The 113,613-nt window shown below is 38.6% G+C and overlaps 6 protein-coding genes and 1 non-coding gene across 7 annotated transcripts; 3 read left to right on the forward strand and 4 right to left on the reverse strand.

Annotated features, from left to right (window-relative positions):
* Positions 1-12,851: 12,851 nt before the first annotated feature.
* LOC111319280 (polycystin-1-like protein 2) lies at positions 12,852-28,691 on the forward strand. Its single transcript, XM_088762583.1, has 18 exons — positions 12,852-13,020; positions 13,135-13,463; positions 14,654-14,795; positions 15,556-15,671; positions 16,012-16,070; positions 16,250-16,383; positions 16,893-17,562; positions 18,176-18,800; positions 19,440-19,592; positions 20,284-20,325; positions 20,428-20,553; positions 20,814-21,011; positions 21,292-21,580; positions 22,105-22,835; positions 23,044-23,277; positions 23,737-25,005; positions 25,689-25,863; positions 26,375-28,691. The coding sequence occupies exons 1-18, from the start codon at positions 12,852-12,854 to the stop codon at positions 27,991-27,993; spliced, it is 7,080 nt and encodes a 2,359-aa protein (XP_088618709.1). The 3' UTR covers positions 27,994-28,691.
* Positions 28,260-47,459, reverse strand: LOC111319277 (polycystin-1-like protein 1). Its single transcript, XM_088762585.1, has 16 exons — positions 46,948-47,459; positions 45,609-45,919; positions 41,897-42,038; positions 41,491-41,600; positions 41,254-41,312; positions 40,917-41,086; positions 38,679-39,334; positions 38,264-38,410; positions 37,488-37,613; positions 37,158-37,322; positions 36,409-36,615; positions 34,582-35,325; positions 34,042-34,275; positions 32,286-33,599; positions 31,744-31,906; positions 28,260-31,295 (listed from the first exon to the last, which is right to left on the reverse strand). Exons 1-16 carry the CDS (start codon positions 47,021-47,023, stop codon positions 29,332-29,334), a joined length of 6,588 nt encoding a protein of 2,195 aa, XP_088618711.1. The 5' UTR covers positions 47,024-47,459; the 3' UTR covers positions 28,260-29,331.
* On the reverse strand, positions 36,758-36,831 carry Trnas-aga (transfer RNA serine (anticodon AGA)). Its single transcript has one exon. It is a non-coding gene; the product is annotated as a tRNA-Ser (tRNA).
* Positions 47,460-57,485: 10,026 nt separating the features above from the next.
* LOC148728231 (polycystin-2-like protein 2) lies at positions 57,486-60,843 on the forward strand. Its single transcript, XM_088724934.1, has 3 exons — positions 57,486-58,097; positions 58,487-58,658; positions 59,186-60,843. The coding sequence occupies exons 1-3, from the start codon at positions 57,702-57,704 to the stop codon at positions 60,841-60,843; spliced, it is 2,226 nt and encodes a 741-aa protein (XP_088581060.1). The 5' UTR covers positions 57,486-57,701.
* A 477-nt stretch (positions 60,844-61,320) lies between these two features.
* On the reverse strand, positions 61,321-64,109 carry LOC148728232 (E3 SUMO-protein ligase ZBED1-like). The gene is made up of 3 exons (XM_088762586.1): positions 62,448-64,109; positions 62,110-62,272; positions 61,321-61,999 (listed from the first exon to the last, which is right to left on the reverse strand). The coding sequence occupies exons 1-3, from the start codon at positions 63,806-63,808 to the stop codon at positions 61,511-61,513; spliced, it is 2,013 nt and encodes a 670-aa protein (XP_088618712.1). The 5' UTR covers positions 63,809-64,109; the 3' UTR covers positions 61,321-61,510.
* A 4,787-nt stretch (positions 64,110-68,896) lies between these two features.
* Positions 68,897-85,180, forward strand: LOC111319279 (polycystin-1-like protein 2). The gene is made up of 18 exons (XM_088762582.1): positions 68,897-69,048; positions 69,163-69,491; positions 71,160-71,301; positions 72,054-72,169; positions 72,510-72,568; positions 72,747-72,880; positions 73,383-74,052; positions 74,666-75,290; positions 75,928-76,080; positions 76,771-76,812; positions 76,915-77,040; positions 77,301-77,498; positions 77,779-78,067; positions 78,592-79,322; positions 79,531-79,764; positions 80,171-81,439; positions 82,124-82,298; positions 82,810-85,180. Exons 1-18 carry the CDS (start codon positions 68,961-68,963, stop codon positions 84,426-84,428), a joined length of 6,999 nt encoding a protein of 2,332 aa, XP_088618708.1. The 5' UTR covers positions 68,897-68,960; the 3' UTR covers positions 84,429-85,180.
* A 154-nt stretch (positions 85,181-85,334) lies between these two features.
* On the reverse strand, positions 85,335-103,478 carry LOC148728233 (polycystin-1-like protein 1). The gene is made up of 16 exons (XM_088762584.1): positions 103,335-103,478; positions 101,995-102,305; positions 98,550-98,691; positions 98,144-98,253; positions 97,907-97,965; positions 97,569-97,738; positions 95,167-95,822; positions 94,752-94,898; positions 93,979-94,104; positions 93,649-93,813; positions 92,900-93,106; positions 91,073-91,816; positions 90,532-90,765; positions 88,776-90,089; positions 88,234-88,396; positions 85,335-87,785 (listed from the first exon to the last, which is right to left on the reverse strand). The coding sequence occupies exons 1-16, from the start codon at positions 103,408-103,410 to the stop codon at positions 85,822-85,824; spliced, it is 6,588 nt and encodes a 2,195-aa protein (XP_088618710.1). The 5' UTR covers positions 103,411-103,478; the 3' UTR covers positions 85,335-85,821.
* Between the last annotated feature and the right edge of the window lie 10,135 nt (positions 103,479-113,613).

Consider the following 113,613-nt stretch of genomic DNA (forward strand, 5'->3'; position numbering starts at 1 on the left):
CGGGAAAAGGTGAAAATGACGAGGGAAAAACTTTACTTTGTAGTACGAAAATACACAAAATGGAAAGCCATGATATTATAGTTCAATATTTCGGTGGTACATTGTTAACTTTTTATACAGAGAGTCGGCAAGATGATATAACATCCAAAAATCGCACTCGATTTGAGTGGGCCGATGAAGTGGGCGTGGTCACGAAATTCAGTAAGAGACTATTTGTACCCCGTGAGTTTGATACGCTACGACTAAAATAAACAAAAAAAAACTGAAAATGTGGAGCTGCATCTATTATTTTAATGGAAAAATAAGACTTTTTGAATGGTAAACATCCGAATACTATTTAGGTTTTTCTTGAGAGAGATTGCATTTTCCTTAATATGAATTTCTATTTTAGTATTTGATAAGATATTCGTATTTTCTTTTCTATTGAGAGAACCACATATTTGAATATTTGGGTGACGTACTCATATTTTTCATATTGGAAGACGACAGGTTATGTCACTTTCCTTTGAGGTATTACTTAACACTGCGTTAAGAAAATAACAACGACAACAACGAGCTAACTTGCCTCTTCAGTTTTCCCGTCTCTTAAACTTTGCAACGTTATCCTATATGTCCATGATGTCGGTTCTCAAGTGAGGGAGCAAAATGAAAAATTACATTAGATAGTAACTAAAAGACTGATAAATAAGGCTGTAAGTTAGATAACTCATTGGGTTAATTACGTCACCTTCGTTAAATATAGAATATTGTTTTGTATTGTATTGTAATGCTTGAAAAGTTCAAGGTCAGCAACAGAATCCCCAGAGAATATATAATCCTTTTCTTCAAGTTATAAACGAGTTTCTGATATATCACTTTCCGACAAACCATGGAATGAAAAAATATCTTGAAAATTGAATGTCGAAGAAGCAGATGACGGATATCCAATTTCCTCAAGAAAACTGTCGGAATCACTTTCAAAGTCAAATTAATCCTCAGGAGAGTTTCTGCCTACATTGGTAGTTTGGAATGCATTGAGACTTTCTTCGAGGAGTGTTTGTTCAGATAATCGTTTCAAACGTTTTTGTACTTTGGATAACAAGTCATCCACAAGCGAGATCCTCGACGAGTCTATTTCGATTTCACATAAGCTTTCCATAGACGCTAGCCTTGGAACCAAATGGTTTATTTTAGAGAAAGGTGCTGGATGATATCCATTGACAGGCTTTTGAGAAGTGAATCTTCGTCTGCAGCTCACACTTTGTTTTAAGAACTCGTAGAAACTGCGGCAAAAGTCAATCCACGATTTTACGCAGGACATCAAGCATTGAGCCAATTCAATGGAATCAATGTCATTTACATCTTTTGCTTTCTCTGTTCTCGACTTTGTATACGACTCGTTCAGTATTGCCACAAACGTATTGAGCACTATAGCTATTGAAGTCATCAGATAAAGGAAGAGAAAAAGAGGGCCCAGAAATCCGTCGGCCGCGAACTTAAGCTGATAATATGAAAACCTGCCCCCAATGGGCATCTGAAGCAATGATCCAACTGCTAAGGGTAGGGAAGAGTAGCTATCCATCGAAGATCCGAAAGACAGCAAACCAAATGAGGCAAATGATACAACAACGACAAGAAATATTGCCATGAAAGACCAAAGTGGTGTCAATGAACTTCTAAGAGTCAATCTCATTTGATAAATGTGACGATTAAAACGAATAAGTCGCAGAGATTTAATTGTAGCTAAAAACATAATTATAGCAAGAAGATAGTCTTCCATTTCCGACCATAGTACAATGTGATCTGTGCTCCAGTTGTCAAACGGATTTGCGCAAATGTTATTCACGTAATCCCGCATAAACTTCTCTTTGTAAAACATTATTCCTATTCCAGAGGCTGAGACAAATAATAGTAACATATCAGCCCAGCTCCAAAATTGCTTGAAATACGATTGACCCCCGCGAAATGCTTTTACCATTTCCATAATTGTGAAACCGAGGATGATCAGGATAAGGAGTGCTTGAGGGAGAAGATAAAACAACCTGAAACTGTTGGAACCATGAGGTAGATATACAGTCATCGCTTTAACTTTGCTGCTTGTAATTACACCTCCTGTCAGTAATCTTTCGTACACGTATTTCGCAACCCCAAATAAGGACGTTGAAGGATCAAACAACGTGAATTCAATTAGAACAGCTGCTGTCTTGTCATCGATCCACCTGTTCTCTTCCAGGCTATTAATCGTAGCAAGAGCCGATTCAGAGTTGTAACCTAGATTAGCTACATACCCTCCACCTCCGTACATAGCCATTTTACCTTGAAATGGTGCATTACCTAATAAATCCGCAGTTCTATATTGCCACGGCTTTGGACACAAGAGCTCTATTTCATCGGTGCTGCTTGCAAACCCAGATATGTTGCTAACTGGTATCCACCCAGGTTTGTAATAAGGTGTGGTATCTTCTTTATGACTGTTATACAAGGGCAAGCATCGTGGAAAAACAAGTCCTTTCACTCGGCTGTTTAGGTCACAGTCCACTTCTGTGAGTGCAAAAAATAAGAGCTGTATTTTGCTGGTAAAACTATAGTCTTAATAATCTCCTTTGCATAACAAAACTGCATTAATAAATTGCTTTCAACCATCAACCGAACGGAAACCTTGTGCTTAAAATCAGTCATACATGTCAGCTTATTTTATACTCCTCGGATAGTTTTAAGAGGAAAAAGAAGGTTATAATGCACCTCGATGAAGTGGCCAGGCGCCAGTTTTTATCGAAATAGTATACGTGTGGTGCCCATCTTGTCGACTGGGAAGCTCAAACTCCACAATCACCTTTGGTGGATAAAAGAAAAGTTATTTGAAAAAAGATGTGGTATGAATGGTCTTTGCTAAATTTATAGATGTAGTATAAGCACATCTATGGCTGAATCTTTAGGCAAGAAATGCTTCCTTTTGGGAAAATCTTCTTTCGCGCGGCTTAAGTAATTCCGTAATATAATATTAGAAGTTCTTAAAAGTTACTTACTCACGAACACATGTATTCCATAACTAATAATGACAACTTCAACGTTGCCATGACTTTTTTTCATAATTAAAGACAATCTACAGCAAACTCTCCTTACCTTTGGAACACTACCTTTTAATACTGAATGAAGTAATTTGTATGTACAGATATTTTCAATATACCTTCAGCTCATCTCTTTTGTCAGCTCTTCGTGCAAATACTAAACCCACGAAATAAAACCATAACATGCTGCAGACTGTCGCCAAAACAGTATGATTTCCTGTCTCTCCTAATCTGCCAAACTCTTCCCAAACTTTATCAAAGTCAATAGGATTTGGGGCCACAAAGAAAGCTCCGCCAAATGACGTCAGATGGTTGCAGAGACAGTGGACTTTTCCTGGCCTTGATCCACGGCCAACCTAAAATCAAGAGCTAAATGAACAAGGTGACCAAAGCCATATTGTGCCGGCATTAGTGATGTGCATTTTCAGGGATATAAAAAAAAAAGAGAAGAGTCTAGCGAGGAATACTGCCCTAAACATATATGCAGAAAGAAAAGAAATTTTGATATTTATACCGCTATATTTTGCTTCAGAGAATTTTCTTTTAAGAATTATCACAGAGAACGAGATACATTTGTTCGGAGTGCCTAAAATATTACTTAGTTGAGTTGTGGGGTATGCATAGATCCTTACTGCTCGAAACTTTCCTTCTCTAAAAGTATTCAATTTTCATAAAAAAACTAAGTACCTGACACCCTTTACTCGACCATCTCTCTTCTTGTTCCGACCAAAACAAGCCTGCCCCTATCTTCACGGAGAAAGTGTAAATAACGTCTGTTGTCGCATTATATCGCATTGTAATAATTCTAGGAGTTGGAGGTGGTGTGGTGGGTGGATCCTTAACTTGAACACAGAATCTCTTTGTACGCCTTCCATTTGTACTGCATGATCTCCGGAATCTAACAGCAGGAGGAACCAATATGATGCCAACATAGTAAAGTCCGGGAGCATAACCATTAAGTTTAAGAGCGTGAATATCATCGCTGCAGTTCGGTAACCTGTGACTGTTATTGCCGTAACAGGAGGATACATCTGGTAAATTAATGACGAAAGTATAGTTGCTGACGGTAGGTTTAAAGTCTCTTCCGAAGTAAACAGCCAGCTGGCGATCTCCGACGGTGGCGATCCTCAAAGACACAAAGTGATTTTCTGTAGGGATAACAAAAGTGTGGTATCGTAATTTTCCTGGTTGTAAGAACAATGGTTGTTTCTTGGCTCTCAAGTCTCTGTCTGTTTCGCTATAAGGTATGTGCAGTTCGAACGGCTTGCTGAGATTGTCCATTTGTACTTTACGCCTTTACTGCCTTTTAGAGTGACATCAATAACAGATGATTTGACACTCGATGCAGTCATATCCCACGTGTAAGGATTTTCTTTAAACGCCATCATCTGAAATGAAAATAGGCAGAAGAAAATAAATAAGTGGATCGAAGGAGATAAATTTCGGTATTTTTAATGATAAATTTACTTTCCCTAAGAGATGTTAGGAAGATAATGTGAATAGAAGGAGCCCATCCATTTTCATTCAAATTATGCTAGAAGTTAAAAGGTTGCTAACGATTCAAATTTTTCAAAAGCAATCACTGTGATGGATATCCTGTTGCCTCTGTGAAAGAGTATTTTTTCAAGGTTAATGCAAATAATGGTAAAAAAGAGTCAACATACCTGTATTGTGACACTCTCGTTTGCATTAGGAAATATATCCTTCGAGTCAGGAATGGCAACACTAGCTCCTCCCTCGCTGATACTCTTCCCACTGAGATCTTTTGGTTTTTCTTCGTAGATTATTATGTCGACAAAGTTAGATTTCACCACCGTTTTATTCTGGCGGTTACTACCTGTAGAATAAAGGACTTCGCCAACTTTTCTGACTAAATCCAGTGTCTTCATGGTTGTTTCTCTTCCCTACGGCACAAGCGAAGAACTCTAATTTCTTTAGAAGAACTAATCATTTTCCGACTGATGTAAGATTAGATTAACGCATTTTTAAGGTTTCCATGTCAGCTGCACAGTTTTTCATGAAATTCTGTGGGGAATATTGTCGTATATATTTTACAATAGCTAATTTCTAAAAATGCGTTAAGGGATCGTTAGCGGTCAAGTTTTCAACAGATGACATTTCTGTTATCCGTGTAATTCATCAAATAGCATTATAAAACAATTTCCCCTGTTAAAATTACGAAACCAATACACTAAATTAAATTTAAAAGCTGGTGAAACACGATTTCATCTACCTTTTCTTTTATAAAATTGTCCTTTGTTTCTACTTTGGCGTCCCTTGAAGAAATCTGTAGAACACTTCCAATGCTATTGAGAAGACCAGAGCTAACATTCTTGGCAAGCTTGGTATCGTGGGTACTGTTTGAAGTGAACTGTATCGCCATGAAATCTGTGGCTTCGGTCAGGAGGGTCAACGCATCAGTCTTGTAAAACAAAAGTGACAAGTATATCTCAGTAGTGAAAACACATATAGTGACTCGATGCATTTTATGACTGGTATGGCATGCATGTTTAGCCCCAGCAGGAGCAAGTGATATCCATACGTTCAGAAAAAAATATCCCCTGCATTGGCCACCAACAAGATTTTCAGCCTATATTGTGTATTCAAACGTAGTGTAAACCTACCTGCAAAGACATAGGAACAGTTCTCCTATTCTCTGTTGCCCAAGCAACTACAGCCGCGACTTTTGTAACATGAACCACGCTATTGACTTTTATGCCTTTCATATCTTGTAAAATGGCGCCCTGTTAAAAAAAAGAAAGAAAAAAAAACAGAAAAAGAGAAATTCCTAAGAAATAGAGAAGTACGAACGTTTTTTTTTCCTCATCATCCTTACCTTAACTCCAAGCTGCAGGAGACACTTTTTCGTGATAAGATTATTTTTCGCGTTTACCAGTCTAAACTCAAAGAAGGTGAACAAGGTTAAAAAAAGTTCGAGACAATCATTCAAATCCTTGACCGCTACTGAGCATTCTTCAAAACTTCCGAGAGTTTATTAGAGGATAGAAAAGTCCTCCATTGTTTCCTTAAATAGTTCTAGAAAATGAGCACGACTCGTAAGCAACACAGCTACGTTTTGATACTCTCGTCAATACTCAACTAACAAACTGTCACAAAATCCTATGCACCATCATAAACATTTCAAATGCTGTTTTCTAGCATTACTTCGTATCGGTTTTTTCCCAAATGATTCATCACTAAAGTCCTTCACAGTTGACATCAACCTATGTGCTATCATAAATATCTTAAATGCTGCTTACTAGCATTACTCAGTACCGATTTTTCCTCAAATCATCCATCACTAAAGTCCTTCACAGTTGACATCAGCATAAAAGCAAGCTCAGTTGCTCGGTTAGCATCGCCAGCCTGCACAAAGTCCCGGATGACGCTAAGCTGCTTTTCCACAAGTCCATCGTTTAATTCAGACTGCTTGGGTGGACTTACTTACATTTTAAAACAGTAGCAATGTAAACTGCAATTATTTCGAATTCACCTTTTGAGAACGGACCTTTGCAGTCATGCATATATCGCCCAGACAAAGGTTTCGGTGAAATGAGCAACACTTATAGGATTTTTGCTTCCTGTTTGAGACCACCCTTCTCTTAAAGTCCCAAATTTAGGAAAATCAACTTCGGGTGATTTTTTCAAGAAATTCCTCAGCCATGTTGCAAAAAAAGCCGGGTCCGAATAGGTCAATGCAAATTAAAGCAGTCTGATCTTTTGGAGAAAACTGGCTATTCACGGGAAGTAAAATAAAGAGTATTTATGAATACCTTAACTAATAGACGAGTTTAAACGAAGTCTTTAAATGAGTCTCCTACTTGAGCCTCAAGAACTAGCGAATAATCTTCCGTCGCTTTTCCCACCGGAAGTTTTGTAATGACTCTGTTCAGAGGTCCAGTTTGAATTAGGACCATGCCGTGTTTATCTTGATATCTGAACTCGTAAACAAGTGGTCTATCTTCGTTATTCCAGCCCGAACACGTGATCAGAAAATCTGTTGAAATTGCTTCACCTTCCATTGGTGTGACGTGACAGCTGGTACTTGAAGTTCTGTTAGGGGGTGAGTTAACTAAGAAGGGAGACCTTCCTTCAAACTTTGTTTTCTTGTCCAGTTGAACAATGGCTTTAACGACGTAGATGATTTGTTTATTTGAGTCGTCTAGCAATTTGGAAATGTCTTTCATCAAAAAACGTTGGCTGTTCATTTGAGAATAATTTCGTAGATGATGAACTTCTTGAACAGAGAGGTGCTCCTGGTTAACTAAATGAAAACTCCACTTGTATCTTGAGACTTTCCCCCCTTATTGATATTTGGGATTTTTTTGCCGTTTTCGTTTGATTCTGAGAAAGTTTGTCATAATTTCAGCAAGCGTCTGTGTATGTTCAGACAAAACACCGCAACTTGGAGAGTCCTTCCCAAGATGCATTCCTTCGTATTCGCCCCGAAGAGAGTACAGGACGACATATAATTTGCCTGAGTGGATCCCAGTGAGAAACTTGAGTGATAATCAATCGGTGTTTGAACTAGAAAGACTGTGCCCTAAACCTTGGAGATATAGAACTTCCTGGGATTTAAAAACACTTTCGTATGAAGGATTTTACAAAACATATGATGGAGGAGGATATGTGGCAGACTTGGGCTACAATATGAAGTCCGCTTTAGGAGTCGTTAAGGAGTTACAGACCAAAAATTGGATGGATGAGTTTTCCACAGCTGTTTTCGAAGAATTTACTATTTTCAATCCGTCTAGCTCACTCTTCAGTGTAGCGAAATGCCTGTATGAGCGATTACCAACAGGAGAAATAGTGTTTTCCAAAAGCGTAAGAACCCTCACGTTATTCGCGGCATCCAATAACAACTACCAAAGTTTCCACGAAGTCTTTCAACTCCTCTTCATGGTTCTCATTTTATTTTTCATCATTAATGAGATGGCCAAGATCTATAGGAAAAGGAAAAAGTATTTTACCAAATTTTGGGAGTGGGTGGAATTTTTACAAATATTAATCGCAATTTTCTCTGTTGTCATGTACTTCTTGAAAGCTAAATACACCCGTTGGTTCTTAAGGAAAGTCAGGAGCAATCCCTTCGAAACTTCAATTGCGGATTACATTTTTCTATGGTCAGCGGTGGAAATTTGTGTACTGTCCTTTCTCATATTTATCATTACCATAAAGTTCCTTAGAGTCATTCGTTTTAATCGCCATGTGTGCCGGATGTTGGGAACTCTCGCACGGGCCATGAGCCCGCTTGTTTCTTATTCCGTTGTGTTCTTTGCAACATTACTGGCGTATGCTCAGTTCGGGTATTTATTGTTTGGTTCTACACTACCTCCATATTCTTGGTTTTTTAATTCTCTTCGCGCCGTTTTACAAATACTTCTCGGAGGAAGGATTTACTTCTATGAGATAAAGTCAGTAAATGGCTTTCTGGTGCCGGTTTTCATATTACTTTACATGCTAACAATGATCTTCATACTCTTAAATATGTTTCTAGCCGTTTTAAACGAATCCTACTTCCAAGTGGTTGAAATGCCGCAGAAGGAATTCGCCAATGCCGATCTGGAGGAGTTTATGATTGCTTACCTGATTAGAAACATTAAGCTGATGGGACGACGATTGGTTCCCTCAGTAAGAGAGACCCGCAAAAGTCTTGCGTCAGGGTGTCAATCGAAAAAGAAGAGATATACGAGTAACGATGGACACTCGTTGGAAGTCCAGAGATTGTTCACGGCTCAAGTCCAAACAGAAATAAGCGTAACATGTCCAATAGCGTCAACGGAGTCTTTCGCAGAGGATGTAGATGATACAGATACTTACAAATCCATGTACAAAATGGTATAAGGGCAGTTATAGATTCTGGTAACATAAGCCTGTCTAGTCTTCTATCCATAGATGGGGCATTTGAGTCAGATGAGGATGATTATCTTGAAGAGGTGCTACTAAATGTTAAGAGCGCATCATACTCTTCCGAATTTGTTTTACGTTTGTTTCCATTACGTCCAATAATAGAGACTAATGTGTGAAGACTTCCCGACGCCTGACATTCGCGATGTGAAGCCCAGCGGAGTAAAGTTACGTTTTAAAAAAAAAAATTCTATTTAAAAAGTGGTGCAATTTTTTAAAAGTATTCAGTGTACCTAACGGACTAAGAGCTGTACATACTTGAACATGTGAGTCACGAGCAGCCAATTGCTCCGGTCCAACTTTGAATCAAGAAACAAGGGGAGGCATTTTTTCCTAAAGACACTTTTAACACCCACAGGACAGACAAGGTATTTTGATGCGACCGGCTTCTCATTGCTTGGGCAAACCAAAGGGATAAATCGCTCAGTTATTGGGTGTAACAGCATAAGCGTCCTCGACAATCAACGATTATAGATACACAAATATGGCAATTGTGAATCCATGTGCTTTCCTGTTATCTTATCTTATCTTAAGTGAGTCGCGTAAGTGAAAACAAATCATATAGCAAAATTGATTTTTCTCTAAACGTGTTTTCTACTCAGAAATTGAAGTCACGGAAATCAACCTTCATTACATTAAGCTTTAATAATATATTTGGAAGTAGAGGTAAGATATTCTAGTTGAATACAATAAAGAAATGTTGTGGAAGGATAATCCAGAACATTTGTTTTTCCTTTCATTGACTGTTTTTCGTTATGGTATAAACGTTTTTGTCGAGTGTGTTCTTTTAGACTTAGGGCTCTAAAGAATAAAGCGTCGGATAAATTTCCATGCAATACCATTAAATATGATTAAAAATATTGATTTGATTAGATCTGTATGAAACAGGAAATCTAAATTAAAAGTTACCAGGAGCCAATGACGTAGACAGATTTCGATTCGCGCTAAAGTTGTAGGTAGGGGGTTTATTTGGGAAAAAAGCTTTGGTCTGAGTTTCTGGTTTCATTTCAAAGGACTGACTACAAGTGTAGCGATAAAGTTGTTGGACACGCCGGTTCGATCTCCAGGCGCTAGTTGCGTAGGTAACAATTCATTTTCGACCTTTTATCCCCTTTGTGGAAGGACTGAGCGTTAAGTCTAGTGATAAGCATTCCAACAAGGAGACGTTTGATGAGCTGACTCAAATGTTCATTGCTCCCTGGATTCGGTAATGCATTGACTCTGACGTAATAGGCTACTGCATGCCAAATGCTTTTTCCGGTTAGCTATTTGTATAACGTCAAAATGCCTACTTAAAAGATATACTCTTGATCTGGTTTATTAAAATTGACTAGAAAGGCCTTTGATCTTGCAGTGAATAATAAATCTATCCTCCATCATTCGACTGCTTACTAGGGGCATAAAATTGTGTGGAAAATTAAGTTTTTGTTGCCGTTTGTTTTTCAATGTTTCAGTTAATTATAATGTGTGATTTATATCTGAATAACAAAATGACTTGAGGTTTCGTTCTTTTCTTTTTTCCTTGTTCACCTAGTCCCTAGATGATGGGATCCTTAGGAGTCTCACTTTTTATTCTTGTAGTCCTCTCTGGAGTACAAGGTCAAGATGTAACTGGTGGGTTACTTTTATTTACCTTCACTAATATTCATTTGTTGCCTGTAAAACACTATCAATCAAAATGCTAATTGCACTGCAAGAAATTTCAGGCTATTAAATTTCTAGATTGTCTGCCTTGCGTCATCATATACTAGGCCAAATTTTTTAGTCCAATTATATTAGAATCTTATGTCCAAATCACTTCAGGTGGTGTTTAACATAAAGGAAGACTCCAGAAACTTTAGTTTGCAGTTTCAATTTTTAAGTACTATGAAAAGAAAATTTATCAAGAGAAACGTTTGGGAGAGTAGCGTTGTGTGAAAGTGTGGCAAAATCATTTCATGCTCTGGTGGCTCAATAGAACTGAATTGTGCGACGTTAGGCTTTTAAGGACAGATCATCATGCCTGCGATCATTTGGTTGCAAGGATAACCTGACCATATTCCATCAGGTTTTGGACATTTTGAAAAATTTGGCTCTTCCACGGTGGAGCTCAAATTAAACCTTTCAGCATCACTAGGGTTTAATTACGGGATATCACTGAGGAACTTTGATATTTAATCGAATAAGCGAGGACGGTGCGAATTTAGAAATTGAATGCAACAAAGAAGTTTCTTGTTTAAATTTCACGGAAATTTTTTTTTTTTTCATTTTAACGAAAGTTTTAGAATGGGGTCTTTTGGTTGTCGTCATTTGTCATTCCCTGCTCTTTTCAAATGTATTTCCAGTGGTCGTCTGAGTCTGTACATTCAAAAAGAGTTGCATTTAGTTCTCTAAGGATTTATTAACTGCGAAAGTAACATTAACAGGTAAAAACGATCGATATAATATCACGACGTTTCGGCGACTTCATGACCCCATTATTTGAAACAGCTAAGAACAAGTTCTCAAGAAGTACTCGAACAAATTCGATTGTCTTGTCAACGAGATACTTTACATCAAACAATTAACACCGAGTTTGAACGTGCAAACGGATACTATCCGTGCTAAAGTTTTTGTGTAGCTACCTCCCCTATGTAAATTAGTTGTAACTCTTGAACTCGCATTTGTTAATCAGTACTATTTTCATTTGTACCCTTGATAATGGCGTCATGAAGTCGCCGAAACGTCGGGATATTATATCGTTCGTTTTTACCTGTTTATGTATTACTAAATCTTTGCTAATAAGTAACATTAAACCCAGTAAAAGAATTCTTCGAATATGCGCCGCATCAAGATGGCAGCGCTTATTGACTTTTCTTTAACAAATGCATCCCTTATTCGAGGGAGATATTTATTCAAGGGTGGATATTAGTCGAGTAGATACTGCATGTTACTTCCGCAATTATTTGTACGACTTCGACCTTGGCTGTATTACTTTGATAGGACTAGTTGACTAACCGTCCAGCGATGGTAGACAACAGCTCTTTATCAATCCCACTGTTCTCAGAGTGAGATTAAACAAACTTCGTCTGTCCCTCGGGGATTATGTTTTGTATTGAATTTATCCCAAAAATTTTCAGAAACATCCCATTGAATTATTTTTTATACAGCCTCTTTATCAGTGAGTGAAAATTTGTTTAGCTGCAACCACGATATTTTTTTAATAAAAGCTGAGAAATAGTGAATAAAAATAGACAATTACAATTTTATTCCAATTAAATATCGTTGCAACACGTTTATTGTTCGCAGTTGTTGTGACACGTCATCAGCAAGACGCCACATGTTCAACCTCAACCAGTTTGGAATTTGTGCAGAGCCCTAACTTTGACATAAAAACCTCAAGTTTAAAGACAGGATCTCGTTTCGGCTTATCGGTTAAACATACTCAGACAATAGTATCAACGAATGTTGTGTCTGTGTTTTCATTTTGTCGCCATGTTGCTGAGTTTAAGACTCGTGCAGCTTTTTGATGACAAACTGTCGGCCATCACGAGTGAAAGACAATAACACCATGCTTGAGCACCGTAGATGTAAAAGGAGGTTGAATGTTGAAATTGAACGTATCAAAAATAAAGAATAACAGGGGCTCCGGCTGGCAAACAAATTAAGTTTCAGCGAATGCAAGAATGAGTCTTCGGCGTACGGTTTGGCCCGGCAGGTGCTGTGAACTTCTGTAACAAAACAACAATTTGTAATGGTCTATGGGATATTTTAATATTTGTTTTTTTTCTTTGTTTCGTGACTAGAAGAAAGAGCGTTTTTTTTTCTTGACAATAAATAAGGAAGACTGTTCCTTCTATGTCTTCTTATTGACAACCGTCAGGGAATTTCCACCAATTGAATATCATTGAAGATAATAGAGTTTTGTCTTATGGAAATATGAAAGCATCTCAACAGGTTTTTTCAGATGTTTTTTGGATTTGGTCGGATTTACGGCCTAAGGATCCAACGTTTTTACAGATGGAATCAATTTTGTTTTTCAACGTCTTTGCTTCCATCATACTTGGAAAAGCCTTTAGCGAGCCACTCGGGATTAAAAAATTGACCGGTAGGTTGTGATTTAAAATGCCAGGATTTGAGAGTAGCACTGGAAAATATTATGTAATTTTTGATAAGGGAAGTCATTTTAAGACTCTTCTAACGTGTATCTTTCTTTAACAAGCCAACTGTAGATCTCCATTGGAAATTGAAAAAGTCTCCATGCTTTTCGACCATGAGTTTGCCGTCCATTCGGCTTCAGGCATCACAGTAGCCATTCGAAGACCGCTTCAGAAAATTAATCAGAGAAAACGAGGATTACAAAATGGCGCTAACTTTGTGAGAAATGAGACATGGATCATAGCCAAATTACGAAACGAGAGTATAGTTACAGGTATTTCCACGCTTGGATACAATGACTCCAATAAGGAAGAATGGATCACAGATTATATGCTGATGTATTCTACTGCAAAAGAGTATTTGAGCTTCAAAGAAACAAGTGGAGAATTGAAGGTAAGACGTGTGGTTATTTCAGTATGTTGTAATTATTCAAAGTTGATTTGGTGTTGTATCTGTATTTAACAAGGACTACTCGGTTGATTTTTTCAGCGCGAGTATTAATAACTGCGTTTTAATTAAAAACCCTCAGGCAGAGTTGTCTTTCGTCTCTTCGATGAATAGTTCATAAATTGTGTTTAATTAGAGTCTTTAGATGTGGGAAATGAAAACGAATTTAATGAATGTATTATACAAACATACAATATGCAGTATACAAACATATTTTTACAGAATCGGTGATGTATTCGATACTTCTTTCCTAAGCTTATTTCTTTGATCTGGGCCGACAGCATTGATTTGAAATATTTGGATTTCATTTTTGTATTGTAAAGTGAGCAGGAGTTGCGATACGTTATGAAATCTTTCAAGAATTGAAACTTACTGATCCGCGAAATGAAGGCAGCAATAATCCATTTGACAACAAGGATTTTTGTGGATTGAAAAGATAAAAATATAATTTTGGAAGAGAGACGTCAAATTTTTAAGGTTGTTCTTTTAAGTACATAACGTGGTGAAGTTCCTTCACAAGAGAGCATTTTTAAGCACGGCAGGTGGTATTATCCCCCAACTTCGGGAAAAGTGGCTTTCAAACAACTGTCACACGAGTTCTTTGTACCAACCATTAAGGGAAACAGTATGTGCTTGAGTCGTTTGTCCTTCAGTCACTGAAAATATTTTGAGCGAGTTGGAATCAAGCCCCATTAATAGCGAAAAGTTAGAAACACAGGCTATTTATGTCGATATATCCATTCCAAGCTACGAACATAAAAATCATAATGCCGTGCTAGAGGCAACATAGACAACAGCTTTTTCGCAGCCACGTTTCCAAGGGGGAAGAATATAAAATGATACCGGCCACTAAACGTCACCCGATCCTTATCTTATGAAATATTTACATTCATTTTGTCAAAATTAATTGGAATTAAAATGCGATGATCCAAGATAAAGCTCTAAACAAGTTGAAGAAATTGCACCTGCTTTTCTTTATCACTATCCACTGCAACAGGAAGTTTCCATTTGTCTTAGCAGTGGCAACGGACACGCAACATATATTCCATACACGACAAACGCCTAGAGCCTCAAAAATCAAATTGTTCCTTGGAAGTACTTTAACTCATTAATGCGTGGAATTTCTATGCTTCCAGAACTTCACCGGAAACTACAACATTTTTACACAACAATACAACTACGTCCCACTTCCGGTTATTACGAACCAGGTAATAGTAATACCGCTCAGATGGAACAATAACATTGGCATGCGAATGCGACTTTATGGTTGTGCTCTCGGTAAGTCTGGTTACATTTTACTCTTTTGCGCCAATTCTTTAAGAGGTCTTGGCAAAACTGCTCTCCGAAGTTGTTAGTTTTTTTTTTTTTATAAAAAAAGTTGAAATGGTAAATTGGCCTTCGTTAAGATTATAAAAGCCCCGACGAAGGGCTAACGCTCGAAACGTCAGCTTGTATAATCTTAACGGTGGCCAATTAACCATTTCAACTTTGTTTATATATTGAAATTATTTCGTTACCCCCACCGACGCAGCCCCAAACAGTTTCTTTAGAAACTATCAGCCCTTATTCAGTTTTTTTTTTTTATAGTTACTTAACTTATCATGGTATTTGACATAAACTTTTAAGGACATTTTGAAAGAAATTTGCTTGAAACGCCAGTCAATCTTCAAAACATTTGCTTGTACTGGCACTCTGAAGAGATGAGTAGGCGGGAAGTGAAGGAAATCCCCGCTGGTACACCTTTGAATTCTACTGGAAACGTTGGTGTATTTTGCGGCAAAGGAGTCCATCATTTCTCTTAGCATGACTGTTTCTAGCGGAAACGTTATCCTAAAGGCTGCCAAATTTTCCCTAATGAAGCACTTAGACTTAGTGGTGTGGAAAGGAAGCAAAACAAAAACTTGAAAATAAGCTCTTTCATCATTATGTTTAGCTATTGTTCATATGATTATGCTGTGAGTGAAAACTGATTAAGCGGTGAGTGAAAACACTTAACAGTTCGAGTTATTTACTAAACACAAGTCTGGTTCATCCATAGGTTACTACTTTTTGGCGAGGCTAACAATATCGAATTCTACTGCATTTAATGATCTTAAATGTTCAGATAACCCAAGAGAACTGTATTCACACTGGTCAGCTACATCTAAAGACAAGGTACATTCGAACAATCTTACAATAAATGACGTACGCTGGTTTGGTCTGCAGTAAAAGCTCTATTACTGAGGTGTTACCCTCTGTCTAAGAGTCACTGGTCTATCGCAGATGCTTTCTGTTTCAAGGGAAGGAGTATTCAAATTTTGGAGCTGAGCCCTCGAGGGATGCTACGCTTTAAACATTTTATGCCTTACACACCCAGTAAAGATGTGGATGTATCGAACACCATTTCATTTGCACATTCTATATTGAATATGCCACTCTGTGCAACTTTTAACTTCTTATGTAATAGTGTCTCCTATATTCGCTCATTTATCGAGTGCGCTCATTTTTCTTGCAGATAAAACGTCTTTTAGAAAACACCCAAGGGTTCCTGGGTGTGACGTTTCGACGCTTTCGGTGAGTGTGCTAATTGTTTTGGTCATTCTTTACTCTTGGGTTGAGATGAGCTTTAAAACCTTTCTTATTCGATAAAGAGACGTTCGATTTTTAATGGAAAGAGACACTGTCTAACTTGGTAACGAAGCAGATATGAGGAACAAAGATCAAAATTACATTCTTTTTTTTTTTCCATACAGATTAATTACAAAGTCCCACGAGCCATTGGTTTCCGCTGAGTTGGAGATACATTGCATCAAGGAAGCTTTCTCCCTCGTGTCTAGTACCTTGGAAAAGAATTTCACCTCAGGAGAGATTGAAATCTTTTCTCCTGGTTGGTAAAATAGTAAATTTTCGCTGTCAAGTAGTTATTTTAGAAAATCCATAAATATCACAGAAAGTTGCAACATATCACTTACCGTGCCACTCAGCTTGAGTTAAGAATTATTACGTAAACTGATTTCAACTCTTCGGCTCTTAATCACCGAATATTGCCCTTGTTTATTCAGCATAAACCTACTTTAAGTATTGTTTCCCTTCCTAAAGAAAAGAAAAGGATGCTATTCCAAGGCAAATATCCTTCGAGAAATTCTTAAGATTTCCTAACAGTTTAGGTGGTAACGACTGTTACTCCTGTATAGAAAATGGAACTGCAAGATTAAGGTCTTCACCAGGAAGATAACTCAATGGCTTCTTGTCAGGGCTCAGACTTGGATCTCCCGAATCTTGTTCAGATCGTAGGTGAAGCTGTCTTGAAGGACCTTAAGGAAACTATAACCTTTTACAAGTGTGAATTTTCATTTTCTCTGTAATATAACAAGTTTATATTTGATTTAATTTCAGCAAAGTCCAGTTGCTACTCCCCTGATGTTGATATACACATCGTCAATAATAAATCTTTAACCATGGAAGTTTTAACAACTTCGCGCCCGGAACTGTTTCCCGTCATATCTCGCTGTGAAACCCGCTGCAGATTAAGTTCCTCCTTATGGAAAATGTCATTAATTTGTGGCGAAAGTAGAATATCTACACCGATTAGCATGAGGACGAATCTCACATTTAACCCTCGCCGGATTTGTGGATATTGCAATACTCCTTATTCAATATTCATCAGTTACACTGCACTTCTCAATGGAAAGAAGATAGAGGCTTTTAGCATCCTAAAGGTGGTACTACCAGAACTTTCAGCAGTGATAAAAGGCAGGCAGGAGACTAGTAAAGGAGAGTTAGGTGAAGTAGTCTTAGATGCTTCGCAGTCACATGATCCGGATGGCCTGGCCCATGGAGTGCTTCATTTTAATTGGTTTTGTGGCCAGAAGAAAGACGATATGTCTCTGAAGGAGGGCTGCAGTTACGGAAAGATGACCCAAAACGGAACAATTTTGGTCGTTAATGTTGCTGGACTAAAGTCAAAGCAGAGCTATTATTTCAGAGTTCTAATTTCAAAGGGAAACAGGAGAAAAATAGCAACTCACGTACTTAAGGTGAATCCAGCTGTTAACTTCACTTTCAGGTAAATATAGAAATGTCTTTTGACACTCTTTCTATTAATTAGACCGTCATATTTTTCTTAGTTTCGAAATGAGATTGGATGGCATACGAACAAAGTCAGGGAAGAAAAGATCCACCATGTGATCCAATGCTGGCGTTAACGAGCACGAGGATATTGCAGAGTATACATTGTAATATCGATCTGTCTGAGATATCTGCGCATTTTCACTACTGGAAATTTTTAGGAACTAAAGTCAACTTAGAAATTCGATGTAACTTACAAACTGATTCAAATCCTAAATTTGGAAGCATTTTTAGCATTTTTTATTGTTTTCAACTTTAGTTGCAATCAATATATTGCACAAAATGTCTTAAACTTGTGTGATACTATGGACTACAACCTTTCCTGAGGCTATTAGAAGTAATTGGATCTTACCGAAATGAGATTTCATTTACAAATGTAAACAAAGGGTGAATGAGGAGATGTTGCTGTTTAGTACTAAACGTGAACTTATTATTGGGAGAAATAAGTTCGTTTCTGCTGCTGAGCCTGTCGTACAACTATTAATAATAATGATAATAATAATAATAGTAATAATTATAATAATATCAGTGACGATACTCTTTTATTATAGATGTATAGCCAATTGCGGTGATAAGGTCGTTCAATCCAAACCGTTGAAGCTCAACCCTAAATGTGAGGGCAAACTATGCAATTTGATCAGGAATATAACATGGTTTGTCTACATTCTTCACACCACAAACCATAGCCGTAGATGGAAAAATATACTAGCATTTACTCGTTCAACTCCAAGAGAATTGAGAATGTTTTCCTTGAAGGCATTTCACTTATGGAATAGTTCTGATGAAACCAGAGAACCTCGGATAAAGATCAATGCTACGATTGAAATTCAAGTTAAACATGATTTGATCCTCGAAGGCCACGAAAAAGAGTTTATTATGAATTCCTTGCCCATGAGAAATGAAGTTGGCTGTACTGTCACGCCTAATGACGGTTTCGCAGTGGAAACGTTATTCAATATAACTTGCGTTGGATGGCGTGACGAGGATCAACCCCTAAGGTATGAGTATCGTTACAACACAAGGGCTGGCATAGTGATCAATTACCCAAAGGCAATAAATAACACGCTGACTACACTTCTTCCCGTGGGGGATAGAGCAAAGGACTTTGAGTTACTGGTGGACGTTCGTGTTACGGATAAACTTGGAGATATGACAACTAGCCAAATTAAAGTCAAGGTAAGACAATGATTATCATTATTATTTTTAATCAAGTAAGCTTCATTCGACCTCAGGATAAAAGTCAAGCAAAGAAATGAGCTAGGATACTACACGTTGGGAGGGAGTAAATTTTAGAGCGTTCCGTTTTTTTGAAAAGGAATCTGATTACAATTTGATTAGTTATTTGCTTGACATGGCTTTGTTTGATGTTGTAATGACATCATCACGGCTTATCTGCTATAGTCTCTAGGGAATGCTAATACGTGATTCACGCTGACCTCTCCGAAATTGATGGCTACGAAATGAATCTTTATCGAGCAAAGGCACGGCTAACCAGGAGTAATTATCATTGCAAACTTTGAGAAACTGGAAAAAAAATCCAGGAGATTTATCTTTTTATCTTTTTCCGACGAAAATAGGAAGATGTCTTATTGTAATCGTAGGTAATTGAAAATCCTGTCATCGCAATTAGCATAGGGAAGGTTGACTACTTCAGGATTTCTATTCTTTTTTACTTTAACTGGTATTTCAAAACCACCTTTTTATGCTTGATTGTGCTTTTTCGATTTACGATTGCATCACTGCTTGTTTCGGGTGTACACTTTCAAGATGTGTTTTTTTCCGGTAGTCTCAGCAGTTTTATTTCATTCTGAGTAGGTGAGATACCAGGAATCAGTGATCGAAACTTTGAATAAGATTGCAAATGGAACGAAGAACAAATTCAACGACTTGGCAAACTCGAGTGAGTTTAGCAAGGCAAGTGAAGTGGCGATCTCGGTGCTGTCAGTTGTGGAACAGAGAAGGCGATCAGTAAGTTACCTTGTATTTATCCTTGAAAGCAACAGAATTTTCATCTTCAGGGACGGTCAGAAGAAATGGCAACATTGCAATGGAAAAGAGAAAGGCGAGAGGAGATATTTGCAATCAAAAACAATGGTGGAAGGACACAGATAACCAATTTGGTTTTAATTTTGCATCAGATTGGTTATGGAAGTGGCCCGGGTTTTCTGAACTAGTGTGTAAAAACCAAAGCCATTTCAACCGATACTCAGCAGAAAATGATTATTTCTCTAGCTTGCTATGCCTCCCGGTTAGCTCAATGGATAGAGCGCTGGACTGTTGCGCGGGAGATCGAGGGTTCCAGCCCCGGCCGGACCAACACTCAGGGTCTCAAAATAATGGAGAAGAATTTGCTACCTTTCTATAACACCAAGAAATGGTTAGATATTCTAGTCTTCTCGGATAGGGACGAATAAATAGAGGTCCCGTCTCCTGCAGGGTTGGGGTAGGAGACGTTAATTTCCCACACACGAGATTACTGTGTGATGGATGTCCTCTCCCGGGATGGAATGGGTGGGAGGGTGGACTACCACGAATGGTTCCTATGTTCCTTTCTAGTCCTTCCCCACTGCAAAACTTAATGCAGTGAAAATGGACTAAATTAACTAAATTAAACTAAATTAAATTAAATTCTAACTTTTCTTTTCTCTTTATTTAATAGCAAGATGATAGCGATGCAATACCAGAGAAAACAGCTCGGAAGGTAACAATATCTATATTATAAGCCACATAAAAGGCCTCGATTTACTCGTGGATGCCTTTTGAGGAAAATTATCTAATATCCCCTTTTATTACTTATGCCTAGCTGAAAGATAACATCATTTACACACTGAAAGGAATAAGAATCGACGATATGGAGATTTTCTCAAAAGTTACTACGCAGGTAGCCATGGCAACCAAAGAAAGAGACGAAATTTCTCAAGCTGCACAGGTAAAGTGGGATACCTATTTTATCCCTTAGCACGGTTGTGAATTTCCTCGTTTACAGTTTTCCAGATAGCTATCAAGTTAAGATATGAAGCTAGCCCTGTTTAAAAGGGAAAGAATATCGTAAGACGGTCTTTAGGCTTTAAATGGATAAATAAACAATCTCTAGATGAACTGACAACAAAAATTAAATGCATAAATAAATAAGTAAACAAATGAAATGAGTACATTCAGCATTCTGACACGAGTTTCTTCCGTACTTAGGGAGTGGCTTTGGAACTTCTAGAGGATACAACTAATTTCCTAGCTAACAAAAGCGAAGATGCGTATGAGGTGGCAAAAATCAGTTCGAACGTATTACTTGGGCTGGGAAATATTTTGAGAATATCTTCTGAAGATGCCAGAAACTATGGACTAAGCTCTTCAATCGGAAAACAGTGGTACGAAGTAAACAAGACTAAGGTATTATAGAATACTCGATAATGACAATTTAATTACGAAATGTTTCTACTCCACAAACTTACAGTCTTCACTGGGATAACTATTCACTCTGGGTTGGCTGTTATTAAACCATGGCATCTTACGTTAAAATTAGCAGAACACCAAAAAGCATAGCGAGCTGGTTTAACTAAGCCAAATACTGTGTGGCATCATGCTCAGTACTTTACCTCACTTAGGCTTGGTCAAGGGCCAACTACTCTATAGTTTAAAACTCCCGATTTAATTTATTCTTCATTTACAGGGAAGAGAAATTGCCCTGAAAGCTCTTAAAATTGTATGGAAACTTCGAAGATTCCTCATGGTTAGCGAATTCGCTGCTGAACCTGTAGTTGTTGACACTCGCTCTCTGTCCATGGTTCTCTTCGCGCGGGATAAGTTAAACGCAACAGTCAAAATCGACGAGACGAGGTTTAAACTACCGATATACAAAGAAACACATAATGCGGAAGGAGTTAACAGGACTGATCTCACTTGCAAGGTGGTGTTATTCAAGATAAATCCTTACACTTGGCACATTAGTGCAGCAAGAGGTGAGTTGTTGATTTATTTATCGTTGAAAGTACTCACAAGGTGGGTTTCAACACAGTTCTCTTAGCGAGAACCATATAAATGACAAGTATGAAAAGGTCTCTGTGAAAAGCCACATCTTGTAATTTGCGTCTTTCCTTACGATCATTCGATCGATCTTAAAACTGCGTATGCTTGAATGTGTGCGACTGTAAAATTGTTTTGGGGAACAAAATTCTGCGGTGAGGACCAAGATTTGCAGATTTCCATTCTCCATAATATTTGAAATGAATTATTGCAGTGACCTGTCCATGAAGCCCGTTACGTCATATTCTTGAGGTTTAAACGGTGTTTCTGTGAAACCACACGCGTGACCATAAAAGTCAAATACTAAGACCGGAGTCGTACTCGTGAGCTTGAAGAAGAAAAGCTAACGTAAAACTTGTAAAGGCAAACATATCAGCGAATCAACGAAAAAAGAACCTTATAGCAATGTCAAAGTAAGATGACATTTTGAATAGATGGTACGCCTTATTTTGTCTTTCAGTAAAATCATGGGTTATTGACGTTGTACTTCAACCTGAGAAAGGGAATAGTTCGTATTTACCAAACTTGAAGAAGCCAGTGCAGCTGTACATACCGCAGAATTCCAACAATGGATCTAACAGTGATATACTAAACAAGACAGTGCACTACTTTGTCAAACCAAGCTATGAAATGAACGACTCTAAGCTTATACAGTACCATGAAATCAACATTCCTCACGAAAAGAATGTAGTTTTTATAAACCTGAAACCAGTGACATCATCTCCTGTCTCTCTGCGTGTTTATGTGAGCTTTTATGATTATCCCACGCCAGGGATGCACACCTTTTCAGTTGCAATACCATGCAAGTTTGGGGAACCGAAATGTGGCAACGATAACTACACCTTTTCTTTCAATGCTTCTGATACTGGCCACACAGGAATCCACTACATCGGGATACATTATTACGTGAACAGTACCTATGGAGACATGCCTTTTCACAAAAGAGCACGAAAAAGTGTTGATCACTCCGCTAAGACTGGGCCCCGGAGCTATTGCAAAGATGGAGGAAGACGGAAGAAACGATCTTGTGTTGGTTCGAAAGATCCGCCTCCAATCCCTACACCTAAACCCGTCATTTTGCTGCCAGATTTCAATGCTTCTACTGATTTAAATTACACATTGGTGGTGTCCATTGGAAGTTGCTTTTATTGGTCAGAAGAAAAGGAGTATTGGACCGAAGAGGGCTGTAAGGTAAGGGTTGCTGCTAGCATTAGTAAATGATGATTAAAAAACAAAAAAAAAATAATTCTGCAATTATCCTTTCTTGTCTTGTGTCTGCCGGGGGTTGAGTGATGATGGGGTCGCAAACGAGCCCACCACACCCCTATGGGCAAGAAATTTGTTAACGGTGATATTTTATCGTTTTAAAAATTGATTATGTCTGGTTTTACTTCTTTAGATTGAGCCAGAAGTTGTTTCGGGAAATATTTACTGCCAATGTAACCACCTATCCTCTTTTGGCGGAGAGTTCTTTGTGGAACCAAATAGAATTGAATTTCACAAAGTGTTTGCTGAGTTTACGAAAGATCTTAGAGAGAACTTTGTTGTCCTAGCAACGGTAAGCAGCATGCTCTTGATCTATCTTATTGGCCTCGTCTTCACCCGTCGAGCGGACAGACAAGATAAACAAAAGGTCAGTAAAAAAAACGGTTGCCTTAATCTTTTTATTCAGAAGGGGTAAAGAAGTCAGACATGCGAATAAATTTAACTTTAAAAAAATCTCCAGTTTCGCATGAATTTATGCTTACGGCTTGTATTTTGCCACATTATGATATTTTCGATGCTAATTTTTGAAGAAACATTGAGAAACAGTAACTATTATGTGAAAAAGGAATTAAACAACAACATTTAGAACGATTACAATTATTTAGAACGTGTCCGTGAGATTTGTCAAATGATGAAGGAATTCCCTTTCTCACTTTGGGTGCCAAACTAGATTAGTCAAATGCTGAATTTTTCTTCTCTTTTCTGTGGGAGAGACCTCATTGATATCTCAATAATCGCTCGTCTTTACATTTTCAGTTACACAGATAAGTAGAGGTTGCTATTATGCCAGATAGAGATTGATTGTTTAAGTTGTTTTTACCACTAGATAATACCAAACGTTTATCTTCCGGCCGGCGATGAGGAGGGACAACATCTCTATCACATATCAATTCAGACAGGAATGTGGATAGGCAATGGAACCACAGCCAGCGTTGGAATGATACTTTACGGCGAGGACTCGTGCAGTGATATGATCGTCCTTAACGACCCAACTTTCCAGAAATCGTTTTTCTCTCGCGGAAGTATTAACACATTTACAATATCTTTGCCAAGAAGACTGGGACCACTTTACAAAGTAAAAGTGTGGCACGACAATAGCGGCGAGAGTCCTGGATGGTTCTTACAAGATCTCGTTATAACGGAAGTGGAGTCGCAGGAAAAATGGTATATCCTCGCAAAAAGATGGCTGGCAGTCGAAAGAGGTGAGGGAGAGGTCGAAGTCGAGCTCAAGAGTTCAAACAAGAAAGACGTTTCTTCGTTTAAAAACCTTTTCTACTTCCGAGCTTCAAAGCAACTAACTGATGAACACTTATGGATTTCTGTATTCGCCAAACCACCTCAAAGCCCCTTTACGCGGACGCAGCGTTTCTCATGTTGCATGTCTGTGTTTTTCTCGGCCATGATTACAAATGCTATTTTCTATGACTTTGGGCAGAAGCCTCACGATACCTTTCAAATTGGCCCGTTGACCATGAGTTGGACACAGGTGAAAACTGGAATACAAAGTGGGCTAATTGCGCTGCCATTAAATGTTTTCATTGTAACTGTTTTTCGAAACGTTAGACCCAAGACAAAACAAAAGGATCACGTGGAGGAAAACTCGCCAGAACGACTACCAAACGTTTTTGTATACATAGCGTGGGTATTTTGCAGCCTTGCGATTCTGTCTTCAGCTTTCTTCACCGTGTTATACAGCCAGCAATGGGGAGCGAAGATCTCAAATGAATGGCTCACATCACTGCTCATTTCTTTTTTACAAGAAGTGTTTATCTTGCAGCCTGTTCAAATTGCAATTATTTCTTCGCTGCTATCGATCATAATCAGAAAACCCCTGAAACATGATCCGGTGCGTGGCTTGCCGCATCGAAAAAATCCGTGCGAGGAAGACATCATGGTTCTACCGCCAAACGAGGACTTGCTACAGACATCTCGAAGGTTCTGGATAAAACTTCGAAAGATGTTTCGATCTGTTCAGGAAATCAGCTTCTTTCTGTTTTTTGTCCTATTACTATTTGTGGTATGCTATGGAAATAGAGAAGTTTCAAGATTTCACCTGACAAAGTCGATAGGGGATATACTCAATAAATCTGACGAGGTTAGTTTTCTTCATCGGTGGGAAACTCGGTGACCCAATGGTTAGTGGGCTGGACTCCTGACCGAGAAGTCCGTCCAGACTTGTCCCGGTTTTTTTTTTGTGTTCTTGGACAAGACATAATGCCTCTCACAGCGTGCCACATTACGGCACTCCATCGGGGAGTACTAATGAGTACCGACGAATCATTAGGGAAGCCTTATGAAATACAGGGGGTTACCTTGCGATCGAGTAGCATCCCATTCTGTTGAGAGTAGAAACAGTCTTGGTCGCTTCATGCTATGGAAAGTGGGATGAGCTTCACCTGGATGGGCCACTTTACTTTTACTACCTATCACAATACAGAACAAAATGACCAACCTAACTCGTTGAGTATCAATATACTATTATGAATCTCTATCCATCAACTTTGGCAAGAATACTGTTCAGGGTAACGCCCTTTCCCGTGGTGCATCTTTTCTCGTGGGGATTTTCTTAAGCTTCACATTTGGACGATGACAGGTGTATTTGGATTGGTTTCATAAAAAAAAAACCATGTAGTTGTTCATCAAGTCAGTAATTCAAAGTATATTACAGCTCCTCCTCGCTTTTCGTAGTTATCACGATTTACCATCAAAGTTCGGACAACTTAACTTTAGTTTTTATTTTAAAACTAATTGTATCTTCTCCTCATTCTGGATCCACAGGGAATGAAAAACACCACGGCATTTTGGAAATGGACTCGAGAAAAACTTCTGCCAGGCCTCTTCTTATCAGAGTGGTATAATGGAAAGCAGGTTAATTTAAATGAAGGTTTCATTAGCAGTGGGTATCCTTTCCTCGTTGGTATGCCCAGGCTCCGGCAGATTAGAGTGAAAGCGGGTACGTGTAAGAATTCAAGACTTTGTAGGGTATGCGGTTCTAGGAAAGGACTTGTTAGGAGTCTAAGGCAGCACTTAGCGTGGTTGAGAGGGTATGGTTCTTATGTCTGAGAGCTGGCTTGTGAAACCTCAAAGCTGTCTATGGCAGTTTAGGGCGCCAATCACTGATAAGTTATTGAGCTTGAATTTAGCATGAATAGGTGCTAGTCTTGGAACATGCTTTGCTCTCTTTCCACCTCAAGGCAAGCCAGCTCATGATTAAAGTATTTTTAGATACAAATCAGAGACAGTGCTAAGTAATCGTTGGCGTCTTGAAAAAGAAACCGATCTTCAATAATCGATCCAAAAACTCTAACGGATGGGCAATGTATTTTCATCTCGACCAAAGGATTTTCTGTCATATACAGATGTTTAGGCATGAAGGTTGATTGTGTAAAAGTTGGTCAAACTAGAGGATAAGCGAGCTTTCAGGAAGGTTACATGAGGGTTTTTTTATTCTTTATTCCTTGCAGAATCATGTTTGACGGATGATTACATTAAGACGGAGCGATGCTTGTCATATTATAGCTCTCATTCAGAAGACAAGACGACGTACAATCTCCGTGACTGGACACCAATATATAACATCAGCGAATTTGAGGCTTCATTTGATGACGTATGCCCTAAACCCTGGCGATACAGGACAGCACATGCCTTGGAAGCACTCCCCTTTAACGGGTTCTACGCCACTTACGATGGTGGAGGCTATGTCGCTGATCTTGGCTATAATGCTGAATCAGCTTTAGGGGTAATCGATGACCTAGAAAACAACGATTGGATTGATTTTAGAACATTTGCATTATTTGTTGAGTTCACCGTTTATGAGCCCTCAAGTACACTTTTCAGCCCAGCCAAGTACTTGTTTGAGAGGTATCCAACAGGAGGCTCCAAGATGAGCACCAGAATTGACACCCTAATGATTTTTTACCCCACAGACCCTGGTTTTCGGTCGTTTTATTTGGCTTGTTACTTTCTACTAATTTTTTTCCTTCTTGGATTACTTTTAATGGAGATTTGTAAACTTTTTAATCAAGGATGGAGGTACGTAACACATTTCTGGAACTTGATCGATGTTTTTCAAGTTATCGGTGCTGTAGCTGCATTGGTCTCCTTTTTCTTTAAGGCTAAATATACTAGTAATTTTGTAAAGCGTGTTAGGGAGAATCCGTTCGCCACATCAAGCTCGGACTACATTGTCCTGTGGTGTGCTGTAGAGACGTGGCTGCTGTCTCTAGTCGTCTTCGTTGTTACCGTGAAATTTTTGAGGTTGCTAAAATTCAATGATCATATCTGTCACTTCGCGTACACTGTGAAATCAGCATTTAAGCATCTATTTTCGTACTCAATGGTGTTCGCAGCTGCAATCCTCGCATACACACAGCTCGGTACTCTTCTCTTCGGAAGCAATGTGTCAGCCTACTCAAATCTGACGAAATCCCTCATCATGCTCTTAGAAAGGCTCCTGGGTAATAACATGTACACAAATGAGCTTAAAGCGGCCAACCAGGTAATGGCTCAATTATTTACCTTTGGGTATTCGTTATCTATTGCAATGATATTACTGAACATGTTTTTTAGTATTCTTCACAGTTCGTACTGCCAGATAAGGCTTCTTAAACAAGGGCGTTTTCCTGACGTTGAATTATCTCGGTTTGCTTGGCAATATTTCATGGAAAAAGCTAGGATTTTTTGGTATAACACTAAACGCTCAATAAAAGAAAATAAGCTCAGAAGACTGCGATTTAATAAGAGGCAAGCAGAAGTCGTCGGCTTTTTGGATAAGGACTCCGAATTTGACGACGAAGCAGCTGAAGAGTACATCTGCTTGCCATCCGAAGACGTAAGATTCGAAGAGGTGGTTTTAGAGAAAATAGAAGATATTGATTTGGTGGATGAGTACAACTCGCTAAAAGAGGTGAGAAAAACTCTGCTTCAAATAGGAGCAAATTTCTTTCTTACACAAAATGAGTGGAGTTCTGGTAGCATAAATGAGGAGGGCGACGACAGAGAAGATGCAAGCTCATCAAAAAGCGACTGGAGTGAAGGAATGGGAAGCAGTTTTTCGTTCACGTCGAACATAGACCTTTTTTAATACCTAGAACATTTTCTCAATAGAACGTAGAATATAATCAGGAGTTGTAGCGCTTCTTCCTTAACCAATCAGATACAAGTCTGAGAATAGTTTTGACTTTGATGCTTTCACTTTCCCGTACTTGAGACTAATATATATTTACTAAGAGTTCTCATTGAGATTTGCTTTCCTTGTTATAACGTGCTTTAATTAGCATGGGGTTCTTGTTCTACTCACAGGTTAAGAAAAACAGTGTAAAAGCTGGGACAATCTAAAACGAAAAAGGGTTCTATTTGATATTTTAACTTTATTGTCGGTGCTATTTTAAATTAACGTCTACTAAGGAGTAATATAATATCATGCGATCAATTTTCTATTTACAATATATTACTGAGAACAAACTTCGACGATTAATCTCAAAATAGGTGTCCTATTACAAACAACAGAGGAGGATATTTCACGTAACAGTTTCATAATGATACAGATATGCAAGATAAAAAAATAATAATAAATAAATAAATTCTAGTTTTTGAAAAGAATTTTCTATACATATCCATAGCGAGCTGTGAATCACTATCGGATATCCTTTTCTAAACGAAGTAGACAATAAATAGTACATGCAGTTTACGGTTTTTCATATTTAAATCAGAACTTCATTCAACCGATGATAACACATTATACTTGTGAAATAGCCGCGATTAAAATTTGACCCGGTGCAACCCTTTGTATGTCGTTATGCAATATTCTCTCTCCGTGATCTAATATTAAAAACTATGTACATAGAGCAGCAAAGATCCTGTGTTGACGTCATTTCCACGCCTAATTTCGTTAGTTCTCAACTCACGACCAGTGGATGGTTTGTCAGCCGATCGATAGCCTTCAAAACTAGAGAACGTCCTCTAAGGGCATATATTTTCATAGCAACAAAGATAAAAGATAAATCCAGGGTATTAGAAAATTTGGCAACGCGGAAATAAATACACCTTAAGGGTTTTCTCTTTTCGTTTGAGTTACGAGCGGAAGGACCAAGATGATTGTTAACCCTTTTATCCCCAGAAGTGATTAACATGTAACTTCTCCCTATAATATCCATATATCATCAAGCAAACAAGTACTGAGAATACCTAGAGTTATCAGGTGGAAGTTGTTATCTTAATTTAACACCGAATTCTCATAGCTAAATTTCAAGGAAATATGTAGCAGCTGGTGGGGATAATTTTTTTTCCATCGGTCAGTTTCGTTTTCTGTCTTCATGGTTGGTTTTTGTTCTGTATATTTACACTTTCCGTTCATCGGTATCACGCATTTACCCCACGTTTTGATCAAACTCCGAGCAGCCTTTCAGTTTTCGAGTGCTACTCATATGTAGCTTTCTCTCAATTCCTCACTGTGAGTCCTGGACTGGTGCCTAAGGTTGCGGTGGAGACGTCTACCCTGACTCCTGAGCATGCCGCGGACATAACTCCAAGCATTTCTGTTCGAGGGGTCCTTACAGGCTTGAATCAAAGACAGCATAGATGCTGACTCATTCAGTTCCTCAAAGCTACCGTCATATGATAGAGAAGTAGAAGACACCGAATAGCAATCTTCATCTTTCCAGAGTGCTGCCAAGAAATCGGATCGTACGGTTTTCATGATTCTTGTGATATCAGACAGCAGCAGTTCCTCTTCGGTTGATAGATTTTCGAGATAAATGTCTCCAATTGCGTCAATTATATGCGTATATTCACCATCATCAGTAAGATCTTTCACCTTAGTTGTGTAGTTTTCTTTTTTAAATTTAGTTGAACCCGATTGAGAAAGGATCAGATGGCTTGCTAAGTTGTCAGTGTCTTCGTCAAGACTTTCGTAACTCAAAAGACTTTCACTTTCGGCGAGCTTGGCTCTACTCTTGTGATGATTGTCTCCTTTGTCATCCAGGCGTTTAAATCCTGTAAGCTGCACTGAAGATTCCTTTGGAAGCTTTCGTTCAGAGCCCAAAAGTCTGTCAGTTTCTGCAGGACTTTCCTTCCGCAGGAAATGTTTATGAGACCCCCTCCGGATTGTCTTTCGAAACGGAGATTCTCTGTATACTCCTCTGACAGAATCGACATTTCTATTTTTCTTGAACCAGTCTTTTACGCATTCCTTCATAAACACAATCACTCCTTCCCCTGGGTACTGTCTGTCATTGGCTTGATGAAACGCATCATCCAATATTGCAATAAAGGTGTTAACGAAAACGATTGTCAAACTTAACATACAAGCAAACAGGTAAATGGGGGCAAACCATTCGCTTGAATCACCTTTCATCTTATTAACTTGTATTTTTCCAATCCCGATGGCCATTTGGAGTACTGTACGCAGCGCAAAATATAGTGTCGCGTATTCTTCATCACTCGCTCCAAACAGAAGTGATCCGAACTGTGCGAAGGCGAGAGAAAGCATTAAGATAATGATGCTGAAAGACAAGAGGTACCGGCAGGCGCTTTGAAGGGTCCATTTCATGACATGGACATGACGATTGAGTTGTATGAGTTTGAGGGACTTGATGGTTGTTGTCACAACAGCAATAGACAAAATAATTTCCTCAAAACTCGACCATATGATCAGCTCGAAAGGGCTCCAATCGCCATAGGGATTTCTGCGTATTTGTTGAAGAAAAGCTTTTAAGTTGTTCTCTTTTAGAAAAACGGTCAAACCCGCGCAACAAGATGAAAGAATCTGCAAGATGGAAATCCAGTTAAAAAAGCTTCTCAAGTATGCTCGACCTTGCTTTATCGCCTTGATGATTTCAAGGATAAATAAAACTAGTATTAAAATAAGCCACAGAAGAATGCTCACGCGATAGAATGAGCGTAGAGAGGAACCAGTGGACGGGAAGATGTATTGGTGAATTACGTCAATTCTTGTATTTCTTCTACTGTTTGCGAACTTCTCGAAGAGAAGCATGACCTCGGTGAGTAAAAGATTTGCAGGTTCAAATACTATGAACTCAACAATAACCGCAGCTGACTTGTTATCTATCCAATTATTCTCTTTCATGCTCTTTTTGACCATTAATGCTGTAGTTGCATCGTACCCAAGCTTTGCTATGTAACCTCCGCCACCATACGGAAGGAAAGCGTCTCCTAGTCCCATGGGTTCTTTATATCTCCACGGTTCTGGGCAAATTTTGTTAAGTTTCTGTGAATTTGTAGAAATGTTGGAAGTTGGCCATGGCTTCCACCCGGGTTTATAATACGGCGTGGTATCTTTGTTTGAATTGGAAAAATCAGAGGTGCAGGGCTGCCTGAAGTACGTTCGTAAAACTGGTCGAACTTTAAATACTCTGCATGTGGGTTCTATGGATGATGAAAGATAAAATTGCAGGTGATGAAAAGATAATGTTCATCGCGTAAGTTAAGTATCTGAGAGGTTTACCGCAAAAAAATGTCTCATCCAATTATTATTTACTACACGATGAATAACATTAAAGAATTTTTTTGCTGAAAAGACTTATCGTTGTCTGATAAAACACCCGTTTAGAAATGCTATCAAATGAAAAAATAAACAAAACAAAACAAAGGAGAAAAAAGGCTACAGCAGCGAAATACACAACGAGAGGGAAAATACAGAGACAGCGAGGCCGGTCTTAGGCCTCCTTTTTCTGTTCTTTGACTTAGGTTTGATAATTTCAGTAAACTTCTTTGAAACTGACGCCTTTGGCTCTAATTATAATGTTAGGAAATTCCCACTCTCCTGACGTTTCACTTAAGATGCAAACCCGAGTGGCTAAGAAAATTGCCTGACCTGACTTAATGCGTATCTGTCGTATCTTTGGGAGGCCCACAATAAAACCAATCTTGCCACTTATCATTCCGGTCCCATTACCACTGAGGGACTTTTCACTGTCATAAAGGCCTGGAACTAGTTCTTCTTCAAACCAGGTCCAAAAAGATCTTGCATCCTTTACCTAAACAAGGTGAGACGATTGGCTTTTATTGTGGAAAATTTATTTGATCTTCCAAGGATATTCGATAGCTTCTTCACAAAGCAAAAGAAAATGAGATTAAGAACTAGATGTGCCTTTTTGGATTCAATGGGTGAAGTCTATATCTTAGTAGGGAGCTTGCTGTCACATACTAACAGAGCTTTTAGCATGCAGTGACGCGGTCTGGTAGTCTTAACATCTCTTTTGTACAGTCCCGGATCGAAACTAATTTTGATCGTTTTGTGAAAGACGAGTGGTGAATAACGCTTTGGGCATGTTTCCCGGTATAAAACAGAAGCAACAATAATAGCATCATCAACGATAACAATAATAATACAGGCTAGTCCAGCAGTGATATTACCTGGTAGAATGAACTAAAGGTGTCCTTTAGCGTCTTTGTCTGTAAGTAACTTGAAGGCTTACGGTCTGCATAGCATACAATCACAAGCAGGACGACATAGACAACGTAGATTACCAAATCTTTAAAGAATCGCCGCAGCTTTTTCACTTGAAGTTTCAAGTTTCGTGCTTTCAGAAGTTCTTCGTCGGGTGGCTTGTGGCTAGCCGCAAGTTCATCTTCTTGAACAACGTGCACTAAGTTTGCTTTTTGGGTCTTCTTTTCGATTTCGTCTTCCTCAGTTGGTTTCCTTTTTATTAAAGACATGATAGATGTGTTGACTATGATGATAATTGGTCCAGTCAGCAATATATCCTGGAGTATTGACACTCCGACGGAAAGTAGCCAGCGATTGGATTTTTCCGCTCCCCATTGTACGCTGTAGAGTATTGCAAAGGTTCCTGACGTAACTGAAGTTGTCAAGCAAATCACCCAGCCAACAAAAATGAAGTACGGTGGAAAAAAACCTGGCGTTTGTGTGGAAGTGCCCTCGTCTTTAGATTCGTCGGGGGAATCTGACGTCACATTCCTCCTTGTGTTTCTGAATATCATCACTGTGAGAATGTTAACTGGCAAAGCAATGAGACCGCTCTGTACACCGATAATGACTTGCCTTAAGCTCAGCTCAAGTGGACCAAGTTGAAAGGAATTTAGATCTTTTTCGTCTTTATCATCCCTGTAGAACATTGCAGTGGTTACTAGTGACACTAGAATGATTGACAGCATACACGTCAGCCGCTGGCAACGTGTGAAGGGGTTCTGCGGTGGCCTGACAAAGAGGGAAAGAAACAAATGCCTGTCTGCAAGGCTTGTTATAGCCCGCCATTGAAACAACCTTTTAAATTTCGTTAGTTCTTTTTGCGAGGCGGCTGAGACCTCAACGTCTATTGCACCGTCAGGACTCTCCACAGCAAGCCACCTATTTGCAACGAAATGCCACGTCTCCTCGGTGGAAAGGTCTTTAACACCGACTTGATACAAAAACCACGAAGGACTTTTGCCAGCATTATTGTGCCAAATGTTTATCTTGTACACTTGTCCTAGATGACATGGAAGGTCAAAGGTAAACGTATTTACGCTACCACGTGTGAACAGTTTGCTTTCTCTCCAAGGATCCATAAAGTATATTATATCACTGTTTCCGTCCTCACCGAAAAGTATCATACCGACGCGTGCGGTGGTGCCATTGTCGTACCACATTCCAGTCTGGATGAAGACCTGGTAACTGTAAGTACAGGAGTCTTCTAGGCTTTGCGACCTCGCCTCAGTGTTTACAACCTGAGAGGGAAATAGTCGCTTATGAAATTCACTGGCGTTTCCCGCACAGGAAAACACCGAAATTATGAATTTAAGCGTTTCTTCTAAGTCTTATGTCGACAAATGTAGGAAAAATGTTTGATTTCGAAGCTAAATCTAATAACGTGAATTACAATTATAATGTTTACGACTCGTTGATCATAAAATCCCTGTCGGTCTGAATGACTTAATGGACTATTATAGTGCTGTTTAGACTCGTATTAAATCTTTAAATCTGTATTCCATCAAATCTCTGTTCTCAGAGTGCAGGAGAAATCATTTAAAGGTTCTCACAACTGAGACATCAAACTTTTCTAGGCCAATTTGGAAGTTTTTTTGGTGAACAAGCTTAACAGCACTGATCCGTCAAGACAATGATTCAAGTGAGAGAGTTATACACCTCGATATTTGGTAAAGAACTTACCTTTCTTTTGTCTCTATTGTCAGCCTTTCTGGCAAACATCAGCCCAACAGCGTAGCACACAAAGATGAGACAAACTGTGGATAATACGACCGCGTTTTCTGGTGGCAGATGCTCAAAGCCCACATTGATCTTGAAAAAATCAATTTTGTTTGGAACTACATACAGATAGCCAGCGAACGTTGTTAGATGATTGCTGAGGCATTCCACTCTAGATTCGTTGCTTTCAGGAGCGATCTAAAAATTTAAAACTGAGATGAATTGATAATTGCCAGCTTTTTCCTGTTTGGTGCTTGTTTGCTTCCGGTAATTTGGGAGAGTTATCGATTACTTTGCTCGATGATAAATACCCAAACAGAATGCAAACCGGCACCTCAAGTTCTTTCGTCAAGCGCAATTGGCTACAGTCTGAAAAAAAACCTTACGCGTCTAGGCTTTTCGCTGGCTTTATTTTAATACATATACGTTATTGACCAAGCTTGAGGCCAGAACGACTGAATATTGGCCGAGTTCTTTTTCTTGTACTATTCTTGCATTACCTACCTTTACTCCATAGACAGACCAATGTTTCATCACTTCATCCCAGAAGACGCAGCTTGCCACCCTAACAGTTAGGTTGTATCTGAAATCCTTTACAGGGTCGAATTGTCGAGGTACCCTGCTTTTCACTGTTGAAGGAGTTGTCGGTGCTGGCCTAACCTCTACACAAGACATCTGATCCATTGGCTCTCCATCTTTATCACGATCCCCTTTTGCTCTCTGTGATTTATTTAAAGCATCCGGGGATTGTTCTAGGATCTCAATGCCGATGAAATGAGATCCATTTTGTCCTGTGACGTTTGGTAAAATATCAAATTCGTAAGGGTCGCGAGGGGTGCAGTTACGTTTCTCCTCACTGCTTAAATTCAAACAAGCAACGTTAGCCCTCGGCAAGGTGACATTAAAGTCATGATGTTGAGGTGTTGGCCGTGTGCCGTGCCTGACATAAATACTCAATGTAATGTTCTTTTCCGGTCGAATGCTCACAATCACTGAGGCTTCATGAGAAGGTATATCAAACTCGTGGTAACGCATTGCCTTCTTTGTAAGAAATAGATTCTCGGCTGATTCACTCATTTCCACCGAAGTGACTGACTCTCTGGGAAATACAATCTTAATTGGATGGCTAAGATTGTAAATCCTCTTCACGGTCTCATTTTTATACCAAAACGTGACATCAATGTATGATACGTTTCCTGGAATGACTTCTGGATACCCCTTATAAGGGTTCTTATCAAACCTGATGATCTAAATGGAGGACACGAATGAGTAATGGTTGTACTTAAAACAGGCGCTCGTCCCTCCAGGCCTCTTGCTTTTATTCTCCTAGAATGTCAATACATCTACAATAATAGAGTCATAAACAATGATTGGATGGGGTTTTTGTGATATCCGGAATAATCAAGGTCGAGGTAAGTGTTATAAGCCGAAGCCGAAGGCTAAGGCTTATAACACTTACACACTTATCACAAAGACCGAACTCAATAATTGTTTTATTATACATTGTTTTAAAGAAAATTACGTCAAACGCATTATCGCAGCGAACACACTTTATTTTCGAACGCTTAAAAATCTACAATTGTGTGGTAAACAAATTTTCACTTGGGCTAATTCCTTTTTGTCGTGTGGTTCCTTGATATTTTTCTCTTTAAGGTATTCGCAGAACAGTTCCTTCGCCACTTTTGTCGATCTTTTAGTATTTTCCGAATCTTTATCTTCCAGTAATTTCTAAATTTCTCGCTGGGTCCATGAAGCGAATCGAGAAGCCATTCTCACTTCGCTGTCCGTGAACTTGACATTGCTCCACTGGAAATCGTGCATCGCGCGCGCAACCTACAGATTAGTCACTAATCTGTAGGTACAGATTAGTGAATAATCTGTAGGTTGCGCTGCTTCCCAGAATTAACTGTGTGCGTTTAGCCAATGAGAAGACAGATGGTGACTGCAATGTATAATAATAGCATATATCCTCCCCCCATCTTTTCCTCTACAAAAACAAATGACCGTAATCCTTCGGATGGATTTAGTTTCATACCACTACCTGATGATTCGTTATCAAGCTTTAAATTTCTTGAATAACACTGTCGTTGGGAAAGAGTTCAAAGAAAGCGATCAAGGAAAGCGATTATTCATTTAACAGAGCTCAAGCGAAAACTCTTCTATTTTATTTCGTTGTTACTTTGAATCGACGGCTGTCGGCTTTTCCTGATAAGTACAATTTAAACAGATACGCATTACGTCTTCCTTTTAAATTTCCATGGGAACGGATTGTAAATAAGGTAGAGTGGCCCTCTTCCAATCTAGTACTTGGTAAAATAAGAAATTTCTAACCTGTACTGTACCATTTTGTAGTAGCATTTCCGCTGGCAAGTGAACTTCATTTCTTTCTAGGTAAAAGACTCTTTTGTTGCTCTTCAGTTTTGCTCGTAAGATGGAAATGCCCTTGGAATGAAGTTTGACTTGGTCTGTGCCAGTTGCAGAATTGCCTCTTATGACTGTTATTTTATGTAAAAGCGTTATCCCCTTTCTGATTATCTCCTTTGACAACGAAGGCAAGTACAGAAAGTAAGTTACTTGTTTTACTAAGACTAACAGTGTGGTTATTATTAGCCAGGTTTAAGTTGGTGTTTACATTGTCAACGTAAAAATAAACAATTCTTAGTGTAATAGAAAAAATCCGAGCCCCAGATGGGACTTGAACCCACGACCCTCCGAGATCTAGTCGGATGCTCTAACCACTGAGCTACTGGAGACGTAAAAATAAGGAAAGAAAATCAATTAAGATACATATTTCTTCAGGAGTTCAAAGAAATACATTGAACAATATTTCCTTATTTACTATCATTGCTCTATTTTCCTCGAATGGTTTAACAGCGCTCACTTCAAGTTGACCGTTTATCTCTCAACACCTGCATTTATTATTGAGGCAAGTTAGCATATTTTTGGAAAATTGCGTCTGAATAATGTCAGAAGGAAGAGGGTATCTTAGGGGCTGAGCTCTACCTCAGTTAACTGGTTACATAGCCGGTTAATCATTCACGTAACTATCAACGTCCGGGAATCGAAAGAAGTGAAATTACCGTTCCTGATTCTTCAGTTTTGTTTTCAAGCACTGGTTTTTCTGTAGCTGCAGTAAGAATGAATGTAACTCCCCCCAGAAGCAGATCTGTAATATGGGTCAAGTTTTTGTCCAAATGGCTCTCCAAGAAGTGTACAGCCATAGTAAGAAGTTGGAGAGAATTGTTCTGAAAAAGGAGAAGAATAGGGAATAAATGTATCAGTGATATTCAAATTACTGCGCATTGTGTTTCTCTTGAAACAACGTGTAGAAACTACTGTCACAAAGCCTGTAAAACAGGCATTATGAGGGTAGACATGTATGTCCATAGTGATGTATTCTAACGAGGTACCTGAATCTGCGGTGTAGTTTCTTCTTTGATTTCGTTGGAAAAAGCTACAAAAGCTGCCACTTGGTTGAGTTGCCGAAGAGTTTGGATCCTCATGTCGATTATGCTTTGAATAAGCTCTTTTTTAACCTTTGAAAGAATAACCACGACAAGCTATGCTTTAAAACTGTTAGTTTAAACGTATATAGAGCAGACAAACCTCAAGTACTATAATTCAGCTAAATCTCGGAGAGCCTCGAGTTGTTACATTTTATAATCTTAGAAAATTTACAGCATTGCTTTCCTTTGCTAAGTCCTACATATAGTTGTGACATGTGGCCGGTGACTTTTTAACGTTCTTATGCAGTAAAAGACGAAATCTCGAGAACTTCGGTACTACTTATTCTCCTGTCTTCTCGCAGTTTTTTTTTTTTTTTTTTAGGAAAACCATAAATTAAAGGTGTATTGTTTGTAGAAAAACCAATGAGAAGACCTTCTGGCTAAAGGAACCTGAACTCAGGAATTCCTCCGGGCCTAGTTTTTCGAAGACCGATTAGCGCCAACCCAAGGTTAAGGCGTCTTTGTTCCTTTGTTCGAAAGCCTTTTTGGAATAATTTCTTCAATATTGAATAGTAGAAAAAGATAGTATTTTTAAGCTTTCAGATCTGAAATCAGATTTCATTGGGTTCCTTTGACCTAGCTTTGAACAACCCGGCCGAAGGTTGTATATTGTTATTTTTATGTTTTTATTGAAATGATAATGTTTGTTTGCATTGGGTGAGCATATCAAAGTGAAGTACCTTTCCTCTCACACCGACACTTGTGTTCCTTAATAATGGTTGAAGGATCCATATCTTGTAAGCAGCTTCTTCGTATTTCCCGGCTGAGATGAAATCTTTAATCTTTCTGACAGCTTGAAGAATTTCATGACGTTCAAGTTTGGTTACCTGTTTGATGTTGAAAATGTTGATTTGCATTTTAAAATAAGTTACCAATTAAAGGTAAAGTCATTTAAGTAGCGAAATGAGGAGATAAAAGTATTTCGAGTGTAAAAGTTATTACAAGGAGAATCTAGCCGCATGTCTGTAGCATGAAGTGACAATTACTATATTTTGCTGTTGCGAATCATTCTCATCCAAGGGATTTCAGTGCTTTAATCAATATGTTCAACTTATTTCATTTTGTACATAGCTATATTAGTCAGTTTTAAGTTACCTTAACTTGAACTCTTCCAAGGAGTGAAGGCAATGAAGGAAACTTAGCTTCCACTCTTAATTGAACAAAATTTTCCTCTGGATTTCCAGCAGGTAGAGTCATGGACCCCCTGGGTGTTCTCCAGATGGCTAGAATGAATTCCTTGTTCCCTGTCTGTAGCTTGACAGTGTAGTTACTGGCTCTTGTCCGCTCATATGAACCACTACAGATTATTTCAAACTCATCCAAAGCGGCCTTTCCTTGGTTCGGTTTAACACCACATTTTAATGGAGTCATCTTTACAAGTTTAACGAAACCAAAATCGTTTTTTAGACGATATACACCTCTATTATTATTATTCCTAACGATGCATCGAATAAAATGTATCCATTCACCCTCCAACTGGACGAATTTAGTCTTTATATCTATCTTATTTATTCCACATTGGGGTCCTCCCCAAGGGTAAATCATACTAAACAGTCCTGTATTCACGTCAACTGCTGCAATCTCCCAAGTATACCTGATCCTCTGGGTAGAGGGGCATACCGGGTTTAGATTTGCTGTCACAGTGAACACATCGGACCTGGGTTTTGTAGTGTCGACCGGTATTCGCTGCGGGTCACTTGGGTCTTTTCCTATGGAGATGTTGAAGCTCGGCGGATGGCACTTGTCAGCATCTAGTTCAGAAGTGAAAGAGAGACTGCACTTACGAATTCCGGCATAATTTAATGGATAATTACTGAGGCATATGGCATTATGAGAAATAATGCAGCCAGCTGAAGCCGTTGGCCGAAGCTGGCTGCTATATTTTTCATAATGCCATGTGCTGAAGTAATTAGCTATTATAATTATTGATCCCCATGATATCCTATTGTTCTGTGTCTATGTTGGATCTTCGGTTTTAGTCGCATCCATGTGTGATAATTGTGATGCTCATTGCTATTGTTCTTTCTTATGATGAATATATCTTAGATTTTAATTGTACCGAGGGTTGTTATTGTAGCTCGTTGTTAGAGTTGTTCAAAACAGTTCTAATGATGGAATTAATTAGTGCAAGGAGTGTAACACTGCTAATTTGCATACTTTATAAGCCAGAGAATTCAGTCATTTTACTCAGTACGAACCTGGATTTAGAAAGAGGATGGATTCGTCGGAAGACGAAGGATTATTTATTACACAAAGCTCTACGAAGGCAGATATTTCAGCAGAAATCGAAGATAATGTAGTGTAACGTTTGGACATTTCTGTCAGTGCTTTAATTCTTTATCGACTTCGAAAGGCGGCGTTTCCATTTTCTTTTTTTAAATAGAGCAAAGATTTAGAACGCTAATTACAGCTTCAGAATGCGAGAAATTTGACAAAAGTTGGGTTTCAGACGCCAGCCGCCGGAAATGGGCGTGGGTTTTGAAAGTCTTTGAGGAGTGGAAGAGTGTGCATGTTGCAATATTAAAAATATTGCAGCATGCACACTGCAATATTTTTTATATCGCAGCATGCTTATTTAGCGCGTTTAATTATAATACCCCTGATAATTTCCCTGCTAACAAAAAGGACCGCCTCCATTTTCCTCATACAGTTGTTTTGTCATCTTAAAGACTATAATCGTTGATTTAATGCAGAGAGAGAACAATAGAATTTCATGGGGATCAGTAATTATAAACTTTATCTTATCATGGTGACGTGTTACTTCTATACTCGAAATGTGTTAATGAAATGTTTTTCTCATGGAAGATGATAATGACAGCAATAATGATAATAAGAATGATAATAATTATAATAATAACAATAATAATAAGAAGAAGAAATTTACTAACCTAAAAAAAACAATTAAATTAATTCCACCAACAATTACACGCAACTAAGCTAAATCTATGTACAATTAAAAGAAACTACTTTCCCTAAGATTTCAAAACAAGAGATAATATTCATATGCAATTGATGAAGGAAACGGATATCCCTAAGAGTCATCCACTCGGCAGTGGCACTTTTGATCTAAAAATTCATCCAAATGCATGCTCCAGTTTAGAACACGTGTGCTGTACTTCGCTGCTTGAACGGTCTAAAACTCTGGCATAACGTGCTCAACAAAAACAATGAAGGATGAAATCAACTTTGAATTAACACAAGTGTTTATACTGAGATCTCATTTGCTTCTGCCGTTATTTTTCTTCGCTTTGGTTGGCTGTCGCCTACATGTATTGCCATCGGACTGTCTTGCTACATTTGTTGAGATCTTTTGAACCAAGGACTGATACTTACCTGGATATAGCAGGATGCTTGGGCCAAAAACAGGGTCAACGCTCTGGTTGGCTAAAGCCGCCTTTAGTTTGTTTTTAATCACCGTAGTGGCTGATTCTATGCAGTAGATTACGATCTCAGCGATGATGCTTTCTTGTTTAATTTGTAAGTCGTAAATGTAGATCGGTGGACTACAAAGAAGCAAAACGCATGCATTTAAAGAGATAACAAAAAGACAACAACAAACACACACAAAAGAAAAAGCAAACATATTAAAACATAAAGAGCAGAAAAACAATAAAAAAAAAGCAAACGAAGTTAAAGCACAATAATTAATTGCGCAGTACGTATGTCTAACCTGAACTTGTGAAGTTTTGTTTCAAAGTAACCTGGTATATTTTGAAGGTAACTTTTAATCTTTGAAGGAAATTAGAAATACAAAATAAGAATACATAAACAGGAGAGATTTATGAGTCGTACACCCATCCATGTCTCTTGCATGGTAAATTTCTCAATCTAAATAGCTGAATTGCAAAGTTACTAAAAAAAACAAACCGAAAACAAATAGAGAATGTATAACTAATCTTCTCCTTACCGCAGATAGCACACGTTCTTCTTTGTCTAGAGTTTCCTGATTGGCCCGATCCATAAAGGAAAGTTTAAAGGTTGTGTCGAGCACGTCAAGCCAGACTTTAAAGTGATACCCTTTTAAAATGCAAAACGAGTTCAGTGACTTCATCTTGAAATAACACCGGAAGCATTCAAAACGTCAATAACAAGGTGCCCCTTGAAGACATTTAATCTGCTGATGTAAGTATAGTAGTAGGTTGCCACCTTGTGGAAACTAGTTTCAGGAAAATGCGTCCAATTTTTTAGCTAATATTATTTTCTCACGACATATTTTTCTTGATGAAGTCCAGGACTAGCATTTGAAACTTATTCTTGTTAATTCATACTTATAGAAACACGAAAATGGCTTATGTACAGGTTCTCGTTCTCACCTGGCTCGCATCCATAGAGCTCAACTCGTAGAGCAATATTCTTATGCCAATCCAACGGGTCGATATAAACTTGTGACGTCTTTACTGGGGGACTAACCACATTAAACTTGACAGTGTCGCCGTCCACATTGCCTTGAAAAATCTAAAAAGAAATGTTTTAAAATATTAAAAAAAGTGCTGCCAGTCTCAGCGATTCAAAAGCGATCATGGAATCAGGGTAGATAACAGAATTATAAATTGATCCTCATCTGTGGAGGCGATCTAACATCTTTAGGAGAAGAAGCTTAAGGGACAAAAGAGTGGTAATGGAGCTCATAACTTGAAACTATTACCACGACGTGGAAATAGATCAAAACAAATAAATCTCACTCGATAGTTGAGGTCACACTACGCACTTTTGCCAGAGGGAAAAATTTATTTACCTAGGGAAAATTTAGCTGAGTTAAGCCGAGGTAAATTAATCTCGGGTTTCATTTCCCCAAGTGAAAAGGTCACACTCAAGAAAATCACATTACGGTTTTTACATGGGATTAACGGGATTGAAGTTCATGCCGCGTAAACATATTTTTTGGCGCGCAAATCGAAAACATGTTCGAAAATGACGCAGATCAAAGAGAAATGGTTCTTCTCTTTTCATTACTTTTTTTAACGTTGTGCAACGAGCAAAGCGATCACGAGTGATTTTTCTTAGAGACTGATTGCTCGACGGTCCCAAGGAAGACGAAAAGCTGCGTTACTCCATGTATTTACTTCTTTTGCTTGGCAGGAACGTCGGCCTAGGCGTATCGCCTGGGTTCTTCCAAAGCCTCAGTACTGGTTCGAAAACTTGCTTAATTCAAATGCTTTGAACATGTGGTGGAAAGAAAACTTCCGGGCTACAAGGGAAACATTCCATTTCATTTGCACGGCTGTTGCTCGTGTTATCCAGCAACAAGATACTATACTTCGCGCAGCCATACTGGTCGAAACTAGTACAACGATAGGCTTGTAGAGGTCAGCTAACGGGGACAGTTATCGTTCTCGTTTGGAATTGCCGAGTCTGCAGCTATTGGAGTATGCATGGACTTTATTCAAGCACTCTGTCAGCCTAAAGACCAATTCATTATAGTTCCAACCTCTCCCACTCAAGTGAGGGAAAAAATACAAGGTCTCAGAGAAAAGTAAACTTTTCCAAATGTTGTTGGCGCGATCGATGGAGCACATGTACCGATAAGAGCTCCTAAGGAATTTTATGAAGGTTACTCTCATGATCGTAAACACTATTACAGTTTCATCGTTCAAGGGATTGTTGATGCCTCCGGTGCCTATTTGTCTGTATCGACAGGCTTTCCTGGTAGCATGCATGACGCGCGTGTATTACGACTAAACAATTTTTACTCACTAGCAGAGAAGAGAAGAGAATCTTAAGCATGCCCTGCATGGATATAAATGGAACACGGACTCGACCCCTCATTTTAGCTACTCTGCTTACCCACTCAAGTCATGGCTGATGCGTCCCTTTCAAGGAAACAGAGCTTTAACAGCCGCTCGTAGAAATTTTAACAAGGATGTAAGCAAAGTGCGTATTGTGGTTGAACATGGATTTGGCCAAACCAAAGCGGGGTGGAGATGTTTGGACAAAAGAATTGACGACGAAAAGATGAAGATTCCTTAGAGCGTAACTGCGTGTTCTGTCTTGCAAAACAGTTGAAAATTAATGAACGATGATTTTGACGGATATGTTTTAAATAACCATCTTATGCAGTACGTTGGAGATGATGAATTAGAAGCCAACGACATAAGACAAGTAATTGTTGATTATTTATATTAGTTTCTTCATTTAAATGTAAATGGACAGCTATCTGGTAGAGAAATAACTCACCAGAAGAACTATGAGCCCTAAAAATGTTTCAGTTCAGTAAATAACAACAAAACAACAACAGCTTTAAAATAGGTTGTGTTCATTCGATTGTTGAAAATATTTCTGAGTTCCTTTCAGCAGCCAACGTGAAATCCTGGTGCCGCTTTTCGGCCTTCATTTCAAATTTTATCAGTTCCTGCATTGCCAAGAGATCTCGTTCTTCTGCTTTTGTCATCATTTCTTGTTGACCCTGCAGCAATTCAATCAGACTTTCTCGCTCGTAAGTTTCCTTCCGCTTTTCTATTCTTCTTCGATTTGCACCGGCTTCTTGTGGTTTTTTTTATCTGCTGTGCGCTTTTCTCCTTTTATCGGCGGACATTCTGGGGTTTTCGGTTGCGTGGCTTTGTCATCGTCCGCTTCTTCGCAATCTTCTCCATCAGAATTGGAACTTCTGGCACTTTCTGATGGTGAGGTTGCCTCTCCTGCTTATGAAGCCTTGTCCGGATTATCGGTGCAAATATCGGTTTCGCACTTGTATCTCGGGCTAATCTTGTCTCCGCACCCTGAAAAAGGAGTAAAGTTCTTCGAAGAATTCGAGACTCATGTCCTCTTCCGGTGGCTTTGTCATCTGTGATCTTCTTGTACTTTTTGAAAAGGTTCTTCCACTTCTCCTTTCGCTGCGTCAACGTTTTCTCGCTTTCAATTGCATTATTCTGACGGCTCTCTCTGAATGCTTGTAAGATAGTTTGCAACATCGCCTTTCTTCTCTGGGGACTTTAGCCTTGAGAGAGCGCCTCGGTATGCTCCTGTTAAGACAAAATTAATATTCTTGTTTCGATTGAAGACCAACGATTGCGGCCTTGAGCAGCGTGGCTTGGTTGTGAAGTGGAAAGGATTTCGCTTGATAGTGATTGAACTCCGCTCGACGTTGAAGGAATTTCGCAAACTGGTGGGACGGCGTTTTGTCGAGTTAAATGAAGTGAAGTTTGTGGGATGAATTGATTTTGTAGAAACACTCTAATTGGTCCTGGATTCTGTAAATGTAGCCAATTGAAAAGAAAGCCGTTATGGATCGGGTCCTGTACATCTCCATAAGCATACTGGCTTCTGAAACGAAATACAGAAGTCGATTATTAAAAGCTATAGCAAACAAGGTAACTAAATGTATATGAGAACGATCCTTCGCAGTAAAGCACTATTTGAGCAATAGTGAAAATCAGACCTGAAAAAAATTTCAGGCCTGTACGGGATTCGAACCACTGACCTCTGCGATACTAGTGCAGCGCTCTACCAATTGAGCTAACAAGCCAACTGGGAGCAGGCCATCAAATTAATTCGATATAAACCCGTAGATGATAAATCAAACAACAGTATGTGAACCGCAGTTCACACATATGTTTCATATGTTTGTTGAAGGTAACTAAATCTTGAGAAAATTCAGTCGAATGAAGAGTGTACTGATTGCAAATGATTTATACTTACGCGTTCGATCAAAACCACGTCATCTTCTTCCCTAGACACACGCACAAGCACGCGGCAAAAGCGACAAAAGACTCGCACTTTGATGTTTTTCAAGTAAAAAGTGACGTGATAAAATCAAATCTGTCATCAGCGCATTTGCCGACGACCATCTATTGCCTAACTACCTTTGGATTTCAGTTTACCCCTTCAATACAAGTAGGGTTAATGTTAAGGGAAATTATATCGTTCTCTTGACATATTCAAGCTCCGATGGATAAAATTTCCCTAGGTAATTAACCTAGGGAAAAATCGGTCACACTTCTAAATTTAAGTTTCCCCAGGTAAAACTGTCAACAAGTCAGGTTTACCTAGGGCAAAGTGCGTAGTATGGCCACAGCTTATACCTCTCACCTCTGATGAAACTAAAGGATCCCCATTTCCAGGAGAAAATATCATTCGATATTTTGTCACCCACTCTCCGCCAAAGCCTCGAGTTGCAACTCCAGTTACGATCTTCTCCTTTGGAAGTTCAATTATAAAGGCGCCGGAGAACCGAGTATCCTTATTAATTGATTGTGGATCAGCGCGATAGGCGGACGACAAATTAAGTCTACCACGCTGGGGTCCAAACTGTTCAAAATTTTTTTTGAAAGTGCTCATTGCCATTAATTCTTGGTCTGTGATGTCGCCACTTTGAAGTCCAAGAGGACTACTACAGTCATCTGCGTAGAACGACAACATACGGTGCAAAACATTTGTAGTGTCATCTTCGCCTGTCAAGTCGCTATGTTTTATATTAGGGGAGCCATCTCATAAAATCAACTCTCTTCGTTTCCATCAAATAGCAGAAGGACGGAAGAGAGATAGAAACAAATATAACTTATTTGTGAGATGCTACGCGAGGTGCTACATTTTCGTGAACGTCCGAGATGGATCAATTATCGCCATCATTAGAATTTTAATACTTATCCCCATTATCATTATTGTTATAATTGAACAGCGATATGAACTTTAAAACACTGAATCGTAGGCCAATTTCTTCTAGACCAATGTCCAAAGAAAGGAAGATTACCTTCATGGTCACACTCATTCACAAGCGTAAAACATTTTGAATATGTCACCATTGTAAATTGTGTCTACCTTACGTTTATCATATTCGTTTCTAAGCAGAGACTTGTTTTGGAATCATATTTGTCTCTGCGTTGGGCTTACATTAATAATTTAAAAGTGGCCGTCAAAAAAAGCCATCGTAGATCTCTTTATTGAGGCTGCGCCAATTGACGTGCACTTTCTAGGGACATTTGAACTACAGCAACTTCTATCGAACTAGAGTGATTCAACTTTCCATGAAAATATCTATCCATATCAAACTGGAATAGCAACAAAGATTCCTTTCAGTTAGGGGAAGTTATGAGCAACTGAGGCATTCCTTTGGATCATTTCGAAAGTCTGCTATGAAAAAACGGTCCTAGTTTCTCGTTTCATTTTTTCTTTGCCTTTACACCACGTTCATATAATGGATTTTTCTGTATTATTCCACTCAGAACTAATTCCACAAATCGCTTTGAAATAATTATTTAGAGATTTATTTTACCCCTTATGCATGGATGAAACAGATCTTATATGTAATTCTTATATTTCATCTTCATTACGGTGTTCGAAGTCATTCATGGTATGGGTATCAATGATTCTCGAACTCGTGACAAAAAATTCTGCCGCTAAGCAGAAAGATAAAACAAATTAAACTTACCAAAGACCCCTTCGGTCTGTCGGAAAGCGGCAAGTACGGCAAAGAGAAAATGGATGATCCGAGCTCTTCCTTCCATTCTTACATGCTAAGCTAAAACTCACCGCGGTCACGATTAAAATAGTAAAAGTCCATTGTTAATCATTTATAATAAACACGATTTTAACATAGATTTGATAGAACAGGTGAAAAGGAAGTCCTTTTAAAATATGTTTCCTAATTATTTTAAATACCTTTTTCCATTTGTGCTGCCAAAAACCTTTTTCATTCGTCACAATATCACTGGTAGTCATCAAAAAATAGTTTTAGTTAATTCATCATAATAAGTTTTCGATTGTCTTTGCCATTGTTCTTTTTACGAAGCTTTTACTCAATTGAGCCTGGGTCTCATTTCAATTAATGGAGGGACAAATGAATCGGTGAAAATTTATCCTTTTAAAAGAAATGATATCGCAGTTAATTAACAATACGCAAATATCGCCAAGAGTAACAGTGACCAGTTCTAATGTTTATAATACGAATTAGTTTTCGTGTGGTGTGCAGAAAATGCTTCCGTCAGGGGTTTACCAGTTTACTGAACACTAAGGAAATGTCTACCTTCAAACAGCCACTTTTATTCTTTATATTTTATAGAAGTGTCTGGTTCTGAGGAGAGTTTGTTAACTAGTTAAAGAACCCACACACTTCTCGCAAAGAGTAGGAAAGAGGCGCATCTGATAAAAAAAACATTTTCTTCAAAAAATTGTCAAATGCTTCTTGCAGTCTAGCGAAGGTTCTTCGCAAAATGATGTAAAGCTTTGTGAGACGATGGATATGGTACTATGGAAGTCCTTCCTTATTGTTATCATGATTATTATTTTTACTATCACTATCATAATAATAATAATGATTATTATTATTTGATTATTATGTCTTGTTTAACTTAATAGTAATTTTATTGTATTTAATTTGTATGACATCTGTACGTATCTTTAGCTTATAGTGTAGTAAACAAATGCATAGCTTATAACTGCAATAATATTGTAGTAGTAATGAAATCTCTTTAGCTTACAATGTGTAGTATTTACTTATTTATTATTTATTACTAATACCCGCCAAGATTAGCTAATGCTATATACGGGTTGTGTGAATTGGCTTTTAATGTTCCATGAAATAATAATAATAAAACAGCAGCAAACAGCATCAAACTACCATTATCATCTCGGCAGATTATGCTTGAAATGACCAGTTGGAGACGCCTTCATGGCTCTGCAAAAAACATCAAACACAGTTAATGGCGAAAAGTAATGATAAACCCAGAATACCTACAATATTAAGCAACGAGGCTAAATAGGAAAATGTTAAAAGCTGGAGCCACCAGATCGATTAATTAAATACATAGTGCGGTAGTTAATTGACAATTTTTATTTAACAAATCCTCTGTGTTGATCTTAATATTGGGGTGTCTTTCATGAATTTCAATGCGTTTAGAAATGACACCATCAAAATTTCATTTAGGTGTGGTTACGGAAGATAAATTGACGCACTTCTTTGATCCCTTTGCCATCGAGGCATGTTTCAAGTTATCGACTATGATATCTCATTGTATTTGCTACTAGAATATATTTCTTGTCACGTTTCCAGTATTAATAACTTTCGACAAGAAACGTCCTCAATCATAGCTGCTTCTAAACGGTAACTTTCATGCTGGTATTAAATATTCCATGTATTTGTTCTTTAGTCTTCCTTAAATTAAAGGCATGAATTAGCAAAATATGTGGGCTTTGTCGCGGCGCTGTTCAAAGTCCCTAAATCCGATAAAAAAAAATTCACACGAGTAGCTTCAAACTAAAACGGTTATTAGTATACATGCAGGTTATCAAACTTCTTGTAAATAATCAATAAAAATTCCATGGAATATTCTTAAAAATTCGTAAACTTACATGTGTTTGTTCTTTATAAGTTGGCTTCTGAATAAGCAAGAGAGATATTGGACTGTAAATAATTAAATAACCTTTCTTCCATGAAGTATTACGAACATCATCTTGCCGTATAAGTAATGTCCAAGAGAAAAAAATGTCCACAATTTTGGATATGTTGATGAACATAAACCTGGACATCCAATAAGGACCTAATGGAAAAAAGCCGCTCTCGTAATCTGTATATTTTATTTGTTGAATAAATAATTTTGAAGACTTCAGTGTTTACCAGGAGTGTTTTCTGTCATAATTTAATGTAATGTGATAGCAATTTGGACTTTGAAGTTTTCACAGAAATTTTCATTTCTTTTTAAACATTCATGTCATTAAAAATCTTTCTCAATATACATAGATGCCTAGAAATGACAGCCTGCGTCACAGACAGTCTAAAACGCCGGTTTAGAAGGTCTGCGCAACGGCTCCCAAAAGCTTGTTCCGATATATCCCGCTGTTTGTGTATCCATTTTTGATTGGCTAGTTTCTTACGCGCTATCTGATGGGATAACTCTTGCGAAAGTGACCACGCAACTATCACGTAATGCCAAAAATAAATTTGTGTAGGTTTCCCAACTACTTTATAACAGTTGTACATTACATTAAACGTCAAATTTACTTCGAGCTGGAAATAAGATGTCTGCAACTACAGAAGAACGTTGGCAAAAAGCGTTCAAAGCTGTGAGAGAGCAGTTTGAAATCGATAATCTCCTACCTGAACAGGAAAATATAATGCACTTCGCGAATTTCTTGGAGGTCGAAATATTTTTGTAAATTTGCCGACGGGCCACAGTAAATCTTTGATTTTCCAGTGCCTTCCGATCGCTGCGGATGCTCTATTCGAAAAGCCTCGTGGTTCCAGTGTTCTCGTTGTAATATCGCCGTTGCGATCGCTAATGAAAAACCAGATTCGACATCTAAACAACATGGGAGTGCCAGCGATCGCCATTACTGAGGATGAGGATGTCGAAATAGTCCAGCAGGTTATGAACGGCATTTATGTGTTCTTTTTTATGGCTCTGCAGAGTCCTTTGTCTCTCGGAGATGTTCTTTGCAGAGGTCGAACAGGGAATGAAGTAATGATACGGGCAAAACCCCCATCAGATCCATCGCAGACTTTTTTCGATGTTGAAGCATCGTGGTCGTCACTTAGCAGTTCCCCAGATCGTTTGACTTTAAGCGAGTATTCCCTTGTAATAAGGCTTTTGAGATCTGCTTCCAATTTTTCTGTTTGCTCGATAAGTGACCGATGTTTTTTCAGTTTCGCAACACAGTTTCGGTAGACGTACTTGTTTTCGATCGATCGCAAAGATATTTCCAAACTTTCAATCTTGGTGAGTACGTCGAATTGTTTCCATCCCTTTGAAAGTAACACTCTTTCGTTTCCCTTTTCGATGACGCGACAGCATAAATTACAATAATCGGACGAATCAGACATAACCTTTTCAACCTTTTGAAACGCAAAGCAAAGCTTTGTACAAAAGTACTTCCAATATACAATTCACACGCGACGATATTTATTTTTAACATTGCGTGATAAATTTCGCAAGAATATTACCAATCATAAGGCGCATAAGAAAATAAACAATCAGAAATGAATACACAGATCCGTGGATCCCTGCGGGATATCAGGACAAGCTTTTGGGAGCCGTTTCGCAGAAGGACTATACCAGGAACGGACTATACCGGCTGCAACGCAGGCTAAGAAATGAGAATTTCTACTTTGGCTATATTGCAATTGTTATCAAACAGGCTTGCTCCATGTTACATTTAAGAACGAATGTTGCCAACGGTCAAGCATTTGGTGGCAACAGCCAAAAAATCGATTCGGCTCATATTCTCTCAAGTCAGGCCAGGCCTTCTGGTGAAACAAAGCACTGCATACTTCGTTTGGCTCAATACCGATTTATTTTCGAGAAAATCGATATTAACTGAGTTTCGACCAAATGCCGCTTTTGAAGCTCAAAATTTCAGACAAATCTAGGAGCGTCACGCCACGAATTGAAAACACTTGAACCGATAAACTCTACCAAGTCTTGAAAACAGGCGGTGTGCGCACTCCGATTGCAAAGCATTGTGGTAGCGTTATTTACAATATGGCAGTAAAAGTGGTAGAAATGGGTAGAGTTTGACTGAATATTCCGTAAAAGTTAGGTCGTTTCTTTTTCCTTTCACTATAGGTAAATATAATTTGATATATTCTGGACGTGTAGAAGTATTTTTCGTGCGTATTTGTCACGTATTAAATCGTGCTCAAGGACAAACGCAAGCACTGATTTTTAGCATGTAATTTGAGACCGGTTTTCGAGCAGGTCAAACTCGTTGTACGTAGTAGTTTGAAGCCTTTCAAAGAACTGTATGACCACCTTGATCCTTCTTCAACAGCTCTGACCAAACGCGCTCAAACGCGCCCCAACGATACAAATGTTTTAAGCACTTTTGGTGACAGTGTTTGAGACCCTTTTGTGGAGCGACAAGGCCCATTGTTTTGTTTAGTGCTTTGCGTTACAAAGCGTTACTACTGCAAGGGCATTTATCAATCGCGTTGTAAATCTACTTTCCTAAGTGAAGGAAAATTAAATAATTGCGAGTGTTGTGTGGTAAATCTTCTATCTTGATCATTGAATGAAGGACAGTTTAATTAGAGCAATGAAAAGAATCACTTGATCCATAAAAACCTCCATCTTGCGTGAGGCGACACGCCAGAAAGCCGGAAACCAAAAGGTAGTCGACCGTTGAAAGGTGTTGATAGGCCTGTGCGTCTCCCACCATTCGCTGGCGCTTTTAAATCTTCTACCCTAAAAGTTTAGATATTAATAAGGGTCAGTTTTGAAGGGTTATAATTCTTCCTCAGTAGGTTCTTGAGGTTTGGCAAAGCCGGATGAGATTGTGTTACAAAAGGCAACATTTTCTTCAGTGCGCGCGCTATTTTCTTTGTTTCAGAGTATACTTCTCTCCTGAAGTAATAACTCCAGAGGTACGTTTCTCAAAATAGGTTTCCTCTATTCTCGAAGGCTATTTTGAAACTCTGTACGTTTTTGCTAAACGTGGAGCGCGACAAATTGGTCCTTAGGAGGCGTGGGGCTTCTCCTTTTATAAATCCCGTATTTACGCTCGGTGGAAAAAGTTTCCTTATTCACCGGGAACTTGCAAGCTTGACATGACTACCAGTACAACAGCCGAGAAAATTTAATGTGGTTATCGGAGTGAATGACATCAAATCATCTTCGAAGTACGGCAATTTTAATCTCAAATCCACCTGTATTTCTGCGTTTTCTCCAGGACGTCAAACTAAGTGATCCTGCGTTGTCGACGTGACCTTTCATCAGGGACGGACGGTGTATCCATAGCAACGACTAACGACAGCTGAAAAATCACTTCCGGCGAACGTCCGTGACACCTAAAGTCATCGATGCTTAATGTCCCTAATAAGAAGAATAAGCATCACCATGATCGTTATTAACAATGCTTCAACGGGACGCATTTTTTTAACGTTTGTTTTCCTTTTTCAGTTCACTGCTCTCTCCCCATAACACGTCGATAAACGTGTGTCTGGTTTATCAAAGTGTCATCACAGATATTTTTTTCACCTAGTGCGACCCTGGTAGTTGAAACCAAAAGTTTGCTTTCCGGTTGCGGTTTCAAATTTTTTGTGGTTTTTTTACCGGCAAAGTTGAAAACTTTGCCCTAGTGCGACCCATACCTAACTGACGTAACTAATTGACGTAATCGTCAAATACAAGGGCAAGCATCGTGGAAAAACAAGTCCTTTCACTCGGCTGTTTAGGTCACAGTCCACTTCTGTGAGTGCAAAAAATAAGAGCTGTATTTTGCTGGTAAAACTATAGTCTTCATAATCTCCTTTGCATAACAAAATTGCATTAATAAAATTGCTTTCAACCATCAACAGAACGGAAACCTTGTGCTTAAAATCAGTCATATATGTCAGCTTATTTTATACTCCTCGGATAGTTTTAAGAGGAGTAAGAAGGCTAATAATCAAAGACAATCTACGGCAAACTCTCCTTGCCTTCGGAACACTACCTTTTAAATACTGAATGAAGTAATTTGTATGTACAGATATTTTCAAGATACCTTCAACTCATCTCTTTTGTCAGCTCTTCGTGCAAATACTAAACCCACGAAATAAAACCATAACATGTTGCAGACTGTCGCCAAAACAGTATAATTTCCTGTCACTCCAAATCTGCCAAACTCTTCCCAAACTTTGTCAAGGTCAATAGCATTTGGGGCCACAAAGAAAGCTCCGCCAAATGACGTCAGATGGTTGTAGAGACAGTGGACTTTTCCAGGCCTTGGTCCACGGCCAACCTAAAATCAAGAGCTAAATGAACAAGGTGACCAAAGCCATATTGTGCCGACATTAGTGATGTGCATTTTCAGGGATATCAAAAAAAGAGAAGAGTCTAGCAAGGAATACTGCCCTAAACATACATGCAAAAAGAAAAGAAATTTTGATATTTATACCGCTATATTTTGCATCAGAGAAATTTTGTTTTAAGGATCATCATAGAGAACGAGATACATTTGTTCGGAGTGCCTAAAATATTACTTAGTTGAGTTGTGGGGTATGCATAGATCCTTACTTCTCGAAACGTTCCTTCTCTAAAAGTATTCAATTTTCATATAAAAGCTAAGTACCTGACACCCTTTACTCGACCATCTCTCTTCTTGTTCCGACCAAAACAAGCATGCCCCTATCTTCACGGAGAAAGTGTAAATAACGTCTGTTGTCGCATTATACCGCATTGTAATAATTCTAGGAATTGGAGGTGGTGTGGTGGGTGGATCCATAACCTGAACACAGAATCTCTTTGTACGCCTTCCATTTCTACTGCATGATCTCCGGAATCTAGCAGCAGGAGGAGCCAATATGATGCCAACATAGTAAAGTCCGGGAGCATAACCATTAAGTTTAAGAGCGTGAATATCATCGCTGCAGTTCGATAACCTGTGACTGTTATTGCCGTAACAGGAGGATACATCTGGTAAATTAATGACAAAAGTATAGTTGCTGACGGTAGGTTTAAAGTCTCTTCCGATGTAAACAGCCAGCTGGCGATCTCCGACGGTGGCGATCCTCAACGACACAAAGTGATTTTCTGTAGGGATAACAAAAGTGTGGTATCGTAATTTTCCTGGTTGTAAGAACAATGGTTGTTTCTTGGCTCTCAAGCCTCTGTTTGCTTCGCTATAAGGTATGTGCAGTTCGAATGGCTTGCTGAGATTGTCCGTTTGTACTTCTACGCCTATACTGCCTCCCGGTTAGCTCAATGGATAGAGCGCTGGACTGTTGTGCGGGAGGTCGAGGGTTCGAGCCCCGGCCGGACCAACACTCAAGGTCTTAAAATGATTGAGAAGAATATGCTTCCTTTCTATAACATCAAGAAATGGTTAGATATTCTAGTCTTCTCGGATAGGGACGAGTAAATGGAGGTCCCGTCTCCTACAGGGTTAGGGGTAGGAGACGTTAATTTCCCGCGCACGAGATTACTGTGTGATGGATGTCCTCCCCTAGGGTGGGATGGGCGGGTTAGGATTGATTGTAAAGCGCTGTTGATCTGTCATTGTAAATAGCGCTCTATAAGTGATAAATTGTAATTGTAATTGTACTGCCTTTTAGAGTGATATCAATAACAGATGATTTGACACTCGATGCAGTCATATCCCACGTGTAAGAATTTTCTTTAAACGCCCTCATCTGAAATGAAAATAGGCAGAAGAAATTAAATAAGTGGATCGAAGGAGATAAGTTTCGGTATTTTTAATGATAAATTTACGTTCCCTAAGAGCTGTTAGGAAGATAATGTGAATAGGAGCCTATCCATTTTCATTCAAATTATGCTAGAAGTTAAAGATCGTTAACGATCCAAATTTTTCAAAAGCAATCACTGTGATGGATATCCCGTTGCCTCTGTGAAAGAGTATTTTTTCAAGGTTAATGCAAATAATGGTAAAAAAGAGTCAACATACCTGTATTGTGACACTCTCGTTTGCATTAGGAAATATATCCTTCGAGTCAGGAATGGCAACACTAGCTCCTCCCTCGCTGATACTCTTCCCACTGAGATCTGTTGGTTTTTCTTCGTAGATTATTATGTCGACAAAGTTAGATTTCACCACCGTTTTATTCTGGCGGTTACTACCTGTAGAATAAAGGACTTCGCCAACTTTTCTGACTAAATCCAGTGTCTTCATGGTTGTTTCTCTTCCCTACGGCACAAGCGAAGAACTCTAATTTCTTTAGAAGACCTAATCATTTTTCGACTGATGTAAGATCAGATTAACGCATTTTTAAGGTTTCCATGTCAGCTGCACAGTTTTTCATGAAATTCTGTGGGGAATATTGTCGTATATATTTTACAACAACTAATTTCTAAAAATGCGTTAAGGGATAGTTAGCGGTCAAGTTTTGAACAGATGACATTTCTGTTATCCGTGTAATTCATCAAATAGCATTATAAAACAATTTCCCCTGTTAAAATTACGAAACCAGTACACTAAATTAAATTTAAAAGCTGGTGAAACACGATTTCATCTACCTTTTCTTTTATAAAATTGTCCTTTGTTTCTACTTTGGCGTCCCTTGAAGAAATCTGTAGAACACTTCCAATGCTATTGAGAAGACCAGAGCTAACATTCTTGGCAAGCTTGGTATCGTGGGTACTGTTCGAAGTGAACTGTATCGCCATGAAATCTGTGGCTTCGGTCAGGAGGGTCAACGCATCAGTCTTGTAAAACAAAAAGTGACAAGTATATCTCAGTAGTGAAAACACATATAGTGACTCGATGCATTTTATGACTGGTATGGCATGCATGTTTAGCCCCAGCAGGAACAAGTGATATCCATACGTTCAGAAAAAAATATCCCCTGCATTGGCCACCAACAAGATTTTAAGCCCATATTGTGTATTCAAACGTAATGTAAACCTACCTGCAAAGACATAGGAACAGTTCTCCTATTCTCTGTTGCTCAAGCAACTACAGCCGCGACTTTTGTAACATGAACCACGCTATTGACTTTGATGCCTTTCATATCTTGTAAAATGGTGCCCTGTTAAAAAAAAGAAAGAAAAAAAAAAAACAGAAAAAGAGAAATTCCTAAGAAATAGAGAAGTACGAGCGTTTTTTTTTTGCCTCATCATCCTTACCTTAACTCCAAGCTGCAGGAGACACTTTTTCGTGATAAGATTATTTTTCGCGTTTACCAGTCTAAACCCAAAGAAGGTGAACACGGTTAAAAAAAATTCGAGTCAGTCAACCAAATCCTTGACCGCTACTGAGCATTCTTCAAAACCTCCGAGAGTTTATTAGAGGATAGAAAAGTCCTCCATTGTTTTCTTAAATAGTTCTAGAAAATGAGCACGACTCGTAAGCAACACAGCTACGTTTCGATACTCTCGTCAATACTCAACTAACAAACTGTCACAAAATCCTATGCACCATCATAAACATTTCAAATGCTGTTTTCTAGCATTACTTCGTATCGGTTTTTTCTCAAATGATTCGTCACTAAAGTCCTTCACAGTTGACATCAACCTATGTGCTATCATAAATATCTTAAATGCTGTTTACTAGCATTACTCAGTACCGATTTTTCCTCAAATGATCCATCACTAAAGTCCTTCACAGTTGACATCAGCATAAAAGCAAGCTCAGTTGCTCGGTTAGCATCGCCAGCCTGCACAAAGTCCCGGATGACGCTAAGCTGCTTTTCCACAAGTCCATCGTTTAATTCAGACTGCTTGGGTGGACTTACTTACATTTTAAAACAGCAGCAACTATTTCGAATTCACCTTTTGAGAACGGGCCTTTGCAGTCATGCATATATCGACCATACAAAGGTTTCGGTGAGATGAGGAACACTTATAGGATTTTTGCTTCCTGTTTGAGACCACCCTTCTCTTAAAGTCCCAAATTTAGGAAAATCAACTTCGGATGATTTTTTCAAGAAATTTCTCAGCCATGTTGCAAAAAAAGCCAGGTCCGAATAGGTCAATGCAAATTAAAGCAGTCTGATCTTTTGGAGAAAACTGGCTATTCACGGGAAGTAAAATAAAGAGTATTTATGAATACCTTAACTAATAGACGAGTTTCAACGAAGTCTTTAAATGAGTCTCCTACTTGAGCCTCAAGAACTAGCGAATAATCTTCCGTCGCTTTTCCCACCGGAAGTTTTGTAATGACTCTGTCCAGAGGTCCAGTTTGAATCAGGACCATGCCGTGTTTATCTTGATATCTGAACTTTTAAACAAGTGGATTATCTTCGTCATTTCAGCCCGAACACGTGATCAGAAAATCTGTTGAAATTGCTTCACCTTCCATTGGTGTGACATGACAGCTGGTATTTGAAGTTCTGTTAGGGGGTGAGTTAACTAAGAAGGGAGACCTTCCTTCAAACTTTGTTTTCTTGTCCAGTTGAACAAAGGCTTTAACGACGTAGATGATTTGTTTATTTGAGTCGTCTAGCAATTTGGAAATGTCTTCCATCAAAAAACGTTGGCTGTTCATTTGAGAATAATTTCGTAGACGATGAACTTCTCGAACAGAGAGGTGCTCCTGGTTAACTAAATGAAAACTCCACTTGTATCTTGAGACTTTGTCACACAAATCGCCCGCGCTGTGAGCCTCTAGTAGTAGATCATCTTGCGGGGTGACCTTTTCACCACAATTTGACAAGCATCTGATGAAATGCAAGAAACAAAATATCATTTGAACTTTGCTGTATCTAGAGTTTGATCTTTTGCTCATCTCAAAGGAAAATAAAAAGCCAGTTGAAATTTAATGATGTGGGGCAAGGAAACTTCAAATCAGTGGCTAACTTTAGTTAGTGTGTCGGTCATTCAAGACGTGTTTGTGTCTCAGCCAATTAAAGTAATTCTTTTGCCTTCCTTGCTGTCTCTTATAATCAGAAAGCCGCCTAATCATGATAAGGTTCATGGAGTGACGTATGAGAAAGGTTATCTTAGCCATAAAATAGTTGCTAAGCCACCACAAGGGGTTGAATTGGAGAAAGCTAGAGACTTCCATGTTAAGGTTAGGGGAATGCATAAAGTTCTTACCGAAATAACCCTTTTCTTAACTTTCGTCCTGCTTTTACTCACTGTATGTTATGGAAATCGAAGTCCTTCACGTTATGTGTTGACGACATCTATGGAAGACGCGTTTCGTAATTTCAAGGTACGCATTATATCTCGCTACAGGCTTTTTTTTTAACCTATGTTTATCAGGCATGAAAAGTATTACTGTTCGAAAGCCTAGTCATGCCAGCATACTGAATGTAATTTTCACCTTTCGTTTATTGATCTTAAACGATCCAACACATTGCAACTCTTATCTTAAAACGAGAGGAAAAGCTGGTAACTTGCGACTTGACTCTCATTTAACAAGGAGAACTAAATGCGATGGACCCTTGTCGATAGCAACTTTGAAAACGACTCCCTCTAAGCCAGTATGTTTTCATATAACCTATTTTTCGAAAACAGAATTATGCAAAATATTAACTTCATTAATCACACAAGAACGCCAATTGACAACGAAATTGTAACGTTTCCCTTCGTCTTTTCAAGGGCAGAAATATTTCGTCATTTTGGACTTGGATCCGAAGTAGACTCTTGCCAGCGCTTTACGACACCAAGTGGTACAACGGGCGGATCTTTGATTACGATGAAGGTTTCTTACGTAACAGAGAGCTTTTCATGATCGGGATGCTGCGTTTAAGGCAAATCAGAATAAAACCTGGTAGTTTTCTGAAAGATTAAAAATTACTTGAGTTAGCTGATTAGTCATTGAGATACAGGATGTTTTTCACTCCAGTAACCACAGGACATTTCTCTATGAGTTGCTGTCCCAATTTGGCTGGTTACATATAGAGAAGAAAGAATATAACTTCCCACTCTAGATTGCAGTGAAACCTCTTTTTAAATGCATGCATTTCTTCCGTTGTCTTTTTTTGAGCCACAGTGTGCAATGTCCATCGAGTTGGCAGGGCCAGTTGAGAGATACTCAATGAGGGAAAGAATTGTGGGAAATAATTTTGTTCTCCAGAAGCCAATCTAATCGATGAGACATTTCGTTCTATTGCACTGAACGCCTTTCACTGGCAATAGACATTTTAAGAAATTCTAGATCTGTATCTAGCCACTGCTCAACATTCTTGAAAATAGTGAGCTTGATAGCAATATGTTTTCTTAATTTCCCCTCCTATTGATATTTGGGATTTTTTTGCCGTTTTCGTTTGATTCTGAGAAAGTTTGTCATAATTTCAGCAAGCGTCTGTGTATGTTCAGAAAAAACACCGCAACTTGGAGAGTCCTTCCCAAGATGCATTCCTTCGTATTCGCCCCAAAGAGAGTACGGGACGACATATAATTTGCCTGAGTGGATCCCAGTGAGAAACTTGAGTGATAATCAATCGGTGTTTGAACTAGAAAGACTGTGCCCTAAACCTTGGAGATATAGAACTTCCTGGGATTTAAAAACACTTTCGTATGAAGGATTTTACAAAACATATGATGGAGGAGGATATGTGGCAGACTTGGGCTACAATATGAGGTCCGCTTTAGGAGTCGTTAAGGAGTTACAGACCAACAATTGGATGGATGAGTTTTCCAGAGCTGTTTTCGTAGAATTTATTATTTTCAGTCCGTCTAGCTCACTCTTCAGTGTAGCGAAATGCCGGTATGAGCGATTCCCAACAGGAGAAATAGTGTTTTCCGAAAGCGTAAGAACCCTCACGTTATTCGCGGCATCCAATAACAACTACCAAAGTTTCCACGAAGTCTTTCAACTCCTCTTCATGGTTCTCATTTTATTTTTCATCATTAATGAGATGGCCAAGATCTATAGGAAAAGGAAAAAGTATTTTACCAAATTTTGGGACTGGGTGGAATTTTTACAAATATTAATCGCGATTTTCTCTGTTGTCATGTACTTCTTGAAAGCTAAATACACCAGTTGGTTCTTAAGGAAAGTCAGGAGCAATCCCTTCGAAACTTCAAGTGCGGATTACATTGTTCTATGGTCAGCGGTGGAAATTTGTGTACTGTCATTTCTCATATTCATCATTACCATAAAGTTCCTTAGAATCATTCGTTTTAATCGCCATGTGTGCCAGATGTTGGGAACTCTCGCACGGGCCATGAGCCCGCTTGTTTCTTATTCCGTTGTGTTCTTTGCAACATTACTGGCGTATACTCAGTTCGGCTATTTATTGTTTGGTTCTACACTACCTCCATATTCTTGGTTTTTTAATTCCTTTCGCGCCGTTTTACAAATACTTCTCGGAGGAAGGATATACTTCTATGAGATAAAGTCAGTAAACGGCTTTCTGGTGCCGGTGTTCATATTACTTTACATGCTAACAATGGTCTTCATACTCTTAAATATGTTTCTAGCCGTTTTAAACGAGTCCTACTTCCAAGTGGTTGAAATGGCGCAGAAGGAATTCGCCAATGCCGATCTGGGGGAGTTTATGATTGCTTACCTGATTAGAAACATTAAGCTGATGGGACGACGATTGGTTCCCTCAGTAAGAGAGACCCGCAAAAGTCTTGCGTCAGGGTGTCAATCGAAAAAGAAGAGATATACGAGGAACGATGGACACTCGTTGGAAGTCCAGAGATTGTTCACGGCTGAAGTCCAAACAGAAATAAGCGTAACATGTCCAATAGCGTCAACGGAGTCTTTCGCAGAAGATATAGATAATCCAGATACTTGCAAAATCCATGAACAAAATGGTATAAGGGCAGTTATAGATTCTGGTAACATAAGCCTGTATAGTCTTCTATCCATAGATGGGGCATTTGAGTCAGATGAGGATGATTATCTTGAAGAGGTGCTACTAAATGTTAAGAGCGCATCATACTCTTCTGAATTTGTTTTACGTTTGTTCCCATTACGTCCAATAATAGAGACTAATGTGTGAAGACTTCCCGACGCCTGACATTCGCGATGTGAAGCCCAGCGGAGTAAAGTTACGTTTTAAGGAAAAAAAAATTCTATTTAAAAAGTGGTGCAATTTTTTAAAAGTATTCAGTGTACCTAACGGAGTAAGAGCTGTACATACTTGAACATGTGAGTCACGAGCAGCCAATTGCTCCGGTCCAACTTTGAATTAAGAAACAAAGGGAGGCATTTTTTCCTAAAGACACTTTTAACACCCGCAGGACAGACAAGGTATTTTGATGCGACCGGCTTCTCATTGCTTGGGCAAACCAAAGGGATAAATCGCTCAGTTATAAGGTGTAACAGCATAAGCGTCCTCGACAATCAGCGATTATAGATACACAAATATGGCAATTGTGACTCCATGTGCTTTCCTGTAGGGGTGTAACGATTCATGTTTCTTTCGATTCGATTCGATTTCGATTATTGCCTTTCGGTTTCGATTATTTCGATTCGATTATGCAAAATATTAATGATTTTTAATTCTTGCAAGATGATACACAATGTAACAACATACAACCCTAAACTCTCAATGTGAGGATACAATAGTAACAGGAACATTATTAATCTATTTCAAGGATGCAATAACAAATAAAAAACATGCAATTTGTCAGTGTTCTTTTTTGAGTTCTTTCTAGAATCTAGATCTAGTGCACTCTCATATTTTTCTGTAAAAAAAGTAACTTGTCTACATGATCACTATGCAAACATGACCTCTGAGCAGACACAATGTCCCCTGCAGAAGAGAAAACCCTCTCACTGGCCACTGATGTGGCAGGGACACATAGATATTTTTTGGCCAACTTTGACAAAATGGGATATTTCAGCTCATTTGCTTCCCACCACAACAATGGATTAGAGTTCAAAGGCATGGTTTCTTCAACTTTGTAATTAGCCAACTCTGACTCAACTAACTGAAACACTGACTTCCCAGGATGAACTTTAGTTATAAAAACATCTCCAAAAAGATCATGCAAGGCAAATTTCCTTTTCTTTTCTGGTGGGGGATCACTTGTGAGGACAACAGTTGTGTCTCCACTGGAATTTGAATGTTCACCCTCCAGAGTTGGTAGACTTGGCAAATTGGGCAGCTGTGGCTGTCCCTGCGCACTAGGCTGGTCTGCTTCAGTCTTCACCTATGAACAGAAAAACACTCTATTATCATTTAATATGTTTGTAACTCAACTCAGTACCGTCAGTACAAGCAGTAAATGTTGGCTGTTAAAAATTTCCAATTTTTACGAACCTGAACTGAATTTTGTTGTTGCTCATTCAGTGAGACTGCTTTCAAGGTAAGTGCAGTGTAGACATCTAGTTTCTCGGTTTCATCAAGATATGGCATGGATCTAAACCTTGGATCTAAACAGGAACTCTCCTTCAGAAACTGCAATGTGTCAAGGTCTGTATATCTAGAATATGAGAACAATTTGTAAACAACATTTTTCAACTCAAATAGCACTGCAGCATGTTTATTTGCGACAGAAAGCTCTAACAAAAACCTTTATTGGGAAGACTCTTTATAATTTGGATATAATAATTATTATTTAATCTGTAGACATACTAGACAAACAGTTGTTTCCAAACCTAGCATCCAAATCCTTTGCTATAGCTGTTTTTACTTCTTTAACAAGCATAATGTCATCATCTGAAACTTTCAACTGCTGAATCAGCATCTCCTTTAGAGGGTGAATCATGGATACTGTAGGCGTCTTCTCATCACAAAGGATAGTAGTAATGGTCTTGATTGGTCCCAGTACATTGATGACACTCTCTGCTGCAGAGATATCATTTTCTGACAGGAAATGAACATCTTTGGCATTTTTCTTGACATCCTTTGTCAAGAGGACAGCTTCAATTGCTGCCTGTTGCTCTAAAAACCGCTGCACCATGTCATATGAGGAGTTCCACCTAGTTGGTACATCATTTATCAACTTGTGTTGTGGCAATTCCAATAAAGCTTGTTTTGATTTCAAAACTGCCATAGCTGTTGTGCTCCTATGGAAAAAGCTTGCTATGCGCCTTATCCTTCCAAGAAGCCTGTCCATTTGAGATACCTTAAGTCCTTTTTGGGTTGCCAGATTGATTGTATGGGCCACACATCCAACATGTGGTGAAAGTTCAGCTTGCTTTGCAGCATTCACTATATTGCTGGCATTGTCAGATGTCAGAGATGGATTCTGTTCATATCTTTGTAAATTCCACTCAGATATAGCTGAAGTCAGTATATTTGATAAGTTTTCCGATGTATGTGACACATCCATTCTTCTTGTTTGCAAAACATAGTTTTTAATGTTCCATTCTTGGATGAAATGTGCGGTAACTGTTATGTAGCTTTCGGTTGATCTAGATGTCCATCCATCACTTGTTAAAGCCACGAACTCGGCACTTTTAAGGTCTGATTCGACTTCTGCTTTGACTTCTTCGTAAAGTTTAGGTATCACCTTCTCAGAAAAATGAACTCTGCTTGGTAAGTCATACCTTGGCTCCAGAACGTTGATCATGTGTTGAAACCCTTTATTTTCCACAACTGAATAGGGCCTCATGTCCTTTGCAATGAAAACTCCAATAGACTTCGTTATTGCCGTTGCTCTGTTGCCCGACCGCGGCAACTTATTCTTCATAACATCCTGAATTTTTGACTGTCCTGTTCCAGTACTGTTTTTGGTACCCGGTGAAGTTTTTGCCGTCTTTGACTGCAACACTTCTGACTTTTCATCAATACTGTGTTGACTTTTTAAGTGAGCGCTCATGCTTGAAGTCGAACCGGCACAATACTTGAAAGTTGCGAAGCAAATTTTGCAGATAGTTTTAGACTTGTCTGTTGTTCCGTCTTTAGTCGGAAAACCATAATATTTCCACACTGCGGATCGAAAAGAAGCAGGCGGATTCACAATCGCTTGGCCATTCGTCGCCGTGTTGTCCGCCATGTTTGTGAGCACGCACATGGTTTGCCTTATTTGGAAATTCTCAGGGGGTGGTAGAGGGGCAACATTTTTACCCCGGGATTTTTACCAAGCAACATGGCGCAAGAACTGCAAATTAGCGTCTTTGATCGATTGTCAATGAAAAACGAACATCTTATTGAGATCTGGATTCTAAGTTTACAATATAATGACTCACTGAGGGCACTTTTGGAAAGGTATGCAAAAAATCGAACCAAAATCGAAACGTGGAATCAAATAATCGTGAATCGAACCGAACGGTCATAATCGCGATTAATCGAGAATTCGATTAATCGTTACACCCCTACTTTCCTGTTATCTTAACATAATGTGACAGAATTTCTGTCGTGTTTACGATCTTATACACTTGTGTATGCACTGACCCTGGCACTCTTATTCAGTTCCACGCGAACTTTTATTACGCACAGTAAGCGATATATAGCAATTTACAAGAAGGTGAAAGCAAATATGTTATAATGCATTTATTTTTCAGTCTCTCTCTGCGTGAGTTGCCACAAAAGACATTTTCCATAAGAAGAAAAACTTTTAAATCAGAAATGTCGGTTCTTTTTGGGCAAACCCGCGCTTGTATCTTGATTATACTTGTAACCTCGTTATGTTATGTTATGTATTTTTAATTCTTTCAAATCAGCGCCTTGGGCTGTTTACCCCATTTGGATTTATAAATGCAACGACTTTATGTTATCTTTATATGATCCAGCACGACAAACTAATTTCTTCAAGCTAAAGATGCTTTAGGATGCAAGTCCCCGAGCCCCATAATATTCTTTTCATTTATTCTTATTTTTTCTCGCAATGTACTTTAATGCATTCGTCTTTTCTGTTTTTCCAAGTATTATCCCACCTATACAATCATTCTTAAATATACTTTTCTTCATTTTTACTGTTAGTAACTGGCTTTTGGGAAACACATGAATATTCCGTCATTACCCTCCAGCCAAAGAAGACTTGTAATTGTATTTATACCATCTCACAACTGGATGCCAATTCTGTTTCTCGGTTATTTAGAATTGTTTTCTTATTTTAAGTAAATCCCAATTTTGTTCATGAATGTTGACCATAATTTATGTTATAATGTCAGATATACAGAAATCCTTTGAATCTGCTTCTTTCAGTTCATATAATAATTCTATTCTAGAGAAAAAGATGATCCCTACCCAAGAAGTGAGTGATGTAAATCAAGATCTTTTAAAGTAAAAACACAAAGAAAAAGAAAACATTTATCTCATTTCCTCTTTACCTTCTTCAAAGGTGTTTTCCATTTATTATTTGTATTGCCCTCTGGCGACGTTTGAGAAAAAAGAAAATATAAATATTTAAGAGATCTCACTCCTTTAATATAAATGAATCGCGTAAATGAAAACAAATCGTATAGCAAAATTGATTTTTCTCTAAACGTGTTTTCTACTCAGAAATTGAAGTCACGGAAATCAACCTTCATTACATTAAGCTTTAATAATATATTTGGAAGTAGAGGTAAGATATTCTAGTTGAATACAATAAAGGAATGCTGTGGAAGGATAATCCAGAACATTTGTTTTTCCTTTCATTGACTGTTTTTCGTTACGGTATAAACGTTTTTGTCGAGTGTGTCCTTTTAGACTTAGGGCTCTAAAGAATAACGCGTCTGATAAATTTCCATGCAATACCATTAAACATGATTAAAAATATTGATTTGATAAGATCTGTATGAAACAGGAAATTTAAATTAAAAGTTACCAGGAGCCAATAACGTAGACAGATCTCGATTCGCGCTAAAGTTGTAGGTAGGGGGTTTATTTGGGAAAAAAAAGCTTTGGTTTGAGTTTCTGGTTTCATTTCGAAGGACTGACTACAAGTGTAGCGATAAAGTTGTTGGACACGCCGGTTCGATCTCCAGGCGCTAGTTGTGTAGGTAACAATTCATTTTCGACCTTTTATCCCCTTTGTGGAAGGACTGAGCGTTAAGCCTAGTGGTAAGCATTCCAACAAGGAGACATAGGCTATTGCATGCCAAATGCTTTTTACGGTTAGCTATTTGTATAACGTCAAAATGCCTACTTAAAAGATATACTCCTGATCTGTTTTATTAAAATTGACTAGAAAGGCCTTTGATCTTGCAGTGAATAATAAATCTATCCTCCATCATTCGACTTCTTACTAGGGGCATAAAATTGTGTGGAAAATTAAGCTTTTGCTGCCTTTTTTTTTTCAATGTTTCAGTTAATTATAATGCGTGATTTATATCTGAATAACAAAATGACTTGAGGTTTCGTTCTTTTTTTTTTTCCTTGTTCACCTAGTCCCTAGATGATGGGATCCTTAGGAGTCTCACTTTTTATTCTTGTAGTCCTTTCTGGAGTACAAGGTCAAGATGTAACTGGTGGGTTACTTTCATTTACCTTCACTAATATTCATTTGTTGCCTGTAAAACACTATCAATCAAAATGCTAATTGCACTGCAAGAAATTTCAATTTTAATTTTCTAGATTGTCTGCCCTGCGTCATCATATAGTAGGCCAAATTTTAGTCCAATTATATTAGAATCTTATTTCCAAATCACTTCAGGTGGTGCTTAACATGAAGGAAGACTCCAGAAACTTTAGTTTGCAGTTTCAATTTTTAAGTACTATGAAAAGAAAATTTATCAAGAGAAACGTTTGGGAGAGTAGCGTTGTGTGAAAGTGTCGCAAAATCATTTCATGCTCTGGTGGCTCAATAGAACTGAATTGTGCGACCGTAGACTTTTAAGGACAGATCATCATGCCTGCGATCATTTGGTTGCAAGGATAACCTGACCATATTCCATCAGGTTTTGGACATTTTGAAAAATTTGGCTCTCCTACGGTGGAGCTCAAATTAAATCTTTCAGCATCACTAGGGTTTAATTACGGGATATCACTGAGGAACTTTGATATTTAATCGAATAAGCGAGGACGGTGCGAATTTAGAAATTGAATGCAACAAAGACGTTTCTTGTTTAAATTTCACGGAAATTTTTTTTTTCATTTTAACGAAAGTTTTAGAATGGGGTCTTTTGGTTGTCGTCATTTGTCATTCCCTGCTCTTTTCAAATGTATTTCCAGTGGTCGTCTGAGTCTGTACATTCAAAAAGAGTTGCATTTAGTTCTCTAAGGATTTATTAACTGCGAAAGTAACATTAACAGGTAAAAACGAACGATATAATATCACGACGTTTTGGCGACTTCATGACGCCATTATTTGAAACAGCTAAGAACAAGTTCTCAAGAAGTACATGAACAAATTCGATTGTCTTGTCAACGAGATGCTTTACATCAAACAATTAACACCGAGTTTGAACGTGCAAACGGATTCTATCCGTGCTAAAGTATTTGTGTAGCTACCTCCCCTATGTAAATTAGTTGTAACTCTTGAACTCGCATTTGTTAATCAGTTTTATTTTCATTTGTACCCTTGATAATGGCGTCATGAAGTCGCCGAAACGTCGGGATATTATATCGTTCATTTTTACCTGTTTATGTATTACTAAATCTTTGCTAATAAGTAACATTAAACCCAGTAAAAGAATTCTTCGAAAATGCGCCGCATCAAGATGGCAGCGCTTATTGACTTTTCTTTAACAAATGTAGCCCTTATTCGAGGGAGATATTTATTCAAGGGTGGCAATTAGTCGAGTAGATACTGCATGTTACTTCCGCAATTATTTGTACGACCTCGACCTTGGCTGTATTACTTTAATAGGACTAGTTGACTAACCATCCAGCGATGGTAGACAAAAGCTCTTTATCAATCCCACTGTTCTCAGAGTGAGATTAAACAAATTTCGTCTGTACCTCGGGGATTATGTTTTGTATTGAATTTATCCCAAAAATTTTCAGAAACATCCCATTGAATTATTTTTTATACAGCCTCTTTATCAGTGAGGGAAAATTTATTTAGCTGCAACCACGATTTTTTTTAATAAAAGCTGAGAAATAGTGAATAAAAATAGATAATTAGTCATTCATATGTAATCCAAATTGTTTCAATGGCTCTGAAACCACAGAACGATGGTCTATTTATACTCTGAGAGTAAATGTAAGTAATGATACTTTAAACCGAGTACTGCAAACTTACTTTGAATCCTGGAACGCACTTTGATTGTCCGTCAAATTACGCCGAAAAACATTTTCTTCGGTACCAGATATCTAGAGAATCTTTTAAACCCTACTTTCCATCTTTGAAGCCTCGACTCGGCATATACACCTCCAGGCTTTGAACTCAAACCTCAATAATTTTACAGTTGTAAGTTGTAATTAAGTACCAAGGGAAACCTGATCCTGTTAGTTCAACAAAGAGACATAGTAGATCATATCACAGTGCATTTCTTTAGGAATTTCAAAAATACTCTCCTTTTTTTCCCGTGTTTACAATTTTATTCCAATTAAATATCGTTGCAACACGTTTACTGTTCGCATTTATTGTGACACGTCATCAGCAAGACGCCACATTTAGTATGTTCAACTTGAACCAGTTTGGAATTTGTGCAGAGCCCTAACTTTGACATAAAAACCTCAAGTTTAAAGACAGGATCTCGTTTCGGCTTATCGGTTAAACATACTCAGACAATAGTATCAACGAATCTTGTGTCTGTGTTTTCATTTTGTCGCCATGTTGCTGAGTTTAAGACTCGTGCAGCTTTTTGATGACAAACTGTCGGCCATCACGAGTGAAAGAAAATAACACCAAGCTTGAGCACCGTATGTAAAAGGAGGTTGAAGGTTGAAATTGAACGTATCAAAAATAAAGAATAACAGGGGCTCCGGCTAGCAAACAAATTAATTTTCAGCGAATGCAAGAATGAGTCTTCGGCGTACGGTTTGGCCCGGCAGGTCCTGTGAACTTCTGTAACAAAACAACAATTTGTAATGGTCTATGGGATATTTTAATATTTGTTTTTTTTCTTTCTTTCGTGACTGGAAGGAAGAGCGCTTTTTTTTCTTGACAATAAATAAGGAAGATTGTTCCTTCTATGTCTTCTTATTGACAACCGGTAGGGAATATCCACCAATTGAATGTGATTGAAGATAATAGAGTTTTGTCTTATGGAAATATGAAAGCATCTCAACAGGTTTTTTCAGATGTTTTTTGGATTTGGTCGGATTTACAGCCTAAGGATCCAACGTTTTTACAGATGGAATCAATTTTGTTTTTCAACGTCTTTGCTTCCATCATACCTGGAAAAGCCTTTAGCGAGCCTCTCGGGATTGAAAAATTGACCGGTAGGTTGCGATTTAAAATGCCAGGATTTGAGAGTAGCACTGGAAAATATTATGTAATTTTTGATAAGGGAAGTCATTTTAAGACTCTTCTAACGTGTATCTTTCTTTAACAAGCCAACTGTAGATCTCCATTGGAAATTGAAAAAGTCTCCATGCTTTTCGACCATGAGTTTGCCGTCCATTCGGCTTCAGGCATCACAGTAGCCATTCGAAGACCGCCTCAGAAAATTAATCAGAGAAAACGAGGATTACAAAATGGCGCTAACTTTGTGAGAAATGAGACATGGATCATAGCTAAATTACGAAACGAGAGTATAGTTACAGGTATTTCCACGCTTGGATACAATGACTCCAATAAGGAAGAATGGATCACAGATTATATGCTGATGTATTCTACTGCAAAAGAGTATTTGAGCTTCAAAGAAACAAGCGGAGAATTGAAGGTAAGACGTGTGGTTATTTCAGTATGTTGTAATTATTCAAAGTTGATTTGGTGTTGTATCTGTATTTTTTCCCTCTACATGAACATATGGTGTCATATGTGCCTCGTGGAAGTCAAGCGAAACATTTTCTCTTTATGAATATCGTATGTTTCCTCGAAAGAAGCTTAAGAGTATGTCCCTATCTAAATGTGCTTAGCTCTCAAAAAAGGGTAAAAACCCAGTAAGGTAATACTCCATAACTATCCTAATTATCTCGATTTAAATTCAAATGTCATGTTATTTTTTTTAATTTATTCATTAAGAGATGAATGTTTGCGGTTATAAATTATTCCTCTTTTGATAAAGTTTCGTGCTTCATAAAAAACTACTAAAGTTCAAGAAAACCATAAAGACTTGTAAAGATCTGCGGACTTAAACTTTTTCACCTGGTTCCGCTTAAAAAACTGTTTAACATATTTTGCGTTTAATGGCCATGTTTGGATATTGATTGACAAGAATTATAATGTGATTGACTCGAGGATTTACCTTCGGGCGTTAAAGACCGCTTTTGCAAGGATTACTCAGTTGATTTTTTCAGCGCGAGTATTAATAACTGCGTTTTAATTAAAAACCCTCAGGCAGAGTTGTCTTTCGTCTCTTCGATGAATAGTTCATAAATTGTGTTTAATTAGAGTCTTTAGATGTGGGAAATGAAAACGAATGCAATGAATGCATTATACAAACATACAATATGCAGTATACAAACATATTTTTACAGAATCGGTGATGTATTCGATATTTCTTTCCTAAGCTTATTTCTTTGATCTGGGCCGACAGCATTGATTCGAAATATTTTGGATTTCATTTTTGTATTGTAAAGTGAGCAGGAGTTGCGATACGTTATGAAATCCTTTAAGAATTGAAACTTACTGATCCGCGAAATGAAGGCAGCAATAATCCATTTGACAACAAGGATTTTTGTGGATTGAAAAGATAAAAATATAATTTTGGAAGAGAGAAGTCAAACTTTTAAGGTTGTTCTTTTAAGTACATAACGTGGTGAAGTTCCTTCACGAGCATTTTTAAGCAAGGCAGGGGTTATTATCCCCCAACTTCGGGAAAAGTGGCTTTCAAACAACTGTCACGCGAGTTCTTTGTACCAACCATTAAGGGAAACAGTATGTGCTTGAGTCGTTTGTCCTTCAGTCACTGAAAATATTTTGAGCGAGTTGGAATCAAGCCCCATTAATAGCGAAAAGTTAGAAACACAGGCTATTTATGTCGATATATCCATTCCAAGCCACGAACATAAAAATCATAATGCCGTGCTAGAGGCAACATAGACAACAGCTTTTTCGCAGCCACGTTTCCAAGGGGGAAGAATATAAAATGATACCGGCCACTAAACGTCACCCGATCCTTATCTTATGAAATATTTACATTCATTTTGTCAAAATTAATTGGAATTAAAATGCGATGATGCAAGATAAAGCTCTAAACACGTTGAAGAAATTGCACCTGCTTTTCTTTATCACTATCCACTGCAACAGGAAGTTTCCATTTGTCTTAGCAGTGGCAAAGGACACGCAACATATATTCCATACACGACAAACGCCTAAAGCCTCAAAAATCAAATTGTTCCTTGGAAGTACTTGAACTCATTAATGCGTGGAGTTTCTATGCTTCCAGAACTTCACCGGAAACTACAACATTTTTACACAACAATACAACTACGTCCCAATTCCGGTTATTACGAACCAGGTAATAGTAATACCGCTGAGATGGAACAATAACATTGGCATGCGAATGCGACTTTATGGTTGTGCTCCTGGTAAGTCTGGTTACATTTTACTCTTTTGCGTCAATTATTTAAGAGGTCTTGGCAAAACTGCTCTCCGATGTTGTTGGTTTTTTTTTTTATAAACAAAGTTGAAATGGTACATTGGCCTTCGTTAAGATTATAAAAGCTCCGACGAAGGGCTAACGCTCGAAACGTCAGCTTGTATAATCTTAACGGTGGCCAGTTAACCATTTCAACTTTGTTTATATATTGAAATTATTTCGTTACCCCCACCGACGCAGCCCCAAACAATTTCTTTAGAAACTATCAGCCCTTATTCAGTTTTTTTAATAGTTATTTAACTTATCATGGTATTTAACAAACTTTTAAGGACATTTTGAAAGAAATTTGCTTGAAACACCAGTCAATCTTCAAAACATTTGCTCGTACTGGCACTCTGAAGAGATGAGTAGGCGGGAAGTGAAGGAAGTCCCCGCTGGTACACCTTTTAATTCTACTGGAAACGTTGGTGTATTTTGCGGCAAAGGAGTCCATCATTTCTCTTAGCATGACTGTTTCTAGCGGAAACGTTATCCTAAAGGCTGCCAAATTTTCCCTAATGAAGCACTTAGACTTAGTGGTGTGGAAAGGAAGCAAAACAAAAACTTGAAAATAAGCTCTTTCATCATTATGTTCAGCTATTGTTCATATGATTATGCTGTGAGTGAAAACTGATTAAGCGGTGAGTGAAAACACTTAACAGTTCGAGTTATTTACTAAACACAAGTCTGGTTCATCCATAGGTTACTACTTTTTGGCGAGGCTAACAATATCGAATTCTACTGCATTTAATGATCTTAAATGTTCAGATAACCCAAGAGAACTGTATTCACACTGGTCAGCTACATCTAAAGACAAGGTACATTCGAACAATCTTACAATAAATGACGTACGCTGGTTTGGTCTGCAGTAAAAGCTCTATTACTGAGGTGTTACCCTCTGTCTAAGAGTCACTGGTCTATCGCAGATGCTTTCTGTTTCAAGGGAAGGAGTATTCAAATTTTGGAGCTGAGCCCTCGAGGGATGCTACGCTTAAAACATTTTATGCCTTACACACCCAGTAAAGATGTGGATGTATCGAACACCATTTCATTTGCACATTCTATATTGAATATGCCACTCTGTGCAACTTTTAACTTCTTATGTAATAGTGTCTCCTATATTCGCTCATTTATCGAGTGCGCTCATTTTTCTTGCAGATAAAACGTCTTTTAGAAAACACCCAAGGGTTCCTGGGTGTGACGTTTCGACGCTTTCGGTGAGTGTGCTAAGTGTTTTAGTCATTCTTTACTCTTGGGTTGAGATGAGCTTTAAAACCTTTCTTATTCGATAAAGAAACGTTCGATTTTTAATGGAAAGAGACACTGTCTAACTTGGTAACGAAGCAGATATGAGGAACAAAGATCACAATTACATTCTTTTTTTTCCCCATACAGATTAATTACAAAGTCCCACGAGCCATTGGTTTCCGCTGAGTTGGAGATACATTGCATCGAGGAAGCTTTCTCCCTCGTGTCTATTACCTTGGAAAAGAATTTCACCTCAGGAGAGATTGAAATCCTTTCTGCTGGTTGGTAAAATAGTAAATTTTTGCTGTCAAGTAGTTATTTTAGAAAATCCATAAATATCACAGAAAGTTGCAACATATCACTTACCGTGCCACTCAGCTTGAGTTAAGAATTATTACGTAAACTGATTTCAACTCTTCGGCTCTTAATCACCGAATATTGCCCTTGTTTATTCAGCATAAACCTACTTTAAGTATTGTTTCCCTTCCTAAAGAAAAGAAAAGGATGCTATTCCAAGGCAAATATCCTTCGAGAAATTCTTAAGATTTCCTAACAGTTTAGATGGTAACGACTTGTACTCCTGTATAGAAAATGGAACTGCAAGATTAAGGTCTTCACCAGGAAGATAACTCAATGGCTTCTTGTCAGACTTGGATCTCCCGAATCTTGTTCAGATCGTAGGTGAAGCTGTCTTGAAGGACCTTAAGGAAACTATAACCTTTTACAAGTGTGAATTTTCATTTTCTCTGTAAAATAACAAGTTTATATTTGATTTAATTTCAGCAAAGTCCAGTTGCTACTCCCCTGATGTTGATATACACATCGTCAATAATAAATCTTTAACCATGGAAGTTTTAACAACTTCGCGCCCGGAACTGTTTCCCGTCATATCTCGCTGTGAAACCCGCTGCAGATTAAGTTCCTCCTTATGGAAAATGTCATTAATTTGTGGCGAAAGTAGAATACCTACATCGATTAGCATGAGGACGAATCTCACATTTAACCCTCGCCGGATTTGTGGATATTGCAATACTCCTTATTCAATATTCATCAGTTACACTGCACTTCTCAATGGAAAGAAGATAGAGGCTTTTAGCATCCTAAAGGTGGTACTACCAGAACTTTCAGCAGTGATAAAAGGCAGGCAGGAGACTAGTAAAGGAGAGTTAGGTGAAGTAGTCTTAGATGCTTCGCAGTCACATGATCCGGATGGCCTGGCCCATGGAGTGCTTCATTTTAATTGGTTTTGTGGCCAGAAGAAAGACGATATGTCTCTGAAGGAGGGCTGCAGTTACGGAAAGATGACCCAAAACGGAACAATTTTGGTCGTTAATGTTGCTGGACTAAAGTCAAAGCAGAGCTATTATTTTAGAGTTCTAATTTCAAAGGGAAACAGGAGAAAAATAGCAACTCACGTACTTAAGGTGAATCCAGCTGTTAACTTCACTTTCAGGTAATTATAGAAATGTCTTTTGACACTCTTTCTATTCATTAGACCGTCATATTTTTCTTAGTTTCGAAATGAGATTGGATGGCATACGAACAAAGTCAGAGAAGAAAAGAACCACCATGTGATCCAATGCTGGCGTTAACGAGCCCGAGGATATTGCAGAGTATACATAGTAATATCGATCTGTCTGAGATATCTGCGCATTTTCACTACTGGAAATTTTTAGGAACTAAAGTCAACTTAGAAATTCGATGTCACTTACAAACTGATTCAAATCCTAAATTTGGAAGCATTTTTAGCATTTTTTATTGTTTTCAACTTTAGTTGCAATCAATATATTGCACAAAATGTCTTAAACTTGTGTGATACTATGGACTACAACCTTTCCTGAGGCTATTAGAAGTAATTGGATCTTACCGAAATGAGATTTCATTTACAAATGTAAACAAAGGGTGAATGAGGAGATGTTGCTGTTTAGTACTAAACGTGAACTTATTATTGGGAGAAATAAGTTCGTTTCTGCTGCTGAGCCTGTCGTACAACTATTAATAATAATGGTAATAATAATAATAGTAATAATTATAATAATATCAGTGACGATACTCTTTTATTATAGATGTATAGCCAATTGCGGTGATAAGGTCGTTCAATCCAAACCGTTGAAGCTCAACCCTAAATGTGAGGGCAAACTATGCAATTTGATCAGGAATATAACATGGTTTGTCTACATTCTTCACACCACAAACCATAGCCGTAGATGGAAAAATATACCAGCATTTACTCGTTCAACTCCAAGAGAATTAAGAATGTTTTCCTTGAAGGCATTTCACTTATGGAATAGTTCTGATGAAACCAGAGAACCTCGGATAAAGATCAATGCTACGATTGAAATTCAAGTTAAACATGATTTGATCCTCGAAGGCCACGAAAAAGAGTTTATTATGAATTCCTTGCCCATGAGAAATGAAGTTGGCTGTACTGTCACGCCTAATGACGGTTTCGCAGTGGAAACGTTATTCAATATAACTTGCGTTGGATGGCGTGACGAGGATCAACCCCTAAGGTATGAGTATCGCTACAACACAAAGGCTGGCATAGTGATCAATTACCCAAAGGCAATAAATAACACGCTGACTACACATCTTCCCGTGGGGGATAGAGCAAAGGACTTTGAGTTACTGGTGGACGTTCGTGTTACGGATAAACTTGGAGATATGACAACTAGCCAAATTAAAGTCAAGGTAAGACAATGATTATCATTATTATTTTTAATCAAGTAAGCTTCATTCGACCTTAGGATAAAAGTCAAGCAAAGAAATGAGCTAGGATACTACACGTTGGGAGGGAGTAAATTTTAGAACGTTCCGTTTTTTTGAAAAGGAATCTGATTACAATTTGATTAGTTATTTGCTTGACATGGCTTTGTTTGATGTTGTAATGACATCATCACGGCGTATCTGCTATAATCGCTAGGGAATGCCAATACGTGATTCACGCTGACCTCTCCGAAATTGATGGCTACGAAATGAATCTTCATCGAGCAAAGGCGCGGCTAACCAGGAGTAATTATCATTGCAAACTTTGAGAAACTGGAAAAAAATTCAGGAGATTTATCCTTTTATCTTTTTCCGACGAAAATAGGAAGATGTCTTATTGTAATCGTCGGTAATTGAAAACCCTGTCATCGCAATTAGCATAGGGAAGGTTGACTACTTCAGGATTTCTATTCTTTTTTACTTTAACTGGTATTTCAAAACCACCTTTTTATGCTTGATTGTACTTTTTCGATTTACGATTGCATCACTGCTTGTTTCGGGTGTACACTTTCAAGATGTGTTTTTTCCGATAGTCTCAGCAGTTTTATTTCATTCTGAGTAGGTGAGATACCAGGAATCAGTGATCGAAACGTTGAATAAGATTGCAAATGGAACGAAGAACAAATTCAACGACTTGGCAAACTCGAGTGAGTTTAGCAAGGCAAGTGACGTGGCGATCTCGGTGCTGTCAGTTGTGGAACAGAGAAGGCGATCAGTAAGTTACCTTGTATTTATCCTTGAAAGCAACAGAATTTTTATCTTCAGGGACGGTCAGAAGAAATGGCAACATTGCAATGGAAAAGAGAAAGGCGAGAGGAGATATTTGCAATCAAAAACAATGGTGGAAGGACACAGATAACCAATTTGGTTTTAATTTTGCATCAGATTGGTTATGGAAGTGGCTCGGGTTTTCTGAATTAGTGTGTAAAAAAGCCAGGCCATTTCAACCGATACTCAGCAGAAAATGATTATTTCTCTAGCTTGCTATGCCTCCGGTTAGCTCAATGGATAGAGCGCTGGACTGTTGCGCGGGAGGTCGAGGGTTCCAGCCCCGGCCGGACCAACACTCAGGGTCTCAAAATAATGGAGAAGAATTTGCTACCTTTCTATAACATCAAGAAATGGTTAGATATTCTAGTCTTCTCGGATAAGGACGAATAGATAGAGGTCCCGTCTCCTGCAGGGTTGGGGTAGGAGACGTTAATTTCCCAAACAAGAGATTACTGTGTGATGGATGTCCTCCCCGGGGTGGAATGAGTGGGAGGGTGGACTAGCACGAATGGTTCCTATGTTCCTTTCTAGTCCTTCCCCACTGCAAAACTTAATGCAGTGAAAATGGACTAAATTAACTAAATTAAACTAAATTAAATCAAATTCTAATTTTTCTTTTCTCTTTATTTAATAGCAAGATGATAGCGATGCAATACCAGAGAAAACAGCTCGGAAGGTAACAATATCTATATTATAAGCCACATAAAAGGTCACGATTTACTCGTGGATGCCTTTTGAGGAAAATTATCTAATATCCCCTTTTATTACTTATGCCTAGCTGAAAGATAACATCTTTTACACACTGAAAGGAATAAGAATCGACGATATGGAGATTTTCTCAAAAGTTACCACGCAGGTAGCCATGGCAACCAAAGAAAGAGACGAAATTTCTCAAGCTGCACAGGTAAAGTGAGATACCTATTTTATCCCTTAGCACTGTTGTGAATTTCCTCGTTTACAGTTTTCCAGATAGCTATCAAGTTAAGATATGAAGCTATCCCTGTTTAAAAGGGAAAGAATATCGTAAGACGGTCTTTAGGCTTTAAATGGATAAATGAACAATCTCTAGATGAATTGACAACAAAAAGTAAATGCATAAATAAATAAGTAAACAAATGAAATGAGGACATTCAGCATTCTGACACGAGTTTCTTCCGTACTTAGGGAGTGGCTTTGGAACTTCTGGAGGACGCAACTAATTTCCTGGCTAACAAAAGCGGAGATGCGGATGAGGTGGCAAAAATCGGTTCGAACGTATTACTTGGGTTGGGAAATATTTTGAGAATATCTTCTGAAGATGCCAGAAACTATGGACTAAGCTCTTCAATCGGAAAACAGTGGTACGAAGTGAACAAGACTAAGGTATTGTAGAATACTCGATAATGACAATTTAATTACGAAATGTTTTTACTTCACAAACTTACAGTCTTCACTGGGATAACTATTCACTCTGGGTTGGCTGTTATTAAACCATGGCATCTTACGTTAAAATCAGCAGAACACCAAAAAGCATAGCGAGCTGGTTTAACTAAGCCAAATACTGTGTGGCATCATGCTCAGCACTTTACCTCACTTAAGCTTGGTCAAGGGCCAACTACTCTATAGTTTAAAATTCCCGATTTAATTTATTCTTCATTTACAGGGAAGAGAAATTGCCCTGAAAGCTCTTAAAATTGTATGGAAACGTCGAAGATTCCTCATGGTTAGCGAATCCGCTGATGAACCTGTAGTTGTTGACACTCGCTCTCTGTCCATGGTTCTCTTCGCGCGGGATAAGTTAAACGCAACAGTCAAAATCGACGAGACGAAGTTTAAACTACCGATATACAAAGAAACACATAATGCAGAAGGAGTTAACAGGACTGATCTCACTTGCAAGGTGGTGTTATTCAAGATAAATCCTTACACTTGGCACATTAGTGCAGCAAGAGGTGAGTTGTTTATTTATTTATCGTTGAAAGTACTCACAAGGTGGGTTTCAACACAGTTCTCTTAGCGAGAACCATATAAATGACAAGTATGAAAAGGTCTCTGTGAAAAGCCACATCTTGTAATTTGCGTCTTTCCTTACGATCATTCGATCGATCTTAAAACTGCGTATGCTTGAATGTGTGCGACTTTAAAATTGTTTTGGGGAACAAAATTCTGCGGTGAGGACCAAGATTTGCAGATTTCCATTCTCCATAATATTTGAAATGAATTATTGCTGTGACCTGTCCATGAAGCCCGTTACGTCATATTCTTGAGGTTTAAACGGTGTTTCTGTGAAACCACACGCGTGACCATAAAAGTCAAATACTAAGACCGGAGTCGTACTCGTGAGCTTGAAGAAGAAAAGCTAACGTAAAACTTGTAAAGGCAAACATATCAGCGAATCAACGAAAAAAGAACCTTATAGCAATGTCAAAGTAAGATGACATTTTGAATAGATGGTACGCCTTATTTTGTCTTTCAGTAAAATCATGGGTTATTGACGTTGTACTTCAACCTGAGAAAGGGAATAGTTTGTATTTACCAAACTTGAAGAAGCCAGTGCAGCTGTACATACCGCAGAATTCCAACAATGGATCTAACAGTGATATACTAAACAAGACAGTGCACTACTTTGTCAAACCAAGCTATGAAATGAACGACTCTAAGCTTATACAGTACCATGAAATCAACATTCCTCACGAAAAGAATGTAGTTTTTATAAACCTGAAACCAGTGACATCATCTCCTGTCTCTCTGCGTGTTTATGTGAGCTTTTATGATTATCCCACGCCAGGGATGCACACCTTTTCAGTTGCAATACCATGCAAGTTTGGGGAACCGAAATGTGGCAACGATAACTACACCTTTTCTTTCAATGCTTCTGATACTGGCCACACAGGAATCCACTACATCGGGATACATTATTACTTGAACAGTACCTATGGAGACATGCCTTTCCACAAAAGAGCACGAAAAAGTGTTGATCACTCCGCTAAGACTGGGCCCCGGAGCTATTGCAAAGATGGAGGAAGACGGAAGAAACGATCTTGTGTTGGTTCGAAAGATCCGCCTCCAATCCCTACACCTAAACCCGTCATTTTGCTGCCAGATTTCAATGCTTCTACTGATTTAAATTACACATTGGTGGTGTCCATTGGAAGTTGCTTTTATTGGTCAGAAGAAAAGGAGTATTGGACCGAAGAGGGCTGTAAGGTAAGGGTTGCTGCTAGCATTAGTAAATGATGATTAAAAAACAAAAAAAAAATAATTCTGCAATTATCCTTTCTTGTCTTGTGTCTGCCGGGGGTTGAGTGATGATGGGGTCGCAAACGAGCCCACCACACCCCTATGGGCAAGAAATTTGTTAACGGTGATATTTTATCGTTTTAAAAATTGATTATGTCTGGTTTTACTTCTTTAGATTGAGCCAGAAGTTGTTTCGGGAAATATTTACTGCCAATGTAACCACCTATCCTCTTTTGGCGGAGAGTTCTTTGTGGAACCAAATAGAATTGAATTTCACAAAGTGTTTGCTGAGTTTACGAAAGATCTTAGAGAGAACTTTGTTGTCCTAGCAACGGTAAGCAGCATGCTCTTGATCTATCTTATTGGCCTCGTCTTCACCCGTCGAGCGGACAGACAAGATAAACAAAAGGTCAGTAAAAAAAACGGTTGCCTTAATCTTTTTATTCAGAAGGGGTAAAGAAGTCAGACATGCGAATAAATTTAACTTTAAAAAAATCTCCAGTTTTGCATGAATTTATGCTTACGACTTGTATTTTGCCACATTATGATATTTTCGATGCTAATTTTTGAAGAAACATTGAGAAACTGTAACTATTATGTGAAAAAGGAATTAAACAACAACATTTAGAACGATTACAATTATTTAGAACTTGTCAGTGAGATTTGTCAAATGATGAAGGAATTCCCTTTCTCACTTTGGGTGCCAAACTAGAGTAGTCAAATATTGAATTTTTCTTCTCTTTTCTGTGGGAGAGACCTCTCTATTGCTATTATGCCAGATAGAGATTGATTGTTTAAGTTGTTTTTACCACTAGATAATACCAAACGTTTATCTTCCGGCCGGCGATGAGGAGGGACAACATCTCTATCACATATCCATTCAGACAGGAATGTGGATAGGCAATGGAACCACAGCCAGCGTTGGAATGATACTTTACGGCGAGGACTCGTGCAGTGATATGATCGTCCTTAACGACCCAACTTTCCAGAAATCGTTTTTCTCTCGCGGAAGTATTAACACATTTACAATATCTTTGCCAAGAAGACTGGGACCACTTTACAAAGTAAAAGTGTGGCACGACAATAGCGGCGAGAGTCCTGGATGGTTCTTACAAGATCTCGTTATAACGGAAGTGGAGTCGCAGGAAAAATGGTATATCCTCGCAAAAAGATGGCTGGCAGTCGAAAGAGGTGAGGGAGAGGTCGAAGTCGAGCTCAATACTTCAAACAAGAAAGACGTTTCTTCGTTTAAAAACCTTTTCTACTTCCGAGCTTCAAAGCAACTAACTGATGAACACTTATGGATTTCTGTATTCGCCAAACCACCTCAAAGCCCCTTTACGCGGACGCAGCGTTTCTCATGTTGCATGTCTGTGTTTTTCTCGGCCATGATTACAAATGCTATTTTCTATGACTTTGGGCAGAAGCCTCACGATACCTTTCAAATTGGCCCGTTGACCATGAGTTGGACACAGGTGAAAACTGGAATACAAAGTGGGCTAATTGCGCTGCCATTAAATGTTTTCATTGTAACTGTTTTTCGAAACGTTAGACCCAAGACAAAACAAAAGGATCACGTGGAGGAAAACTCGCCAGAACGACTACCAAACGTTTTTGTATACATAGCGTGGGTATTTTGCAGCCTTGCGATTCTGTCTTCAGCTTTCTTCACCGTGTTATACAGCCAGCAATGGGGAGCGAAGATCTCAAATGAATGGCTCACATCACTGCTCATTTCTTTTTTACAAGAAGTGTTTATCTTGCAGCCTGTTCAAATTGCAATTATTTCTTCGCTGCTATCGATCATAATCAGAAAACCCCTGAAACATGATCCGGTGCGTGGCTTGCCGCATCGAAAAAATCCGTGCGAGGAAGACATCATGGTTCTACCGCCAAACGAGGACTTGCTACAGACATCTCGAAGGTTCTGGATAAAACTTCGAAAGATGTTTCGATCTGTTCAGGAAATCAGCTTCTTTCTGTTTTTTGTCCTATTACTATTTGTGGTATGCTATGGAAATAGAGAAGTTTCAAGATTTCACCTGACAAAGTCGATAGGGGATATACTCAATAAATCTGACGAGGTTAGTTTTCTTCATCGGTGGGAAACTCGGTGACCTAATGGTTAGTGGGCTGGACTCCTGACCGAGAAGTCCGTCCAGACTTGTCCCGGTTTTTTTTTTTGTGTTCTTGGACAAGACATAATGCCTCTCACAGCGTGCCACATTACGGCACTCCATCGGGGAGTACTAATGAGTACCGACGAATCATTAGGGAAGCCTTATGAAATACAGGGGGTTACCTTGCGATCGAGTAGCATCCCATTCTGTTGAGAGTAGAAACAGTCTTGGTCGCTTCATGCTATGGAAAGTGGGATGAGCTTCACCTGGATGGGCCACTTTACTTTTACTACCTATCACAATACAGAACAAAATGACCAACCTAACTCGTTGAGTATCAATATACTATTATGAATCTCTATCCATCAACTTTGGCAAGAATACTGTTCAGGGTAACGCCTTTTCCCGTGGTGCATCTTTTCTCGTGGGGATTTTCTTAAGCTTCACATTTGGACGATGACAGGTGTATTTGGATTGGTTTCATAAAAAAAAAACCATGTAGTTGTTCATCAAGTCAGTAATTCAAAGTATATTACAGCTCCTCCTCGCTTTTCGTAGTTACCACGATTTACCATCAAAGTTCGGACAACTTAACTTTAGTTTTTATTTTAAAACTAATTGTATCTTCTCCTCATTCTGGATCCACAGGGAATGAAAAACACCACGGCATTTTGGAAATGGACTCGAGAAAAACTTCTGCCAGGCCTCTTCTTATCAGAGTGGTATAATGGAAAGCAGGTTAATTTAAATGAAGGTTTCATTAGCAGTGGGTATCCTTTCCTCGTTGGTATGCCCAGGCTCCGGCAGATTAGAGTGAAAGCGGGTACGTGTAAGAATTCAAGACTTTGTAGGGTATGCGGTTCTAGGAAAGGACTTGTTAGGAGTCTAAGGCAGCACTTAGCGTGGTTGAGAGGGTATGGTTCTTATGTCTGAGAGCTGGCTTGTGAAACCTCAAAGCTGTCTATGGCAGTTTAGGGCGCCAATCACTGATAAGTTATTGAGCTTGAATTTAGCATGAATAGGTGCTAGTCTTGGAACATGCTTTGCTCTCTTTCCACCTCCAGGCAAGCCAGCTCATGATTAAAGTATTTTTAGATACAAATCAGAGACAGTGCTAAGTAATCGTTGGCGTCTTGAAAAAGAAACCGATCTTCAATAATCGATCCAAAAACTCTAACGGATGGGCAATGTATTTTCATCTCGACCAAAGGATTTTCTGTCATATACAGATGTTTAGGCATGAAGGTTGATTGTGTAAAAGTTGGTCAAACTAGAGGATAAGCGAGCTTTCAGGAAGGTTACATGAGGGTTTTTTTATTCTTTATTCCTTGCAGAATCATGTTTGACGGATGATTACATTAAGACGGAGCGATGCTTGTCATATTATAGCTCTCATTCAGAAGACAAGACGACGTACAATCTCCGTGACTGGACACCAATATATAACATCAGCGAATTTGAGGCTTCATTTGATGACGTATGCCCTAAACCCTGGCGATACAGGACAGCACATGCCTTGGAAGCACTCCCCTTTAACGGGTTCTACGCCACTTACGATGGTGGAGGCTATGTCGCTGATCTTGGCTATAATGCTGAATCAGCTTTAGGGGTAATCGATGACCTAGAAAACAACGATTGGATTGATTTTAGAACATTTGCATTATTTGTTGAGTTCACCGTTTATGAGCCCTCAAGTACACTTTTCAGCCCAGCCAAGTACTTGTTTGAGAGGTATCCAACAGGAGGCTCCAAGATGAGCACCAGAATTGACACCCTAATGATTTTTTACCCCACAGACCCTGGTTTTCGGTCGTTTTATTTGGCTTGTTACTTTCTACTAATTTTTTTCCTTCTTGGATTACTTTTAATGGAGATTTGTAAACTTTTTAATCAAGGATGGAGGTACGTAACACATTTCTGGAACTTGATCGATGTTTTTCAAGTTATCGGTGCTGTAGCTGCATTGGTCTCCTTTTTCTTTAAGGCTAAATATACTAGTAATTTTGTAAAGCGTGTTAGGGAGAATCCGTTCGCCACATCAAGCTCGGACTACATTGTCCTGTGGTGTGCTGTAGAGACGTGGCTGCTGTCTCTAGTCGTCTTCGTTGTTACCGTGAAATTTCTGAGGTTGCTAAAATTCAATGATCATATCTGTCACTTCGCGTACACTGTGAAATCAGCATTTAAGCATCTATTTTCGTACTCAATGGTGTTCGCAGCTGCAATCCTCGCATACACACAGCTCGGTACTCTTCTCTTCGGAAGCAATGTGTCAGCCTACTCAAATCTGACGAAATCCCTCATCATGCTCTTAGAAAGGCTCCTGGGTAATAACATGTACACAAATGAGCTTAAAGCGGCCAACCAGGTAATGGCTCAATTATTTACCTTTGGGTATTCGTTATCTATTGCAATGATATTACTGAACATGTTTTTTAGTATTCTTCACAGTTCGTACTGCCAGATAAGGCTTCTTAAACAAGGGCGTTTTCCTGACGTTGAATTATCTCGGTTTGCTTGGCAATATTTCATGGAAAAAGCTAGGATTTTTTGGTATAACACTAAACGCTCAATAAAAGAAAATAAGCTCAGAAGACTGCGATTTAATAAGAGGCAAGCAGAAGTCGTCGGCTTTTTGGATAAGGACTCCGAATTTGACGACGAAGCAGCTGAAGAGTACATCTGCTTGCCATCCGAAGACGTAAGATTCGAAGAGGTGGTTTTAGAGAAAATAGAAGATATTGATTTGGTGGATGAGTACAACTCGCTAAAAGAGGTGAGAAAAACTCTGCTTCAAATAGGAGCAAATTTCTTTCTTACACAAAATGAGTGGAGTTCTGGTAGCATAAATGAGGAGGGCGACGACAGAGAAGATGCAAGCTCATCAAAAAGCGACTGGAGTGAAGGAATGGGAAGCAGTTTTTCGTTCACGTCGAACATAGACCTTTTTTAATACCTAGAACATTTTCTCAATAGAACGTAGAATATAATCAGGAGTTGTAGCGCTTCTTCCTTAACCAATCAGATACAAGTCTGAGAATAGTTTTGACTTTGATGCTTTCACTTTCCCGTACTTGAGACTAATATATATTTACTAAGAGTTCTCATTGAGATTTGCTTTCCTTGTTATAACGTGCTTTAATTAGCATGGGGTTCTTGTTCTACTCACAGGTTAAGAAAAACAGTGTAAAAGCTGGGACAATCTAAAACGAAAAAGGGTTCTATTTGATAACCAAAGGGATTTTAGGGTTTCATCGAAGGTTTAAGGCGCTGGCTTTTTAATATCTTAACTTTATTGTCGGTGCTATTTTAAATTAACGTCTACTAAGGAGTAATATAATATCATGCGATCAATTTTCTATTTACAATATATTACTGAGAACAAACTTCGACGATTAATCTCAAAATAGGTGTCCTATTACAAACAACAGAGGAGGATATTTCACGTAACAGTTTCATAATGATACAGATATGCAAGATAAAAAAATAATAATAAATAAATAAATATCTAGTTTTTGAAAAGAATTTTCTATACATATCCATAGCGAGCTGTGAATCACTATCGGATATCCTTTTCTAAACGAAGTAGACAATAAATAGTACATGCAGTTTACGGTTTTTCATATTTAAATCAGAACTTCATTCAACCGATGATAACACATTATACTTGTGAAATAGCCGCGATTAAAATTTGACCCGGTGCAACCCTTTGTATGTCGTTATGCAATATTCTCTCTCCGTGATCTAATATTAAAAACTATGTACATAGAGCAGCAAAGATCCTGTGTTGACGTCATTTCCACGCCTAATTTCGTTAGTTCTCAACTCACGACCAGTGGATGGTTTGTCAGCCGATCGATAGCCTTCAAAACTAGAGAACGTCCTCTAAGGGCATATATTTTCATAGCAACAAAGATAAAAGATAAATCCAGGGTATTAGAAAATTTGGCAACGCGGAAATAAATACACCTTAAGGGTTTTCTCTTTTCGTTTGAGTTACGAGCGGAAGGACCAAGATGATTGTTAACCCTTTTATCCCCAGAAGTGATTAACATGTAACTTCTCCCTATAATATCCATATATCATCAAGCAAACAAGTGCTGAGAATACCTAGAGTTATCAGGTGGAAGTTGTTATCTTAATTTAACACCGAATTCTCATAGCTAAATTTCAAGGAAATATGTAGCAGCTGGTGGGGATAATTTTTTTTTCCATCGGTCAGTTTCGTTTTCTGTCTTCATGGTTGGTTTTTGTTCTGTATATTTACACTTTCCGTTCATCGGTATCACGCATTTACCCCACGTTTTGATCAAACTCCGAGCAGCCTTTCAGTTTTCGAGTGCTACTCATATGTAGCTTTCTCTCAATTCCTCACTGTGAGTCCTGGACTGGTGCCTAAGGTTGCGGTGGAGACGTCTACCCTGACTCCTGAGCATGCCGCGGACATAACTCCAAGCATTTCTGTTCGAGGGGTCCTTACAGGCTTGAATCAAAGACAGCATAGATGCTGACTCATTCAGTTCCTCAAAGCTACCGTCATATGATACAGAAGTAGAAGACACCGAATAGCAATCTTCATCTTTCCAGAGTGCTGCCAAGAAATCGGACCGTACGGTTTTCATGATTCTTGTGATATCAGACAGCAGCAGTTCCTCTTCGGTTGATGGATTTTCGAGATAAATGTCTCCAATTGCGTCAATTATATGCTTATATTCACCATCATCAGTAAGATCTTTCACCTTAGTTGTGTAGTTTTCTTTTTTAAATTTAGTTGAACCCGATTGAGAAAGGATCAGATGGCTTGCTAAGTTGTCAGTGTCTTCGTCAAGACTTTCGTAACTCAAAAGACTTTCACTTTCGGCGAGCTTGGCTCTACTCTTGTGATGATTGTCTCCTTTGTCATCCAGGCGTTTAAATCCTGTAAGCTGCACTGAAGATTCCTTTGGAAGCTTTCGTTCAGAGCCCAAAAGTCTGTCAGTTTCTGCAGGACTTTCCTTCCGCAGGAAATGTTTATGAGACCCCCTCCGGATTGTCTTTCGAAACGGAGATTCTCTGTATACTCCTCTGACAGAATCGACATTTCTATTTTTCTTGAACCAGTCTTTTACGCATTCCTTCATAAACACAATCACTCCTTCCCCTGGGTACTGTCTGTCATTGGCTTGATGAAACGCATCATCCAATATTGCAATAAAGGTGTTAACGAAAACGATTGTCAAACTTAACATACAAGCAAACAGGTAAATGGGGGCAAACCATTCGCTTGAATCACCTTTCATCTTATTAACTTGTATTTTTCCAATCCCGATGGCCATTTGGAGTACTGTACGCAGCGCAAAATATAGTGTCGCGTATTCTTCATCACTCGCTCCAAACAGAAGTGATCCGAACTGTGCGAAGGCGAGAGAAAGCATTAAGATAATGATGCTGAAAGACAAGAGGTACCGGCAGGCGCTTTGAAGGGTCCATTTCATGACATGGACATGACGATTGAGTTGTATGAGTTTGAGGGACTTGATGGTTGTTGTCACAACAGCAATAGACAAAATAATTTCCTCAAAACTCGACCATATGATCAGCTCGAAAGGGCTCCAATCGCCATAGGGATTTCTGCGTATTTGTTGAAGAAAAGCTTTTAAGTTGTTCTCTTTTAGAAAAACGGTCAAACCCGCGCAACAAGATGAAAGAATCTGCAAGATGGAAATCCAGTTAAAAAAGCTTCTCAAGTATGTTCGACCTTGCTTTATCGCCTTGATGATTTCAAGGATAAATAAAACTAGTATTAAAATAAGCCACAGAAGAATGCTCACGCGATAGAATGAGCGTAGAGAGGAACCAGTGGACGGGAAGATGTATTGGTGAATTACGTCAATTCTTGTATTTCTTCTACTGTTTGCGAACTTCTCGAAGAGAAGCATGACCTCGGTGAGTAAAAGATTTGCAGGTTCAAATACTATGAACTCAACAATAACCGCAGCTGACTTGTTATCTATCCAATTATTCTCTTTCATGCTCTTTTTGACCATTAATGCTGTAGTTGCATCGTACCCAAGCTTTGCTATGTAACCTCCGCCACCATACGGAAGGAAAGCGTCTCCTAGTCCCATGGGTTCTTTATATCTCCACGGTTCTGGGCAAATTTTGTTAAGTTTCTGTGAATTTGTAGAAATGTTGGAAGTTGGCCATGGCTTCCACCCGGGTTTATAATACGGCGTGGTATCTTTGTTTGAATTGGAAAAATCAGAGGTGCAGGGCTGCCTGAAGTACGTTCGTAAAACTGGTCGAACTTTAAATACTCTGCATGTGGGTTCTATGGATGATGAAAGATAAAATTGCAGGTGATGAAAAGATAATGTTCATCGCGTAAGCTAAGTATCTGAGAGGTTTACCGCAAAAAAATGTCTCATCCAATTATTATTTACTACACGATGAATAACATTAAAGAATTTTTTTGCTGAAAAGACTTATCGTTGTCTGATAAAACACCCGTTTAGAAATGCTATCAAATGAAAAAATAAACAAAACAAAACAAAGGAGAAAAAAGGCTACAGCAGCGAAATACACAACGAGAGGGAAAATACAGAGACAGCGAGGCCGGTCTTAGGCCTCCTTTTTCTGTTCTTTGACTTAGGTTTGATAATTTCAGTAAACTTCTTTGAAACTGACGCCTTTGGCTCTAATTATAATGTTAGGAAATTCCCACTCTCCTGACGTTTCACTTAAGATGCAAACCCGAGTGGCTAAGAAAATTTCCTGACCTGACTTAATGCGTATCTGTCGTATCTTTGGGAGGCCCACAATAAAACCAATCTTGCCACTTATCATTCCGGTCCCATTACCACTGAGGGACTTTTCACTGTCATAAAGGCCTGGAACTAGTTCTTCTTCAAACCAGGTCCAAAAAGATCTTGCATCTTTTACCTAAACAAGGTGAGACGATTGGCTTTTATTGTGGAAAATTTATTTGATCTTCCAAGGATATTCGATAGCTTCTTCATAAAGCAAAAGAAAATGAGATTAAGAACTAGATGTGCCTTTTTGGATTCAATGGGTGAAGTCTATATCTTAGTAGGGAGCTTGCTGTCACATACTAACAGAGCTTTTAGCATGCAGTGACGCGGTCTGGTAGTCTTAACATCTCTTTTGTACAGTCCCGGATCGAAACTAATTTTGATCGTTTTGTGAAAGACGAGTGGTGAATAACGCTTTGGGCATGTTTCCCGGTATAAAACAGAAGCAACAATAATAGCATCATCAACGATAACAATAATAATACAGGCTAGTCCAGCAGTGATATTACCTGGTAGAATGAACTAAAGGTGTCCTTTAGCGTCTTTGTCTGTAAGTAACTTGAAGGCTTACGGTCTGCATAGCATACAATCACAAGCAGGACGACATAGACAACGTAGATTACCAAATCTTTAAAGAATCGCCGCAGCTTTTTCACTTGAAGTTTCAAGTTTCGTGCTTTCAGAAGTTCTTCGTCGGGTGGCTTGTGGCTAGCCGCAAGTTCATCTTCTTGAACAACGTGCACTAAGTTTGCTTTTTGGGTCTTCTTTTCGATTTCGTCTTCCTCAGTTGGTTTCCTTTTTATTAAAGACATGATAGATGTGTTGACTATGATGATAATTGGTCCAGTCAGCAATATATCCTGGAGTATTGACACTCCGACGGAAAGTAGCCAGCGATTGGATTTTTCCGCTCCCCATTGTACGCTGTAGAGTATTGCAAAGGTTCCTGACGTAACTGAAGTTGTCAAGCAAATCACCCAGCCAACAAAAATGAAGTACGGTGGAAAAAAACCTGGCGTTTGTGTGGAAGTGCCCTCGTCTTTAGATTCGTCGGGGGAATCTGACGTCACATTCCTCCTTGTGTTTCTGAATATCATCACTGTGAGAATGTTAACTGGCAAAGCAATGAGACCGCTCTGTACACCGATAATGACTTGCCTTAAGCTCAGCTCAAGTGGACCAAGTTGAAAGGAATTTAGATCTTTTTCGTCTTTATCATCCCTGTAGAACATTGCAGTGGTTACTAGTGACACTAGAATGATTGACAGCATACACGTCAGCCGCTGGCAACGTGTGAAGGGGTTCTGCGGTGGCCTGACAAAGAGGGAAAGAAACAAATGCCTGTCTGCAAGGCTTGTTATAGCCCGCCATTGAAACAACCTTTTAAATTTCGTTAGTTCTTTTTGCGAGGCGGCTGAGACCTCAACGTCTATTGCACCGTCAGGACTCTCCACAGCAATCCACCTATTTGCAACGAAATGCCACGTCTCCTCGGTGGAAAGGTCTTTAACACCGACTTGATACAAAAACCATGAAGGACTTCTGCCAGCATTATTGTGCCAAATGTTTATCTTGTACACTTGTCCTAGATGACATGGAAGGTCAAAGGTAAACGTATTTACGCTACCACGTGTGAACAGTTTGCTTTCTCTCCAAGGATCCATAAAGTATATTATATCACTGTTTCCGTCCTCACCGAAAAGTATCATACCGACGCGTGCGGTGGTGCCATTGTCGTACCACATTCCAGTCTGGATGAAGACCTGGTAACTGTAAGTACAGGAGTCTTCTAGGCTTTGCGACCTCGCCTCAGTGTTTACAACCTGAGAGGGAAATAGTCGCTTATGAAATTCACTGGCGTTTCCCGCACAGGAAAACACCGAAATTATGAATTTAAGCGTTTGTTCTAAGTCTTATGTCAACAAATCTAGGAAAAATGTTTGATTTCGAAGCTAAATTTAATAACGTGAATTACAATTATAATGTTTACGACTCGTTGATCATAAAATCCCTGTCGGTCTGAATGACTTAATGGACTATTATAGTGCTGTTTAGACTCGTATTAAATCTTTAAATCTGTATTCCATCAAATCTCTGTTCTCAGAGTGCAGGAGAAATCATTTAAAGGTTCTCACAACTGAGACATCAAACTTTTCTAGGCCAATTTGGAAGTTTTTTTGGTGAACAAGCTTAACAGCACTGATCCGTCAAGACAATGATTCAAGTGAGAGAGTTATACACCTCGACATTTGGTAAAGAACTTACCTTTCTTTTGTCTCTATTGTCAGCCTTTCTGGCAAACATCAGCCCAACAGCGTAGCACACAAAGATGAGACAAACTGTGGATAATACGACCGCGTTTTCTGGTGGCAGATGCTCAAAGCCCACATTGATCTTGAAAAAATCAATTTTGTTTGGAACTACATACAGATAGCCAGCGAACGTTGTTAGATGATTGCTGAGGCATTCCACTCTAGATTCGTTGCTTTCAGGAGCGATCTAAAAATTTAAAACTGAGATGAATTGATAATTGCCAACTTTTTTCTGGTTTGGTGCTTGTTTGCTTCCAGTAATTTGGGAGAGTTATCGATTACTTTGCTCGATGATAAATACCCAAACAGAATGCAAACCGGCACCTCAAGTTCTTTCGTCAAGCGCAATTGGCTACAGTCTGAAAAAAAACCTTACGCGTCTAGGCTTTTCGCTGGCTTTATTTTAATACATATACGTTATTGACCAAGCTTGAGGCCAGAATGACTGAATATTGGCCGAGTTCTTTTTCTTGTACTATTCTTGCATTACCTACCTTTACTCCATAGACAGACCAATGTTTCATCACTTCATCCCAGAAGACGCAGCTTGCCACCCTAACAGTTAGGTTGTATCTGAAATCCTTTACAGGGTCGAATTCTCGAGGTACCCTGCTTTTCACTGTTGAAGGAGTTGTCGGTGCTGGCCTAACCTCTACACAAGACATCTGATCCATTGGCTCTCCATCTTTATCACGATCCCCTTTTGCTCTCTGTGATTTATTTAAAGCATCCGGGGATTGTTCTAGAATCTCAATGCCGATGAAATGAGATCCATTTTGTCCTGTGACGTTTGGTAAAATATCAAATTCGTAAGGGTCGCGAGGGGTGCAGTTACGTTTCTCCTCACTGCTTAAATTCAAACAAGCAACGTTAGCCCTCGGCAAGGTGACATTAAAGTCATGATGTTGAGGTGTTGGCCGTGTGCCGTGCCTGACATAAATACTCAATGTAATGTTCTTTTCCGGTCGAATGCTCACAATCACTGAGGCTTCATGAGAAGGTATATCAAACTCGTGGTAACGCATTGCCTTCTTTGTAAGAAATAGATTCTCGGCTGATTCACTCATTTCCACTGAAGTGACTGACACTCTGGGAAACACAATCTTAATTGGATGGCTAAGATTGTAAATCCTCTTCACGGTCTCATTTTTATACCAAAACGTGACATCAATGTATGATACGTTTCCTGGAATGACTTCTGGATACCCCTTATAAGGGTTCTTATCAAACCTGATGATCTAAATGGAGGACACGAATGAGTAATGGTTGTACTTAAAACAGGCGCTCGTCCCTCCAGGCCTCTTGCTTTTATTCTCCTAGAATGTCAATACATCTACTACAACAGAGTCATAAACAATGATTGGATGGGGTTTTTGTGATATCCGGAATAATCAAGGTCGAGGTAAGTGTTATAAGCCGAAGCCGAAGGCTAAGGCTTATAACACTTACACACTTATCACAAAGACCGAACTCAATAATTGTTTTATTATACATTGTTTTAAAGAAAATTACGTCAAACGCATTATCGCAGCGAACACACTTTATTTTCGAACGCTTAAAAATCTACAATTGTGTGGTAAACAAATTTTCACATGGGCTAATTCCTTTTTGTCGTGTGGTTCCTTGATATTTTTCTCTTTAAGGTATTCGTAGAACAGTTCCTTCGCCACTTTTGTCGATCTTTTAGTATTTTCCGAATCTTTATCTTCCAGTAATTTTTAAATTTCTCGCTGGGTCCATACAGCGAATCGAGAAGCCATTCTCACTTCGCTGTCCGTGAACTTGACATTGCTCCACTGGAAATCGTGCATTGGGCGTGCAACCTACAGATTAGTCACTAATCTGTAGGTACAGATTAGTGAATAATCTGTAGGTTGCGCTGCTTCCCAGAATTAACTGTGTGCGTTTAGCCAATGAGAAGACAGATGGTGACTGCAATGTATAATAATAGCATATATCCTCCCCCCATCTTTTCCTCTACAAAAACAAATGACCGTAATCCTTCGGATGGATTTAGTTTCATACCACTACCTGATGATTCGTTATCAAGCTTTAAATTTCTTGAATAACACTGTCGTTGGGAAAGAGTTCAAAGAAAGCGATCAAGGAAAGGGATTATTCATTTAACAGAGCTCAAGCGAAAACTCTTCTATTTTATTTCGTTGTTACTTTGAATCGACGGCTGTCGGCTTTTCCTGATAAGTACAATTTAAACAGATACGCATTACGTCTTCCTTTTAAATTTCCATGGGAACGGATTGTAAATAAGGTAGAGTGGCCCTCTTCTAATCTAGTACTTGGTAAAATAAGAAATTTCTAACCTGTACTGTACCATTTTGTAGTAGCATTTCCGCTGGCAAGTGAACTTCATTTCTTTCTAGGTAAAAGACTCTTTTGTTGCTCTTCAGTTTTGCTCGTAAGATGGAAATGCCCTTGGAATGAAGTTTGACTTGGTCTGTGCCAGTTGCAGAATTGCCTCTTATGACTGTTATTTTATGTAAAAGCGTTATCCCCTTTCTGATTATCTCCTTTGACAACGAAGGCAAGTACAGAATGTAAGTTACTTGTTTTACTAAGACTAACAGTGTGGTTATTATTAGCCAGGTTTAAGTTGGTGTTTACATTGTCAACGTAAAAATAAACAATTCTTAGTGTAATAGAAAAAATCCGAGCCCCAGATGGGACTTGAACCCACGACCCTCCGTGATCTAGTCGGATGCTCTAACCACTGAGCTACTGGAGACGTAAAAATAAGGAAAGAAAATCAATTAAGATACATATTTCTTCAGGAGTTCAAAGAAATACATTGAACAATATTTCCTTATTTACTATCATTGCTCTATTTTCCTCGAATGGTTTAACAGCGCTCACTTCAAGTTGACCGTTTATCTCTCAACACCTGCATTTATTATTGAGGCAAGTTAGCATATTTTTGGAAAATTGCGTCTGAATAATGTCAGAAGGAAGAGGGTATCTTAGGGGCTGAGCTCTACCTCAGTTAACTGGTTACATAGCCGGTTAATCATTCACGTAACTATCAACGTCCGGGAATCGAAAGAAGTGAAATTACCGTTCCTGATTCTTCAGTTTTGTTTTCAAGCACTGGTTTTTCTGTAGCTGCAGTAAGAATGAATGTAACTCCCCCCAGAAGCAGATCTGTAATATGGGTCAAGTTTTTGTCCAAATGGCTCTCCAAGAAGTGTACAGCCATAGTAAGAAGTTGGAGAGAATTGTTCTGAAAAAGGAGAAGAATAGGGAATAAATGTATCAGTGATATTCAAATTACTGCGCATTGTGTTTCTCTTGAAACAACGTGTTGAAACTAATGTCACAAAGCCTGTAAAACAGGCATTATGAGGGTAGACATGTATGTCCATAGTGATGTATTCTAACGAGGTACCTGAATCTGCGGTGTAGTTTCTTCTTTAATTTCGTTGGAAAAAGCTACAAAAGCTGCCACTTGGTTGAGTTGCCGAAGAGTTTGGATCCTCATGTCGATTATGCTTTGAATAAGCTCTTTTTTAACCTTTGAAAGAATAACCACGACAAGCTATGCTTTAAAACTGTTAGTTTAAACGTATATAGAGCAGACAAACCTCAAGTACTATAATTCAGCTAAATCTCGGAGAGCCTCGAGTTGTTACATTTTATAATCTTAGCAAATTTACAGCATTGCTTTCCTTTGCTAAGTCCTACATATAGTTGTGACATGTGGCTGGTGACTTTTTAACGTTCTTATGCAGTAAAAGACGAAATCTCGAGAACTTCGATGCTACTTTTTCTCCTGTCTTCTCGCAGTTTTTTTTTTTTTTTAGGAAAACCATAAATTAAAGGTGTATTGTTTGTAGAAAAACCAATGAGAAGACCTTCTGGCTAAAGGAACCTGAACTCAGGAATTCCTCCGGGCCTAGTTTTTCGAAGACCGATTAGCGCCAACCCAAGGTTAAGGCGTCTTTGTTCCTTTGTTCGAAAGCCTTTTTGGAATAATTTCTTCAATATTGAATAGTAGAAAAAGATAGTATTTTTAAGCTTTCAGATCTGAAATCAGATTTCATTGGGTTCCTTTGACCTAGCTTTGAACAACCCGGCCGAAGGTTGTATATTGTTATTTTTATGTTTTTATTGAAATGATAATGTTTGTTTGCATTGGGTGAGCATATCAAAGTGAAGTACCTTTCCTCTCACACCGACACTTGTGTTCCTTAATAATGGCTGAAGGATCCATATCTTGTAAGCAGCTTCTTCGTATTTCCCGGCTGAGATGAAATCTTTAATCTTTCTGACAGCTTGAAGAATTTCATGAGGTTCAAGTTTGGTTACCTGTTTGATGTTGAAAATGTTGATTTGCATTTTAAAATAAGTTACCAATTAAAGGTAAAGTCATTTAAGTAGCGAAATGAGGAGATAAAAGTATTTCGAGTGTAAAAGTTGTTACAAGGAGAATCTAGCCGCATGTCTGTAGCATGAAGTGACAATTACTATATTTTGCTGTTGCGAATCATTCTCATCCAAGGGATTTCAGTGCGTTAATCAATATGTTCAACTTATTTCATTTTGTACATAGCTATATTAGTCAGTTTTAAGTTACCTTAACTTGAACTCTTCCAAGGAGTGAAGGCAATGAAGGAAACTTAGCTTCCACTCTTAATTGAACAAAATTTTCCTCTGGATTTCCAGCAGGTAGAGTCATGGACCCCCTGGGTGTTCTCCAGATGGCTAGAATAAATTCCTTGTTCCCTGTCTGTAGCTTGACAGTGTAGTTACTGGCTCTTGTCCGCTCATATGAACCACTACAGATTATTTCAAACTCATCCAAAGCGGCCTTTCCTTGGTTCGGTTTCACACCACATTTTAATGGAGTCATCTTTACAAGTTTAACGAAACCAAAATCGTTTTTTAGACGATATACACCTCTATTACTATTATTCCTAACGATGCATCGAATAAAATGTATCCATTCACCCTCCAACTGAACGAAATTAGTCTTTATATCTATCTTATTTATTCCATATTGGGGTCCTCCCCAAGGGTAAATCATACTAAACAGTCCTGTATTCACGTCAACTGCTGCAATCTCCCAAGTATACCTGATCCTCTGGGTAGAGGGGCATACCGGGTTTAGATTTGCTGTCACAGTGAACGCATCGGACCTGGGTTTTGTAGTGTCTACCGGTATTCGCTGCGGGTCACTTGGGTCTTTTCCTATGGAGATGTTGAAGCTCGGCGGATGGCACTTGTCAGCATCTAGTTCAGAAGTGAAAGAGAGACTGCACTAAAGAATTCCGGCATTATTTAATGGATAATTACTGAGGCATATGGCATTATGAGAAATAATGCAGCCAGCTGAAGCCGTAGGCCGAAGCTGGCTGCTATATTTCTCATAATGCCATGTGCCGAAGTAATTATTTATTGGAATTATTGATCCCCATGAAATCCTATTGTTCTGTGTCTTTGTTGGATCTTCGGTTTTAGTCGCACCTATGTGTGATAATTGTTATGCTCATTGCTATTGTTCTTTCTTGAGATGAATGATATATCCTAGATTTTAATTGTGCCGAGGGTTGTTATTGTAGCTCGTTGTTATAGTTGTTCAAAACAGTTTTAATGATGGAATTAATTCGTGCAAGGTGTGTAACACTGCTAATTTGCATACTTTATAAGCCAGAGAATTCAGTCATTTTACGGTTCTGTCCTGGTGTACCGGTTCACAAGGGAATTACCATTGTTCTTTCTTTGTTTAGGAGTTATCGGTTAGCTATTGTGTATTGTTTGGTCTTTTGTATTGGCTCTTGTGAACCGGTACACGAGGACAGAACCCATTTTACTCAGTGCGAACCTGGGTTTAGAAAGAGGATGGATTCGTCGGAAGACGAAGGATTCTTTATTACACAAAGCTCTACGAAGGCAGATATTTCAGCAGAAATCGAAGATAATATAGTGTAACGTTTGTACATTTCTGTCAGTGCTTTAATTCTTTATCGACTTCGAAAGGCGGCGTTTCCATTTTCTTTTTTTAAGTAGAGCAATAATTTAGAACGCTAATTACAGCTTCAGAATGCGACAAATTTGACAAAAGTTGGGTTTCAAACGCCAGCCGCCGGAAATGGGCGTGGGTTTTGAAAGTCTTTGAGGAGTGGAAGAGTGTGCATGTTGCAATATTAAATATTGCAGCATGCACACTGCAATATTTTTTATATCGCTGCATGCTTATTTAACGCGTTTAATTATATTACCCCTGATAATTTCCCTGCTAACCAAAAGGACCGCCTCCATTTTCCTCATACAGTTGTTTTGTCATCTTAAAGACTATAATCGTTGATTTAATGCAGAGAGAGAAGAATAGAATTTCATGGGGATCAGTAATTATAAACTTTATCTTATCATGGTGACGTGTTACTTCTATACCCGAAATGTTTTAATGAACTGTTTTTCTCATGGAAGATGATAATGACAATAATAATGATAATAAGAATGATAATAATTATAATAAGAATGATAATAATTATAATAATAACAATAATAATAATAAGAAGAAATTTACTAACCTAAAAAAAACAATTAAATTAATTCCACCAACAATTACACGTAACTAAGCTAAATCTATGTACAATTAAAAGAAACTACTTTCCCTAAGATTTCAAAACAAGAGCTAATATTTATATGCAATTGATGAAGGAAACGGATATCCCTTAGAGTCATCCACTCGGCAGTGGCACTTTTGATCTAAAAATTCATCCAAATGCATGCTCCAGTTTAGAACACGTGTGCTGTACTTCGCTGCTTGAACGGTCTAAAACTCTGGCATAACGTGCTCAGCAAAAACAATCAAGGATGAAATCAACTTTGAATTAACACAAGTGTTTATACTGAGATCTCATTTGCTTCTGCCGTTATTTTTCTTCGCTTTGGTTGGCTGTCGTCTACATGTATTGCCATCGGACTGTCTTACTACATTTGTTGAGATCTTTTGAACCAAGGACTGATACTTACCTGGATATAGCAGGATGCTTGGGCCAAAAACAGGGTCAACGCTCTGGTTGGCTAAAGCCGTCTTTAGTTTGTTTTTAATCACCGTAGTGGCTGATTCTATGCAGTAGATTACGATCTCAGCGATGATGCTTTCTTGTTTAATTTGTAAGTCGTAAATGTAGATCGGTGGACTACAAAGAAGCAAAACGCATGCATTTAAAGAGATAACAAAAAGACAACAACAAACACACACAAAAGAAAAAGCAAACATATTAAAACATAAAGAGCAGAAAAACAATAAAAAAAAAAGCAAACGAAGTTAAAGCACAATAATTAATTGCGCAGTACGTATGTCTAACCTGAACTTGTGAAGTTTTGTTTCAAAGTAACCTGGTATATTTTGAAGGTAACTTTTAATCTTTGAAGGAAATTAGAAATACAAAATAAGAATACATAAACAGGAGAGATTTATGAGTCGTACACCCATCCATGTCTCTTGCATGGTAAATTTCTCAATCTAAATAGCTGAATTGCAAAGTTACAAAAAAAAACAAACCGAAAACAAATAGAGAATGTATAACTAATCTTCTCCTTACCGCAGATAGCACACGTTCTTCTTTGTCTAGAGTTTCCTGATTGGCCCGATCCATAAAGGAAAGTTTAAAGGTTGTGTCGAGCACGTCAAGCCAGACTTTAAAGTGATACCCTTTTAAAATGCAAAACGAGTTCAGTGACTTCATCTTGAAATAAAACCGGAAGCATTCAAAACGTCAATGACAAGGTGCCCCTTGAAGACATTTAATCTGCTGATGTAAGTATAGTAGTAGGTTGCCACCTTGTGGAAACTAGTTTCAGGAAAATACGTCCAATTTTTTAGCTAATATTATTTTCTCACGACATATTTTTCTTGATGAAGTCCAGGACTAGCATTTGAAACTTATTCTTGTTAATTCATACTTATAGAAACACGAAAATGGCCTATGTACAGGTTCTCGTTCTCACCTGGCTCGCATCCATAGAGCTCAACTCGTAGAGCAATATTCTTATGCCAATCCAACGGGTCGATATAAATTTGTGACGTCTTTACTGGGGGACTAACCACATTAAACTTGACAGTGTCGCCGTCCACATTGCCTTGAAAAATCTAAAAAGAAATGTTTTAAAATATTAAAAAAAGTGCTGCCAGTCTCAGCGATTCAAAAGCGATCATGGAATCAGGGTAGATAACAGAATTATAAATTGTTCCTCATCTGTGGAGGCGATCTGAATGATCTTTAGGAGAAAAAGCTTAAGGGAGAAAAGCGTGGAAATGGAGCTCATAACTTGAAACTATTACCACTACGTGGAAATAGATCAAAACAAATAAATCTCACTCGATAGTTTACGTCACACTACGCACTTCTGCTAGAGGGAAAAATTTATTTATCTAGGGAAAATTTAGCTGAGTTAAGCCGAGGTAAATTAATCTCGGGTTTCATTTCCCCAAGTGAAAAGGTCACACTCAAGAAACTCACATTGCGGTTTTTACATGGGATTAACGGGATTGAATTTCATGCCGCGTAAACATATTTTTTGGCGCGCAAATCGAAAACATGTTCGAAAATGACGCAGATCAAAGAGAAATGGTTCTTCTCTTTTCATTACTTTTTTTAACGTTGTGCAACGAGCAAAGCGATCACGAGTGATTTTTCTTAGAGACTGATTGCTCGACGGTCCCAAAGAAGACGAAGAGCTGCGTTACTCCATGTATTTACTTCTTTTGCTTGGCAGGAACGTCGGCCTCGGCGTATCGCCTGGGTTCTTCCAATGCCTCAGTACTGGTTCGAAAACTTGCTTAATTCAAATGCTTTGAACATGTGGTGGAAAGAAAACTTCCGGGCTACAAGGGAAACATTCCATTTCATTTGCACGGCTGTTGCTCGTGTTATCCAGCAACAAGATACTATACTTCGCGCAGCCATACTGGTCGAAACTAGTACAGCGATAGGCTTGTAGAGGTCAGCTAACGGGGACAGTTATCGTTCTCGTTTGGAATTGCCGAGTCTGCAGCTATTGGAGTATGCATGGACTTTATTCAAGCACTCTGTCAGCCTAAAGACCAATTCCTTAAATTTCCAACCTCTCCCACTCAAGTGAGGGAAAGAATACAAGGTCTCAGAGAAAAGTAAACTTTTCCAAATGTTGTTGGCGCGATCGATGGAGCACATGTACCGATAAGAGCTCCGAAGGAATTTTATGAAGGTTACTCTCATGATCGTAAACACTATTACAGTTTCATCGTTCAAGGGATTGTTGATGCCTCCGGTGCCTATTTGTCTGTATCGACAGGCTTTCCTGGTAGCATGCATGACGCGCGTGTATTACGACTAAACAATTTTTACTCACTAGCAGAGAAGAGAAGAGAATCTTAACTATGCCCTGCATGGATATAAATGGAATATGGAGTCGACCCTCATTTTAGCTACTCTGCTTACCCACTCAAGTCATGGCTGATGCGTCCCTTTCAAGGAAACAGAGCTTTAATAGCCGCTCGTAGAAATTTTAACAAGGATGTAAGCAAAGTGCGTATTGTGGTTGAACATGGATTTGGCCAAACCAAAGCGGGGTGGAGATGTTTGGACAAAAGAATTGACGACGAAAAGATGAAGATTCCTTAGAGCGTAACTGCTTGCTCTGTCTTGCAAAACAGTTGAAAATTAATGAACGATGATTTTGACGGATATGTTTTAAATAACCGTCTTATGCAGTACGTTAGAGATGATGAATTAGAAGCCAACGACATCAGACAAGTAATTGTTGATTATTTATATTAGTTTCTTCATTTAAATGTAAATGGACAGCTATCTGGTAGAGAAATAACTCACCAGAAGAACTATGAGCCCTAAAAATGTTTCAGTTCAGTAAATAACAACAAAACAACAACAGCTTTAAAATAGGTTGTGTTCATTCGATTGTTGAAAATATTTCTGAGTTCCTTTCAGCAGCCAACGTGAAATCCTGATGCCGCTTTTCGGCCTTCATTTCAAATTCTATCAGTTCCTGCATTGCCAAGAGATCTCGTTCTTCTGCTTTCGTCATCATTTCTTGTTGACCCTGCAACAATTCAATCAGACTTTCTCGCTCGTCAGTTTCCTTCCGCTTTTCTATTCTTCTTCGATTTGCACCGGCTTCTTGTGGTTTTTTTATCTGCTGTGCGCTTTTCTCCTTTTTTCGGCGGACCTTCTGGGGTTTTCGGTTGCGTGGCTTTGTCATCGTCCGCTTCTTCGCAATCTTCTCCATCAGAATTGGAACTTCTGGCACTTTCTGATGGTGAGGTTGACTCTCCTGCTGAGGAAGCCTTGTCCGGATTATCGGTGCAAATATCGGTTTGGCACTTGTATCTCGGGCTAATCTTGTCTCCGCACCCTGAAAAAGGAGTAAAGTTCTTTGAAGAATCATGTCCTCTTCCGGTGGCTTTGTTGTTATCTGTGATCTTCTTGTACTTTTTGAAAAGGCTCTTCCACTTCTCCTTTCGCTGCGTCAACGTTTTCACGCTTTCAATTGCATTATTCTGGCGGATCTCTCTGAATGCTTGTAAGATAGTTTGCAACATCGCCTTTCTTCTCTGGGGACTTTTGGCTTGAGAGAGCGCCTCGGTATGGTCCTGGTAGGACAAAATTAATATTCTTGTTTCGATTGAAGACCAACGATTGCGGCCTTGAGCAGCGTTGCTTGGTTGCGAAGTAGAAAGGATTTCGCTTGATAGTGATTGAACTACGCTCGACGTTGAAGGAATTTCGCTAACTGGTGGGACGGCGTTTCGTCGAGTTAAATGAAGTGAAGTTTGTGGGATGAATTGATTTTGTAGAAACACTCTAATTGGTCCTGGATTCTGTGAATGTAGCCAATTGAAAAGAAAGCCGTTATGGATCGGGTCCTATTCATCTCCATAAGCATACTGGTTTCTGAAACGAAATACAGAAGTCGATTATTAAAAGCTATAGCAAACAAGGTAACTAAATCTTGAGAAAATTCAGTCAAATGAAGAGTGTACTGATTGCAAATGATTTATACTTACGCGTTCGATCAAAACCACGTCATCTTCTTCCCTAGACACACGCACAAGCACGCGGCAAAAGCGACAAAAGACTCGCACTTTAATGTTTTTCAAGTAAAACGTGTCGTGATAAAATCAAATCTGTCATCAGCGCATTTGCCGACGACCATCTATTGTCTAACTACCTTTGGATTTCAGTTTACCCCTTCAATACAAGTAGGGTAAATGTTAAGGGAAATTATATCGTTCTCTTGACATATTCAAGCTCCGATGGATAAAATTTCCCTGGGTAATTAACCTGGGGAAAAATCGGTCACACTTCTAAATTTAAGTTTCCCCAGGTAAAACTGTCAACAAGTCAAGTTTACCTAGGGCAAAGTGCGTAGTATGGCCACAGCTTATACCTCTCACCTCTGATGAAACTAAAGGATCCCCATTTCCAGGAGAAAATATCATTCGATATTTTGTCACCCACTCTCCGCCAAAGCCTTGAGTTGCAACTCCAGTTACGATCTTCTCCTTTGGAAGTTCAATTATAAAGGCGCCGGAGAACCGAGTATCCTTATTAATTGATTGTGGATCAGCGCGATAGGCGGACGACAAATTAAGTCTACCACGCTGGGGTCCAAACTGTTCAAAATTTTTTTTGAAAGTGCTCATTGCCAATAATTCTTGGTCTGTGATGTCGCCACTTTGAAGTCCAAGAGGACTACTGCAGTCATCTGCGTAAAACGATAACATACGGTGCAATTCATTTGTAGTGTCATCTTCGCCTATCAAGTCGCTATGTTTTATATTAGGGGAGCCATCTCATAAAATCAACTCTCTTCGTTTCCATCAAATAGCAGAAGGACAGAAGAGAGATAGAAACAAATATAACTTATTTGTGAGGTGCTACGTGAGGTGCTACATTTTCGTGAACGTCCGAGATGGATCAATTATCGCCATCATTAGAATTTTAATTCTTATCCCCATTATCATTATTGTTATAATTGAACAGCGATATGAACTTTAAAACACTGAATCGTAGGCCAATTTCTTCTAGACCAATGTCCAAAGAAAGGAAGATTACCTTCATGGTCACACTCATTCACAAGCGTAAAACATTTTGAATATGTCACCATTGTAAATTGTATCTACCTTACGTTTATCATATTCGTTTCTAAGCAGAGACCTATTTTGGAATCATATTTGTCTATGCGTTGGGCTTACATTAATAATTTAAAAGTGGCCGTCAAAAAAAGCCATCGTAGATCTCTTTATTGAGGCCGCGCCAATTGACGTGCTCTTTCTAGGGACATTTGAACTACAGCAACTTCTATCGAACTAGAGTGATTCAACTTTCCATGAAAATATATATCCATATCAAACTGGGATAACAACAAAGATTCCTTTCAGTTAGAGGAAGTTATGAGCAACTGAGACATTCCTTTGGATCATTTCGAAAGTCTGCTATGAAAAAACGGTCCTAGTTTCTCGTTTCATTTTTTCTTTGCCTTTACACCACCTTCATTCAATGGATTGTTCTGTATTATTCCACTCAGAACTAATTCCACAAATCGCTTTGAAATAATTATTTAGAGATTTGTTTTACCCCTTATGCATGGATGAAACAGATCTTATATGTAATTCTTATATTTCATCTTCATTACGGTGTTCGAAGTCATTCATGGTATGGGTATCAATGATTCTCGAACTCGTGACAAAAAAATTCTGCCGCTAAGCAGAAAGATAAAACAAATTACACTTACCAAAGACCCCTTCGGTCTGTCGGAAAGCGGCAAGTACGGCAAAGAGAAAATGGATGATCCGAGCTCTTCCTTCCATTCTTACATGCTAAGCTAAAACTCACCGCGGTCACGATTAAAATAGTAAAAGTCCATTGTTAATCATTCATAATAAACACGATTTTAACATAGATTTGATAGAACAGGTGAAAAGGAAGTCCTTTTAAAATATGTTTCCTAATTATTTTGAATACCTTTTTCCATTTGTGCTGCCAAAAACCTTTTTCATTCGTTACAATATAACTGGTAGTCATCAAAAAATAGTTTTAGTTCATTCATCATGATAAGTTTTCGATTGTCTTTGCCATTGTTCTTTTTACGAAGCTTTTACTCAATTGAGTCTGGGTCTCATTTCAATTAATGGAGGGACAAATGAATCGGTGAAAATTTATCCTTTTAAAAGAAATGATATCGCAATTAATTAACTATACGCAAATATCGCCAAGAGTAACAGTGACCAGTTCTAATGTTTATAATACGAATTAGTTTTCTTGTGGTGCGCAGAAAATGCTTCCGTCAGGGTTTACCAGTTTACTGAACACTAAGGAAATGTCTACTTTCAAACAGCCACTTTTATTCTTTTTATTTTATACAAGTGTCTGGTTCTGAGGAGAGTTTGTTAACTAGTTAAAGAACCCACACACTTCTCGCAAAGAGTAGGAAAGAGGTGCATCTGATAAAAAAACATTTTCTTCAAAAAAATGTCAAATGCTTCTTGCAGTCTAGCGAAGGTTCTTCGCAAAATGATGTAAAGCTTTGTGAGACGATGGATATGGTACTATGGAAGTCCTTCCTTATTGTTATCATGATTATTATTTTTACTATCACTATCATAATAATAACAATTATTATTATTATTTGATTATCATGTCTCGTTTAACTTAATAGTAATTTTATTGTATTTAATTTGTATGACATCTATACGTATCTTTAGCTTATAGCGTAGTAAACAAATGCATAGCTTATAACTGCAATAATGTTGTAGTAGTAATGAAATCCCTTTAGCTTAAAATGTGTAGTATTTACTCATTTATTATTTATTACTAATACCCGCCAAGATTAGCTAATGCTATATGCGGGTTGCGTGAATTGGCTTTTAATGTTCCATGAAATAATAATAATAAAACAGCAGCAAACAGCAGCAAACTACCATTATCATCTCGGCAGATTATACTTGAAATGACCAGTTGGAGACGCCTTCATGGCTCTGCAAAAAACATCAAATACAGTTAATGGCGAAAAGCAATGGTAAACCCAGAATACCTACAATATTAAGCAACGAGGCTAAACAGGAAAATGTTAAAAGCTGGAGCCACCAGATCGATTAATTAAATACATAGTGCGGTAGTTAATTGACAATTTTTATTTAACAAATCCTCTGTGTTGATCTTAATATTGGGGTGTCTTTCAAGAATTTCAATGCGTTTAGAAATGACACCATCAAAATTTCATTTAGGTGTGGTCACGGAAGAAAACTTGACGCACTTCTCTGATCCCTTTACCATCGAGGCATGTTTCAAGTTATCGACTATGATATCTCATTGTATTTGCATAGCTGCTTCTAAATGATCCTAGGAACGGTAACTTTCAAGCTGGTATTAAATATTCCATGTATTTGTTCTTCAGTCTTCCTTAAATTAAAGGCATGAATTAGCAAAATATGTGGGCTTTGTCGCGGCGCTGTTAAAAGTCCCTAAAGCCGATAAAAAAAAATTCACACGAGTAGCTTCAAACTAAAACGGTTATTAGTATACATGCAGGTTATCAAACTTCTTGTAAATAATCAATAAAAATTCCATGAAATATTCTTGAAAATTCGTGAACTGACATGTGTTTGTTCTTTATAACTTGGCTTCTGAATAGGCAAGAGAGGTATTGGACTGTAAATAATTAAATAACCTTTCTTCCATGAAGTATTACGAACATCATCTTGCCGTATAAGTAATGTCCAAGAGAAAAAAATGTCCACAATTTTGGATATGTTGATGAACATAAACCTGGACATCCAATAAGGACCCAATGGAAAAAAGCCGCTCTCGTAATCTGTATGTTTTATTCGTTGAATAAATAATTTTGAAGACTTCAGCGTTTACCAGGAGTGTTTTCTGTCATAATTTAATGTAATGTGATAGCTAATTTGGACTTTGAAGTTTTCACAAAAATTTTCATTTTTTTTAAACATTCATGTCATTAAAAATCTTTCTCAATATACATAGATGTCCAGAAATGACAGCCTGCGTCACAGACAGTCTAAACCGCCGGTTTAGAAAGTCTGCGCAACGGCTCCCAAAAGCTTGTTCCGATATATCCCGCTGTTTCTGTATCCATTTTTGATTGGCTAGTTTCTTACGCGCTATCTGATGGGATAACTCTTGCGAAAGTGACGACGCAACTATCACGTAATGCCAAAACTAAATTTGTGTAGGTTTCCCAACTACTTTATAACAGTTGTACATTACATTAAACGTCAAATTTACTTCGAGCTGGAAATAAGATGTCTGCAACTACAGAAGAACGTTGGCAAAAAGCGTTCAAAGCTGTGAGAGAGCAGTTTGAAATCGATAATCTTCTACCTGAACAGGAAAATGCACTTCGCGAATTTCTTAGAGGTCGAAATATTTTTGTAAATTTGCCGACGGGCTACAGTAAATCTTTGATTTTCCAGTGCCTTCCGATCGCTGCGGATGCTCTATTCGAAAAGCCTCGTGGTTCCAGTGTTCTCGTTGTAATATCGCCGTTGCGATCGCTAATGGAAAACCAGATTCGACATCTAAACAACATGGGAGTGCCAGCGATCGCCATTACTGAGGATGAGGATGTCGAAATAATCCAGCAGGTTATGAACGGCATTTATATGTTCTTTTCTATGGCTCTCCAGAGTGCTTTGTCTCTCGGAGATGTTCTTTGCAGAGGTCGAACAGGGGATGAAATAATGATACGGGCAAAACCCCCATCAGATCCATCGCAGACTTTTTTCGATGTTGAAGCATCGTGGTCGTAACTTAGCAGTTCCCCAGATCGTTTGACTGTAAGCGAGTATTCCCTTGTAATAAGGCTTTTGAGATCTGCTTCCAATTTTTCTGTTTGCTCGATAAGTGACCGATGTTTTTTCAGTTTCGCAACACAGTTTCGGCAGACGTACTTGTTTTCGATCGATCGCAAAGATATTTCCAAACTTTCAATCTCGGTGAGTACGTCGAATTGTTTCCATCCCTTTGAAAGTAACACTCTTTCGTTTCCCTTTTCGATGACGCGACAGCATAAATTACAATAATCGGACGAATCAGACATAACCTTTTCAACCTTTTAAAACGCAAAGCAAAGCTTTGTACAAAAGTACGTCCAATATACAATTCACACGCGACGATATTTATTTTTAACATTGCGTGATAAATTTCGCAAGAATATGACCAATCATAAGGCGCATAAGAAAATAAACAATCAGAAATGAATACACAGATCCATGAATTCCTGCGGGATATCAGAAAAAGCTTTTGGGAGCCGTTTCGCAGACGGACCATACCAGGGACGGACTATACCGGCTGCAACGCAGGCTAAGAAATGAGAATTTCTACTTTGGCTATATTGCAATTGTTACCAAACAGGCTTGCTCCATGTTACATTTAAGGACGAATGTTGCCAACGGTCAAACATTTGGTGGCAACAGCCAAAAAATCGATTCGGCTCATATTCTCTCAAGTTAGGCCAGGCCTTCTGGTGAAACAAAGCACTGCATACTTCGTTTGGCTAAATATCGAGTTATTTTCGAGAAAATCGATATTAACTGAGTTTCGACCAAATGCCGCTTTTGAAGCTCAAAATTTCAGACAAATCTAGGAGCGTCACGCCACGAATTGAAAACACTTGAACCGATAAACTCTACCAAATCTTGAAAACAGGCGGTGTGCGCACTCCGATTGCAAAGCATTGTGGTAGCGTTATTTACAATATGGCGGTAAAAGTGGTAGAAATGGGTAGAGTTTGACTGAATATTCCGTAAGAGTTAGGTCGTTTCTTTTTCCTTTCACTATAGGTAAATATAATTTGATATATTCTGAATGTGTAGAAGTATTTTTCGTGCGTATTTGTCACGTATTAAATCGTGCTCAAGGACAAACGCAAGCACTATTTTAGCATGTAATTTGAGACCGGTTTTCGAGCAGGTCAAATTCGTTGTACGTCGTAGTTTGAAGCCTTTCAAAGATTTGTATGACCACCTTGATCCTTCTTCAACAGCTCTGACCAAACGCGCTCAAACGCGCTCCAACGATACAAATGTTTTCAGCACTTTAAGTGACAGTGTTTGAGACCTTTTTGCTGAGCGAAAAGGCCCATTGTTTTGTTTAGTGCGTTGCGTTACAAAGCGTTACTACTGCAAGGGCATTTATCAATCGCGTTGTAAATCTACTTTCCTAAGTGAAGGAAAATTAAATAATCGCGAGTGTTGTGTGGTAAATCTTCTATCTTGATCATTGAATGAAGGACAGTTTAATCAGAGCAATGAAAAGAATCACTTGAACCATGAAAACCTCGATCTTGCGTGAGGCGACACGCCAGAAAGCCGGAAACCAAAAGGCAGTCGACCGTTGAAAGGTGTTGATAGGCCTGTGCGTCTCCCACCATTCGCTAGCGCTTTTAAATCTTCTACCCTCAAAGTTTAGATATTAATAAGGGTCAGTTTTGAGGTGTTATCTTCATCAGTAGGTTCTTGAGATTTGGCAAAGCCGGATGAGATTGTGTTAAAAAAGGTAACATTTTCTTCAGTGTGCGCGCTATTTTCTTTGTTTCAGAGTATACTTGTCTCCTGAAGTAATAACTCCAGAGGTACGTTTCTTAAAATAGGTTTCCTCTATTCTCGAAGGCTATTTTGAAACTCTGTACGTTTTTGCTAAACGTGGAGCGCGACAAATTCGTCCTTAGGAGGCGTGGGGCTTCTCCTTTAATAAATCCCGTATTTACGCTCGGTGGAAAAAGTTCGTCTATTACAAGGTCTCTGTCTCTCTAATATGCGTTTGCATGTCAAGGGTCAATTCACAGTTCAATAACTCGCGTCTGGGAATATAATTACTGACTTTGAAATAATTCATCCCGCCATCGGTTATGAGTTTAATTGTTGCCATTTGTGCCGAGATTCTTAGGCAGATTGGAGTTTCGAGTCTTTTTAAATAACGTCAGTTGCCTCCTAAGAACGAAATCGTCACGGATGAATGACAGGAGTCGTGCAGGCCCGTCAAACGTTTTAACTTTCGAAAGAATGGCAACAGACAGTGAATCCCCATTACAATCCACGTATATTCACGCCGTATCTCCCTGCCACCAGAGATGTTCACTCCAACGCGTCAAGATGCAAATGACTCAATTTTTGTTTTACGACCATGATGCAACGCAATCAGAGTGCGCACACCGCCTGTTTTGAAAAATAACATTAATACATATGTTGACAGCAATTTGAGCAATTCTTGATCGTTTATTTACTTAATTTAATTGAATTTAACCAAACTTCTTCTAACAAGATTAAAAATAGGTCAAAAGTAACCCGTTATTTAATTATGTGCTATACAAAATAATCGACTGAAAATCTAGCTTTTGGAAGGCGAGGTGTGGTTCTTTTCGATCTCCAAAGGATTTTTTGTGGAAATGATTCAGTGCGATTTAATCAAATTTTAAAGTTGGATAATATTAGCTGATTTGACGGTGCCATGAGTTGTTCGAAAACGTTCACATTCACAAAAACTCAATTGTTGCACATTTTCCATCCAATCTGCAACTTATTTAACATAATATCATCTTACCGTCCATATTGCTGTATCACAGAAGGGGATTGCAGTCCTAAAATTGTTGCATTGCTCCTTCAATAGCAATAGAACTTGGCAGGATAGTCAACACATCCTGATGATGATTGTTTACAAATTAAAGCGTATCTCGGGGTTTCTCTATTCCCATTTCATTGAAATACTTCGCGTAAGAGATCTCTGTTTAATTATAAGTCTACAACCGAACCGTGAACCAAATGTAAGCGGAATGTTGCTACTTCAGAAACATGTTTCTCGCGTGCAGAATAACGCTAATTAATTCAAAATGAGGTCTACTGAAATAAAACGCAAATTTAAAACATTGGACTATGAAGCACGTGGCTCCAGGAACTAAGGTCGTGTGTTACACATACGAAACAGAAGCAAACGATTATTTAACTCCGATCATAATTTAATGTATCATAATTGAATGTTTCATGGTACTTCGGAGGATAAAGCTCATTTTAGGACAAGAAAAGAGCAAAAGATCTGCAAAGGGCATAGCCTATCATACATCACTGCAGATGTGCGACAAAGAAAAGTGCAGTGTTTGAATATTTGTTTAATTGAAGGAAGTTTTATAGGTGTCAAACCTGGAAACCACAACTTTCGCTGAAATGTTTGTAAAAGCTAACGTTCAACAGCTTTATATTTATACTAATTCTTCTCCAGGGGCTACTGTGCCTTGTTAATTAAGTTATTCGTGCCGGTAGTAAGACTAAGACCCAGGTAGCACGTTCACATTTTTCACACCCATCTTTTCCCGGCAGCGGTCCGAAAAAAGCTCGCATCTGGAAATAAAACCAGTTCTGCGTATCTCGCGACTGAAACGCTTCGAGTAATCACTGCACCAGCTGACACAGCAGACTCGAGTGCGAGTCGGTATACCTACATCAAATACTTGCATTTTGGAAACAGGGGCTTTGAAAAATCAACTCAACTAGTTAGTTATTTAGTATTCTTGCCCAAGAAGGTAGCCAAGTAGTGATTTATCTCCCTCAAATATGGTCGGCCTTCAAAGCCATCAATGCATTATATGGCGAAATATTATAGAGCGTGGCTGATGCGTAAAGAGAAATTTAACCTAAGCCTGTTGTCTTGTCAGACCAGAATGTTCACGCCCATCGGGAAAAGATTGACATCTAGATTCAACCAGAATAGAGAAAGTAAACAAATCCATGTTGTGCCTATCTCCTTAAATCCTTCCTTCTAAGATAATAAATTTAAGAAGTGAATGACTACTTCTTATAGAAGTCCAAAGCCAATCAATGCATCATAGGGCGATATATTATTGAGCATGGTTTGATATATCAGAAGGGACTCTGCACCTCGAACTAGAGCCTCTCGTTCACCCCAAACCAAGCTTTGCACTAAACGAGGGACAAATTGTAAATGAATGTATGTCAGCAGGAGGAGAGAATATGGCTGCTCGGCTAAGAACTAGGTCAACTTCGTCTACTGGCCCAGAAAAACCGAGACTAGGGGAATTGCTCTCAATCCGCCTTGAACAGGTATTACTATAGGTTACAAGAAGGAGACTGAGAGTTGAATGCGATCGAATGCGACGACAAGAGGCGTCAACCTTTCAGTTTACCTGGTTTTCGATTTGGAAGCCGGGCGATTCTTATTTCTGGGTGAAAATCGGCTTCGCGCTAGTGCGGTCGAAAATGAGCTTTCCACCCTTGTCTCCTTCTTATAACGTAGAGTAACAGTCGACGCAAAACCCACCAAATCGCTCAAAATCGCCATTTAGAGCCACAGAAACGACAATGCACAGCAAGTGAGGTAGGTTTACATTTATTTTGAGCTTTAACTCAGACATTTCATGATATAAGTTTACGATAATAAGACTCTTCGATATTGTCCCATACAATCCTTTATATTTCGAATAAACAACCAGACTCGTCGCTTGTCTGGGCTCCCTGTGGGGGCACATTGCCTAATGCAACCCTAACTTTTCCAGTTCGCAAAAACTTTGGGTGGGGCAGGCAGATTTTGGAAAACTCGGGCTAAACAATAGCTATCACAGCGGTAACTGTTATCGCTTGTCAGTAAACAGCAAACGACTGAACTGGTCACGGAATTGATCAGGCATATGGCGCTCGAAGTAATCTTCGCTGTCGTCGATTTCTCGCTCTCATCATAGCGGCAGTCAAGACAGTTAAACAGGCGTTAACCCATCTTTCATAGATCAATAGATCATACAAAAGACAAAAAAGTGCTCGTGATTTAACTGAATAGGGACCTTAAGCATCTATGACTTTGGGTGTCACGGACGTTCGATCGTTTGTAGGAGGGGGAACCTGGAAACGACGTTGTCGCCAACGGAGTTCGTGACATGACTGCGTTAAGCCAACCAATTAAGCTAATTTACAGACGTTGTCGGTCGACCGTGAAAATATAAACACATCCTTGGCGTGCTCTCGATCTTGACGATGTCCAGTTTAAAGGAAGCTCGAGAAATGCTTTCTCTAGCATGGAGTCATCATTTTATTTCCGAAGAAGAATTTTTGTTATTGTATGACGCTAGTTTCTCCAAAAATCCATCATTTCCTCACGCCGACTACGATCGTTTTGATCTCGATTCTATGGACGAAGCAGAGTGTTTTTAGGAGTTTCGAGTAAGAAAAATGGACATTGTTAGACTTGCTGATGCCCTTGGATTGCCTGCGAGTCTGTGCTGCCACCAAAGAACTAAAACCAACCGCATAGAGGAACTGTTGCTAACAAGATTTGCATACCCAGGTCGTTTGGGTGACATGATCCACAGATTTGGACGAAATTAATTGCTAATAACAGGACAGGCACATAAAAAACTAATATCAATTTGCTTTTCCGTTGTTTTCCGTTTCGTTATTTTCATTTACGGTTGTTTCGTTACGTAATATCACGTCAGTTATATCTACGTGATATTACAGATTTTTAAGTGGCTAGTTACGTATGTTGTAGTCCTGTATGGGTCGCTGCATTCCCAAACAGGGTAAAACAGTTCTTTAAAGTGCTTAAGGCACGTTTTTTTATTATTATAAGCCGCAAAGGTAACAAAGTAATTACAATGTATATGCTGGTATGAATAAATTGTGCAATCAACAAATTATATAAAATGTAATACAAAAAGCATGAAGACATCACAAGCAATAAAAAATATGTTAAGCATAAAAAATATGTAAGAAGTCAATTTCATCACACTAACAGACTGCAACTGAAGCAGATGGTGATTCTTTTGATCAATGAAGTTAATATGCAACGGTCTGTTGGTTTGGTTGGGGCCGATACAATCATAGTTTAAAAAAAATGTTTTAAAAGAGTAGATCAAAAGATATCCAACAATATTACAAAAAATAAAAGGCATGAAATATATGTTTCATGTTATAATATTGTAAATCTTCAAATACGTGGTGCCCAGGGTACTTATTCAAACTTTGGGTTAAAACAGTAGGGTGGTAATTCAAGAGGGACCCTTTTCAGTTCACTTTAAACATGTTCCCAAGCTGAATTGAAAACAATTATTAATGTTCAAATCTGGGCCAGGGAAGGGGGCAGGGTGCTTATTTCAAATTTTCGTAGATAGGAGAGTGCTCATATTTGAGGATTTACACTTCTTTTCTCAATTTTTCTTTTCTAATATTGCCATAAGCATCTTATACTGCTGTTGTTGCTGTTGAACCATGTAGGCTTGCATAGCAACTGCTGTTGTTGTTGTTGCTGGAACTGTTGTTGTTGTTGTCGTTGCTGTTGCTGCTGTTGTAACAGCAGTTGCATCAGGCTGTTATGCTCCTTGTCAAGCAATTGCTGCCTCTCAGTCTCTTTCTCCAACTGTACAGATCTTGAGATAGAATAAATATATGAAAATCATATATTTTGAACTGCGGTATTTGATACGTATGATGGACGATCCTCGCAGTAGATAGCGCTATTTGAGCAATAGCGAAATTCAGACCTGAAAAAAATCAGGCCTGTACGGGACTCGAACCACTGACCTCTGCGATACTAGTGCAGCGCTCTAACCAATTGAGCTAACAAGCCAACTGAGAGCAGGCCGTTAAGTTGATTCGTAATGAACCCGTGAAAGTGATAAATGAGATAGAATAAATATATGAAAATCATATATTTTGAACTGCGGTATTTGATACGTATGATGGACGATCCTCGCAGTAGATAGCGCTATTTGAGCAATAGCGAAATTCAGACCTGAAAAAAATCCATCATACGTATCAAATACCGCAGTTCAAAATATATGATTTTCATATATTTATTCTATCTCATTTATCACTTTCACGGGTTCATTACGAATCAACTTAACGGCCTGCTCTCAGTTGGCTTGTTAGCTCAATTGGTTAGAGCGCTGCACTAGTATCGCAGAGGTCAGTGGTTCGAGTCCCGTACAGGCCTGATTTTTTTCAGGTCTGAATTTCGCTATTGCTCAAATAGCGCTATCTACTGCGAGGATC

Source organism: Stylophora pistillata, chromosome 6, assembly GCF_964205215.1.
Source record: "Stylophora pistillata chromosome 6, jaStyPist1.2, whole genome shotgun sequence".
Lineage (NCBI taxonomy): Eukaryota > Metazoa > Cnidaria > Anthozoa > Scleractinia > Pocilloporidae > Stylophora > Stylophora pistillata.

Coding starts and splice junctions, on each gene's coding strand:
- LOC148728233 (XM_088762584.1), bottom strand. CDS start 103,410: ATGGAAGGAAGAGCTCGGATCATCCATTTTCTCTTTGCCGTACTTGCC. Junction 97,966..98,143: donor AAGAACGTGTGCTATCTGCG/GTAAGGAGAAGA, acceptor TTTCCTTCAAAG/ATTAAAAGTTACCTTCAAAA. Junction 87,786..88,233: donor ACAGATACGCATTAAGTCAG/GTCAGGAAATTT, acceptor CATCATCCATAG/AACCCACATGCAGAGTATTT.
- LOC111319279 (XM_088762582.1), top strand. CDS start 68,961: ATGGAATCAATTTTGTTTTTCAACGTCTTTGCTTCCATCATACCTGGA. Junction 75,291..75,927: donor CTAGCCAAATTAAAGTCAAG/GTAAGACAATGA, acceptor CATTCTGAGTAG/GTGAGATACCAGGAATCAGT. Junction 82,299..82,809: donor GCAGATTAGAGTGAAAGCGG/GTACGTGTAAGA, acceptor TATTCCTTGCAG/AATCATGTTTGACGGATGAT.
- LOC111319277 (XM_088762585.1), bottom strand. CDS start 47,023: ATGGAAGGAAGAGCTCGGATCATCCATTTTCTCTTTGCCGTACTTGCC. Junction 37,323..37,487: donor AAACTACACCGCAGATTCAG/GTACCTCGTTAG, acceptor CTCCTTTTTCAG/AACAATTCTCTCCAACTTCT. Junction 36,616..37,157: donor AAACTGAAGAATCAGGAACG/GTAATTTCACTT, acceptor TCGTTGTCAAAG/GAGATAATCAGAAAGGGGAT.
- LOC111319280 (XM_088762583.1), top strand. CDS start 12,852: ATGAAAGCATCTCAACAGGTTTTTTCAGATGTTTTTTGGATTTGGTCG. Junction 19,593..20,283: donor TGGAACAGAGAAGGCGATCA/GTAAGTTACCTT, acceptor TTTATTTAATAG/CAAGATGATAGCGATGCAAT. Junction 21,581..22,104: donor GCACATTAGTGCAGCAAGAG/GTGAGTTGTTGA, acceptor TTTGTCTTTCAG/TAAAATCATGGGTTATTGAC.
- LOC148728232 (XM_088762586.1), bottom strand. CDS start 63,808: ATGTGCGTGCTCACAAACATGGCGGACAACACGGCGACGAATGGCCAA. Junction 62,273..62,447: donor GCAAAGGATTTGGATGCTAG/GTTTGGAAACAA, acceptor CTCATATTCTAG/ATATACAGACCTTGACACAT. Junction 62,000..62,109: donor AACAACAAAATTCAGTTCAG/GTTCGTAAAAAT, acceptor TTCTGTTCATAG/GTGAAGACTGAAGCAGACCA.
- LOC148728231 (XM_088724934.1), top strand. CDS start 57,702: ATGATGTGGGGCAAGGAAACTTCAAATCAGTGGCTAACTTTAGTTAGT. Junction 58,098..58,486: donor ACGCGTTTCGTAATTTCAAG/GTACGCATTATA, acceptor CGTCTTTTCAAG/GGCAGAAATATTTCGTCATT. Junction 58,659..59,185: donor GCAAATCAGAATAAAACCTG/GTAGTTTTCTGA, acceptor TCATAATTTCAG/CAAGCGTCTGTGTATGTTCA.